The sequence below is a fragment of the Lissotriton helveticus genome (genome assembly GCF_964261635.1).
Source record: "Lissotriton helveticus chromosome 1_1 unlocalized genomic scaffold, aLisHel1.1 SUPER_1_unloc_9, whole genome shotgun sequence".
NCBI classification, from domain to species: Eukaryota; Metazoa; Chordata; class Amphibia; order Caudata; family Salamandridae; genus Lissotriton; species Lissotriton helveticus.
The window spans coordinates 847,440-991,618 of NW_027611736.1; the positions used below are offsets into that span (position 1 = coordinate 847,440).

At 46.0% G+C, this 144,179-nt stretch overlaps 2 protein-coding genes across 2 annotated transcripts; both read left to right on the forward strand.

Annotated features, from left to right (window-relative positions):
• Positions 1-18,408: 18,408 nt before the first annotated feature.
• On the forward strand, positions 18,409-21,765 carry LOC144806583 (uncharacterized). The gene has a single exon (XM_078672918.1). It carries the CDS (start codon positions 19,067-19,069, stop codon positions 20,393-20,395), a length of 1,329 nt encoding a protein of 442 aa, XP_078529044.1. The 5' UTR covers positions 18,409-19,066; the 3' UTR covers positions 20,396-21,765.
• Positions 21,766-24,824: 3,059 nt separating this feature from the next.
• LOC144806605 (uncharacterized) lies at positions 24,825-110,672 on the forward strand. The gene is given in 7 exon segments (XM_078672934.1): positions 24,825-24,920; positions 30,756-31,134; positions 68,898-68,907; positions 102,212-103,822; positions 104,008-104,678; positions 108,271-108,421; positions 108,482-110,672. Coding segments are annotated over 7 exon segments (5,109 nt in total).
• Positions 110,673-144,179: the final 33,507 nt, after the last annotated feature.

Genomic DNA, 144,179 nt, shown 5'->3' on the forward strand with positions numbered 1-144,179 from the left:
TCCCTTTTCTAAAAAGTCTTCGCTAGATGCCACTCAGCCAGAAAACTATCGACCCATTTCTGTTCTGTTGTTTCTGTTCAAGGTTGTGGAGAAACATGTCAACAATCTCTTAACAAAATGTTTTTGAACATAATCAAATATTAGATTGTTTGCAAAATGGATTTAGATCACACAGCTCTGAAATTGTTCTTTTAACAGTTATTGAATCCCTTTGCAGTACGGCAGATGCAGGCAAATCCCGGGCTCTGTACCTCCTGGATTAAAGTGTGGCCTTCGACACTGTCTCACATGCAATAATATTAACTTCTCTCACTGACCTGGGGGTACAGGGCAAAGGTCTGGCCAAGATTACCTCCTTTTTAAAGCAGCGGTCCTTTCAATTTATGCCCCACACCCCTCCCTTTGCCTCATCCCAAAGAGGACTGACTCCTGGCGTCCCTCGGGGTTTGGAGCTCAGTCCTGCTACTTTTAATATTTCCGTCAGACCTCTAGCGGAGGTAGTGAAATCTTTTGGAATATCTCACTAGTATTGTATGCTGATGACTCTCAGCTAATTATTTCCCTGTCAGCAGTCGACTGGCTTTTGTGCAAAATATAAAAACTTTGTGTTAGAAATTGAATTTCTGGCTAGCTCAGACTTGCTCCAAAGCGAGGCAGAAACCACCACTCTAGTCAGGATAAGGGAGTTACACTTCTAAAATAACCCCTGCTTACCCCCTTGGTAGCTTGGCACAAGCAGTCAGGCTTATCTTAGAGTCAGTGTGTAAAGCATTTGCACATAACCAACAGTAAAACAGTGTGCCCACTACAGAAGGACACCACACGAGTTTAGAAAAATATCCAATTTTTATATACTTAAGACTAGACCAAATACGATAAAAATCTACAATACTATACTTCAAAATTGTCACGTATCCAAATCTGCCTTAAAAAAAGTTCCTTGATATCGATAGCTCCATCAGGGGCTATCACGATGTTGTGATCAACAAATCCAAAAACAGTTCCGGCTGACAGCGGTGTCGCAGGCCAACTACGGGGTCAGTAAGGCCCGCAAACAGTACCTTTCAGAGATACAGGGTGATGGGGCCTGTAGGAAGGTGGTTATCTGACTATATGGTTACCCCAACTTTTTGCCTAGTGTTTAGCTGGTTTTCGACTTAGTTGGCCTAGGATCATGTTATTCAGGGCCCTAGGCTATCTGCTCTGTCTGTAAAATGGACTCCATGTACTTTAGGTACATACCAAATTGGTTGCTGGGTCACCTTTGTGAGCCCATGTATAGTGTACCCTAGGTACCTAGGGCATAGGTGCATCCAAGACCTATCAGGGGCTGCAGCATGTATTATGCCACCCCTGGCTGGCCATCCAAACTGATACCACAGGCTGATCACTGAGCTTGGGCAAGGTGGTGTAATCACCCCTTGCTTAGATATAGTATATCTATATCTACCTTATATAGAGACACATAGGCACCTATAAGTCACTCCTATGGTAGACCTCGACAATCCTGGTGGCAGAGTGCTTGGTTTTATGTGAGATGGTGCTCTTGCATGAGCTGAGCCCTTCTGCAGCTTTCGGAACCATCTCCTTATAGTTGATCTATGATATAGCCCTACCATATACTCTTAAGTGAATTTGAAGCCTCGCAGTTAATGCTAACTTTGGTTTGGCTTTATCAAAACATATTGTGTAAGGTGTCAAACACTTTGGAATACTACCCCCCCGCCAGTATTGACAGCGGGGGTAGCATTCCATCCTTCTAGAGGGAGAAGACATGTCAGTATTGCTTTACCCGGTTAAAGTTTAACAGAGCCCCAGCATGCTGCTGCCACAGACACTAGTCTGACCTCCTGCTGCTGGACGAAACTCCGGCAGGGGAGGCCTGGACAATAGGTTTCCTCTAAAGGGAGGTGCTACAGCACTCCCCAGACAGCCTGTAGTGTATTGGGGCAGGGTGGGTTGAATGGAAAGATGCTTTTCCAGACACTGCCTGGGGCACACAAGGTGCTCTATGTATAGCTTGGTTCAAATCAGTTGCTGGGGCATTCCAGCCCTGCTCTGGCGCGAAACTGGACAAAGGGAAGGCGGTGTAAACACCCCTTGCCCTGGTTCCACCCATAGGAGGGACCTTGCAGGTAATCCAGACCCTTAGTTTGGTAAAAAGAAGGGAGCTTTGCCCATAGGCATTAGATTATCCTGGAACGAAATTCTGAAATGAAACTCTTGGACCTTCGACGTTCTACATCGACTAGAAGACTGAAGACATCTCCCTTGTGGTCAAGGAGTGACCACCCTGTGCAAACAGGCACCACAGTAACTTGCCGGTTTGCTTTGTTGGCGCTCCTGCCGGAACCAGAAGACTCAGCTACTCAGGACTGGACTTCCAGACTTCTCTGACTCCTATCCACATCCACAGCAAAGCTGAGTCCCGTGGCGGACATGAGAGACGTGGGACCGGACACCCTGGACATCCTGCATTTTGCTAACCGTGCAACTACCGAGGTACCCTCACAGTTGTGCATTGGGGTTTAAAAAGCCCCAGATCCGAGCGCCATTTGCACCGAAGCTCAGCCTTCCACACTCCACGAGTGCCGCGTGGGGCCTGCTCTTGCATTTCAGCTCAACGCATCTTCCCGGTTGCTAGCCTGTTGGCTAGTTAGCCCCCTGAAGACTGTTCTTTCAAACAACACCACTGGCCTGGTTGCTCCAGGCTCGCCCCAGCTTCTCTGCAGAGGAGAAGCTCCCCAGACCTTGCTGGTCTGACTCGAGGCCAATCTTCACTTCCTGCGTGCATTTCGTTAGCCAAGGCTTGTTGGGTCCAATCCGGATACCGACGCCACAGTCAACAAGATCCTTTGTGGGACAGCTCGTATCCAGCTCCTGGTTATCGTCGACGCCTCCTGGACTTCGTGGCTGCAGAGACAAGCTTCACCTCTTCACCTGCAAAGCACCCAACATCGCCTGGTTCCTTCCTGGTCACTGGCTAATGACCCAGACTCTGTCCCCTCTGCTTTCAGGTTCTTTACATCTTTGATCCACCCTTGGATCCACCCAGACACTTTTCTCCTGTTCGCCTGCAGCACTTCTTTGCAGCTCTCGATAGGAAACAGCGACGAAACCTGACACGAAAAGACACCTATGCACTCGCACTTCCCTGGGTGAGATAACTCGAGTACTCCGGTGCTCACTTGGGTGTTTACACTCCAAGTGTCCTAGTTTAAAAGGGTTTTATCGTAGTCCATCCGGAAGTGTCCTTACTCAACTACTTTGAAACTTTTACGTTCCCATTATAACTCTCAGGTAACCTGCGGCCTTTTTTAGACACTGCATGTGTCTCCCGTGGGCCTCCTACTTCCAATCCTTTGGTTGTCCAGTGTAGCCCCAGCGAATCTCTAGGCCTAATCACTATTCCTGAATTGGTCCTTATACCACTTACTTAGTATATGGCTCGTGAGGCCCCTAGGGCAGAATTGTATTTGTGCAACTTGTAGTATGCTTAATGAGTAACTTGTAATGTATCTCGATCTCTGACCTCATAAAGAGTCCAGAGGGGTTGTGTTAGAATTAAATATATATATGTGTGGTGTCCTTTCATTTGGTATTCAAGGGATTATATATGGTAAAACAGCTGGCTTCACATGCTCTCTGAAGTTTTAGCCTAAGTCGATACCTTAGAAATACTTTCTACTTATAGGTCCTGAAGAATCGCTAGCCATTGCACTAGAGCGAGAAACATGTCGACCGACTACAGCACACACTAAACCGTGACTCGTGAATTGGAAGCATAAAATTCCAGCCAGTAACGGATAGTTTTGATTTTAATTAGAGCAGGGATCCGCCAGAATAAAGTCATTCCTGGTACTCCTAGCTTTATTTTAACCCACACTCACACGTCTACGCACTTCTGGCCCCACACCCGCACTTCATCTTAACGGCAGTTGGAAAAAGATCTCCGCCAAGGAGCCCCTCTTTGAGGTGTCGCCCGTTGGGTATTGCACCGCCGACCCAACGAGGAGCAAGCCCAGATGATGAAGCATGACACCAGAAAGGGTGTGTGAGGGCATTACATCCAACAAAATGGATTCCCAATCGTAGGATTCCACGAGGCCCTACAACATCCTGCACATCTGCCTCGGCGGGTCTTGGGCTAAAAATTCCACGGACTCGATAATTCTCGCTTCGGTGCCTACTCGACTCACGGGTTCACACTCTGTGACTCTGGGCAATAGCTTGCTTAATCTCCACTACGGCCCCTCGCGGCGGGATGCCTGGCTTTCACCTTGTGGATACCCTGCCTGGGGTTATCTCACAGGGGAATACCAGGACGGGTTCCCTAAGCAAGCGCCGTGAGACCCCTTTGCGGGGGTGATACGTGCGCTATATAAGAAACCACGTTTACGTTTTTACGTTTTACAGGGACACGTACACTCCTTAAACTCAGGAACAGCCCAGCCTTTTTGTAATTACTCTTCATCTGAGGGCACTACTGTGGCTGGACCTACCACTTATTAGAAGTAGTGATTGCCCTTCTTTCAAAAGATTTCTCCCTCTTGTTGTAAACTGGCCTTCAGGGTATCAAACGCCTTCTGGCAGGACTCAGTCCAGATCACCTTTTTAGGCTGCTTCTTGGAAGTCAGCTCAGTTATATCCCTATGCCATATCCCTTAACAATACTCCGGTAGTATCCGGTGAGTACTAAGAAGGCCCTCACCTCGGTCTGGGTCATGGGGGGCTCCCAAGCCAGAATGGTGTTGATCTTGGGCTGTAGGGGTGCCACCTGGCCGCTCCCTACCTGGTGTCCCAAGTACACCACTGACCCCTGCCCGATTTGGCTTTTACTGGCCTTAATCATGAGGCCTGCCGTCTGCAGCGCCCTCAACACTTCCCCGAGGTGTTGCAGATGTCCGTCCCAACTGGAACTAGACACCGCAATGTCGTCCAGGTATGTGGCCCTGAATTCCTCCAACCCAGCCAACACCTGGTTGACCAACCTCTGAAACGTGGCAGGGGTATTCTTCAAGCCGAAGGGCATCAAGCGTAACTGGTAATGCCCGTCTGGGGTCGAGAATGCAAATCTTTCTTTGGCCCCTTCGTTTAGAACGTACTCCGGAATCTGAGAATCCCCAACCAGTCGATGAGCTCATCGGCTCAGGGGATGGAGTGTGCGTCAGTCCACGTGACGACATTGAGCCCCTGATAGTCCGCGCATAACCGCAGTTCCGGTCCGGCACCGGGTGCCGTGGCCTTCGGGACCAAGACCACGGGGCTGGCCCAGGGGCTGCTGGATGGCTCAACCACCCCTAACGCCAACATCTTCCAGACCTCCTCTTTGATGCTAGCCTTGACCTGGTCAGCCAACCGGTAAATCTTATGTTTCACCGGGGTGCTGTCACCGGTATCCACGTCGTGGAGAAGTGTGGCTCAGGGGTTAGAGGCGGCAGACCCGGAAGCTGAGATCGGTCCTGGACCAGGGTTCAATTCCCCGCCTCGGCAGGTCTTGGGCTCAAAAATTCCACAGACTCGATAATTCTCGTTCCGGTGCCTACTCGACTCACGGGTTCACACTCTGCGACTCTGGGCAATAGCTTGCTTAATCTCCACTACGGCCCCTCGTGGCGGGATGCCTGGCTTTCACCTTGTGGATACCCTGCTGGGGTTATCTCACAGGGGAATACCAGGACGGGTTCCCAAGGCAAGCGCCTTGATGCCTTCGGGTGATACGTGCGCTATATAAATCGCAATACATTTACATTTACACCAGTGAGTAACACCGGGGGTCAGGGAAAACAGGGAGGCAAACTGCTCCAACAACTGGTGACACTCGCTCTGTTGCTCCGCGGTGAGGGCCGGGGAGAGGGTCACACCATCCACCGAAGGATCCCCCTCTTTGGCAAACAGGAGGTCTGGAAGAGGCTCAGTCTCTCTCTCTCTGTCACTAAGAGCATGCTCACTTCGGACCTCTTGAAGTGGGGCTTGAGGCGATTCACATGGAGGACCCGCAACGGGTTCCAAAGAGTCTGCAAATCCACAAGCTATGTGACCTCACTTTTGTGCTCCACCACCTCAAAGGGCCCCGTCCACTTGTCCTGCAAGGCACAAGGTTCTACAGTGGCCATAACCCACACTTTCTGTCCAGGTTGAACCTCTACCGGAGTGGCATTCTAGGTCATACCACAGGCTCATTTCTTCCTGACTGGCCTCGAGGTTCGCCTGAGCGAGTTTCCTGAAGAGGGCGTTTGGTTGCGGAAGGCCAGCACGTAGCTGAACACATCCTGGGGTGTCTTCTTGGGAGGAGCGGCCTCCCAGCCCTCCTTCACCAAGCTGAGCGGTCCTCGCACTGGGGGACCGTACAAAAGCTCGAAGGGGCAGAACCCGAGAGACTTCTGGGGTACCTCCCTGTATGCGAAGAGTAGGCATGGTAAGAGGACGTCCCACTTACGCCTCATGGGTTTAGTGAGACCCTTGATCATGCCATTTAAGTTCCTGTTTAACCTTTCCACCAGACTGTTACCTTGAGAGTGGTACGGGGTGGTGAACTTGCACGTAACACCACACTCCTTCCACAGGGATGCCATATATTATTATTTTTTTTTTTTTTTTAAGTTTTTATTATTCTTTGCAAGGAACAAACAGGATACAGAAAATATAAGTAAGTAAATAACTTAAGCCCCGCATTTGATTATTTACAAAAACCAATTAAGCAGTACAATACAATGTGGTAAGGCAGATACACATATGAGCATACAAAGAACACAGGAAAAAAAAAGGAAACATTGAACAAAGTAAAAGCAATGTCGTCCAACATTCCGTTAATAAAAAATAAGTCAAAAGAAGAAGAATCGGAGCAAAAACACTCCATTCATTATATCCATTGGATAATAGGGTTCCAAATTTTTAGCCCTATACTTCCCTTACGAATACCCTTTGTTTTATATATTGCAGTCTCAAGATTATACATAGATAATAACTGAGCTCTCCACATAGAAAATGAAAGAGGGTCAGGGGAGATCCTTTCTTTGGAAATACAACCCCGTAACACTGACATACAAATAAAAAGGAAAGAGGCCCGATCCTTAGGTATAGTCAAACCTGTGGAGTCAGTCTCAAACAGCACCAACTCAGCATTAATACATATGGGGGGGCCTAGTATTTCAATCCAAAAATGTTGAATGGAGCTGAGTAAGGGACCAAGTTTACCACATGAAAAAAATTTATGTTGAGCATCAGCTGCAAAACAGCCGGCACAGGACCGGTACTCCATTTGGAAACTTTCCTGGGGGAATAGTACAAATCATGTAAAACCATATAGTGTTGGGCCTGCATCTTCCCCGAGATCAGAACCTCATTGGCAATACAAATAGAGGAATAAAGAGCAATAGTTGCAATATTTAATTTAGTTCTCCATCTCTCCTGACGCTGATCCAGATCCTCTGAAAGTAGATGAATCGGACTGGAATAAAAGAAACTGATGGGAAGCCCTTTTCCCATCCCTTCCAGTAACGGAAATTGTTTAACGCGAGTTTCATATTGTCCCAGCCGAACATAGTAACTGCGGATCTGGAGAAATTTAAAAAAATCATTTTTGTGTACTCCATATTTACATTGTAGCTCATTGAAAAGTAATGGCTGCAGATTATGAAACATATCACCTAAATTGCTTATACCCAGCTGATGCCATTTCCTAGTTGTTGCATATCGAAAGATATTAGGTAAAATTCCAGCCGCCACAAACTGGGTATAGCGGTTTATTGGAGGAAGTCCTATATATCGCCTAATTTGACTCCACACTGAAAATGCAGCGATCAGCACCTTAAACTTGTTTTTTTTTATAATAACTGGGCTCCAATATTTTCAAAAGACAGCCATTGGCCTTCTCCCCAATAAAGAATTCATAAACTGCGGGTGTATGACACTGCAATAGACTGCATTTTTTACCAATAACTAAAGGAGAAATAAAATGCAAAACGCATGCCCAATATTAAAATACAAAATAAGGTATACCCCACCCACCCACTTTGTGCCCTGACACATACTTCCAGCATATAGTTCTTCAAAATAGGAAAAAAAGTTCGAAAAAAATCTAGAGGGATCCCGTCAGGACCTACTGCTTTTCCTAAAGATGAAATTGCCTGCTCTAATTCCTGCTCTGTGTACTCCAACTGCTTCCCTCTGTATATCAGTGAGTTTAGAGAACTCCTGATTGCCCAGAATCATCTTCTGTATCCGAGGAGTCCTCACTAGAATAAAGTTGAGAATAGAACTCTCTAAATATTGCCAAGATTTTACCCGGTTCAGTGTATATTAAACCATTGGCACCCTGTATTGCATCTACCTTCCTAGCAGCGACTTTCTGCCTTAATTGTTTGACTAATAATCTGCCAGATTTTTTGCCGGCTTCAAACATATCAGAGCGAAAAATCACTATTTGAGCAGCAAAATTCTCAGCGTAGCTCTCATACATTTTCATTCTCTGAATAGCGAAATCTCCCACCCTCTGTTCGAATTCTACTGGGTTAGAATTTGAAGTTTGCAACAGTGCCAACTCTAAATCACGCAGTTTAGTCAACTCTAATTCTTGTTTCGCCCTAATACCTCGTTGTTTGTTTATAGTGAAACTTAGGGTTTCCCCGCGCACTCCAGCTTTAAATGCATCCCAGACTATACCCACTTCAGCCGAACCAGTATTAAACTCAAAAAAGTCTGGGATCCACTTGGCCATATGCTGACGATATCCCTGGTCAACCAATAACTGGCGGTGGAAGGTCCATGAGCTCCTGGTATTAGAGAGCAAAGAGGTATCGACTATTAATTCACAAATAACCGGGTTATGATCGGATATGATTTTAGGATAAATATCTATTTTGGCATTGGTTAAGAGGTCTACTGGGGCAAAAAAATAATCAATGCGAACATGTTTTTGGTGAGGGGCAGAGAAAAAAGTAAAGCCAGGGATAGCAGAGCCCATAAAACTCCATACATCTATGAACCCAAATTCATTCAAGATACCCTTTATAACTTTAAAAATGTTTGGCTTTTTACCTGTATACGAGGAGTTAAGACGGGAATCAAAATCTCCGGGTAAATGCAAGTTTAAATCTCCACAGATCACAAGGGGAGAAGACCATTGAGCCAGATCGATACTAATCAGATTAAGGATTTCAGGATCATCTAAATTGGGGGCATATATGGTACACAGAGTAAAAGAAAAGTGACCAATCCTGATTTCGAAAATTGCCCACCTTCCATATGGGTTAGCTTTAGCACGTTTACACTCACCCCACCCATATTTTTTTAAGATTGCTACCCCTTTAGTTGTTGTACCTTGGCGAGTGCAAATCAAAGTTTCAAAACCCAAATCCTTCAGGCACATCCTGTTGTTCGATACTACATGAGTTTCTTGAATACATAGTATCTGTGCCATCACACCCATTTTCTTTCTATATTCAGCCCACATACATTCCAGGAGCAATTAGAAAATTTAGCCACTATCAAAAAGGAAGTTGACATTCAGTGCGCACAATTTATTGTTACAACTACTCGACTGCAGTCTCAAAAAATATAATGAATTACACATTCTGTACCTGTAGTTCCTTGCCCCCCACCCCTACCCCACCCCACACCAGCCCTCCCAGCCCACCCTACCCAGCACCACAACCCACCACTGTGAAGCAAAGGAACTGAAAAGTCCCTATAAAGGATGGAAAGAAAGGAGTAGACGCTTCCCGTACTCCCTCTCGCCCTCTTCTATGATAAAGAAAAAAAAAAGGAAACAAAAAAACGTTACTGATAGGAGATATACATTAGCCCTATAACGGAGAAAAAGGGAAAAATAAAGAAAAAACCAAAGGCCAATACACACTTGGGGAGAGCATTACCCGACTCACAAGGCTATTACAAGGGCCGACCAAGAGATACTACCCGCCCTTAAAGAGAGTCAAGACACTCCTTGGCCCTTATTTCAGAATTAAAAAACATAGTTTTATCTTTAGTGATGACCTTCAGTTTGGCATTAATTAATAGATAGACCTTAGCTCCCTTGCTTTGAAAAGTCGGGATAAGTTGGCGGAGGTGCCTGACAATAGTCAGGTCTGTCGAAAAATTCGCAACCTTTTGCCTTCCGTTTGCGATCTGGACGAGCCAGGTCGCATAGATGCTCACGTAAAAGAAAATTATTGAGGCAAAAAGGAATTGCCCTTGGTTTATTTTCGGCACCCCCGGCCCCCTTCCGGATCTGAAAGGGAAATCTATGAACTCTTTGGAGCTTCCTCTCCCACTCCCATTCTTTTAACTCAGGGAAAGCTTCTAGACACAGATCTATTACAAATTATCGTATATCTTTCCCTTCAACCCCTTCCGGGATCCCCAATATATGGAGATTATTCCTTCTCGCCCTGTTCTCCATATCACAAAGCTTCCAATTAATATCATCACGCAGAGTATATAATGCAACAACATCAGCTTTACAAGAGCAAATTTCATCTTCAATGGTTAAAATTCTATTTTCGGCCTCTGCAACTCTGGTAGATAGTTCGAAATTAGATTTAGCAATGCGACGAACAGAGTTCTGTAGTTCCCGAACTGCTCCATGAATACAAAGGCTCTCTGCCTTCGTCTCCTCACGATGAATCATGATTGCCTGATAGATTGTCGAGAGGGTGACATTACTGGCGGCATCGTCAATATAGGGCAGATTACCCCCCACATCAAGACTGTCAGCCAAGGTTGCACTTTGCTCAACGGGCACTTGTGATGTTAGGGAGCTACCCGACCCTGGAGCAGTTAGAACAGTATTTTCCCCGTTGGGAGATCTTGAAAAGTCTTTTTCTTCTTCCAGAAAAGCAGAGCTGGCAAGACTACGATCATCTGCCCAGTCAATCTCAAGTTCCGTGGTTACACCCTCTCCCTCTCCCTCCCCATCAGAGACCAGTGACACATCTGACATAGAGTAAAATTTCCCTCCTGAGTCACATGATTCAACATCATTCAGTATGTCTTTATCCACAGAGGGATCAGCTAATACAGGTATTACAGGTAGAGACCTTGTGTCACCGTCCACGATAACGTAACTGGGTAGCTCAGAAGTTATACAGGGTGAAGAGGGAGGGGGGTTCTGTAGTGAGGTGGCTACAGCAGCTTCAACAGCGTCAGTGTTTGACTGGGTGACAGTTGTCAACACTACTTTTTTTATCTTCCCTTAACTGAGTTTTTTTCTTAGACTTATTAAAGATAGCCAGTATTGTTACCTTTTGCAGATGCGGGGGCTCGTAAGAAGCTGGTAAACTGGATACACCCACAGAAGAGACTACAGAGTCAGGAGGGGATACAACTGATTCCGCTTCTTGAAAGCCTCCCTCGCCAGACTTCTCATTCTCTTCAGTTTTGGATTTATCTGCTCTTTTCCCCTGTGGTTGAGTTTCGTTGGTCACGGAGCCAGGAGTGTTGGCAGCCGCCGCTGCTCTCGTAGTGGCTCCCTTTGGTAGCATGTTTGAGGCGGTATTCTTGGGTGTCATTGTATTCTGTGGAATGGTCCGCTCCGGGTTTTGCCTCAGTCTGTCAAAGTGCACCTTGGTCTTGCTCTCAAGCTGATTCCAGTATTCAAAGCATCGATAACCAAGCCTCTCAATACTACTGCGAGAGAGGTTAAACAGGCAAAGAAGTGTTGGGGGCCAGCCGCCAGAAGAAACTGAAGCCGGCGTCTCCGAGTGCTCACCCCCGCAAAAAAAACGGAGCTCCGCATATCCCCTTCTCAACACTGGGGAGTGCCAGCATCAAGGAAAGAAAAACCTCTGCTTACTTTGCTGCCGGCTGGGTGAGAAAAACCACAGGGTCTGCTGCCACCGAAGGCATCCAAAGGCGTCCAAAGGCTTTCCGAAAGCTTCCAAAGTCTGCTGGGGCGAACCGCAAAACCAGGAGAAGCAAGTCCGGGGGGATTCCAATGAGAACACCGCTTGCTGTCTCGAACCCAGCCCTCCACCGCGGGGAAGCAGGGCAGTTGAATCACAATAACGGCCCGGACAGGGTACAAGGTAACACTCCATAATTCGCCGTTATTTTGCAGCCATTTCACTACCCAGGAGGGCTATATCTCTGTTTTAGAAGGGGGTTAGATTCTCGATGAGCAGGGGGAACGCCGGCAGCTTCCTTACTCGGACATCGACGTGTCCGCCATCTTGCCACCTTTCTCCAAGCAGCCCCGGGATGTCATATACTTTGCAATGAAATTGGTCCCCCTCTCGGAAACCACCTCTCTGGGGAACCGCACGCGGGAAAAGATCCCCATTAGCGCTCGGCTCACCACTGGCGCCGTCGTTGTCCTGAGAGGGATTGCCTCCGGGTACTGGGTGGAATGGTCCACCAAGACAAGGATGTACCTGTTGCCCATGGCTGTCTTAAGATCCGGTGGCCCCAGGATTCCCATCACCATCATTTCAAAGGGTGTCCCCGCGGTTGGAGAGGCAGGTTGGAGAGGCAGTTTGGAGAGGCAGTTTGACCTTCCTCCCACTCTTACCACTCGCCTGGCAAGTTTGGCAAGACCGACAATGCACATCCGACTGCCTTCGCATTTGAGGCCAGAAAAAGTGGGTGACAAGCCGGTCAACGGTCTTGTCCTGCCAAAGGCACGTCATGAGCCAGACCCAGTAGGAAGGTCCGGTAGCGCTGGGGTACCACCAGCACATGGGCAGATCCAGGTTCCACGACCTTAAGCTCGCTGTACAGGAGATCATTCTCTCAATAGATCCAATGTGATCCGGACTGATCACCAGTCGCCTGAGCTGCGGCCTGCCTCCGCAGGCCCTCCAGAGAAGGGCACTCTTTCTGTTACTGGCAGAACTCCTCCCTGGTGGAACCCCCTTCTTGCTGCCAATGGGTCAGGTCAGAGATGTCCCCCAGTTCGGCTACCTGCTCCCCTGTAGGCACCTGGGAGTCCCCCTCGAGGTCCGCCTCATCCCGGGCCGCGAGAACCTCAGGGGCCATTTTCCCGTGCCCTTTCTCTTGGTAGGGACCTGGGCCACTGTCTCAGGCGCCGGGTCCCTCTGATCACCCTCTCAGGCCACCATCGACCGAGTGGACACGCATGCCTACTTTGGCAACCCCAACAACTCCAAGTGGGACCTGAGCTCAATATCCTTCCATAAGGACTTCTCCAGGTCGTTACTGAGCAGACAATCGACAGGCATGGAAGGGCTCACACAACTACCCTCAAGGGACCTGAGACCCCCCCACTCGAAGGGAACCTGCGCTGCTAGACACTGGCGCTCTGAATTGTCGACTGGGATAAGCTAGTGGAATGCCCCGGGGACTATCTGCGTCTTAGCGACCAGGTGACACCGTACTGAGGTTACACTTGCTCCATTATCCCTGAGAGCCTCTACCCTTTTCCCGTTGATGGGCACCCAGGTGCTGTATTTCTTTGTGTTAGGGGGCACCTGGGCTCCTGGGACCATCTCACTGTCCCCTAGTGAGACGAGAGTCATTTCTGCAGGGTCCTCACCCTCCTGTGGGTGCTCCTCCTCCTCCCCAAGCGCTACGCTAGCCAACACCTTGGACTGCCCACCAGTGGGTGGCTGTGCCTCCTTTGAGCACCTGGGGCCCCCCTTCATGTGCCCTACATTGTCACATGCAAAACATCTGCGGGGGTGGTCTCAGCCGGCTTTCCGGTTGAGACCACTTGCTTCTTATCTCCGGGTAGATGGGAACCTTTACCCTGGGTGTTATTTTGGGGCCCGTTAAAGAACTCCTGTGATTTACCCTTGTTCCCCCCACCTTTCTGCTGGGGACCTTGCCCCCCCCTTTGGCTGAGTCTCCCTCAAACGCTTTCTTGTGGACCCTGGTACTCACTCAGCAGTCCGCCTTCATAGCAAGCTTTCTGGGGTCAGTCAACTTACTATCAACTAGGTGCTGGCGCAGATCTGCAAAACATAGACTGGACAGGTTCTCCCATGCAATCAAATTATAGAGCCTCTGATAATCTGTCACATTACTGCCTTTTACCCAGCCATCCAATGATCGGCAAAACACATCCACACACTCCAACCATGTGTTGGCATCGGACTTCTTACTGGACCTAAACTGGCCCCTGTTCTTTTCAGGAATAAGACCATACTTAGTGAGGAAGGCGTCCTTCATGCCTGGATAGGTGAGGTGATACCCCTTACCCAAAGCTATTAAAGTGCCCCTCACTTCTTCAGGGAAGAGAGGCCACAATCCTGCTCCCCAATTCTCCTCAGGGACCCCATTCATGTGGATTGCTGCCTCGTACCCCTGAAACCACCTTTGTATGTCATCCCCCTTCTTGAATTCCTTGCCCACATTCTTAGGGATGTGAACGATTCTGTCTGCCTGTCTTGACGAGTAGCCGCCACCATCTGAGCCGGGTCTACTCCTTAGCTCCAGCTCCATCAGACCTCGCTCATGGTCTAACATTATTTTCTTTTCTTCCATGGCTAGTCTTTTGTTTTCCCTCTCACTTTCCATCCTGAGTTTTTCCAACTCGAACTTCCTTGCCTCCTGCCTGTCCTCCAGTTCCTCTGGGGACAGGCCACTGCTGCCTGGCCGGAAGGGTTCCCCCCTCCCAAAAGCACATCCCTCCTAGAACCAGACTTCCCTACCTCTCCACTAAGGTCACCAGATTGCCCACTTGCATCTCTGGCTGCTACCCAGGCCCTCAGCGCCTTTTGTAGCTCGTCCTTCCTAGTGAGACCTCTGACTTGGACTTTGAGGTTTTTGCACACAGACTTCCATTCTCTCACCGAGTAGAGCTCCAACCTATCCTCCTCAAAGGCAATGTTCAGGATGCAACGGATGATGCTATTGATTCCGGCATGATGAAGCAGAAAGTTCACCTGGAAAGATAACAAAAATCGGGCAAAAAGAAAACGAGTTAGTATGTGGCACATAATGGTCTGCGATATGGCAGTAGTGCACACCAATCACTGTAAGTCAAGTGCAAACGCAAGTCCGATCCTCAACGCTGACAACCAATGTTATAAATGGGATTGCTGGCTGGCTCAGACTTGCGCCAAAGCGAGGCAGAAACCACCACTCTAGTCAGGATAAGGGAGTTACACTTCTAAAATAACCCCTGCTCACCCCCTTGGTAGCTTGGCACGAGCAGTGATGCTTATCTTAGAGGCAGTGTGTAAAGCATTTGCGCATAACCAACAGTAAAACAGTACACGCACTACAGAAGGACAACAAACCAGTTTAGAAAAATATCCGATTTTTATATACTTAAGACAAGACAAAATACGATAAAAATCCACAATACTATACCTCAAAATAGTCACTTATCCAAATATGCTTTAAATATAGTTCCTTGATGTCAATAGCTCCATCCGGGGCTATCACGACATCGTGAACAAAAAAGCCAAAAACTGTTCTAGCTGATCGCGGGGTCGCAGTCCATGTACGGGGTCGGGAAGACCCACAAACAGTGCCTTTCAGATATGCAGGGCAATGGGGCCCTTGAAGTCACTCGCATTGCAGGTCGAGCTCCTTTCTCATGGGATCCGGAGCGCTGGCGCCAACAGGCGTCTGGTGCTGCGGGGTGGCGTGCGGTGCTCCCAGGTCGCAGTGCGAGCAACGGCTCAGTGGTTGCGTCAGATGGTGTCGTCAGTGAGACCAGGGTCGCGGTGCAAGATGGAGGCGGCGCTCGTCGTGGTGCTAGTAGGTCACGGTGCAAGCAGCAGCGTTGTCGTTGCTGAAGTGCTGTAGTCGGCTTACGAACTGGAGTCGATGGTGCCGGCGTCGGTAGGCCAAGGCTGCGGTGTGGGATGAGGGCGGTGCGTCGTGTAACTTACGAGCGGTGCCCCCGAACCACGGTGCAGGCAGTGTAGTCAATTTCAGACCTTTCACTGCCCAAGACAGAAGCAGCCACTGCACGTCAGCCCAGCAAAGTACGCAGCAAAGCAGTCAGTCCTTTCAGCAGTTTCTCGTGCTCTCCTTCTGTGCAGTCTTCTTGATCCAAATGAGTTCTAAAGTTCAGGGGTCTGGGGCACAGCATTTGCACACAAAAATCCTTTGATCTGCCAGGCAGAGGGTGTAGATGTCCAGCCAATTGGGCCTTCTCTTGCATGAATTCCTGGCTGGAGGTGGAGACGGCTTTGTCAGAGGCATACTAGGCCCTTTGAGGTGCAAAGAAATCTCCTCCCTCTTCCCCCGTCGTAACCCAGGTCTATTTAGCAATTTCCTGACCTACCTAGACTATCGGGAGCCACCCTGCTTCCCAGTCATTTGTCGTCCAAAAACCAGACAGGCAATCCACATTCCGGCAGAGGCACACGGGATGACCGAGCAAAATAAAACCCACTTTCTAAAAGTGGCCTTTATGAATTCAGAATGAAAAGGGCACCCTCGCTAAAGGCTGCGTCTTTAGAAGCGGAGTTCAGGCCTACCAAACTTCCTTCACTTATACCTTTCTCGGGCTACGTACGAGGGTGGCACAATCCGTGCTGCAGGCCTACGAGTAGCGGTGGACTCACAAGTCCCGGCACCCGCAGTGCTCGTTACTGGTGTCTCACAAGTAAGTCACACATCCAATCATAACACAATTTACCACAGGACCACCAGCGCTTTAGCACTGATCAGCAGTGTGAAAAGCGTGCAGAAAAGTTATACCAGCAAAAACAAAATAAAAACCGGGAGGGCAGAAATAAAAAACTCAGGGGAAACACGGCAAAATACACCAGGTCTAACACAGTGGTGGCCAGATGGATGCATGACAACTGTTTAAAACTTAACTCCAAAAAAACAGAGATCCAAGGAGTACCCAGCCTAGCTGCCTAGTTGCAATTTTACATGCCCTCCAGAACACTACACTACACTTCGCTAATCTAAACCTGGCCCACATCCCTCATCATAGCAGAGCCATATGAGAGGTTGCTCCTTCCATGTTTTAGCTCTGACCCAATGGAATTCTATGCCTCATAACCTTAGAGTCAATATCACTTAATGATCCGGAAACAGTGGAAGACCCGGCTCTTCTCCATCTGGGCTGATGATTTCGCCTCGCTGCTGCTGTGTTTCTTAGGATTCTTTTATGTCCCTTGTTGATATCGTCACCACCTGGACCCTCACCTTCCCCTCAGGGCAGGAGGTCTCCAGGTGTTGTGCATTCTAAGGCTCTGCTCTCTTCTAGTAAAGGGTCAAAGTGGTAACACCCCTGCAGTAAGTGCCTTTATCAGCAGCGGAAATAAGAGATAGTGCACCCCAATACCCAGCCCAGTAAAGGCCTGAAACAGACCCAAATAAAGGAGCGTGTACCCACATGTTCGACTCCTCTATTTGTACCACATAAGCATCTACATGTTCACGTCCTGCATTTGTACGCAATGGGCGAGCTTCTCTAAAGATGCTTAAGATCCTTGTACTGCCAACCATGGCGTTTGTCTATCAGACCATTACCTGATGTCTGCTGTGTTCATCGAGTCACTCCCCTGCTTTAGCTGTCAATGAACCCTGATGAGCGAGTACGCAGACATAAGGGAGTATGGAAGATGATAAACAGGTGAATGTAAGAAATGTGCACCGGTGTAAATCCTGCACTCACCCACAAGCAACGGATATCTTGTCCCACTCTGCCAAGGCTCCATCCACCGACCGAGAAGCATGCTAGCACCAAATGCAAAACATTGTCAGAAACCATGGTAAGGTAGAAAAAGACAAAAAGCAGACATGTATTGGCAGCAGAGATATCGCAGGTATATTGCTGTCTGTGATGGAAACTCTATAATAAATGCTGCAATCTTCCAACAAATGCTTGAACAATCCATAGGAATGTGAAAAGATAACTTAACAAACAGAAAAGTAATGACAGGAGTTGGAACTTCAGCTGCTCCAGTTTGACCTGGAAAGTATTGTCAAGAAGAGTGTGAATGGAGATACATTTGTTATATACTTCCTGAAGTGTTACCTTTATTATATATTTCCTGAAGCATTACCTTTATTATATACTTCATGAATAGTTTTCTTTGTCATGTAGTCTCGAAAGCGTTACTGTTGTTATACACTTCCTGAAACTGAAGTGACAGCAGCACATCCTGATCCATCTCTTTTTCCACAATCCCTTCTTGTTTAAATGACATCTTAGCCATGTGCGTCTACCTAAAGCGGTACCTCCAGCAAGAGGGCGCTCCGTGAGTGCTCTTTCTGCACTAAGTTACTCTGTGAACGCCGGAAAATAACCTCCTTTTCTGAATTAGGTAACAGTGACATGTTCAATAGAAGATTTAGTTAAATATCTGTGTATGGTGAAAAAGCCCTTGGTAACTTTGAAAAATGAGAAAGAAGAGATGTCTTTTACAACTAGTTAAATATTGTGTATTCACATTCTCTTCCATTTCCATTCAGTGATTCTAAATCTCTTTACATCCCATAGGAAACCAGCTTTGAATGCACAAATGATTGTGAATAACAACAGTAATCTAAAAAAAAGCAGTTAAAAAAAATGAGCTCCAATATTCAGGAAACGATCTTCACAGTCAGAGACTGAGGAACCTGAACATAAACTGATAGATCCTGGAAGAAGCAGTCCCAAGCAATTCAGTGGATCTAAGAGTCTGAGCTGTGCACCTCCACACAACAGGACTAAGAAATGACCTCTAGAAAATTAATGCAACAACACTAACAAACCACCTCCTGTATAAACAGGCCTCCACCACCAGCTTTGAGGGAGATACAGCATTGTTCTGCTTCCTGTAATGATAGCAGATTACCATTCAGCGTGCTAGGTGTATTGTAAACTCTTTCGGGCCAAACCACAGGAACAAGAAAAAAGCACAATGGAGTGGAGCCAGACAACTGAAGGGTAAAGGAAAGAGAGGGTCTCTGATCTACAACAGACTGTCCCAATTTGCATCGACCTGAAGGAAGACTAATCTTTACCCGTAAACATGCCAAACCATTATGCAATCTAAAGACATAACCACCTACAAATAAGCTTTACTTGCCACAATTATAATATATGTAGTTAGTGAGTCTTGAATTTCATTGTGAACTCTGAAATCAAGTATCCAAAATACCACACACATACAGGGAATGTGAGAATAACACAAGTGCTTTATCAACCATGTTAGCTCCTCAGGAAACCCAGTCATCGGATGCAGACAAATATAAACCCGACCCAGAGACACTCCTCAAGAAAGAAAAATCATACACAAGCAGCAAGAGCTTTAATTTGTCATCACTACTAAAGAGCCATCAGCAAACACACACAGGAGAAGCAACATGCAATTGCAATGAATGTGTGAAGAACTTTAGTCAGTTAACACTCCTAAAAGATCATCAGCGAACACACATGGGGGAAAAACCATTCAAGTGCAGTGAATGTGTAAAGAGCTTCAGTCGGTTATCACAACTCCAAGTTCATCAGCGAACACACACAGGGGAAAAACCATTCAAGTGCAGTGAATGTGTAAAGAGCTTCAGTCGGTTATCAGAACTCCAAAGACATCAGCGAACACACACAGGGGAAAAACCATACTATTGCAGTGAATGTGGAAGTAGTTTTAGTGATTCCTCAAATCTCAGGATTCACCAGCGAACACACACAGGAGAAAAGCCATTCCAGTGCAGTGAATGTGTGAAGAGCTTCTGTCGGTTATCAAACCTACAGAGACATCAGCGAACACACACAGGGGAAAAACCATACCATTGCAATGAATGTGGAAGTATTTTTACTGATTCCTCAGCTCTCAGGACTCATCAGCGAACACACACAGGGGAAAAACCGTTCAAGTGCAGTGAATGTGTAAAGAGCTTTAGTGGGTCATCAGACCTACAAAAACATAATCGAACACACACAGGGGAAAAACCATATAATTGCAATGAATGTGTGAAGAAATTCAGTTGGTTATCAACCCTCCGGAGACACCAGCGAACACACACAGGAGAAAAACCGTTCAAGTGCAGTGAATGTGTGAAGAGCTTTAGTTGGTTATCACATCTCCAAGCACATCAGCGAACACACACTGGGGAAAAGCCATTCCAGTGCAGTGAATGTGTGAAGAGCTTTAGTTGGTTATCACATCTCCAAGCACATCAGCGAACACACACTGGGGAAAAGCCATTCCAGTGCAGTGAATGTGTGAAGAGCTTCAGTCATTTATCACATCTCCAAGCACATCAGCGAACACACACTGGGGAAAAGCCATTCAAGTGCAGTGAATGTGTGAAGAGCTTTAGTTGGTTATCACATCTCCAAGCACATCAGCGAACACACACTGGGGAAAAGCCATTCCAGTGCAGTGAATGTGTGAAGAGCTTCAGTCATTTATCACATCTCCAAGCACATCAGCGAACACACACTGGGGAAAAGCCATTCAAGTGCAGTGAATGTGTGAAGAGCTTTAGTTGGTTATCACAGCTACAATGGCATCAGCGAACACACACAGTTTAAAAGCCATTTAAATGCAGTGAATGCGTGAAGGGATTTAGTCGATTAGAAAATCTACAAAGACATCAGCAAACACATATTAGGGAAAACCCATATAATTGCATTGAATGTGGTTCAAAGCCATTCAAGTGCACTAAATGTGTGAATAGCTTTAGACGATTATCAGCTCTTCAAAGATATCAGCATACATACACAGGTGAAAGACCCTGCCACTGCAGTGAATGTGGAAGTAGTTTTGGTGACCCTTCAACATTAAGAAATCATCAGCGAACCCACTTAGGGGAAACGCCATTTAAGTGCACTGAATGAGCGAAGAGCTTTAGTCGATTATCAATTCTACGAAGACATCAGCAAACACATACAGGGGACAAACCATACCATTGCAGTGGATTTGGAAGTAGTTGAGGGAAGAATTTTCAGCAAACTACAGGGATTAGTGATAAAACCTATAAAACTCAACACACTTGAATAAGTTTAACAAGCACAGACTGGAGAATATTTCTAGCTGATTTTGGTGGTTGGTCCTTTTGTGCAACAACCGGTTCAATGACAGCTGCTAGAGAACAACGTTCAAAGGCAGAAGAAGTAAAAGTAGGAAATTGTGACCTGTAACTGTGAGAGATAATGGTTGCAATGCACAACATTTACATCCGAAGCCCTGACGCAGGGCAAATGATGCTCATTTCAATCACATGCATCTGTTAATGCACCCACCATAGTGACACTTCCCCAGAGGTGTCCAATATCAAGCTGGACTTTTGGGAAATTTGCTGGCTCACCACTGACTATAAATGATTCACGGCCAGATTAATTGTATATGAATATATTTTAGACCTTTCTTATTTACAGAGAATCACCCAACCAACTCCTACCTGGTGAAAGGACAAAATCCGTGCATGATGCCAAAATTATTGATCAGAGAGAAAGCAGTTGAAAAGTGTAGTTCTTAATAGGTTTCTGAAAGCTTGACGATTAGGTAAAGATTGAACCTTTAGCAGTAAATAACTTTAGCCGTGCCTTTTCAAGAGAGGCCTTATGTGTGGTTTAATATGAGTGTTGTGACCAGCATTGCTTTAATATATGCATATTGTTTTGCAGGTAACCGATAATTTGTTCCACTACTGCCAAGCTGGATATTATTGGTGGAGTATATGAACTGTTTATTTTGAAATTTATCACACTTTGAGTTTTTCACTCTTAGAGCAGCAGCTATATATATTTCTAGCTCAATTTGTCCTGAGGAATGCCCCGATACTGTTAGATCCTTGTGAGGGCAGAAACATGTCGACCTATTTCATCGCTTAACATTTGACTTTCAATTGTTAGCATTCTGCTTTTTAACCATGACAGAGGCACTCTGAGAATAAAGTTGGTATGGAGCTCCCTTTGTCATTTTTAACACACTTTTTTCGTATTATTTAGCGCTGCACTGTTATTCTTTGTTTAGAAACCCTCTTCACTTAGCAAGAACATATGCCTATGGGTTTCATGGTGTACTCTATGGAGTCATCAGCCATCCTCTGGTTTGGAAAACAGCTGAGGGCTTCTCAGTCAATTTTCTAGACTGAGTACCCGAATGAGAGGAGGCCAGGCCCAAATGTTGATAATTCACTACTTGTGAATGATGGGTTTTGGCAACGAAGTTCTCTCCTCTCCCGATGAGGTGGTTGTCATCCCAACCTGTTGACATATTTTCTTCCTAGCTGGTCTCTTTTCTGCTCATTTTCCACCTTTGTTCCTAGACCCTAGGTGTTGTGTGGTATATGATTGTCAATTAGGGGAAACACACCTTGTAGGTCTTGAAATTGTCCCTGAGACCCTCCTTAATGTGTTGTGTTCCGTAAGCTTTGGAACTCCCTCCCTGCACATATTAGAAACATTCAAAAACATTCTCTTTTCCGTAAAATATCAAAACTCACCTCTTCCCTGCATAATTGCCTCCTGGGTGTTCTTGGCTTGCTTATGGCAGTGACATTTTAGCGCTGTTATGCCCGTTGTTGAGGCAATGAGCGCTTTATAAAACCCCTTAACATAACATAACAAGCAAAAAGATACCCTTGTTTTATAAACTGCCAGTGAATGAATGGACATAAAAAGTGTGTGCTGCCTCATGAGTAAACAGTGGAACTTTGTGATGCAGTTGGGACGTCTTCAGACCACAAATAAAATAGATCGTAGCATTCTGAATCATCTGACATCTTCAGTAGCCAAAGATAGTAGAAACTAATGCTTTCCACTGAGTTCATTTTAACAAAGTGCTGAGTCCGGGAAGTTCTTCCTGCTGCCCACCATCATCATCATCACCACCCAGCCAGTGAGGAGAAGCAAAGAGACTGCTCTTCAGCACACCCATCCTATACATAACACACTACAGGGGTTTGCTCCAGGGTCAAACTCACTTTACTTTCACGTTAACAGCAACAAGTTCTAAACTGAACAAATTAAATTTAGGAACAAGTGGTTTGTACGACCATTAGTGGCATAATACATTTGAAACCCAATACTTTATACATCTGTGTTAATGATACATAACCAAACATCCAAACACCACCCATGTATTGGCATCCATGAGCCTTTAAAAACCACACTACAGAGGTGTGTACCAGGATTTACTTTAACATTAACATGAACTAAATTATGATACAGCAAGAACAATCATGATGCTATGAAATGTACACAATGAAGACTAGATTCTACTTATTACTACGAAATCAATGTTTTTTGATATGTAATAAAACAACACATTGTAACAATTAAAGTTCTGGAATCCAGTATGTAAAGTAAATATAATTTATTGTAGATTAATCCAAGTTAAATGATCAATAGATATAATGATAAAAACCCCACCAGGAGCAGTTCTTCTCTCGCTCAGCCTGTCTGCCATCAACTGCCTCTACTCAGAGCAGTCAGGTACCAAACATTCTAGTGTGTCATCAAACATTCTATTAGATGCAGTGGCTAAGCAATGGGGAAATCTAAGTAAGGGAAATGCAAAGCATGAGCAAGATGTAACACATCCCCCATCCTTAGAAAACAACAAATAAAGATAATAGAATAAATTGCATTGCATTCTTAAATATACTTGCGTGGTTCATATCAGCCAATAGAGTAACTTGCGGCTTTTAACAACATTGAACAATGGAACTCCTCAGAGTCCATAACAAGAAAATTGAGCAACTACGGCTCTTCTAAACATCAACAATTGAACCCATCAGAGTCCATAACAAGAAAATTGAGCAACTTATTGCTCTCCATAACAATAGAACAATTGAACTCCTCAGAGTTCATATCAAACAAATGGAGCACCTCAAACTGAGCACTGATGTGGCTCCTCAAACTACACATCTAATAAATCCCAACTCCTCAGAGTTCATAAAAGAAAATGGAGCGCCTCAAAATGAGCACAGATGTGGCTCCGCAAATTACATATTTAATAAATCCAACACTAGGACAACTAATCCTCTGAAAAGAAAACCTCAAAATAATTTGAGCACGTAGTGGTTCACAACAATAAAAGAAAATGCATGACTCTACTCAGTAATACATGTGAACTCCTCTAAAATTTTAGAGCACTAAAAAAACGTGGTACATTAAAAGTAAGAAAGAATAAAATTGAACACCTCAATAGAAATTGAGCACCTAAATGATGGTTCAAAACAGCATATTGATATCAAACATATCTGCAAATAATTACGAAAAATAAACATTTTGAGCACCCCAAAGGCACACCCTGACATCACGGTTGTAAACTTGAAGAATGTAAGCAAACTATTCATCAACACCAAAAAGCTCCATGAAATGTCTTTTAACAACCAAAATGAAGAGTGACAAACACCGCTCAGGCGTAAGTTATGCTACAAAATAAAACATGCCACCCATTGAATATCGTACCCAAGGTACCCAAACCAAAGGACTTTTAAAATTGAACCAATTCCAAAACACAACAAACAAACTACACCACAAATAAAAACACGCTGCCTTATAAAAGCATGAAGACAAATATCCCTGCAAAGGAAACAAGTTATTATTACGCCGGTGAGCGAACTCTCTCACCCGAGAAGTGCAGAACTCATCCAACGCAGATTGACAAGATCTCTTTTCCAGTGTCCACGAAGATTATCACCAACGGACATTTGTTGAAGTTCAGTCACTCATGTGAAGAAGAACGATGTTAATCAATCTCAATGTGAACAGCAGGGATCTCCGCCGGTTTCCTATTAACTTTATTGGCATTCAGAATCGTGAATAACAGGGAATTCACAGCAGAAAAAACAGAACTCCCTAAAATGGCGTCACGTTGTCACGTATCCACCGGATGGCTCACGGTGAGGGCGTGCCGACAACCGGACAGTGGCAGGATCAGCAAGTTTGACGTCACAGCAGGATTAGAACATAGGGCAGAACGTGAGGCGAAAGAATCACTAACTCCCTGATGCCTTCCAAATACGTCATCAAACGTATGGTAGCAGGGACTGAGAGAAGATCGCTGCTGGCAAATCGACGACCAACCGTCATTTCCACCAAGACGGTGAGTGTATAATCGTAGGCAAAAAGAGCTACTTTGCACACACGCGCTTCTCAAAAACAACGTTGTGAATGCGATGACCAGGCTCAATAATCTTTGTAAGTGCTCGAGCCATTGCTCACATAAGTCGTTGTTAATCATATTTAAATATAACCAGAAGAAATTAAAAGGAAGACACGTGCAAAATTCAGTACAGAGCCTTAGAACAGTACACAGGTTTGAAACGCTTGAAGATCCTTTGCCGAAGTTACAGTAGACACTGCACACAGCGCTCCGCTTAAAATTGCCAGCGTCTAAATTATCGCTGACACCGCAGTTTGTGCTTCGCACACCCAATCCAGTGTTTTTCTTGGAGGGGCCAAAGCAAAACAATAAGTCCATTCTCACGCTGCGCTCTTCTCTTTTTTTTAAAAGTTGTTAACAAATCAGGCCAAAACAGATTAAGTCTTAAAAGTTTTCTTCACGTTTTTCCAATTAAAAGCTTGATATGAGAACAGATCCAAGTACTCAGCTCAAATTACGCAGTCAGAAATCAAACACCCTGGGATAAGAGGCTGTCCAGATGACTGGGGACACTGGTGGGGCTAACCAGGGCGTTTCTGTAAAATTTACCTTTTCTTTTCCGGGTTAAGTAGTTCCTTGGTTGCAGTATTACTTCATTAAAACAGTCCTTTTTCCACGCATAAGTTCAGTTCTGTACCTCGTCACCAATTTGTAACAATTAAAGTTCTGGAATCCAGTATGTAAAGTAAATATAATTTATTGTAGATTAATCCAAGTTAATTAATCAATAGATATAATGATAAAAACCCCACCAGCAGCAGTTCTTCTCTCGCTCAGCCTGTCTGCCATCAACTGCCTCTACTCAGAGCAGTCAGGTACCAAACATTCTAGTGTGTCATCAAACATTCTATTAGATGCAGTGGCTAAGCAATGGGGAAATCTAAGTAAGGGAAATGCAAAGCATGAGCAAGATGTAACACACATGTATTTGAATTCATGGTATTTGACTGTTGATTGTATAGGAGATCTTAAATGTGATTTATTTCCTAAACTATAAAGATAATTTGTGATGTCAGCAAAGAGCCTAGTTTATTTGGCTGTAGAGTGGTCAACTGATCTCGATAGCATGACTGCTTTCAGCAGGAGTCTGCCGCAGGTGGCATTAGAGGACCCTAGTCTCAATAGCATCACTGCTTTCAGCAGGAGTCTGGCACAGGTGGCATTAGAGGGGACTATTCTTGCCAGTGTGCCTTCTCTCAGAGTGAGAGGTGCTGAAAATATGTCTGTATCCTGGCACTACTCTTGTTAATAATCCATAAAAATACCACAGAATGTTGAGTACTTGAAAGCAGTCTGCCATACAAGGGATTTAAACATGAATTTGTCAAATACATTTTTTTTTTAAGGTTCTTATATAACACTGTTTATCTAATGTCTGATGGGTTTTCTTCGAAAGCCCTTTCTCCTTCAGAAGAAGTTTTCCATCGACATAACCAATGGGATTTCTGATTAAAGGCTAACAATCCATCCACCTCTAAACAGGGCTGGTGGGTGGACCATTGGTTTGGCTGATATCATGCTTAGTTGCATTTTTGATAGAGTGCCCTGTCACCACACCCTGAATCCAGCCCGTCTATTTTGAGTTACATTTGAAGACTGTCCCCCTCATTTATAGTTTGACAGGTAGCCCGCGGTCTGGCAGAGGAGCAGGCGTAACAACTTCCACTACCCCGTTGGACCACCGTCCACCATATTTAGTGATCTCCACCAACCTGGCTATCCCTTTGTCTTCAGAGGAGCATCTCAAACTCACCGTACAGTATACATATTTAAATCACAGTGGCTGACAGTCTGGTTGTTGAACTAACTCCTAACTAACTTATTGAACTCCCAGCTGCAGAACAAAAGTTCCAGCCTTAGGTACGCTTAATGAAACATGAATAACCCTTGACGGGCTCTTTCCTTCAATTCCTAGAGACTGAGGGTGGGGACGTTCCACTTTTGTGCTGGGGGAGTCTGCGTTGCTTCTGCAGCTCCCACTGCACCTTTGCCAACAAATAGTGGTGACCCCATCTTCCTGGTGCCACCATGCACTGAAAACGGACAGGTTTTCACCTCAGACCTTGCCACGCCTTGCAAGGCTATATGGGACGCTTTCCACCGAATCGCATGCATATCTGAGCAGCGGCTCTCCCGCTGCTCCAGGGAGAGCCACACAGACTTCGATGGTGGCCTCATGCCCCGTTTCCACTTTCTCGGGGGCCCATTCCCACACGGGCACCCTGCATCCAGGTACCTTTGAGAGCAGCTCTGGTGTCCACCCCCAGCTGCTCTTGCTGGCTTCACAACTGGCCTGCACGCTTGCGTGCTGCCACGGGAGCTGGCCTGTCATTGATTGATTGATTGATTTTAGATCTTATATAGCGCATACTGTCACCCTACGGGTATCCTGGCGCTTCAGACTGATGAACTATGACCAGAGTGGTAACAGGTCGCAGCAGTGAGAGAAGAGAGGACCGGAAACTTAGGCCTTGTGGCAAAGCCAGGTTTTTAGGTTCCTGCGAAACTCTAACAGAGAGTTAACTTGTCTGAGGTTCTGAGGGAGTTCATGCCATAAACGGGCACCAGCCACGCTGAAAGCCCTTCCTCCTAACCTAGACTGTTTAAACCAGGGAATCGTCAGCAGGCCAGCACTGGAGGAGCGGAGCTGCCTTGAGGAACGATACCATGTAAACCTTTCCTGTAGGGGGACAGGACCTAGCTCATGCACTGCTCTTAAAACTGTACACAGAGTTTTAAAGTGGACCCTTTCCCTAATGGGTAGCCAGTGTAGCTCTCTCAGAGCCAAGGTAGTAGAAGAGCTCAGTGGCCTACCAAGGGCCAATTTGGCTGCTGCAGACTGGATTCTTTGCAGTCCCTGGAAAATGTACACAGGGGCCCCCGGATATAGGGAATTGCAATAATCCAGCCTGCTTCCCACTATACTACTTACCACCAAAGGATGTGCCTCTTTAGGTAGTAAAGGGAGTATTTTACGTAGCATGCAAATTAGGGCGAAGCATACGCTGGCGGTCTTATTTGCCTGTGAATCCATCTGGAGGTCGTCATCAAACATTACCCCCAGATTGCGAACCTTCCTGACCGGGGTTAAAGGTTCCTCTTCTGGTGTAAGTCTGAAGTCAGATGGAAATTGTCTGGACATTCTACCTGCAGAGCAGTACACTACCGCAGTCTTTCCGCTGTTAAATTTCAATGAGTTCCTTCTGAGCCTGTCAGTCGTCTGCCGCATGCATTGCTGGAACATGTCCAGAGATAGTTCATGGTCCTCTTCCAAGGAGAAGGCTAGCTGTGTGTCGTCTGCATAATTGACTAGACAGACTCCAGATGACTTTATGATGGAAAGCAGGGGTTGCAGATAGACATTAAAAAGGATAGGGCTGATCGCAGATCCCTGCGACACCACATGGGTGACTGAAGATTTGCCAGAGGAGAATGGTACTAAGGTTACCACCTGCTGTCGACCTTCTAGATAGATTGAAGCCATTGCAGTGCCTGGCCTTTCACTCTTATCTTCTTCAATCTTTCCACTAGTATGGGATGGTTCACTGTATCAAATGCGGCCGACATATCTAGAAGCACTAAAACAGTGGCATTCCCCTTGTCGGCTCGCTTACGCAAATTGTCCAGCATAGTGGCTAGAGCCGTCTCGGTCACGTGCCCAGGGCAAAGGCGAACTGGTCTTTATCTATTAAATGATTCTCCTCCAGGAAGCACGACAGGGACCTACTGACTGCTTTCTCTAGAATCTTCACTGGATAAGGAAGGAGAAAGATGGGCCTAAAATTTGCCGGTATTGCCGGGTCCAAGGAAGGCTTTTTTAATCAGTGGAGTTACCACTGCCAATTTCCAGCATTCCGGGACCATTCCTTCTTCCAGAGACTGATTGCATATCTGCCTCAGCCATGGAAAGGTATTTTGCCCAAAATATTTCAATATTTTATGAGGGAAAGGATCACGGGGAGAGCCCGAGGATACATTATCTCCCAAGCTGTCAAAAGCTGCTTCTGTTAAAGCCTGAAAGTTTTCCAGGAATACAGGCTGTTGTAAATCTGCCTCAATCCATTGTTCAGGATTAAGTTGTTCACCATTATCATTAACGTGCAGGGTATTCACGATTTTTGCAATCTTATCCTGAAAATGTATATCAATTTCAACATATCATTTTTGGGATACTGCCACTTTATTTTCCATGCATATAGGGGAGGAAAGCTCCTTGATAATTTTGAAAAGTGCTTTAGTCCCATTAGACGTATGTATAATAGAGCTGCCATAGAAATCTGCCTTAGCCCTAAGGATTCCCTCTTTATATTGCAGTTGTATCCGTCTTAGATCTTTCGTATCTTCCTCACCATAACATTTTCTCCATTTCCTTTCCGCCTTCTTGAGGAGCATGCGGAGCTGTTTCAGCTCCTCAATATACCATGGAGCCAAGATTTTGCTTCTGTTTTATATTTCCTTTATGGGGATTACCAGGTCCAGGATGTCAGCTATGTGGTTAGTAAACACTTTATAGTTTTCTACTGCGGTCAACGTGGGTGCAAAGTGAGTGGCGTCCAGGTCAACTATAGGAGTTCCAGTCTTATCTAGTTTAGCTCATTCCCTGCCTCTCCTGTAAGACCTTTGCTGACGAGCACTGTCCCCAGAGTGTAGCATCCTAATGCTAAAATGGATAAGACAGTGGTCAGACCAGGTCTGAGGTACTATATTTAGTATCCTAGTAGTGGACTGGTTGGAAAAAATCAAATCAAGGATATGTCCCCCTTGATGTGTTGAACCTTCCACCAGCTGGGAAAGATTCAGGTTTGTGCATGTATGCCTCAGATCACGCAATTGGCTACTGACATTCCCATCTTCCTAGAGATTAAAGTCTCCTAAAATGATCACTTTGGAATGGGCCAATGCCAGGTTGGTGATAGTGTCAAAGAGATTTTGATAGTGTGTGGTCCCACCTGGAGGTCTATAGCACAACAATCCTGTAAGGAGGTTCCCGCTGGAGGAGTGTAGAGAGAACCCCAGCATTTCTATCCCCACTACTTCTCCTACCTGTAGGAGTCTAAAATCCAGCTCCTCTTTGAAAACCACCCCCACACCTCCTCCTCTACTCATGGTTCTAGGCTTGTGAAGAATTGTATACCCATTAGGGCAGGCACATCCTAGCTCTACAGCTGACTCTGCATTAATCCAGGTCTCCGTTAAGAACAAGGCGTCAAGTCCCATATCCTCTATCAGGCCTGATACCTCAGTAGAATGTTTAACAAGAGACCGGCTATTAATCAGTCCCCCGATAAAGGTCTTTCCAACCTTTCTCACATGAGCCAGGGCAGAGGTCGCTTTACATTCTACCTTACCTAGCCTCAGTAGTTGTTCTCTGTCATAGGTTAGATGCCCTCGATCGTCGTCCAAATGGGCAGCATTAACGGCGCCGTGGCATTCCCCTTGTCGGCTCGCTTACGCAAATTGTCCAGCATAGTGGCTAGAGCCGTCTCGGTCACGTGCCCAGGGCAAAGGCGAACTGGTCTTTATCTATTAAATGATTCTCCTCCAGGAAGCACGACAGGGACCTACTGACTGCTTTCTCTAGAATCTTCACTGGATAAGGAAGGAGAAAGATGGGCCTAAAATTTGCCGGTATTGCCGGGTCCAAGGAAGGCTCATCTCCGAGCACATCAGCGAACACACACTGGGGAAAAGCCATTCAAGTGCAGTGAATGTGTGAAGAGCTTTAGTTGGTTATCACAGCTACAATGGCATCAGCGAACACACACAGTTTAAAAGCCATTTAAATGCAGTGAATGCGTGAAGGGATTTAGTCGATTAGAAAATCTACAAAGACATCAGCAAACACATATTAGGGAAAACCCATATAATTGCATTGAATGTGGTTCAAAGCCATTCAAGTGCACTAAATGTGTGAATAGCTTTAGACGATTATCAGCTCTTCAAAGATATCAGCATACATACACAGGTGAAAGACCCTGCCACTGCAGTGAATGTGGAAGTAGTTTTGGTGACCCTTCAACATTAAGAAATCATCAGCGAACCCACTTAGGGGAAACGCCATTTAAGTGCACTGAATGAGCGAAGAGCTTTAGTCGATTATCAATTCTACGAAGACATCAGCAAACACATACAGGGGACAAACCATACCATTGCAGTGGATTTGGAAGTAGTTGAGGGAAGAATTTTCAGCAAACTACAGGGATTAGTGATAAAACCTATAAAACTCAACACACTTGAATAAGTTTAACAAGCACAGACTGGAGAATATTTCTAGCTGATTTTGGTGGTTGGTCCTTTTGTGCAACAACCGGTTCAATGACAGCTGCTAGAGAACAACGTTCAAAGGCAGAAGAAGTAAAAGTAGGAAATTGTGACCTGTAACTGTGAGAGATAATGGTTGCAATGCACAACATTTACATCCGAAGCCCTGACGCAGGGCAAATGATGCTCATTTCAATCACATGCATCTGTTAATGCACCCACCATAGTGACACTTCCCCAGAGGTGTCCAATATCAAGCTGGACTTTTGGGAAATTTGCTGGCTCACCACTGACTATAAATGATTCACGGCCAGATTAATTGTATATGAATATATTTTAGACCTTTCTTATTTACAGAGAATCACCCAACCAACTCCTACCTGGTGAAAGGACAAAATCCGTGCATGATGCCAAAATTATTGATCAGAGAGAAAGCAGTTGAAAAGTGTAGTTCTTAATAGGTTTCTGAAAGCTTGACGATTAGGTAAAGATTGAACCTTTAGCAGTAAATAACTTTAGCCGTGCCTTTTCAAGAGAGGCCTTATGTGTGGTTTAATATGAGTGTTGTGACCAGCATTGCTTTAATATATGCATATTGTTTTGCAGGTAACCGATAATTTGTTCCACTACTGCCAAGCTGGATATTATTGGTGGAGTATATGAACTGTTTATTTTGAAATTTATCACACTTTGAGTTTTTCACTCTTAGAGCAGCAGCTATATATATTTCTAGCTCAATTTGTCCTGAGGAATGCCCCGATACTGTTAGATCCTTGTGAGGGCAGAAACATGTCGACCTATTTCATCGCTTAACATTTGACTTTCAATTGTTAGCATTCTGCTTTTTAACCATGACAGAGGCACTCTGAGAATAAAGTTGGTATGGAGCTCCCTTTGTCATTTTTAACACACTTTTTTCGTATTATTTAGCGCTGCACTGTTATTCTTTGTTTAGAAACCCTCTTCACTTAGCAAGAACATATGCCTATGGGTTTCATGGTGTACTCTATGGAGTCATCAGCCATCCTCTGGTTTGGAAAACAGCTGAGGGCTTCTCAGTCAATTTTCTAGACTGAGTACCCGAATGAGAGGAGGCCAGGCCCAAATGTTGATAATTCACTACTTGTGAATGATGGGTTTTGGCAACGAAGTTCTCTCCTCTCCCGATGAGGTGGTTGTCATCCCAACCTGTTGACATATTTTCTTCCTAGCTGGTCTCTTTTCTGCTCATTTTCCACCTTTGTTCCTAGACCCTAGGTGTTGTGTGGTATATGATTGTCAATTAGGGGAAACACACCTTGTAGGTCTTGAAATTGTCCCTGAGACCCTCCTTAATGTGTTGTGTTCCGTAAGCTTTGGAACTCCCTCCCTGCACATATTAGAAACATTCAAAAACATTCTCTTTTCCGTAAAATATCAAAACTCACCTCTTCCCTGCATAATTGCCTCCTGGGTGTTCTTGGCTTGCTTATGGCAGTGACATTTTAGCGCTGTTATGCCCGTTGTTGAGGCAATGAGCGCTTTATAAAACCCCTTAACATAACATAACAAGCAAAAAGATACCCTTGTTTTATAAACTGCCAGTGAATGAATGGACATAAAAAGTGTGTGCTGCCTCATGAGTAAACAGTGGAACTTTGTGATGCAGTTGGGACGTCTTCAGACCACAAATAAAATAGATCGTAGCATTCTGAATCATCTGACATCTTCAGTAGCCAAAGATAGTAGAAACTAATGCTTTCCACTGAGTTCATTTTAACAAAGTGCTGAGTCCGGGAAGTTCTTCCTGCTGCCCACCATCATCATCATCACCACCCAGCCAGTGAGGAGAAGCAAAGAGACTGCTCTTCAGCACACCCATCCTATACATAACACACTACAGGGGTTTGCTCCAGGGTCAAACTCACTTTACTTTCACGTTAACAGCAACAAGTTCTAAACTGAACAAATTAAATTTAGGAACAAGTGGTTTGTACGACCATTAGTGGCATAATACATTTGAAACCCAATACTTTATACATCTGTGTTAATGATACATAACCAAACATCCAAACACCACCCATGTATTGGCATCCATGAGCCTTTAAAAACCACACTACAGAGGTGTGTACCAGGATTTACTTTAACATTAACATGAACTAAATTATGATACAGCAAGAACAATCATGATGCTATGAAATGTACACAATGAAGACTAGATTCTACTTATTACTACGAAATCAATGTTTTTTGATATGTAATAAAACAACACATTGTAACAATTAAAGTTCTGGAATCCAGTATGTAAAGTAAATATAATTTATTGTAGATTAATCCAAGTTAAATGATCAATAGATATAATGATAAAAACCCCACCAGGAGCAGTTCTTCTCTCGCTCAGCCTGTCTGCCATCAACTGCCTCTACTCAGAGCAGTCAGGTACCAAACATTCTAGTGTGTCATCAAACATTCTATTAGATGCAGTGGCTAAGCAATGGGGAAATCTAAGTAAGGGAAATGCAAAGCATGAGCAAGATGTAACACATCCCCCATCCTTAGAAAACAACAAATAAAGATAATAGAATAAATTGCATTGCATTCTTAAATATACTTGCGTGGTTCATATCAGCCAATAGAGTAACTTGCGGCTTTTAACAACATTGAACAATGGAACTCCTCAGAGTCCATAACAAGAAAATTGAGCAACTACGGCTCTTCTAAACATCAACAATTGAACCCATCAGAGTCCATAACAAGAAAATTGAGCAACTTATTGCTCTCCATAACAATAGAACAATTGAACTCCTCAGAGTTCATATCAAACAAATGGAGCACCTCAAACTGAGCACTGATGTGGCTCCTCAAACTACACATCTAATAAATCCCAACTCCTCAGAGTTCATAAAAGAAAATGGAGCGCCTCAAAATGAGCACAGATGTGGCTCCGCAAATTACATATTTAATAAATCCAACACTAGGACAACTAATCCTCTGAAAAGAAAACCTCAAAATAATTTGAGCACGTAGTGGTTCACAACAATAAAAGAAAATGCATGACTCTACTCAGTAATACATGTGAACTCCTCTAAAATTTTAGAGCACTAAAAAAACGTGGTACATTAAAAGTAAGAAAGAATAAAATTGAACACCTCAATAGAAATTGAGCACCTAAATGATGGTTCAAAACAGCATATTGATATCAAACATATCTGCAAATAATTACGAAAAATAAACATTTTGAGCACCCCAAAGGCACACCCTGACATCACGGTTGTAAACTTGAAGAATGTAAGCAAACTATTCATCAACACCAAAAAGCTCCATGAAATGTCTTTTAACAACCAAAATGAAGAGTGACAAACACCGCTCAGGCGTAAGTTATGCTACAAAATAAAACATGCCACCCATTGAATATCGTACCCAAGGTACCCAAACCAAAGGACTTTTAAAATTGAACCAATTCCAAAACACAACAAACAAACTACACCACAAATAAAAACACGCTGCCTTATAAAAGCATGAAGACAAATATCCCTGCAAAGGAAACAAGTTATTATTACGCCGGTGAGCGAACTCTCTCACCCGAGAAGTGCAGAACTCATCCAACGCAGATTGACAAGATCTCTTTTCCAGTGTCCACGAAGATTATCACCAACGGACATTTGTTGAAGTTCAGTCACTCATGTGAAGAAGAACGATGTTAATCAATCTCAATGTGAACAGCAGGGATCTCCGCCGGTTTCCTATTAACTTTATTGGCATTCAGAATCGTGAATAACAGGCAATTCACAGCAGAAAAAACAGAACTCCCTAAAATGGCGTCACGTTGTCACGTATCCACCGGATGGCTCACGGTGAGGGCGTGCCGACAACCGGACAGTGGCAGGATCAGCAAGTTTGACGTCACAGCAGGATTAGAACATAGGGCAGAACGTGAGGCGAAAGAATCACTAACTCCCTGATGCCTTCCAAATACGTCATCAAACGTATGGTAGCAGGGACTGAGAGAAGATCGCTGCTGGCAAATCGACGACCAACCGTCATTTCCACCAAGACGGTGAGTGTATAATCGTAGGCAAAAAGAGCTACTTTGCACACACGCGCTTCTCAAAAACAACGTTGTGAATGCGATGACCAGGCTCAATAATCTTTGTAAGTGCTCGAGCCATTGCTCACATAAGTCGTTGTTAATCATATTTAAATATAACCAGAAGAAATTAAAAGGAAGACACGTGCAAAATTCAGTACAGAGCCTTAGAACAGTACACAGGTTTGAAACGCTTGAAGATCCTTTGCCGAAGTTACAGTAGACACTGCACACAGCGCTCCGCTTAAAATTGCCAGCGTCTAAATTATCGCTGACACCGCAGTTTGTGCTTCGCACACCCAATCCAGTGTTTTTCTTGGAGGGGCCAAAGCAAAACAATAAGTCCATTCTCACGCTGCGCTCTTCTCTTTTTTTTAAAAGTTGTTAACAAATCAGGCCAAAACAGATTAAGTCTTAAAAGTTTTCTTCACGTTTTTCCAATTAAAAGCTTGATATGAGAACAGATCCAAGTACTCAGCTCAAATTACGCAGTCAGAAATCAAACACCCTGGGATAAGAGGCTGTCCAGATGACTGGGGACACTGGTGGGGCTAACCAGGGCGTTTCTGTAAAATTTACCTTTTCTTTTCCGGGTTAAGTAGTTCCTTGGTTGCAGTATTACTTCATTAAAACAGTCCTTTTTCCACGCATAAGTTCAGTTCTGTACCTCGTCACCAATTTGTAACAATTAAAGTTCTGGAATCCAGTATGTAAAGTAAATATAATTTATTGTAGATTAATCCAAGTTAATTAATCAATAGATATAATGATAAAAACCCCACCAGCAGCAGTTCTTCTCTCGCTCAGCCTGTCTGCCATCAACTGCCTCTACTCAGAGCAGTCAGGTACCAAACATTCTAGTGTGTCATCAAACATTCTATTAGATGCAGTGGCTAAGCAATGGGGAAATCTAAGTAAGGGAAATGCAAAGCATGAGCAAGATGTAACACACATGTATTTGAATTCATGGTATTTGACTGTTGATTGTATAGGAGATCTTAAATGTGATTTATTTCCTAAACTATAAAGATAATTTGTGATGTCAGCAAAGAGCCTAGTTTATTTGGCTGTAGAGTGGTCAACTGATCTCGATAGCATGACTGCTTTCAGCAGGAGTCTGCCGCAGGTGGCATTAGAGGACCCTAGTCTCAATAGCATCACTGCTTTCAGCAGGAGTCTGGCACAGGTGGCATTAGAGGGGACTATTCTTGCCAGTGTGCCTTCTCTCAGAGTGAGAGGTGCTGAAAATATGTCTGTATCCTGGCACTACTCTTGTTAATAATCCATAAAAATACCACAGAATGTTGAGTACTTGAAAGCAGTCTGCCATACAAGGGATTTAAACATGAATTTGTCAAATACATTTTTTTTTTAAGGTTCTTATATAACACTGTTTATCTAATGTCTGATGGGTTTTCTTCGAAAGCCCTTTCTCCTTCAGAAGAAGTTTTCCATCGACATAACCAATGGGATTTCTGATTAAAGGCTAACAATCCATCCACCTCTAAACAGGGCTGGTGGGTGGACCATTGGTTTGGCTGATATCATGCTTAGTTGCATTTTTGATAGAGTGCCCTGTCACCACACCCTGAATCCAGCCCGTCTATTTTGAGTTACATTTGAAGACTGTCCCCCTCATTTATAGTTTGACAGGTAGCCCGCGGTCTGGCAGAGGAGCAGGCGTAACAACTTCCACTACCCCGTTGGACCACCGTCCACCATATTTAGTGATCTCCACCAACCTGGCTATCCCTTTGTCTTCAGAGGAGCATCTCAAACTCACCGTACAGTATACATATTTAAATCACAGTGGCTGACAGTCTGGTTGTTGAACTAACTCCTAACTAACTTATTGAACTCCCAGCTGCAGAACAAAAGTTCCAGCCTTAGGTACGCTTAATGAAACATGAATAACCCTTGACGGGCTCTTTCCTTCAATTCCTAGAGACTGAGGGTGGGGACGTTCCACTTTTGTGCTGGGGGAGTCTGCGTTGCTTCTGCAGCTCCCACTGCACCTTTGCCAACAAATAGTGGTGACCCCATCTTCCTGGTGCCACCATGCACTGAAAACGGACAGGTTTTCACCTCAGACCTTGCCACGCCTTGCAAGGCTATATGGGACGCTTTCCACCGAATCGCATGCATATCTGAGCAGCGGCTCTCCCGCTGCTCCAGGGAGAGCCACACAGACTTCGATGGTGGCCTCATGCCCCGTTTCCACTTTCTCGGGGGCCCATTCCCACACGGGCACCCTGCATCCAGGTACCTTTGAGAGCAGCTCTGGTGTCCACCCCCAGCTGCTCTTGCTGGCTTCACAACTGGCCTGCACGCTTGCGTGCTGCCACGGGAGCTGGCCTGTCATTGATTGATTGATTGATTTTAGATCTTATATAGCGCATACTGTCACCCTACGGGTATCCTGGCGCTTCAGACTGATGAACTATGACCAGAGTGGTAACAGGTCGCAGCAGTGAGAGAAGAGAGGACCGGAAACTTAGGCCTTGTGGCAAAGCCAGGTTTTTAGGTTCCTGCGAAACTCTAACAGAGAGTTAACTTGTCTGAGGTTCTGAGGGAGTTCATGCCATAAACGGGCACCAGCCACGCTGAAAGCCCTTCCTCCTAACCTAGACTGTTTAAACCAGGGAATCGTCAGCAGGCCAGCACTGGAGGAGCGGAGCTGCCTTGAGGAACGATACCATGTAAACCTTTCCTGTAGGGGGACAGGACCTAGCTCATGCACTGCTCTTAAAACTGTACACAGAGTTTTAAAGTGGACCCTTTCCCTAATGGGTAGCCAGTGTAGCTCTCTCAGAGCCAAGGTAGTAGAAGAGCTCAGTGGCCTACCAAGGGCCAATTTGGCTGCTGCAGACTGGATTCTTTGCAGTCCCTGGAAAATGTACACAGGGGCCCCCAGATATAGGGAATTGCAATAATCCAGCCTGCTTCCCACTATACTACTTACCACCAAAGGATGTGCCTCTTTAGGTAGTAAAGGGAGTATTTTACGTAGCATGCAAATTAGGGCGAAGCATACGCTGGCGGTCTTATTTGCCTGTGAATCCATCTGGAGGTCGTCATCAAACATTACCCCCAGATTGCGAACCTTCCTGACCGGGGTTAAAGGTTCCTCTTCTGGTGTAAGTCTGAAGTCAGATGGAAATTGTCTGGACATTCTACCTGCAGAGCAGTACACTACCGCAGTCTTTCCGCTGTTAAATTTCAATGAGTTCCTTCTGAGCCTGTCAGTCGTCTGCCGCATGCATTGCTGGAACATGTCCAGAGATAGTTCATGGTCCTCTTCCAAGGAGAAGGCTAGCTGTGTGTCGTCTGCATAATTGACTAGACAGACTCCAGATGACTTTATGATGGAAAGCAGGGGTTGCAGATAGACATTAAAAAGGATAGGGCTGATCGCAGATCCCTGCGACACCACATGGGTGACTGAAGATTTGCCAGAGGAGAATGGTACTAAGGTTACCACCTGCTGTCGACCTTCTAGATAGATTGAAGCCATTGCAGTGCCTGGCCTTTCACTCTTATCTTCTTCAATCTTTCCACTAGTATGGGATGGTTCACTGTATCAAATGCGGCCGACATATCTAGAAGCACTAAAACAGTGGCATTCCCCTTGTCGGCTCGCTTACGCAAATTGTCCAGCATAGTGGCTAGAGCCGTCTCGGTCACGTGCCCAGGGCAAAGGCGAACTGGTCTTTATCTATTAAATGATTCTCCTCCAGGAAGCACGACAGGGACCTACTGACTGCTTTCTCTAGAATCTTCACTGGATAAGGAAGGAGAAAGATGGGCCTAAAATTTGCCGGTATTGCCGGGTCCAAGGAAGGCTTTTTTAATCAGTGGAGTTACCACTGCCAATTTCCAGCATTCCGGGACCATTCCTTCTTCCAGAGACTGATTGCATATCTGCCTCAGCCATGGAAAGGTATTTTGCCCAAAATATTTCAATATTTTATGAGGGAAAGGATCACGGGGAGAGCCCGAGGATACATTATCTCCCAAGCTGTCAAAAGCTGCTTCTGTTAAAGCCTGAAAGTTTTCCAGGAATACAGGCTGTTGTAAATCTGCCTCAATCCATTGTTCAGGATTAAGTTGTTCACCATTATCATTAACGTGCAGGGTATTCACGATTTTTGCAATCTTATCCTGAAAATGTATATCAATTTCAACATATCATTTTTGGGATACTGCCACTTTATTTTCCATGCATATAGGGGAGGAAAGCTCCTTGATAATTTTGAAAAGTGCTTTAGTCCCATTAGACGTATGTATAATAGAGCTGCCATAGAAATCTGCCTTAGCCCTAAGGATTCCCTCTTTATATTGCAGTTGTATCCGTCTTAGATCTTTCGTATCTTCCTCACCATAACATTTTCTCCATTTCCTTTCCGCCTTCTTGAGGAGCATGCGGAGCTGTTTCAGCTCCTCAATATACCATGGAGCCAAGATTTTGCTTCTGTTTTATATTTCCTTTATGGGGATTACCAGGTCCAGGATGTCAGCTATGTGGTTAGTAAACACTTTATAGTTTTCTACTGCGGTCAACGTGGGTGCAAAGTGAGTGGCGTCCAGGTCAACTATAGGAGTTCCAGTCTTATCTAGTTTAGCTCATTCCCTGCCTCTCCTGTAAGACCTTTGCTGACGAGCACTGTCCCCAGAGTGTAGCACCCTAATGCTAAAATGGATAAGACAGTGGTCAGACCAGGTCTGAGGTACTATATTTAGTATCCTAGTAGTGGACTGGTTGGAAAAAATCAAATCAAGGATATGTCCCCCTTGATGTGTTGAACCTTCCACCAGCTGGGAAAGATTCAGGTTTGTGCATGTATGCCTCAGATCACGCAATTGGCTACTGACATTCCCATCTTCCTAGAGATTAAAGTCTCCTAAAATGATCACTTTGGAATGGGCCAATGCCAGGTTGGTGATAGTGTCAAAGAGATTTTGATAGTGTGTGGTCCCACCTGGAGGTCTATAGCACAACAATCCTGTAAGGAGGTTCCCGCTGGAGGAGTGTAGAGAGAACCCCAGCATTTCTATCCCCACTACTTCTCCTACCTGTAGGAGTCTAAAATCCAGCTCCTCTTTGAAAACCACCCCCACACCTCCTCCTCTACTCATGGTTCTAGGCTTGTGAAGAATTGTATACCCATTAGGGCAGGCACATCCTAGCTCTACAGCTGACTCTGCATTAATCCAGGTCTCCGTTAAGAACAAGGCGTCAAGTCCCATATCCTCTATCAGGCCTGATACCTCAGTAGAATGTTTAACAAGAGACCGGCTATTAATCAGTCCCCCGATAAAGGTCTTTCCAACCTTTCTCACATGAGCCAGGGCAGAGGTCGCTTTACATTCTACCTTACCTAGCCTCAGTAGTTGTTCTCTGTCATAGGTTAGATGCCCTCGATCGTCGTCCAAATGGGCAGCATTAACGGCGCCGTGCACCTCCGATGCGCGGACGGGCGCAGATAGGCTTGCCGCTGGCACGCGTTCGGTGCGCGGGCTGCGCGCTTGCATTCCCCACTTAAATATGGTGGCCTGTAGGAACTGCCAAACAACTAGAGCACCTCTCAAGATGGCGCCTGAAGATGGCAGCAAGCCCGACCCTCTCTCAACCAAGCTGGCGCAGTAGCCACACGTGAGTTCCAGCCACGCCAAAGCAGCGGGCTGGGAAGTGAGTTTTCTATTTTTTCTTTTTTTTTTATAGTGCGGGTATGCGGAATGAGTTATACTGTGACAATCAGTCAGAAAGTCCTTAAAACAGAAAAATAAAAGCAACAACGAACGCGGCAATTAAAAAAGAGAAAAAGTCCCTGTGCTATACTCTGTGCGTCCTGCAGTGCAGTTCTATAGTCAGCCATTCTGGTCTGCCCGCTCCTGTGGGCAGACACGGACTCCACAGCCGGCTAGGCGGGGCCTCGGGGGAGTGCAACGGCACTCCCCCCTTATTCCAAGGGAAGATCAACTTTATTCCAGGAGATCAACAATTGTTATGCGTCCCTAGGTATAAAAAGACAAGGCAAGGGGGAAGGGCCTTATCAGTAGCTGGCCCGCAGCTGTGGAATGACCTCCCTATGGAAATCAGACTATGCAGTGAACACTTTCCCTTCAGGAAAAAATTTAAAACTTTTCTTTTCACCACTAGCCTATCTATTTAGGGAGGTAGGATATATGATTGGGCTCCCACTGCTCTCAGATGCTGCCAGAGGCGCGGAGATACTCCTATGGGAGTCGATTCCTAGCGCGATATAAACATGCAAATAAATAAATAAATAAACTGAAACTACCTCACTATCTTTAATTTTGTGGATAGTGGGTTGACTCTTTTATATGTATTGTCCCTCACTAGTTAGTTCTTTGATACAGTGGTTTTTAACCTGTGATCAAAGGACCTCTGGAGGTCTCCGAGGCTTACTCAGGGGGTCTGCAAAAGTTTTTACAAAATTAAATAATATTAAAATTAATAAATAAAAATTAATAAAGTATGTTTGAATGAAGAAGCAAAACTGAAAATTGTGAACCTTTTTCATTATTTCATTGTGAATTAAACAAAAGATTTCAACATTTGCGAACTTGTTTCATGTATTCCTGTATCTATATTTTTGAGTATTGTTTTGAGGTCCAAGACAAATAAATACCTCAGGCCGTGGGTTCCTGGCTTCCAATAATGACTGGATTGCAGTAATCATTCAGTGGGGGGCTTCAGAATTGAAAAGATGAAGAACCGCTGCTCTAATGTATTGTGTCTTTAACATTTCACTCATAAAACAGGCTATTTAGGGAAATGAAAGAAACAGACTGGCAGAGCCAGTGATCTGCATGTACTTCAATCAACCCAGCCAGTATAACCCTACTGTCTTGTTCCAAACCGTATTACATCTATTGTTGGAGCCTTAAAAAATGTTCTAAAGTATTTTTGAGGGAGTCCATTTTGTTTTGTTTTATTTACGTGCTTCACAATGTAAGGTCCAATTTACAGAGAAAACTTAATAGATAGCATTCTGAAAGCACATATCCTTCATTAGAACAATCTTCAATCACAAAAATACAAATATATATATTACCTATACATTGTTTACATGAATATATGGTTATCTCAGACAATATTATTTTCCCAAATAGATAACCAGACGCACAACTGTTGTGAACTCCCAACACATTATCCTGTCTGTGTTTGACCGATATGCAGCATGTCATTATCTTTCCGAGAACTCATGAATGTTTCAATTTATCCAAACAATAACTTTGCAACCACAGAAGGCAACACAAGTTTGCTACCAGCTCCATGATATCTGCCTTTCAAGGTCTGACAGTAAATGTGAAAAATATACATGTAGTCTTGTTTGACATATTTTCATCATGCTGGTTTATAGCAGTTAAGTTCCCCCAATGTAGAGTAAACGCCACTGGTTAACACTAAATGTACCTCATAAATTGACCACTGAATTAGGGAGGTCTTCACCCCAGTTTATCGCATGAGCTCTTGCCAGACGGCTGCAGCATCTGTTCCTATGCTGAGAGCCAATCAGAGAGGAGCAGAGCTAAGTCCAGCTGAATGTGTTTTTCTTCCAAGGAAACACTCTTTCTCGACTTATGACTGATAGTCACAGCTTATCCAATGTGAACAGGTATGCAGTGTGCTGAGTCACAAGAAAAACTCTAGAGGCAAGTTAGAGACTCCAAACTCTCATAGGGTAGCACATAGAAGTAGTCTTCCAGTTGCTACGCTCCTAGGAACATCCCACTCTTGTTGCAAATGTTCATATTATTCTTGCTGCTAGTAACATACAGGAGTGCTGTTCTAATTATATTCTGTGTGGTTATTACTCATGTACTAAGCAACAGGATTAGACAGTTGAAATAAACACGTTTAAACATATATAGTGTCTTTTCTTAGTACAGTACTTGTGAGTGCTAGGCTAAAGAACAAAATTGGGTTTGAATTACCACTGCATCCCTGACCCTTCGCAGAACTGCTAGTAATCCAGAAAGTACGGACACCACACCGGCACGTATGCCCAGTGGGGTAGTGTGGGGGGTACAATAACTTGGAATTCTGTTTAAGCGATGGAGCACTGAACTTAGTTCAGGCCCCCGTGGGTGGGAAAGCCAAAGCCGATTGAGCTTGGCCAGAGCCCTCGTTTATGCAACACAACAATATTGTTTACATGTTTATTGGGTTATCATAATCAATATTTTCTATCCAAAAAAATATAGATAGACAAACAGTTATCATAAGTTTTACCTTACTTCACATAAGACTGTATCTTCAAGACCATAATACATACACAAACAAAACATTTGATAATTAAAACGTCAATTATCACTCAAAAAAGAGAAAATGAAAACCATTCAAGATATCAAAACAATTGTAAATGAGAATGAAATCGCAAATATATAGTATAACTTCACAATACATTTCCACATGATTATATTGATCACTTAAATGATATTCTTTTAAACCTGTGCACATTTAATTAAATTATATTCTTAGTACAATATGGCTCAAAAGGTTATGTCACAGGATTTGTCTCTGTTAAATATATAGCCATTCGTATTTAATTTTCTCCATAAAGCAATTGACTTAAACAATAATATAGTTTGCTCAATCCCTAAATCTTCACTACCTCTTTAGAGTAGTGATACAAGTTCTATTAAACGGAACAGTTTCATTTTGTTAATTTATCTCATAAAAAAAATAGGTCTTTGAATCCTAAAAATGAATTCCTACTCCTAACTTCTAGAGAAAAAATGTAAACTCTGCTAAAAGAGAAATTCTATACCTGTTTTTTATAGATGATTTTAATTGACAATACTTGTGCTGAATTAATGTAAGAGTCTCAAACTTATATTGTGTATAATTAATTATTGCATTATGTCTCAGCCTACGATTAGTGTAGATAAGTATACCTTTAGTTAATGTACGCATTTATTGTCAGGATAACTTCCGCAGTCTTCCGACGAACACAGAATTATTATCAAGTCTTTATTTCTGAACAACAAGGACAGCATTACGACTATAAGTCACGTTAGTGGAGAAGTAATGCTGTCTTTGATAAGACTGAGACTTTCAGTGTCTGAAAAGTCACTTGGTCGGGTATTATGTATACCAAGTCGTTATCCTACATTGTGGGAAGAGCGAGAACCAGCATGACAGGAAGGAGGCCTGGAGGCAGCTGTAGTACTAAAGGTCCTGGAAAAGGCATCTGAGTTTGAGAGAGTGGACTGATAGCAAAGGAACCCTTGGACCAGTGGTGGGAACGCCCCCGAAGCAAAGTGTTTCTAATAGGCATGTATTTCCTGTGCTTGACACCTTAGCCTGGCTATCGCCCCTAGGGACGGGCAGTCTCTAGGGACTGTGCTTTCTGTGGCTCTGCTCTCCTATGGTAAAGGGACAAAGTAGTAACCCAGTCAGTATGTGTCCATGCAAGAGTATTGAATCAGAGGAGACAGGAAAGCACAGGATCGAAGCTATGACTGACCACCCGTAAAGCCCCGTTCGCCTGGTCTCGAGAGCACCCCACTGTGGCAAGCATTAATTATCAACAAAGAGCCATGCGCACTGTCAACAGACTGCCTGCTAAAGGGACTATCAGGAGAACTGTTTGTCTGCTGTTGGAGGAGGATGGGCCACATCTTCTACACGCTATATAGTGTCGGACTCTGAAATGCAGCGCGGGACGCCACACCACTGCAGCTGCCGGCTAAAGGGACTACAAATCCCAGGAGAACTGTTGTCTGCAGGGGCAGGAGGAGGGACTGCATCTTCAACCTGCTTTTTAGCCAGTACTGTCTCCTGCAGCACCGGGTGCCAAGCGCACGTCTTCATTCAGCCTGCAACTGTTAGTTTAGCTGAGAGGCTGCTCTGCATTTCCCTGTATGCAGGCAGCTGCACAAAGTAACTTCGCAGCTGGGAGCCCCTAAAGCAGTTGTGAAAGTGACACAGCTCAGAGCTCTGCAGTCACGGACTGTCTGCACAACTAGTTGAGTTCTGGCCAGTTTCATAAAGCTGTCTCAAGCCCGCTCACCGCAGGGGCCTCTCACGAGTGCCCTTACTTATATTTCAGGCTCTTTGCAGCAGTAAGGGCAGTTAAAATAATGAGAGGAAAAGATTGTAAAAGAGCAGATTGCAATACTTTGTGAGCTTTTGAAAATATATTGAGTCTGTCAAATAAACGTACGTTATCGTATAGCAGCCAAAGAAACAATATATCAGTTTATGAAAAACACCTTTAATATGCAACACTGTTTTCTCGAAAGTGTGCAAACACGAACCGATTTCACGAAAAACGAAACCAAATAGTACAGTTAGGAAAAAAGCGCTCTGACGTGGCAAGCACTGGCTGTGTCATAGTTGTTTATTTTCTTACGGCAGGTTGGTAGTACGGGTGTTGGGGTAAGATGTAGCATTATAAGTCTAGCTAGGTATGTAAGTATATATATATATTTAAAAGTAAAAATCTGTTGCAATTCAAGTCTGTAAAAATATATAATATGGAAATTGGTTTTAAATGGTTGAAATAAATGTATACATCTGGGATGTGCATCTGTCAGTGACATACAGTCACTGAGAGAGTTTAAAGTGTACGTGCCATTGAAATTAAGAATTAAACAAAGAATGTTGAGCAAAGTATTTAAAGTATGCGGTCTGGAATGGCATCTGCTAAGGGCTAGTTACAAGGCAAGATTAAAATATATAAGTGAATATCATTAAAAGAAAACTATTAAATGAAGTATTAAAAAGAGAAAAAAAGCCTCTGGTAACATTCACACAGAGTATCCCTGTGAGGCTAGAAATGTTTGTAACCAGACATCAAGTAAGCAGGGCAAAGTAGATCCTACAACCCAAACAGTGGAAGGACACACAAGTACCATGGCATGCTTCCAGGAAGGTCGGAATTAACGGAAGACGACATGGCTGAATGCACTGTCCAATCAACAGAAACATACATATCGACAGACCTGATTCTGGTGGGATACTCATGGTTTTTGAAGCAAAAAATTTCTTTATTTTATGTGTCACAAATACCCTACTAAACTCTACTTAAAGCCCACCTGTAGGATGGTCATTGGATGTAAGGCTCTGACTGAATTATACCAGGTGATTCAAATATAGAACATGGGAGGAAACATAGAGCAAAGAATTCACCGAGGATAAATGGGACAAGCTACGGGGCTACTCACAACTGGTCTCAAGAAATGCCACTTCCAAATGCTCATTTTTTATCTATCTGCATCAGAAGTGTCTTCGGCTGCGGCGTTGACGTCGGGTGACTCTGGTCAATGGTGACGGAGATAGTGTCACTCATAGTTGTTGAAATGTCACTCATTGATTACACTGAAAATATGAAAATGTCACACATAGCAACCTGAAACCTTGGTAGCTATGTAAGATAATCTTTTAACCGCATGCGCGCTAGCGGGTTTTCCCGCTGTGCGCTGATTTTTGAAAAACTCGCAGTTTGTGACAAAGCCAGCTCGTCATGCGCGTAGCGCAGGTAACGCCCATGACGAGCTGGCTTTGTCATCCGCGCCGAAGGGGTTAGAATCAAATAACAGATTTGGAACAAGTTTACATGAAGACGAAGAATGCTGGCTCTCTCTCAGGTACTTACTTCTACAACGGAACACTGGTGCTGCTGCAACAGGTGGACCCCCTGCATGGCCAGCCTGCAACAACGCGTCGTGGACTCCCGGGCCTGTGGTGCAACCAACACCACCCCTGCATGATTCATGGTCATGTGCCACTGTACACACACTGATGGTGCCAGCACTCACTTTAACACAACCTGAAGTGGGGAGAGGTGACATCCCTACTCCGACCTCCCCAATTTATTACTGCAACATACAAAGGAGTAGGAAAGAGTATAATAAAAGGTGGCACGTGCTCAGGTAGAGAAAAAACTGCCCTCACTCACAAAATTGTGACATGCTTCATCATTGGGTTGCTTACTAACACCCCTGCGCAGACCAATGCCTGGGGTAGAGCAAAGGGGAGGGGAATACTAAACAAACAATGAAAATTTGGGATCACCAAAGAAAAAAGCAGCTAGTGAAAGTTAAAACTAGCTCGGATGTGTACCCACTAGAAACTTTATTCTTGGGTCATCTGGCTAGTTTTTAAAACGTGAAGGATGGTGGTGACAGGAGAAGATTAAGATTCCTTCACCCCTCCTTACTCCCAAGGTGTCGACATGTTTCCGCCATTTAAATCGTGCCCACAGTGTCGGGTCAATCTAGCATTCATCAGGACTCTCCGCAGCCCAAAATGTAGTACTCCCTGATCCTGGCTTAGGTATCTATGGAATGCATTCCTTTTAACCCCTTCGATGCTCATGACGGAACGGTTCCGTCATTAGCTACGGTTGAGCTGTGCTCATGACGGAACCGTTCCGTCATGAGCCGGTAGGCTCATTAGAACCTTCAGCACAGCACAGGAATCTGCGCCGCGCTGAAGGGGTTAACTTGGGGTTCCCTATTTCAGGTACACTTCATAATCTGTGGGAAAATCACGTGGAGGGGAGAAAATTATTACTAGATTGCCATTTGATCCTCCACAAAGTATGAAGGAGTGAAAAATCCATACCCCTGGGCGCTTATTCCCTCTATTCACCACACCCACGGACCACCTCAAAGCTCAAATAGGTATAATATTTAGAGTATTGCATCCAAATCGGACTAAACATTCATCGTTGAACAGTGTCCACACCACATAACACTTAGGAAAACGCTTTTACCATCACCAAAATCCATTTCAATCAAATGCATCCACTAATGTTGCACAAGAAAATCTCACTCACCGAGTTTCACCAAGTGAATCGCTAGAATTAGAGAGGGGTTGGGAGGGACCCTCTGTAGTCAATCTCTATAAGGAGATAAAGCATTTACATAATGGTGTTATAAATAGGCATGATTATTTGATATGTATAAATGGGGAAAATCAATAAATCTGGAAGCAACTCAATGTGCCACTTCACACAGTCGTAAAGGTCATGACCGCTGAAAGAATGCCTGGATTACAGTAGCAATGCTCTAGTTCATGGTATAGTTGTGTATACCACCACACATGGTCATAATTAATGTAAGCGATCATGTATTTACTTTATCGGTGTAACTGCACACCCAGTACCGTAATCTATGTCCACATCTTTTAGATGTTCTGTCCCAGACCCCACCCCTAGCGCCTTACTTCGTCAAGGTGGGTACACTTCCTGGGCATTCTCCAACTCTCACCATGTAGGTGGCGAGTTGCTGTCCTCTTCCTAACCTAAGCCGGGAGAAGCTCAGGTCACACGGGGGACGTAGGAGTCATATGATCTCGACGTCTATGGCGATCTATACCGTGATTTCTTTTTACAGGTTATTGGAAAGATAACTTTATTGAATGCTTGTCTATTTCTCAAGTTACCAAGGGGGCCACTAATCAAAACTGGAGTCTATATAGTGGTCAACTTTATATATTCAGGGTGTTCCAAGGAATATCATCAGTCAATCCCAACACATGGCTTTTTATTCTGTACCCCCACTCCTGTTCCCTCATCAGGAGTCATCTCTTTTTATCTCCTGTAGGTGGTCTGATTCTTGGTTAGTCCAGCACCATCCAGGATAGGTCATTTGATGTGTGGGGTTCCTCTAGGTAGTGTGTAGTAAACTTTGTATTGGATTTCTGGCATCTAATGGTACTTCTGTGTTCTTACTCCTAAGGTTCACATTAACTCGTGTCTCTCCTATGTTTTCCTTCATCAAGTTTTTTCTGTAGCCGCACAGCATGTTCAGTTGTTTGTATTTCTCATATGGTATTTAGTTTTATTCACAGATAGATGCTCATGGGGCAAGGGACATCATGGAACACAAGGTTGTTAGTAAGCAAGCCCAATGATGAAGCATGTCACAATTTTGTGAGTGCGGGCATGTTTTTTTCTCACTGAGCATGTGCCAAATTTTATTATCCACTTTCCTACTCCTTTGTGTCTGTTGCGGTGACAGTACTCCCTCTGGCAGGGCGGCAGGCTTCTGACTCGGACTGGCATCAGCTCTATTGCCAGCGCTGGTGGGCTTTGCCTGTGTGTGACATAGTAACTCACGGATTCAATACCGCTGGGCTGGGGAGCATATTGCAATTCTGGGTAGTCATTGGGTAGTGACTCCTCATTGATGCCGCGTCGTATCGGCCCAGAGTGTGTTCAGTCCTAATACATTGTAACAAAGAGGAGATCTGCGAGGAGCAGATCATGAGCACGCCCCTGAAACCTAACGGGTACAGTGCGCAACATGCATTGCCACTCAGTCATGGTGCATGATAGCAGCTGAGGAGGCGCTATAATGTGTGACTTCGAATTTCAGTGCGGTGATGCGGACCACCACAATGAAATGCGTTAGCCTAACGCTCGATGCATGGTACGTGGCAGTGAGGAAAATTGAATTTTGCCTTGTCATGTGTCCCTACGTGTTCCCCATTATATGTTATATGTGCATGATCGATATGCATATGTTCCCCCTTGACCGAATAAAGGCGCAATTATAGTTGTGTCCAACGTTAGTATGCCAGTTTCCAGTCCTCGTGAAAGCTACGAGTATTAGGCCTATGTTGCCAACGTTTTATATTGTGCACGTTAATTCATCGAGTTGTCCCCGTTTCTAGGCCTCATAAGGGCCCGGACGCCAGATTCAAGCTCCAGTCTCCTGAAACCACTCCGAGGAGCGATGCAGCCCCTCCCGCATCCCTGACCCTTCGCTTACTTTCTGCCAAGCAGCGCGGTGCCCGGTCTGGCATGCCTGCCTGTCTGCCAAGAATATGTTATGCCTCTAGTTATCAGTCCAGCTCCCCGGCTTCACATTCCTAAGCTAACGAACCGCATAAACATCTTCAGCTATAGTCTAGTCTTCCTGTCTCCATGCAAGAGAATTACTGAATTAATATCCATAGAAGATTCATAGCACACGCAATACATGTAGAATATATGCATGCACCAGCCTTAGTGTCAAGTAGCCTTTACCCTGATGACTTTTAGATTCTATCAACATGTACTCCAAACACGAGATATCAGATATGCTATAGGTACATGTCGTCCTGACATCCCAGACTTTAGTCTCCTCTTCTAGTGCAGAAGTCAGAGCCCCCAGTTCTCCCTAGTTACCCGTCATGGCCCGTTTGCGCGCACCAGTAGGTTAAAGGTTCCAGCTGCCCAGGTAGCCCCCTCCATGTATCCACCCATTTATGACACTTCTGTGACGTTTTCATCACATGTCTACGTGCACGCCCTGTGCACGCCTTCTTTGTACGCCCCTATGTTCTTATCTTACGTTTGTCACTTGTTACGCCTACTGTATTCAATGCAATTGTAATGTTTTCCTATATATACTATGTAATGTTGATGAGACGTTGCAGCTGCCATTCCATTCCATTGCATGCCACTCCATGGTCTTTAGGCTCGAGCCATCCGATTAAAGCCATTTCTGACTCAGATTCCACGGATCCTGCCTCTTATTTATTGAGCTATCTGTTTTGGTTAATGTATAGAAAAATAGTACCGGTAATTAATTATTTATTTACTACATAAATGGCGCCCGAATAGGGACGAGCCCCTTCCCCACGCGCCGGCGATGTAACGCAGGCCCCCTGACCCTTCTACAGCCGTGACGGACCTCTACTGCGCACCGGCAGATATTTCTGCTCAAGTCTCCCTCAGGCCCACGGAGGAGACGGAGACTGCGGTCCGGCATCCAGACGAGGCGGTGAGGAAGGCGGGTCGTTCCGACCAGAGCCCAAGCCGAGAGAGCAAGGTCCGAGGTACCCGGAGGCCCACCTGTAACCGAAGCCCGAAGCGCATGCGTTGTGCGTAGCAGTAACCAGACGTCGTAGCAGTCCAGTCCAGTCCGAGGCCTTCAGTTTGCTTCCCGGTGAGTACCGTTGCTGGGGGTATCTAGACGGGTGTTCATTAATTTGTGCCCGGTCCGACGGGTTTGGGTACACAGATCCGGTCCGACGTGTTCACCTAGGTGGATACGGTATGACGTGTCTCTTTAGGAGACCGGTATGTTCTGTACTGTTTTAGCAGTGCATCCAGTAATTCTAGTAAGTCAGTTCTTGAGAAATTCAAGTATTGTGTTTTCAATGTATCAGGTAGTATTCTGTTCGAACTGTTATTAATGTGTTCTTGATGTTGTGGTATGAATGATTGTTTTGCTATTCATTATTGTGTTCATTGTGTATTGTGTTCAAGTTCAAGTACGGTTCAAATATGCCGCTGTTTTCGAAATTACGTCAGATAAAATCCAGAAAAGGGTTACTCGAAGAATCAGTTCCTGTCCCTCCCAGGGACAGTCCTGGACATTTCATGTATCACAAGCATGGCTTAGATGCCATACTGTATCTAGATTTATGGGTTGATTACACCAAGCATCTCGAAGAGAAATATAGATGGCCTGTTTCAGGAACATGGGATGCCGAGTGCATCATGCGAGTAGAAGAAGCATTATGGAAAAAGAAAGCCAGACAGTCCCAGAAGGATGCCATAGAGTTATGGGGCAAAGAATCTCATAAAAGAACCGAGAAAGAATTCAGAAAAGCAGAATTAAGTAGGGAATCCTCAGAAAAAGCCCAAGAAAGGGAATTAATCGAAGAAGGTGAACGAGTTAGAGCAGTACAGTCAGATAGACAGAGAAATGCCCTTATTAAAGGTATGTATCCTCTCCTCGCCGAGGGTTTGCCGAAGGCGACCCCGGAAACACTCCGTAATTTACCGCCACCCTTGGTTCCGACTAAGCTGCGTCATAAACCGACTGCAGCCGAAATTTTTCTTTCTTCCTATTTAGACGACACTGTCCCAGAATATGCTAATACAGATCGTACCCCGCCAGTCCAAGTTCAAGTCCAGCCCCCTGTTAATAATGTAATTCCTGTGCCTCCAGTCGTTGGTCCTGTCCATGCGCCAGCACCCCAGGATCAACCCACATTACATACTCCTACTGTACCAGTCACGTTACCAGTAGCCGCACACCCAGTATTAATTGACGATTCCAGTTCAGGAGGGGCAGGGGGAGGTGCTCCTACCACCCCGCCTCAAACAAAGCGCCTGACGCTGAGAGATGCAGCATTACAGCGTACGCCAAAAGTGGCTACGTACGAAGCCCTCAGACAGTTCCTTACTGATTGTAGATATGATCCAGTGCCAGGCGAAGATCACATGATATTATACTCAGTACGTTTCCGACGAGTTGCAAACTTCTTGATCACCATATCAGATATGAAAGAACATTTAGACAGAATATATCATTTTATCCGAACAGGGGAGAATCCAGAAAGTATTCACGAAGCTATGGCACACAGGAAAGTCGAGATTCAAGGCATGATTTTGCAATTTCTGATAAATTGTTTAATAAGAGAACAGGATCGTCCTGATAAAAGTCCAGAAGAGATGAAAGTCCTGACAAAATGGAGTGACAATATAGCAGATGGAAAACACAAGACACAAAATTGTATAGAAACCATGTACAGAAAGATCCGGAAAGAAATTATAAGTATACACCAAAAGGAGAAAGCAAGAATAGTAGCAGACAAAGAGAATGATTCTTTAGACGAAGATGTAGACATTGAGAATCCCAGCAGAATAGCGTATGTAGGTAGAACGAGACTTTCCGATAGACACACACGCCTAGATTACAAGAAAGCTTTTCCTCCTCCTGTACCAGAACAGTGTTCTCTTGAACAAGTATTCCAGGCTACCGATAAAGTTCTGAAATTACGAATAGGGTACCATGAACTTAGTACCATGCATGAACAAGAACTAGCCCGATCAGCAGTCCGATGGGTTAGTGACTCTGCCACGTTTCCAGACGAAGTCGTGGCCCAAACGTTTCTGAAACTGCCCCCAGCCGAGCAACGACTGGTGGGTATGTACATGATTCAGCACCTCATCACACTGTACGAGAGTCAGCATTCTGATCCAGGTCCCTCATATAATGTATTGAACGAGTTACTCCTAAACAGATGGAAAGGTCTAGGTACCGATTTAATTAGTGTCATTTTAGAACAGCGCCACAAATACAGAACGTTCCTGACTCCGCATTTTGTTCCAGTTTCACCCCCATTCTACATAGACAGACAGAATCCGTTACGAGAAGTGCATCCAGTTAAGGGAGAGGGGGGTAATCTTGAACGAGTATTTGTTTATACCCCTATCACGAAAATAGAACTACTAGAAATGAAAAAGTTAATACCCTGTCACGATAAAGATCCAGCAGGGTTCCATCGAGAATTAAAGGACATGCTCCGTATGGGAGAATACACGTATCCTGATATCATCAAAATGTTAAAGGTCCTGTTGCCTGCGGGCATATATGAAAAACTTAAAGAAAAAGAATGGGAGGTGGGAGAGAAAAAGATAGATTGGACCGCGTTAGAGACCGAAGATAATGCACGAGTCCCAGGTACTGGTCTTGGGGATAAAGCTAAAGAATTGCCCGAACTGTTAATACAAGTCTTGCCAAGATTACTAGCCACAAAAAAGGAAGATTGGGATGCCATCTCAGCCTGTAAACAGAAACAAGACGAAGACACTAGTGATTTTTATTCCAGATTTGAGAAATGTTTCATTATTAATAGCGGTCTGAAAACAAGTAGTGAGTCGTATCCACATCTTTTTGTTACCAAGCTAGTTGAGAATTCTTTACCGCAAGTTAAAAATAGAGTATTAAAAGTCGAAAGTACTTGGCAAGCTAATACCCCATCTCAGATGCTCCAGATGCTACAATATCACCAGAACAGAATCAGGGAAGAGCAAGAACACGAAAGGAGACGTATGAAAGACACGAAAATGAAAGTACTAGTTGCACAGTCCGTTCCACAAGATAGTCAGAAGAGGGGTCCGAACCAGCCTAGTCATTCTGCAGCTCCTGTTAAAGGGACCTGCAATTACTGTAAACAGCCAGGTCATTATATAAACGAATGTGCAGTTCTGAAACACAACATAGCTACAGGTAAGACAAAAGAGAGACCACGTCCTCTTAGACAAGAACAGGTTCCGCAGAATTCCCAGCCACCGCAGAACGCACCACAGACAGTTACAGTACCGCAGCCTATAGCTGCCACGCAACACGTTACACAGCAGATGTACCAGTACGCACAGTCAGATTATCCAGAATATCAGCAGTATTCATGAAACAGCCTAGAGAGGGAGGTTGGCTTGCCTCTCATCGAGGTTCCTGTAGATCAAGAGGGTCCCTATGTACACAGTCAAGTATTAGGGAAAGACAGAAAGTTTCTGATCGATACAGGGGCAAGTAGGACTACCATCAGTCATGACGAGGTTCCAGGGGCTCCACTCTCAGGCTCAAGAAACGTTTCCCTGGGATTTTCAGGAAAGCCTATTGTTAATGAAATATCGAAACCAGTTTCCCTAGTAGTTGGTCCATTGTCCCGAACTACAGACTTGTTACTTACAAAATCCTGTCCTGAAAATTTACTACGTATTAAAACATTGAAAGAGTTAGGAGCGGTAATATGTTGTTCTCCAGAAGGTGTGAGATTGTTTTTACGTGATTTTAAAGGTCATTATGTGTTACGTGATTTTGATCCAAGATTACTGAATGTACCACAGCATTTATGGGCGCAAGGTCCAACTGATGTAGGTTGTATGCACATTACACCCTATCGTGTCACTCTGAAACAAGGTGTGGTATTACCACGAATCAGACAGTACAAATTGCCACCTGAGGCTGTAGCAGCCTTATCGAAAATTATTGACGAGCTCATTGCTCAAGGAGTGGTTGTAGAAACTGACTCCAATATATGTAATTCTCCTATCATTCCGATTCTTAAACGTACTGATCCAAATGCACCTCCAGTTTATCGATTAGTGATTGACCTTCGAGAACTTAATAAATGTATCATTCCCCAGTACCCAGTGGTCCCAGATATCTCTTCCCTATTGACTGCCATTGATTCTGAAGCTACGTTCTTTACTGTTATTGATCTCAAGAACGCATTCTTTAGTGTCCCCATTCATCCAGACAGCCAGTTCCTTTTCGGATTCTGTTTAAATGGAAGAAGCTATAAATTCACACGAGCTCCTCAAGGTTTCACAGAAAGTCATAGCATTTACAGTCAAGCACTTAAGAGACAACTAGACAGTATTCACATGCCAACTGACACTGCCCTGCTTCAGTATGTCGATGATCTGTTAATCACAGCCCGTACAGAACGTGACTGCGAACGTGCGTCACTTACAGTCTTGTATTTTCTGGCCGAGATGGGGCATAAGGTGTCCCCTTCGAAGCTACAATTCTGTGTCCAGCAAGTGGTATATCTTGGACACTTACTGTCCAAGAGGGGTAGACAGTTGACACCTGACCGCATCCAGTTAATAGCACATCTTCCACAGCCCAAGACACAGAAGGAGGTGCGAGCTTTTATCGGCCTCACTTCTTACTGCAGACAATGGATTCCTCAGTATGCATATCTAGCCAAGCCACTGATACAGTTAACGACACAGGAGGCAGCCACATCGACTGTCCTCCCTTGGACCCAGGAACATACACTTGTTTTCAATGAGTTGAAGAAAGCTTTATGTAATGCACCTGTGTTAGCGACACCAAACTACAGTAAAGCCTTTTACACTTTTTGTTACTGAACGCGATGGTACAGCATTGTCTGTTCTCACACAAGATCAAGCAGGACAACACAAGCCTTGTGCTTATTTCTCTAGCACATTAGATCCAGTAGCCCAGGCTTTGCCTGCGTGCCTCAAGTCAGTTGCAGCCACAGCTCTAGCTATCAGACAAAGCGATTCCATAGTGTTAGGACACTCCCTGACAGTACAAGTTCCACACTCCGTGGAAGTTCTTTTAAACCGAACAGAGACTCAGCACTTGACAATTGCACGTTTAACAGGTTATGAACTGACACTGTTTCAGCCACACATAGAAATCAGACGCTGCAATATTTTAAATCCTGCTACACTGTTACCCTCGATTACATCGAATCCTGCCACACATGACTGCGTGGAAGTTATTAACATTATGACAAAGCCAAGACAAGACTTGACTGACATTGCATTACCTGATCCCGACCTGACACTTTATGTGGATGGTTCATGTATGAGAACAAGTACAGGAGAACTAGTAGCCGCGTATGCAGTGACTACTGAAACTGAAGTTCTAGAAACACATCGTATTGACACCCTTTCTGCTCAAGCAGCAGAGCTTATCGCTCTGACCCAAGCCTGCATACGAGCCAAGAACCTGAAAGTAAACATATATACAGATTCACGTTATGCATTCGGAGTCGTTCACGACTTTGGAGTACTCTGGCAAGAAAGAGGTTTCATGACCTCTCATGGAGCCAAGATTCAGCATGGCCCCCTCATTCAAGCTCTGTTAGAAGCAATACATTTACCGAAAGCCATTGCCATTATGAAGTGCAAAGCACATACGAAAGCCACTGACACCATTTCCCAAGGTAACGATCTAGCAGATCGAACAGCCAAGCTTACAGCTCAGACTCCAGACATTCCAGTTAACACGACAAAGACAGACATTCTAGAACAGACTACTTGTATGACAGTTAAGGACCCTACACGAGATGTACTAGACATACAGTCACATGCTACTCCCGACGAAATCAAGAAATGGTCTGAACAAGGAGGGGTCCAGACAGATCAAGGATGGTTGACGAAGGGAAAAGCCACATGGTTTCTCCCCGACTCTATGGTTCAAGTCATTATTAACACCGCACATAGTCCAGCACATTTAGGAGAGAAAGCCATGTTAGACAGCATCCAGAATATTTGGTTTAACAAGCATTTACGAGCAGCAGCCAAACAGAAAGTACGTACCTGTATGATATGTTGTCAGTTCAATCCAGGTAAAGGTGTTCCGGTGGAACAAGGTGGATTCCATCCTCCTGACCACCCTTTTGAAGTCCTCCAGATGGATTATATTCAGATGGATCGATGCCGAGGTTTCAAGTATGTCCTCGTAGTTGTATGCGCTTTGTCCAGATGGACAGAAGCATATCCAGTCCCAGATTACACTGCCGCGACCACTGCCAGGCAGTTGGTTCGTGAGTTTTTTCCCCGCTATGGTTTGCCTAGGGTCGTGTATTCAGATAACGGCCAGCCATTCTCATCCGAACTCATGAAACAAGTATCTCTTCTGTTAGGGTACCAGTGGGAGTTCCATTGTGTACGACACCCCGAGGCAGCTGGCCTCGTCGAGAGACATAATCAGACTCTGAAAATCCACATTGCCAAGGTTTGCGCAGAAAAAGGCGTAGATTGGATGGTAGCTCTGCCAGTCGCCCTTTTTTATATGAGAATGGTCGCTCACTCCCGTTCAGGTCTGTCACCTTTCGAAGTTGTTTTCGGTCGTCCCCCGAACATGTGGGGTACACCAATGCCACGTAAAATTACAGATGTTGACAGTAATATGCTGACAGATTACCTGGCTTCCTTGATGTCTGCACTACTCTCTAGTCGTTCACAGGTCGCTGCTGCCTTTCCAGACAACACCCAAGTGAAACCGCACGAGATCGTTCCAGGCGATTTAGTATTGATCCGGAATTTTGATCGTTCAAGCCCGCTGGAGCCCCGCTGGAAAGAACCGAAGCTCGTTTTGATGACCACAAGGACAGCAATCAAAGTGGAGGGCCGCAAAGGCTGGATCCACTCCAGTCACGTTAAACGTTTTCATGGACTCCGTCCAAAGACTTTTTTCAAGGACTGCCCCGTTCTCAAGGACTGCCCAGATATTGACTCTAAACTCCCCCTGTTAGAGAAAACTCCGCAGCAGGAGTATAAACAGAAACTGAGGTCTAGCAAGTCAGACAGTTTAATTGTTTAAGTCCCTCTCGGGTGAAGCGGTTAGACAGGTTCCTGACATGTATGAGATAGACCCCCATAGTGAGAGAGTTAGTCGAAACTCCAAGAAACTACGTTATTGTAAAAATTTGCGCAGTCGATGCGTAATTACGTTATTGTTTATGTTATTTCTGAGTCTTACGGTTACATGCATAAGTTATGTTTTACATGTATATTTTCCTCCTATTGATTCACAAGTACATTTGTCTTCTAATGATACAGTAGAGCACACCTTTAGTGAACTACCTCCTCACGAGTTATCCTACAGACTTGCCATGCGCAACAATACTTTTATTAGAATGTTACACTATTCACACCAGACCAGCAATGCCACTAATTGTTGGGTGTGTGGTCGACTCCCCCCTTTCCAGACATCGAAGGGTGTTCTGCCACTCTTTCCCTATCCGTTTTCACACAATGGTTCGTGTGGAGCATGGTTACCGATAACGTCATCCTCAAACGATAAGTCCCTTTTGAATAGAACATGTTTCCCAGACAAGGAAGGACTTTCCCATAGAACAGGGTTTGATCTAGAAAATGAAGTATATGATTTAGGTAATTATTCCTCGAATTTCATGGTTTTGAATGTTCAGTCCGAGACTACTCCAGATTTGCCTGCTATTACAGTCTTACCAGTGAAAGGCGAATTATGTGTTAGAAAGAATGGTTCAATACATCTAGGACATAGTGATTGTACTACTGTGGTCGAGTATAGTGACAGTGGGAAGTCTACTTTCAAAGCCTCACGTCATTCATACTTTGTATGTGGTCAGACCGCATATGTACGTCTGCCCCTCGATTGGGATGGAACATGTTACATTGCCTTCCTACTGCCACCAGTTTTCCTAGCCCCATCCGATTATCACAGAAACACACATCTAGTACACGTTAGACATAGAAGGGAGACTGCGTCCCCAATTGTCGATCAAACTGAAACTGCATTAGAACAGTATCAAGACTTCAATAAAGGTTTCTTTTTCTTCATAGGTCCTGTCCAGAATAGTAAGCTAATACGTAGGCTAACCAGGACCCTTGAAGCAGTAGTGAATGAGACTACTTCCGCTCTAGGTAACTTAACTGAAGAACAATCTGCTATGAGATTTGTCGTGCTTCAAAATCGTCTCGTCCTTGACGTCATTCTGGCCGATAGGGGCGGAGCTTGTAGAGTCATCGGATCTAGTTGCTGCATTTTCATTCCTAATAACGCACCGTCTGTTTATTCAGCTATAACCAGACTTCATAAAATTGCTCATCAGTTACACCAGAATCCAGGCACCTGGACATGGTCCGGTTGGCTCTGGAATATAATATCTGCCTGGGGATGGAAAGTATTGTCATTCCTAGGAGTAGTAGTCATGATCATATTCAGTTGTTGCCTATGTTTACAATGTGGCCCTGCGATTTGCGGCTTGTGTGCTACCTCTTGTATTCCTAGTCCTAAGTCCCGTTCCAAGAAGATTCGAGACGAGCAAATGATGCTCTATGAACAGATAGATGGTATCATGAATATTGATGTTTCCTGAAGGAAACGTAGGGCACAAGGAGGGAATGAGGAAAATTGAATGTTGCCTTGTCATGTGTCCCTACGTGTTCCCCATTATATGTTATATGTGCATGATCGATATGCATATGTTCCCCCATGACCGAATAAAGGCGCAATTATAGTTGTGTCCAACGTTAGTATGCCAGTTTCCAGTCCTCGTGAAAGCTACGAGTATTAGGCCTATGTTACCAACGTTTTATATTGTGCACGTTAATTCATCGAGTTGTCCCCGTTTCTAGGCCTCATAAGGGCCCGGACGCCAGATTCAAGCTCCAGTCTCCTGAAACCACTCCGAGGAGCGATGCAGCCCCTCCCGCATCCCTGACCCTTCGCTTACTTTCTGCCAAGCAGCGCGGTGCCCGGCCTGGCCTGCCTGCCTGTCTGCCAAGAATATGTTATGCCTCTAGTTATCAGTACAGCTCCCCGGCTTCACATTCCTAAGCTAACGAACCGCATAAACATCTTCAGCTATAGTCTAGTCTTCCTGTCTCCATGCAAGAGAATTACTGAATTAATATCCATAGAAGATTCATAGCACACGCAATACATGTAGAATATATGCATGCACCAGCCTTAGTGTCAAGTAGCCTTTACCCTGATGACTTTTAGATTCTATCAACATGTACTCCAAACACGAGATATCAGATATGCTATAGGTGCATGTCGTCCTGACATCCCAGACTTTAGTCTCCTCTTCTAGTGCAGAAGTCAGAGCCCCCAGTTCTCGTTTTAGTTACACGTCATGGCCCGTTTGCGCGCACCAGTAGGCTAAAGGTTCCAGCTGCCCAGGTAGCCCCCTCCATATATCCACCCATTTATGACACTTCTGTGACGTTTTCATCACATGTCTACGTGCACGCCCTGTGCACGCCTTCTTTGTACGCCCCTATGTTCTTATCTTACGTTTGTCACTTGTTACGCCTACTGTATTCAATGCAATTGTAATGTTTTCCTATATATACTATGTAATGTTGATGAGACGTTGCAGCTGCCATTCCATTCCATTGCATGCCACTCCATGGTCTTTAGGCTCGAGCCATCCGATTAAAGCCATTTCTGACTCAGATTCCACGGATCCTGCCTCTTATTTATTGAGCTATCTGTTTTGGTTAATGTATAGAAAAATAGTACTGGTAATTAATTATTTATTTACCACAGCAGGGCAGGCCATACCGATGTAAATAAACTGAGGTCGTAGGCACGTGGCACGCCAGCTCACGTGGCAGTCAGAATCTCAGCTGTAATGAGTGATTTTTATTTTGCTACTGTGAGTTGTCAGTGAGTGAGTTTTGAAATACAGCAGCCTGCCAGGCTGTGACCTAGACTCTGTTAGCAGACTATAATTATGATGGGTGAGGCAGCAGAAATCTGTGTCGGAGCCTCTCACATCCTACAAGACAGGACCTGGGAGAGCGCCGCCTGGCCAGTGATGTTCCTCGTTTGCCTTAATTGATTGTCAGCAAAAAGCCTAGGGCCCAGTGGGTGTACTAAGGCTGGTGAAAGCTGGAATGACTAATTGCTTTTCTGCGGGTGTAACTTTGTTTTGAGCTCCCCGTCTTTTTGTGCCCATAGAACACCGGCCCGTCCTCCAACAGGTATCCGAGGCTGTGGCAACATGTCCCTAGTTTAATTTCCTACCTGCCCGGGCCCCTTGGAACTGTTGCTATCGGCTGGCAACACTAGTACTTTGAAGCTGGTGACATCCTCCACTTCAGCGAGCTCCTCTCACGTCCAGCGTGCCTCTTGATTCGAGACAGAAATCACAGCAGTCAGCCTAAACCCTTATGAATTACACCATTGGTGCTGCATGTGTAATGCATAAATAGACAAACAGATTTAGCTCCATCACACGATATCACAGAAACAGCTTTACATCATGGCACGCATGGGGAAAATTAATGGTGAAACCATAGGTTACACAGCTATTGCTTATGAATTGTTTTAGATATTTTAACTAGTTGCATCAGTTAACAGTAGTGTTGTGCCTCTGACTGTACAAGGGAACTAGGTTAGTGCCCTTCCATTTCTGGTGCTTTGCAGCACTTAACTTTTTAGTTTCTTGTTGCTCAGATGGGTGTCATTTCTGATATTTATATGCTTTCCTCTTCTTCGCTTAATTATGCTGGCCAGAAAGTGTCACTCATAGTCCTTAAAATGTCACTCACAGGAATCTGAAACCTTGGCAGCTATGATAAGGAATAACCTAAAAACAGAGGGAGATTAGAAAAAATCTGTTCTTTTAATTTTCGCTTTAACATATGACTTATGCCACACTGTATTTGGTCTGGTTTATGAAATTGCATGGTATTTTTCTCTATTTACTTTGCTATGTACCATGATGTGCATCTGAAAAACCCAATAAATAAAGCGTTAAAAATATTTAGATGAAAAATGAATACGCTGTCCAGTTTAATTCCACCACTAACACATATTCTCATATATATTTAATGCAATATAAACTGTCTCTTCCAGTGAAAACTTTCTGTAAATACTCTTTAGTCCTCTGCATCAGTGTTTTGAAGATGCTCATGTGAAGTGAAGCTGTAAATACTTTCTGATACATCTAAAAACCCAGGCATTTCCTGCCACAAAATGCTTGTGTATATTCACTCCTGGAGACTGGATGTGATGGCTCTTTGTGTGGCCAGAAGAGGGCGCGCCTCGCCTGCTGATATGAATCCACTGAGCACATTGTGTGAAAGTGAAAAGTGTTTCCTGTTCCAGGTCAGCGGTGGCAGAGACAGTACAAGCAGCAGATGTTGACATCACTTCCTCCCTCTCCCTCTGTGTCCAGCCTGTTACAGGGGAGGAAGGTCGCCCTGGCTGTCTGTGCAGTTATCTTCATCTTCAGACCCTCACAGCCCCCCCACCACCTCTGCCAGACCCTAAATCTGCACCTGCCCCACCCCAGCCATAGGAGGAGGAGAGAGCCTGGAAATGTCTGCACAGGTTTCTGCTCAGGTAGGAGATTGTCAGCACCTTCTGCTGCGTTTGTAGAAATAGACTGAATAATCCTGGAGGAAATTTCCTTCAGGAGCTGGGCTCTTCTATCCAGGGACCTCTGGGGGCCTTTCTGTCCGGCCCTGGGGGTGTTTGTGGTCATCATTTGTCTTAAAGAGAGGATATGTGCACTGCACTGCATCTTAATGCACTGTGAGAAATATGTGTGCACTGCACTTTGCAGCACTATAAGGAATTTGTGCCACTGCACTGCATCTTACTGCACTGTGAAACATGAAGCATCTTAGCGCTCTATCAGAAATCTGTGCACACTCTTTGCTCGGCTCTCCCTGTCAGTTTGTTGACTTGCCACCTGTACCCCTGCAGTCCTGTCAAGTATCACGCATCAGTCGTGACACCAACGCATTTCAGTGTGGTGCTCCGCATCACTGCACTGAAATGCATTGTGCATGGGAACAGTCCAGCCCGAACTGCCAAGCCAGGTCCTCCCTGGACCAGAAACAAGCATCCTAGGACCGGTTTCAGGGTTTCACCAATCTTCAGTAAGGATAGCTTGATTCCAGTGGCACAGTGATCCCAGGACGCAGGTCTGGGCATAATGGCGCACTTAGGGCGAGAAAGCAAAAGACACACAATTGACGGACAGAATGCAGAACAAATCAAAACGTTCACCCCCAGTCAAGAGATCTGGGTTAAATCTATTATTCTTTTGCTCACCATGCCACCCCAGTTTAGACCTGGCCAAATGCAAATCAGTCTTGACCCTGTGCCTCATGGGAACAGTCCTTTTTTTCTTTTTTTTTTTTTCTAACAACAGTGGTCCCATGCATAGTTGAATACACGAAAACTAATAAATATAGACACAATAGAACTATATTGAGTAACGTGATATGTCCAGCCGGACAGAGATCACAATTTTTACTATAGAATAAATTCAACAGGAAAATTCTTACATTCACAAAGAGTGAGACACAAGCCTGTGCCCTCACGCTAACGAATTGGCAAAATAAGACAGTAGAAAAGAAGGAGAAATATTTAGGCTAAGAGTGAATGATTTCTGAATAATGAAGAATAACAGAAATTCAATTACATCATTATATGCATATCACATTCAGTATACTTTTACATATATGATGTTACATCAAGTCGACGGCGTTTCGATCCCCTAACCACAATATGTGGCATCATCATCAGGACAAAAAGTTTTATGCCTAAGAAGTAAACTGGCCTAAGGAAAGAAGGAAAAATTGGAATATATCAGCAGAGAACAATACACAGTAAAAATTATTGAGTGACATCAGGTGAACAACGTGAGTGAAGGATCCTTAAGGGAACATCTAAAATACGCATGCGTGAAATGGCGATCACTAAAGGTACGACGAGTGTCTGAGGGGGTGATTAACCACAGGCATGTGTACGTCATACCAAGGATATGCATGGATAGACTTGTGCATTAAATGACTGGTGAATTGAATAAAGTAATTAAAAGACACATGCAACATTTCCTTTGTGGCAAAACGTAAGAGTACTCAGTATTAGTGACCATTAGGGAGGGTTGTGGGTTCCGTGCGTAGCTACCCCGTGAGTATGAGGGACATAAGGGATATATGGGCTACCTGTTTAAAACGGCTCTGTGAGTCAATTGGTGTTCAAGGCTTGTTTAGGATGTACGGGAGCCGATAATTGGAATAATACCCAGAATTTCGTCATCCGTGTCCACTGTTGGGGAACAAAGAAGATATTAATTCTGGACCTACTGTGGATCTAAGGAGACTGGGGTACAGGCCGTAGGACTTACCCGAGTAGGCACCAAGGGGGGATAAGAAGATATAACGGCCGCTCGGCAGCTCCAGTGCAGTGCTGTTAGCCGAACATGGGGAGTTTGTGTAGGCGATTAATTCCAGAACCTAAGGGTTGAATTCGGAAGGACGGGTGAATAATTCATGAAAAAACGGAGTGGTGGAACAGAAGGAACCAATACGATCTCGGCTCACCTAAAATTGGTTCGCATTAGGAAGTTAGTTCCAGAGGATGCCCGCATTGGGGATATTGCATCCAACGCCAGCGATCAGGCGCGTGACTACGAGACTGAAACAAGGAGACAGAGGCTGTCTAGTCAGAAAGTTACCACAACGTAGAGTTGTAGCCAATATAACATAACAATCGCAGGACTTACCAAGGGTAGAGGCTTCGCGTCCGAACACGGCTCTGTCCCTAGTCGACAGGCAGCCAGGAAGTTAAGTTCAAGGGTTGGGGCTGATAGGTGGAGCCGGTCATAAAAATAAATAACGGACCAACGGCGGCCATCTCGAGTGAGTGAGTAAAGGAACCAGGAAATTAGGTTCACAGACTGGAATGAATGGGTGAAAAATGGAAGGAAATAAGAGCGGCCATACTGAGTGAGTTAAGGAACTCGGCCACGACATGGAAGCAGTGGGTTGTAGCTAGGTTAGTCATGGAATTAACGAAGGGAAGGGGGGCGGCCATCTTAAGTAGGTGAATAAAAGCATGCAAGAAGGCTACATAGGCATGCAAATAAAGAACTGCTTGTAAGCAGAGTGATTAAAAACATAGTGTCGACACAGATACAGATACTACAAGACTTGGCATTTGCAATTGACCCAATTACAATAAGCTTGTCCATTCCTCCTGCAAGTTTAGACCTGTATTTAAACTGTCAGTTCTTAGTATCCATTTAAGTTCTTCTTTATTGAGCAGTCTGGATAAGTCACCTCCTCTTGGTGGTACAATGACCTGGCTGATTACAGTCCATTTTATTTGGTCCTCTGAGTGTCCTTTGTCTACAAAATGTTCAACGAGTGGGGCATTGGCAGTTTTGCACCTTATTCTGCTCCGATGTTGCGATCTCCTCAATTTAATCTTTTGCTTCATCTGGCCTACATAGATCATATTGCAGGGGCACAGAATAGCATAGATTAAATTGCAGCTGTTACAATTAGTGAAGGTATTAAGAACATTTTTGACATTATGGAAAACAAATTCTTTACTTTCAATGCAATAATCACATACTACACATGTTCCACATTTAGAATGTCCCCTCACTGGGGGAAGGGACCAATGATCATGTAAGGTGGTTTTGATCATCTTAGGTGAGGGCAGTGCTGCTCTAACCAGTTGATCTTTCAAGTTTTTATTGTGTTTGAAGGCAAACAGAGGTATTTCCAGGGAGAGATTTCCAGAGTTGATGATATGCCAGTTTTTTTTAATGCATTTCTTAATTTGGCTAGATGCAGAAGAAAAAGTAGTGACACATACCAGTTTGTTAGAATCTTTTTTGGTCTTAGGTTCAAGTAATGTCTCACGAGGGCAGTACCATTCCCTCTTCATTGCATTCCTTACCAGGCGTCTGGGGTACCCTCTGAGTCTAAGTTTGGTAGCCAAGGTGTTTGCTTCACAAAAATAGTCAGATTTTTGGAAGCAGTTTCTGCGAAGTCTCAAGAACTGTGAGTAGGGGAGACTGTCCCTCAGAGCTCGAGGGTGACAGCTATCATAGCTAAGAAGTGTGTTTCTCTCAGTTGGCTTACGGAACAAAGAGGTGAACAATAGGCCATCTTTGTGTTGGATACAAAGATCCAAGAATGGAATGCTGCTTTTGCTATGATCTATGGTGAAAGTTAATCCATTGCCATTGCTATTAAGCCAATGCACGAAGGTGGGAAGGATTTCCACAGGGCCCCCCCATATCATGAAGACATCGTCTATGTAACGTTTCCACATGAGGAGACCCTGATGGAAGGGATTCGTGACTGGGAGGATGGTGGTGCATTCTAGCCAGTCCATGTAAAGAATAGCCAGCGTAGGAGCAAAAATAGCCCCCATTGAGGTACCCTTGTTCTGTTGAAAAAATTCTTCTCCAAACATAAGGTAGGCACAGGGTGTGGACGTATTTTCAGTATTTCTTCCATCACAAACAATGAGTCTCTTTGGGGGATGTTAGTGTAAAGTGACTGGACGTCTAATGTGCACAAGGTTTCTGAGTCTGGGTCAAAGGGATGATTTTCAATTAGATTTATCATGTTCATACTATCCCTAACGTAACAAGTTGTAACAGGGACAAAATCTCTTAAGAAAAAATTGACATAATGTCCAAGCGGTTCCAATACCGAGCCACATCCAGATACTATTGGGCGGCCAGGTGGATCAATTAGGCGTTTATGGATTTTCGGCAGTGTGTAAATGACCGGAATCCGAGGGTGATTAGTATTAAGGACATTGAATTCATGTTTGGAAATGAAACCTGATTCTAGGGCTTCAGTGGTCACCTGTTTTATCAAGGTCTGCAATTCTTTGGTGGGGTTGGTAGGCAGTCTGCTGTAATAATCAGTATTAGAGACTTGGCGTGAGAGTTCTGTTTTGTAGCTATCAATATTTTGAAGTACAATCCCACCCCCTTTGTCTGCTGGTTTAATAACCAATTCACTTTTATCTCGTAGTGATTTGATGGCATTCTTCTCATCTAGAGTGATGTTATAGGGAATGAACATATGTGTTTGTGATAGGGAACAGTTCAGCCGAACTGCCAAGCGTGGTCCTTCATGGACCGGTGATAAGCATCCTAGGACTGGTTTTGGGGTTTCACCCCTCTTCAGCCAGGATAGCTTGCTTCCAGTTGTCACTTCAGCAGGAAGGGGAGAACAAGATGAACGAGCTGAAAAAGCAAGAAGAGGCGAGAGAAGAGAAATAAGAGGGATACAGAGAGAAAACACACGAAGGATGGAGAAAAGTCATTAATAGATATCGGCCAAAATGTGAAAGAAAGAAATATGTACGGGAGGGATCGAGAGTTTTAAAAGATGGGCAGGAAAATAATTCTAATGAACATTATTTATAACTTGCCAAAAGTTGAATTATATTTTAGGAACTAAAAATGTGATTTAAGTGTGACGTGAATGTGAGTCTTCAAGTGTTATAGGTGGAATGTGCTGTTTAGTGGTACCAATACTTGAACCAACTTTATAGCTTTCGATCTGGGATTAAATCCCAATCACCGAATGGTGTAAATGAGCCAAAGGGAGGGATCAATGTATTTTTGGGTTACCAATTTCAGCTCAAGTGAGATAGTTAAGAAGTCCCAGGTTCCAACCGTCCTCCTTTATAAATGAGTTTATGCACACACTGCACAGATCTGTGTTACCTTTGTATCAAACATACCAATCCTAATAAATTCTGTTGGAGGTGGCCCTTTCTAGGGTGATTTCCCTCAACTTTTTTTTGCTTTTGTCCCTCCTGGTTTTCCGCTGATCTATGTAATAACCTAAGGACTTTGCTCGCTTTTTACACTGCCATTTAGTGCCAAAGTGATGTGCTTGTCATATACATACTGGTGATTAGTGTATACATGATTGGCTAAATTGAGTTTGCTGTTAGTCCATTGTCTAGAGGTAAGATATATACCTAGGGCATGTAACTCAACACCTTCTCCGTGGGCCTGCAGAACTGGTTGTGCCACCCACTGAGGTAATTCTTCAAATGTGCCACAGATGTGCCTTGACGGGGCCTGTGTATGTAGGTTACTGTTACTTGGCTTGGCATTTAAGAAGACGCTTGCCAAGGTTCTGCATTTCTCTTGCTGTATCTGAGTACTCCCTGGGGACAGGGTGCGGTGTCGGTAAAGGGTAGGGCATGTGCGTGTGTCTGCTACATACACTGGTAGTGAATGGCACCGAGTAGTGTGTTTGGTACAGGAGGGCCTGCTCCTCGTATTGGATTGGCCTGAGGGATCTGTGGAAAGGCTATTGAGCTGGATTTCCTGCATGTAGAAGAGTGTCAGTAGAGTGTTTGATATCGATGAGTTCGTAATGGTGAACCTGCTCCGGTGGTGTGAGTGAATTCGACATTATGACGGTGGAAATACCACATTGGGAAAGTGTGAATGTCTGTACTCATGGCTCTGTATTCCTATCCACCTGTCTCCAATTCACAGCTGGCTGCTGGGGGATGGCTACATCTGTGCACTTCTCATAAGACAGCCATAAACTAAGGGCTCAAGGTATACTGTAGACCTCTCACTCTGAGGGACCTTTCTGTGTTGGTTAAGAGGGGGTGGAATTGGAACCTGCATTCCAAGTGGCAGGGTTGTGGTCCCACTAAAGATACTGATCAAGCCTCCCAGGGTAGGATGTCAGCCATGACAACATTTAGAGAGGGCCCGTGCATTTCAAAGGTGGCATTTTGAGCTGATCTCATCTTCATAGGTCATTGTGGGTGCAACCACTGGGGCTCTGCCTTTAGGAGTTAGAAACGCTTTGGGGATTGGAAACATACTACGCTGGTTCGATGCTGGGACATCAACAAGAAGAACTATTGGGGCAGGGGGTGGCAGCTGTATTATCTGAAGACTAGTGGTGGCCTGGGGCTTGTCGTGCTCTAGGAAGGGGACTATCACTTGGTGGATTTTGCCTGGATGTTGCTGGCCTGCAGCTAATTGTGGCCCAGGTCCCCAAGCACTCTCCAAGGGCTGGTTGACTGGCCTCCTGCCCACGAGTTCCCATGTTTGTTATTCAGGGACTATTTGTGGGATTTCATCTACACATTTTGTTCAAGGTCGTCTAGAATACATAACTTGGTAAACTGTTTTCTTTGCTCGTTTAGCAAGCGCTTAATATTTACCCATAACATGTTGGCATCTCCAGCACAATAGTTTTATCCTATAAATGGTGTTCCACCATGTAAGCCCGGTGCAATAAAGTGAAGCTTGTCCACCTGTGGGCGGGAAATTCTGGTACAGTGGGTCATAAATATTGTTTTTAGATACTTTATTTCACTCTTATAGAAGGGACCATAAATACCAACAGGATGTCACATTCTGAGGTGGTCCAGGTGTGTTGTGTGTGTTATCTCGGGTAACGCTTCCTGCTATGCATTGTCTGGGCTTTATCTGATGAGTGCAACTGACCGACTGCACTGGCATCGTCCTTGGCCGGAGTGGATGCTCTCAGCTGTGCATTTATTTGTGTTTGAGTGTGTGCATCTGACGTTTCTTTAGGTATTATATCATGGGACCCCATGTGATTTTTCTGTTGCAATCTTCCTGGTGTGTTTGAGGCTTGTTCCAACTGTGTTATGTTGATCTGATAAAGGGTCACTCTGGAACCGTAACAATTGTTTTATGGTGATTTAGGTAGTGCAGGCAACAGTTGTTCTCTGGTGTGCTGGACTCCTAAAAGCGGGCCCTTTCTATAAATTAACCTGAATCTAACATTCACCCTTCCTAATTGAGTTATCTACTACCCTGGCTGTTAGTGTCCGTGTCTTGAGCATGGACAGTTCCTGTTTCTGGCTTGTGGTGTGAGTGTTTCCTTTGGCATTGTGTGTCCTAATCAGGTGTAGTCCCCCTATTTTCAGGGTAACCTTCTTTACGCAGGCCCATATTTGTTGCAAGGTGATGCACAGCAGGATCAAGATTTCAGCCACTGGTAACGAGGCCTTACAACAATTCATTATCAGTAATTGGGAAGTTAATGACAGGCTGATGAAACTGATCAAATAAAACAACCCCCCTCTCTAATTAACTTTTGACTGAGTATAACAAATTTGCAGTCATAAAAGAGATGAATGGGGTTTCCAGGGATTTACTTACTGTAAGGGCTGAAGAGTAAGAAAATAGACTCAGTTGTGTTAACATTGGGAGAATAAATCTTTTTTCTTTCCATTTTATAAAAACAGAAGAATGAAATATGAGATATTGAGTAGACAAGCCACCACAAGGACATAGCAATAGATTATTTACTGAATGTTCTTAAACTGGGTATCCTACCATCAGGGGAAAATATTCAATCTCATCCTTGTTAAAAGATATTGATGCATGTTACAGGAGACAAAAGAGAGATATGAGTCATGTCCTGTGGGCACCCTGGGCATTGTCTGGTGGAATATAACTGTGACTTTACTTTAATTACATTGTCATCTTTCTAACTCACATTTATTAACAAAAGCCTCTCTTAACTCAGTTTTGGAGAAAGATAAGCATTTAGAGCGTGATGTGTGCAGAAAAGCTAGGCCCATATCTGTGAAAGACTTCTTGACATATGCTAGCCAAGGAATACTAATGGCTCGGTCAAGGTTGATTATATATTTTATTACAGCTTGAGTTTGCAGATACGAAACCATAAGAGGAGCGAGGCCATTTTGATCGAGTCAGTAATAAGTCAGCTGCTCGCCCCTTGGAATGGTCGGATCATATGGCTGTCAAATTCACACTCCCCCGGTATAGGAGGATTACATCTGACAGTGCATCTGGTGACAAATCACGTTGCTGGGGTAAACTTAATATTTCAGACTTTAATAAGCATTTAAGTCTTACCTTACCTACTGACAATCCATGTTTCCTGACATCAGAAGCAGCAGTCGTTGATTGGCTGACTTCTGCCGTGAATACATTTGTTCCCCTTATGCCTCTGTATGCCCTGTCACATCGTCACCCTGCAGCGTGGTTTTCGGATACTTTGAAAACCGCTAAGTCCAAATGCAAGGCACATGAGAGACAATGGAGGCGCTCTTATTCGCCCTCCCGTAAGATGGCATATAAGGTAGCTCTCAGAGATTACCATAAACAATGTAAGATTGCAAGAGCTACTCACATTACTAACACCATCTCACATGCCCAGAAGTGCCCTCGCACTTTATTCTCAGTGGTAAACAAACTAACAGGAGCTGAGTCTAATCCTGCTCCTCCAGCTCTGAATGAGGAACAGTGCAACTCTGTAGCAGACTTTTTTTATCACCAAGGTAGAACAAATCTATGATTCGCTGGGCATCTGCCCTTTGAACATAGACTCACATTCCCCTTTGCCCTCAGGACTTGTCCCAGATAGTCAACTACCCATGACTACTACTCTTTCTGAGTGGCTGCCTTTTGATGATGCTTCCTTTGCCAATTGTCTTAAGAGCATCAAATCTGGATCGCCTTGTGACCCCCTCCCGGCAAAATTTTTTAAACAACTGGACTTAAACTCCCGCCGCGTATTGATGAAACTCCTTAATACTTCTTTGAGAGAATCATGCGTCCCACAGAAGTGGAAACACGCAATGGTAGTTCCCCTGCTGAAAAAAGCAGGTGTGGATACCTCTAATCTATCTAATTATAGGCCCAGTTCACTGCTGCCTATCTTCTTCAAAATTTTGGAGAGACACATAAACTCTCAACTATCACATTTAGTGGAGAGTTCGGGCTACCTGCATCCTTCTCAATCTGGATTCAGGGCCCATTACTCCACAGAAACCACGCTTCTGGGAGTCACGGAGAATTTGAGACACAGTGTCGATCGCGGGGAGACATCGGCGCTTATCCTGTTGGATTTCAGCGCAGCCTTCGACACTGTGTCTCACTCCATCCTTCTCTCATCCCTTCAATCTCTGGGAGTTGGGGGTTCGGCCCTTACTTGGATAGCCTCTTTTCTGAGGGGACGCACTTTCCAGGTTTTTTCGGCTAAAGCATCATCTAAAATTTGTGCATCGGTTTACGGCGTGCCCCAGGGGTCTATTATTAGTCCTTTACTTTTTAACATCTATATTAGACCCCTGGCCACTATTGTGGAAGGAGCTGGCCTAATGTTATTCTCGTACGCCGATGACACACAGATTATTTTCACTCTATCTGGAGGTGATGGCAGTAATGTCTCGGCCCTTAAACTAGGGCTATCCCGGGTAGCTGATTGGATGAAGGCAAACTTCCTAAAGCTAAACGGTGATAAGACCGAGATTGTAATCCTGGGAAAAGATAAAGATCTCTGGGGCCCACAACACTGGCCCGAAAGTATGGGTTCTATTCCCAAACCTGTGGCTCAGGTTCGTAACCTTGGTTTCCTAATTGATGAGAGGCTTACGATGCGACAACAGGCTGTCAAAGTGGCTGCCATTTGTTTTGCCACTCTCAAATGGCTCCAAAAAATCCTGTGGATGCTTCCTATCAACACCCAAAGGACAGTAGTCCAGGCTTTGATAACATCACGCCTGGACTATGGGAACGTCTTGTACCTTGGTGCTGATCTGACTACGCTTAGAAAACTCCAGGTAGCCCAAAATGCGGCCGCACGGCTGCTTTGCAATGTTCCCCGGAGAGCATCGGCTCTCCCTGCCCTTCGCGATCTACACTGGCTGGAAATCAAAAATAGAATCAAGTTTAAGGCTTTATGTTATATCTTTAAGATTAAACAGGGCCTTGCCCCCAAATACCTTCAAAGTCTCATTCATGCCTATACTCCTAGCTGCACCCTTGGATCTGAGGGTAAGGGAGACTTTGTTGTTCCAAGATTTAGGTTGGTGAAGATGGGCGGCCGCTCCTTTTCGCATCTGGCCACTAAGAAGTGGAATGCCTTGCCTGTGAGTCTGAAGTTGGAAACTAACTTTGTTAGGTTCCGTAAGGGATTAAAAACTTGGCTTTTTCAGCTATAAGTTTCCTTGAATAAGCACTGTTTTCTTTGAATAGCCATCTCCCCACTGGGCCTTGTAGTTTTTCTTCTTCAGTCTGTCCCTTGGCGCCGGGAAACCCATTGCGGGTAGCTGCGCGCCTTACAAGTTCAAATAAATAAAATAAATAAATAAAAGGGAGGTTGAGTACTTTGTCAGCAATCAGATTCGAGCAAGCCAGAGTAACTGAAAGCTGTGCTACATAGTTGTGCTCCGTAAGGGGCTAAGGCTATGGATTTTGGCAAATACATTTCTACCATTTCTCAAATTGATTATTTGCCCAGTTTAGACGCAGATTTCCACAGAGCAGCTATGCTTCTTTGCAACAAATGAATTCTGTTTCCTACCATAGCAGACCAGTTAAGTTTGGAATCGAAGAAAGAAGAATAGATACACAAGCATTTGCAATGCAATAGGTTTTGCATTCACGCCAGTTTGAGCTATTGGCACTGTAAATGACAATGCCTTTTATTTATGTTTTGGGTTTTAAAACCTAAATAAAAGGCATTGTCATTTACAATACTAATAACTTAAGCTGTAGCAAATGCGAAATCTATTGCATTGCAATAAAAGGCCTTTTCGACAGTTTGTTAGATTGTAAATATCTGAGGATGAGATTGGCCTGCATCGTCTTCAAAGTAGTGACAAATAGTGCAGTGAAGAAGATGTGTAAGTGTTGTAAATTACACAGACACAAAGTGTGAAGTGAGAGTTACATATGATCCGAGCTATAAACACTACCAAAGCGCTGCAACACCTTTCGCTCTGTGATTACCCTGTCGTGGTTCAGGAGGGAAAGCGAGGTGGGGGGGCTATTTCTTGCCCTACCCGTGATTTGAGTTTGCAGTATGGTATTGCGTATTGTCATTGCTATCTTTGACCTAATAAAAAACACTCCAGCTGTCGTAGGGCCCTGGCTTCACCTCCTGGTGCAGGGAGGGCTGTGCTTTATGGCAGGCATGAAGGGAGGGATTGAGGGGGGAGAGGAGGGAGGGATGGTCTTGGCTTCAGCTCCGGCCTGGTACAGTGCCCCTGCTATTACTAGTGAGCGAGAGGCGCTGAGGTGATGGTATTGGAACTGGTGATGGTGGTATTATTGGTGGTAGTGGTATTGGTGGTGGTATTGTGTTTATAAAACACACTTTTGAATAAAAACGGTCAGGTGGCTTTAATATTGATGACATGTACCACAGATGTGCTGTTGTCAGTTTCCCGCACTCAATATGGAGGGTGGGGCATTTTTTCAAGGTTAAGGACCAGAAAAAGTATATCATTACATTATGGAACAGCTCTTGGACTTACTGGTAAAAGGCACTGCTGACTCCATATTATTTTAGGTCAATAGCACATCTCTATCCTAAAGTTGAACCAAATGCAGGAGATTAGTAGTCTATGCTTATATATGGGCTCATTGCATGTCCAGGCCCAGTACTCCATTTACATCCAAACCAATCACGTTGAAAGTTACTAAATTTCCTAACGGAATGCAAATGTAATCATATTTAGTTTATCAGATTATTTTCCCAAAAAAGTAGTGATTTTTAGTGCCTTGCTCCTGAAAATATACGGTGAGTTAAAGCGAAACTGGTGAAGTTCACAAAGCTTGCAAAGTTTCAAAGTTTGTAAAAACTTAGTGTTGTGGACATAAAGCCCTTGCAACGTCACCCACCTCTAGCACAACCAGAAAAAAAACTAAAAAATACTTCAACCAACATTAAGCAGTGTACTGAAAATATCTGCGGGTCTTAGCTGCTGATTTTCACCAATAATAAAAAAGAGGTGTACACAATGAATATAAAATCAGTCACACTTCAAACCCATGGGCATTTCACCCAATCACTCATCACCCAATGACCCAACAGCTGTTCCTTTTCTAGTTGAAAATCTGACTTTCAACTGTCCACAGACAGCAGCACTCCTCAGCTATGCACGGTGTTCAGAAATAGTTTTTTTAGAATAATCTGTGTCTCTTGGCACAGGGTTCAACAACTAGATACAAATACATTAATAAAGATGTCTGCATATTACCAGCAATAAGCAAAAGTAGATACACTGACTCTTGCTTAGCACTTTACTCATTAGGTCTCGACCTCTGTCAATGCGCTTGCGCATTGCAGATGTCGAGACTTATAGAGTTGGATCTACGAAAGTTAAACCAGGCGGATTGCGCCGAGTGCCGGATTGCTTCGAGTGCATGTGCCCGTGCACGCGCTTTCCATTTGCTCTCCGAGCCGCCTGCCTCGCATCATTGCATCAGACCCACCACAGCAATGCCGAGAGCTTCACTTCAAACGGATGCGCTCCCCCGCCCCCTGCTTCACACTTCAAAGGAATGCGCCCCCCGCCCCCGCAATACCGAGAGCATTTCTCGGCCGCTTTTAATTTCATTTCGCGACCGCTTTTCATTTCATTTCGCGGGCGCGTATGCTGCGTGTCTTTTGCGCATGTTTATTCATCCGAATCCTAACATATGGCATGTACTAAACAGTTATGTACTAAACCTGGCAGAGTGGGTGCCCTTTGAACTTCTTTTTTTTTTTTTTTTTTTGCAAGCACGCATTTGTCCTGATCAGAATTTGTGGAAAGCATCAAACCACCAGATTCTTAATGCCACCGCAATCTCTTTTTGATTCATTTAGTCTTTTTCGTCTATTTATTTCTTGAAAGCGAATCATTTTCTCCCATTACTATCTGTATTTGAAGAGAATTCGCTCACAACGGGGTCAGCTTTGAAAGTAACATTTACTGCCTGTTGACAGCAATGCCATCAGTTGTATTATTTTTTTGATGTTTAAAAGACCGAGGGAATGTGCTCGCTTTCCATAAACTTCCTCCGTGGTTCCTCCCTTCGTGCAATATATGGCATTCCTAGATGTGTGTTTCCTTTAGTGACAGCGCCTCAGTAATTCTGGTCTAAGAACCCCTGTGCGGTGCTCTGTGGTGGTCTGTGTTCTCCGGCATATTTAAAGGCTTGGCCACTCCGCCCCATGGCTGTCCAAACACACTCTCTCCACAGGCCCCAACATCAAAAGAGCTAAGCTGAGGCCACTGGAAATTCGAACCACAGGGTTATGTATATCAATTTCACCACTGTGATGGGCAGTGATTTCTTTCCATAATGCATCTGTTCTTAAGATCGGGCAGGTGTGTCTCTCAGCATCACTCAGCGCCACCCCAGCATCACTCAGCACCACCACAGCATCTCTCAGTACCACCCACTCAGCACCACCACAGCATCACTCAGCGCCACCCCAGCATCACTCAGCACCACCCCAGCATCACTCAGCACCACCACAGCATCACTCAGCACCACAACAGCATCACTCAGCACCACCACATTATCACTCAGTACCACCACACCACCACTCAGCACCACCACAGCATCACTCAGCACCACTACAGCACCACTCAGCACCACCACAGCATCACTCAGCACCACCACAGCACCACTCAGCATCACCACAGCATCACTCAGCACCACAACAGCACCACTCAGCACCACCACAGTACCTCTCACCACCACCACAGCACCTCTCAGCACCACCACAGCATCACTCATCACCACCCCAGCATCACTCAGCACCACCACAGCATCACTCAGTACCACCCACTCAGCACCACCACAGCATCACTCAGCGCCACCCCAGCATCACTCAGGACCACCCCAGCATCACTCAGCACCACCACACCACCACCACAGCATCACTCAGCACCACCACAGCATCACTCAGCACCACTACAGCACCACTCAGCACCACCACAGCATCACTCAGCACCACAACAGCATCACTCAGCACCACCACAGCACCACTCAGCACCACCACAGCATCACTCAGTGCCACCCCGGCATCACTCAGCACCACCACAGCACCACTCAGCACCACCAGATTATCACTCAGCACCACCACATTATCACTCAGCACCACCACATTATCACTCAGCACCACCACATTATCACTCAGAACCACCCCATCACCACACAGCCCCACCACAGCACCACTCAGCACTACACACAGCATCACTCAGCACCACCACAGCACCACTCAGCACCACCAGATTATCACTCAGCACCACCACATTATCACTCAGCACCACCACATTATCACTCAGCACCACCACAGCACCACTCAGCACTACACACAGCATCACTCAGCACCACCACAGCACTACTCTGCACCACCACAGCATCACTCAGCACCACCACAGCATCACTCAGCACCACAACAGCACCACTCAGCACCACCACAGCATCACTCAGCGCAACCTCAGCATCACTCAGCACCACCACAGCATCACTCAGCGCCACCACAGCACCACCACAGCATCGCTCAGCACCACCACAGCATCACTCAGCATCACCAGTGCATCACTCAGCGCCACCACAGCACCACTCAGCACCCCCACATTATCACTCAGCACCAACACATTATCACTCAGCACCACCACAGCACCACTCAGCACCACCACAGCATCACTCAGCACCACCACAGCACCACTCAGCACCACCACAGCAGCACTCAGCACCACCACAGCACCACTCAGCACCACCACAGCATCACTCAGCGCCACCCCAGCATCACTCAGCGCCACCCCAGCATCACTCAGCGCCACTCCAGCATCACTTAGCACCACCACATCATCACTCAGCGCTACCCCAGCATCACTCAGCGCTACCCCAGCATCACTCAGCGCTACCCCACATCCCTCAGCACTATCCCAGCATCACTCAGCGCTACCCCAGCATCACTCAGCGCTACCCCAGCATCACTCAGCGCCACCCCAGCATCACTCAGCGCCACACCAGCGTCACTCAGCGCCACCCCAGATTCACTCAGCGCCACCCCAGCATCACTCAGCGCTACCCCAGCATCAGTCAGCACCACCACTCAGCACAACTACAGCATCACTCAGTGCCACCCCAGCATCACTCAGCACCACCACAGCATCACTCAGCACCACCACAGCACCACTCAGCACCACCACATAATCACTCAGCACCACCACATTATCACTCAGCACCACCACAGCACCTCTCAGCACCACCTCAGCATGACTCAGCACCACCACAGCATCACTCAGCGCCACCACAGCACCACTCAGTACCACAACAGCATCACTCAGCGCAACCCCAGCATCACTCAGCACCACCACAGCATCACTCAGCGCCACCACATCATCACTCAGCACCACCACAGCATCACTCAGTGCCACCGCAGCACCACTCAGCACTACCACAGCATCACTCGGCACCACCCCAGCATCACTCAGCGCCACCCCAGCATCACTCAGCACCACCACATCATTACTCTGCGCTACCCCAGCATCACTCAGCGCTACCCCAGCATCACTCAGCGCTACCCCAGCATCACTCAGCGCTACCCCAGCATCACTCAGCGCTACCCCAGCATCACTCAGCGCTACCCCAGCTTCACTCAGCGCTACCCCAGCATCACTCAGCGCTACCCCAGCATCACTCAGCGCCACCGCATCATCACTCAGCGCCACCCCAGCATCACTCAGCGCCACCCCAGATTCACTCCGCGTCACCCCAGCATCACTCAGCACCACCACATTATCACTCCGCACCACCACAGCACCACTCAGCACCACCACAGCATCACTCAGCACCACCACAGCATCACTCAGCACCACCACAGCTCCACTCAGTACCACCACAGCACCACCACATCATCACTCAGCACCACCACAGCATCACTCAGCGCCACCACAGCACCACTCAGCACCAGCACATTATCACTCAGCACCACCACATTATCACTCAGCACCACCACAGCATCACTCAGCTCCACCACAGCACCACTCAGCACCACCACAGCATCCCTCAGCACCACCACAGCACCACTCAGCACCACCACAGCATCACTCAGCGCAACCCCAGCATCACTCAGCAACACCACAGCATCACTCAGCGCCACCAAATCATCACTCAGCACCAGCACAGCATCACTCAGCGCCACCGCAGCACCACTCAGCACTACCACAGCATCACTCAGCGCCACCCCAGAATCACTCAGCGCCACCCCAGCATCACTCAGCGCCAGCACAGCATCACTCAACGCCATCACAGCACCACTCAGCACCACCACATTACCGCTCAGCACCACCACATTATCACTCAGCACCACCACAGCACCACTCGGCACCACCACAGCATCACTCAGCACCACCACAGCATCACTCAGCATCACCAGTGCATCACTCAGCGCCACCACAGCACCACTCAGCACCCCCACATTATCACTCAGCACCACCACATTATCACTCAGCACCACCACAGCACCACTCAGCACCACCACAGCACTACTCAGCACCACCACAGCATCACTCAGCGCAACCCCAGCATCACTCAGCACCACCACAGCATCACTCAGCGCCACCACTTCATCACTCAGCACCACCACAGCATCACTCAGCGCCACCACAGCACCACTCAGCACCACCCAGCATCACTCAGCGCCACCCCAGCATCACTCAGCACCACCACATCATTACTCTGCGCTACCCCTGCATCACTCAGCGCTACCCCAGCATCACTCAGCGCTACCCCAGCATCACTCAGCGCTACCCCAGCATCACTCAGCGCTACCCCAGCTTCACTCAGCGCTACCCCAGCATCACTCAGCGCTACCCCAGCATCACTCAGCGCCACCGCATCATCACTCAGCGCCACCCCAGCATCACTCAGCGCCACCCCAGATTCACTCCGCGTCACCCCAGCATCACTCAGCACCACCACATTATCACTCAGCACCACCACAGCACCACTCAGCACCACCACAGCATCACTCAGCACCACCACAGCATCACTCAGCACCACCACAGCTCCACTCAGCACCACCACAGCACCACCACATCATCACTCAGCACCACCACATCATCACTCAGCACCACCACAGCATCACTCAGCGCCACCACAGCACCACTCAGCACCAGCACATTATCACTCAGCACCACCACATTATCACTCAGCACCACCACAGCATCACTCAGCTCCACCACAGCACCACTCAGCACCACCACAGCATCACTCAGGATCCACCACAGCACCACTCAGCACCACCACAGCATCACTCAGCGCAACCCCAGCATCACTCAGCAACAGCACAGCATCACTCAGCGCCACCAAATCATCACTAAGCACCACCACAGCATCACTCAGCGCCACCGCAGCACCACTCAGCACTACCACAGCATCACTCAGCGCCACTCCAGCATCACTCAGCGCCACCCCAGCATCACTCAGCGCCACTACAGCATCACTCAACGCCATCACAGCACCACTCAGCACCACCACATTACCGCTCAGCACCACCACATTATCACTCAGCACCACCACAGCACCACTCGGCACCACCACAGAATCACTCAGAACCACCACAGCATCACTCAGCATCACCAGTGCATCACTCAGCGCCACCACAGCACCACTCAGCAACCCCACATTATCACTCAGCACCACCACATTGTCACTCAGAACCACCACAGCACCACTCAGAACCACCACAGCATCACTCAGCACCACAGCAGCACTCAGCACCACCACAGCACTACTCAGCACCACCACAGCATCACTCAGCGCAACCCCAGCATCACTCAGCACCACCACAGCATCACTCAGCGCCACCACTTCATCACTCAGCACCACCACAGCATCACTCAGCGCCACCACAGCACCACTCAGCACCACCCAGCATCACTCAGCGCCACCCCAGCATCACTCAGCGCCACCCCAGCATCACTCAGCGCCACTCTAGCCCCACTCAGCACCACCACATCATCACTCAGCGCTACCCCAGCATCACTCAGCGCTACCCCAGCATCACTCAGCGCTACCCCAGCATCACTCAGCGCTACCCCAACATCACTCAGCGCTACCCCAGCATCACTCAGCGCTACCCCAGCATCACTCAGCGCTACCCCAGCATCACTCAGCGCCACCCCAGCATCACTCAGCGCCACCCCAGCATCAATCAATCAATCAATCAATCACAACATTTATATAGCGCACTACTCACTTGGAGGGTCTCAAGGCGCTTGGGGAGGGGGGGTCCGCTACTGCTCGAACAGCCAGGTCTTGAGCTGCTTCCTGAAGGCGAGGTGGTCTTGGGTCAGGCGGAGGTGGGTCGGGAGGGAGTTCCAGGTCTTGGCGGCGAGGTAGGAGAAGGACCTTCCTCCTGTGGTGGCTCTTCGGATACGGGGGACGGCGGCGAGGGCGTGGCTGGTCGATCGAAGCAGGCGGGTGGGAGTGTAGAAGTTGAGGCGGCTGTTGAGGTATCTTGGGCCTTGGTTGTGTAGGGCTTTGTGTGCGTGGGTGAGGAGACGGAAGGTGATTCTCTTGTTGACCGGGAGTCAGTGCAGGTCTCTCAGGTGTCCGGAGATGTGGCTGTGTCGGGGGATGTCGAGGATGAGTCTTGCCGAGGCGTTCTGGATCCGCTGGAGTCTCTTCTGGAGCTTGGCTCTCAGCACCACCACAGCATCACTCAGCGCAACCCCAGCATCACTCAGCACCACCACAGTATCACTCAGCGCCAGCACATCATCACTCAGCGCTACCCCAGCTTCACTCAGCGCTACCCCAGCATCACTCAACGCTACCCCAGATTTACTCAGCGCCACCCCAGCATCACTCAGCGCCACTCCAGCATCACTCAGCACCACCCCAGCATCAGTCAGCACCACCACAGCACCACTCAGCACCACCACAGCATCACTCAGCGCCACCCCAGCATCACTCAGCACCACCCCAGCATCAGTCAGCACCACCACAGCACAACTCAGCACCACCACAGCATCACTCAGCGCCACCCCAGCATCACTCAGCACCACCACAGCACCACTCAGCACCACCACATTATCACTCAGCACCACCACATTATCACTCAGCACTACCACAGCACCACTCAGCACCACCACAGCATCACTCAGCACCACCACAGCATCACTCAGCACCACCACAGCACCACTCAGCACCACCACAGTACCTCTCATCACTATGCGCTATCACAGCATCATTATGCGCCACCACAGCATCCCTCAGGGCCTCCACAGCATCCCTCAGGTCCTCCACAGCATCACTCAGGGCCTCCACAGCATCATTCAGGGCCTCCACAGCATCACTCAGGGCCTACACAGGATCACTCAGGGCCTCCACAGCATCACTCACAGCCTCCACATCATCACTCACGGCCTCCACAGCATCACTCACAGCCTCCACAGCATCACTCTGGGCCACCACAGCATCACTATGCGCTACCACAGCATGACTGAACGCCACAGCATCACTCGTCGCCACCACAACATCACTCCGCGCCATCACATCATCAATATGTGCAACCGTTCAACAACAACTGGTTCAAATATGTTCTCTCAATGTTTCAAGCTTTATAACAAAGGTCACAAAAAGATGTTAATATTTCACTTCTGTTCTTGGATTTTCGTCACAATAAAATACACTGAACATAATCTTCTCAAAAGTTATTTACAAAAGTTTAAGCTATTGCCATTATAAATTACAATCACTTTTATTTAAGTATTAATTATTTAAAAAAATTAAAATCCATTGTTATTTGTAATATCAATGCATCTAAGTCACGTAAATACAAGACATGTTGCATTACAAATGCTATAGGTGTCACATTTGCGATAGTTATAACTATTGCCATTGTAAATGACAAAGCTATTAATTTAGCTATTTTCAAAACCAACACATAAATAAAAAAATTGTCATTTACAATACCAATAGCTCAAACTTTCCTAATGCGAGACGTATTGCATTGCAAATGTTTGTTTTTCATTGTCTTCATCCACACATAACTGTTGTTTTGAATTGCTTACTTGTTTTCAACAATTTTCTAAAGCAAAAAGCAGATTAAAACTCCAAACGTATACATTCATTCAATGCAGACCTGCTGACCTTCAGAAAACTCCTCAAGACCTGGCTTTTTGAGCAATAGCAGCATTCCCCACCCCAGCGCCTTCAGACCCTCACGGGTGAGTAGTGCGGTTTACAAATGATACGATTGAAGATTGAAGATTGGATAGCATCCCCTTACACATCAACAAGAAATTAAATCAGCGTATTCCACGAGGCAAGCCATGGGTGTTTGCTAAGCATTTTGATACAGACTGTTATTCCTAAAATAGTATGGACATTTTGAGGAAACAGAAAACAAAATCCAGCAAAAATGCAAGTTGCAGGAGGGCTAACACACTCTCAAAAAATTACATTAACAAAAAACCCTAATTATGAATTCCTTTATCCTTCCAGAGCGGGTATGGTGCCAGAAAACTGTGGTTGTAATATTGTCGGACGTAAACATTGTGTCCTGTTGATTCAAAATAATTGCTACACTGGAGTAATACAATTCACACAAAAGGTAACCGGATGGTTGCTAAAGAATAAGAGAAAAGGAGAAAGAAGGAGGATACCGTGGATGGTGATAATTCCTCCATTAGAGACCCTGCTGTGATTTAATACACTGGAGTAATGACATGAAATCTACCCCCATTGGACAATATTTTTGTAAACTATATTTAGGACAAAATGTTTGTCAGACATAATGTCTGATTATGATATTCAGATATAGAACCCAGAGTGGGGTGTACGAACTTGTAATTATATTATTTTCAGTTTTATATAACACACCACCAAGATTGAAAAGGATTAAGAGTGTTTGCTTCTTAGGTGCTAATATTTCAAGAAGAAAGTTGTTTTTGCAAGTCTGTAGCCCACCTAAAATATCCAATTTCTAGAACAGGTAGTTGCAGGTTCTCAAAAATATGCCTGATTACTTTTTTGGGGGAGTTTAATATAGCTCAAACTAGACCTGAAGGTATCAGAGCCCTTTACATGAGCACCAGTTGTGTTCAGACGGACACATTCATTTTTTATTTTTAAGTCTCGCTGATCCAGCACGCATGCGCTGTGAGCGAGACATTTAGTAAACTGGCTTTTGGAAGTGCTTCCAAAGCTGCGACCAGCTTACTCTCACGCACCCAAGCACGCGCAATCTCTTTCACTTTCCCTCACAACTCCTGTTCGCATGAGGCGCCTTATACCGCCTCACCACTAGATGGTGCCACAGGCCATGTTTTCTAATGTGATCAGATATTACAGAAAAATGACAATATTTACTTTTTAATTTGGGCCGGTAATGTTTGTTTTACTTTGCACTCTTAGAGAGCGCGTAAGTGCAGTCCCTCTCCTTCAACCCACTCTTTTTTTTTACCCTGTCCTCCTCCCACTCACAGCCTTTTAATCCTCCTCTGTCCTCCATTATCTCAGACACCCTCGTATCACCCTTTCTCTCAGCCCTTCTTCTGCTCTCCTTTGTCTTTCCACCCTCCTTCCTCATGTTGATTTACCACCATGAACCACCAGAGGCTCGTTTTCGTAGAGGGGTTTATCGGCGGTGCTCTGGTCAGCACCACCCCTGGAATTCAGAGTTGACCAGCCCAGTGTGCTTGGAGCAATTCAGCTGGGAATGAATACCTGTGTGCCACAGGGGCGCTAATCTCGCTAAACAAACAGCGCTGATAAGAGCTGATAAATGGCAGCGGAGACAGCTGCTCCGATAGGCACTCCCGCCATTAGCCCCGTAGTTTTCAAGTTCACTTAGAGTATTACTCGAGAACGTGGCAGCCCTCTGTGCCGCCGTCGAGGCCCCTTAATTGATGATGAGCCCTTCAATTTGTGGGGGAGATCCTCAGGCATGACTGTGCTGGAACCCCAAACAGTGCAGGATGAGCAGGTAGGTGTGGCGTTCGGTGTTTGTTTTCATAATGCAGATGTGACACTTGGCTTATCTGCAGATAATCGTCTTTTTGTGCCCAGTGTTGATTGATGCAGCACCTTTAGATGACTGCGTTTACCCAATCAGTGAGGCCACGATGAAGGTGCACTTTTTTGACAGCAACTTGCGTTTCTGTTTTTTTTATTTACGTTTGTTTTTCAAACCCGAGCATTAGTACTAAGTGTAATGTGAGCAGTAGATCTGAGTCCCCAGCAATCAGCCCTTGCAACTTCTGGAATACGCCTCTCAAAACGTGGCCCCAAGCAACTTTCAGATTTCATGCAATGCATGCATCTTGCAGCTGGAAGTTCATAAAGCCTGTCTCAAAAAAGATCAAAAGGCATCAAAGTACCTGTTAGTGTCATGTTCAGGCAAACAAGTGAGGTAGACCGGGAGTTTGTTTTTGGAATGACTTGCAAGGTAGAAGCAGTAAGCACCGGCAAAGCCAATAGGTTTGGTTTGCCTTTTGAGTACCGACTAAAATATTTAAAAAGCCTGCAAAAGCAATAAAAACAAGCATTGGCATAGCCCATAGGTCTCTCCTTTGGGACCTTATAAGTATTTAATCACGCAGCACAATATCCTTGGTGCTACATCAACTGTTGCATGGCTAAACACTTATAATGTCCCAAAGGCGGAACCTATTGACTATGCCAGTGCTTGTTTTGTTATGTATGGGGAGATTACGTGATTTGCCCAGAATCAAAGGATGTTGAGCATCCCTGCTGAGACTCGAACCCAGCTTCAAGCTTTCACTCTAAATGTATTTAAAGATGCCATCCAGTGTAGAGATAAAAAACAGGTTCACTTTGCCTAATTCTGCATCTTTATCAATAGGCCTTCCAGAATGATCTGTTGTTCGATGAAATCAGTTGGGGTGTGGATATCCAGTGTAATATAATTCACCTAAATGGCTCCTTCATCTGAAGTGATTATTGTTTTGTGATTCTGTACCAGCAGCTGTGATTAAAAGTCTGTCCCAACCAAGCTCAGTCTAATTTGCACAAGTCAATAAATCAGTATTATATTCTGATTTCTCCTTGTGCATATTATTTTGCTAAATTGTAATATCAGTTACTTGGTTTTTGCAGGAAGTGTTATACCGTATCCCAGTGCCGCCTTGTAGCACTCTATTTTCTGTCGGCTCTCTGCTACCGAAGCGCTTGTAAACACAAAAAACTGTAAGATGTGGTTAAGCATTAAAGGGGCCATTCAGTGAATTATGTTACACTGGATATCCACACCCCAACTGATTTCATCGAACAACAGATCATTCTGGACGGCCTATTGATAAAGATGCTGAATTGGGCAAAGTTAACTTTTTAGCCCAACCCACGTCTTCATTAGCCACAAAAGCTTCTTCTGGCCATAGGGGTCAGCTGGTGTCGCGGTCCTAAGCCAGAGAGAGGGTTATGGGATGTCTGCTCCCTCCTGGCGTGGTAAAATACACACATCCTGTCCCAGAGCAGTGATGGTTCCACCTCCAATGATGCAGGGAAGACAGAACTACAAGGCCAAGGGGCAGGAAGTGTTATGCAAAAACAACAGTTGATGGACAGAATGCAGAACAACAGCCCTCATCAGCCACAATAGCTTGATTCCAGTGGCATGGAGAGCACAGGACTCACATCTGAGCATACCCGCCCCACTCAGGGTGACAAATGCAAAAACAACAGTTGATGGACAGAATGCAGAACAATGTCATACATTCACCCCAATACAGAGATCTGGGCCTAAATCCAGAGTTTTTTGTTCACCATGCCATTCCAGTTTGAACCCAGCCATATGCAAATCAGTCTTGACCCTGTGCCCCAGGGGAACAGGGCTTTATAGGCGGCTCTTGCCCTGGTGATCGGATCGTTGCCCCTTGGCCTTCCGGGCCTTGTAGTTCTGTCTTCCCTGCATCATTGGAGGTGGAACCATCACTGCTCTGGGACAGGATGTGTGTATTTTACCACGCCAGGAGGGAGCAGACATCCCATAACCCTCTCTCTGGCTTAGGACCGCGACACCAGCTGACCACTATGGCCAGAAGAAGCTTTTGTGGCTAATGAAGACGTGGGTTGGGCTAAAAAGTTAACTTTGCCCAATTCTGCATCTTTATCAATAGGCCTTCCAGAATGATCTGTTGTTTGATGAAATCAGTTGGGGTGTGGATATCCAGTGTAACATAATTCACAGAATGGCCCCTTTAATGCTTAACCACACCTTACAGTTTTTTGTGTTTACAAGCGCTTCGGTAGCAGAGAGCCGACAGAAAATAGAGTGCTACAAGGCGGCACTGGGATACGGTATAACACTTCCTGCAAAAACCAAGTAACTGATATTACAATTTAGCAAAATAATATGCACAAGGAGAAATCAGAATATAATACTGAATTATTGACTCGCGCACATTAGACTGAGCTTGGTTGGGACAGATTTTTAATCACAGCTGCTAGTACAGAATCACAAAACAATAATCACTTCAGATGAAGGAGCCATTTAGTTAGACGTGGTGGAAACTGGAAGACAAATTATGCCACCTTAGCATTGTATGTAAAACACAAGTTTCTGAAAGAATGAAGTGACCACCCAATTTATATTGCATGGGCAGTCATATGGTGCCATGTGTGTGCGTGTGTGTGTAGAAAAGCAACTATATTGTTAAATGGTTTGAGAAGGGCATGTTTGTTGTGTGGTTTTACAGAAAACATTTACGCGCCCCCCGTCTTCTGACATCGGATCCGGGTGTGGCTGGTTGATCTGCATAGGTCTGGGCAGGGGCGGGGTGTGTGCACTGCGGACAGGGATGTGCAGCAGGGGCAGACAGACACCGTCTAATGCAGAGGATTTTCAGCCCAGGCTGAAGTCTTGTCTGCATGGCTTCCGCTCGCGCCTCCGTCCATCCACAGACTTACTGACCCTCCTTCAGACTTTTCTGGCTGTTCAGATCAAGGCATTACTGGTCTTTCATGACTGCTTCGAAATCCTCAGCAGGTACAGATGTCCTGGAAAGCCTGCTGCTGGTGCTGCTGCTGTTGTTTTTGCAGCTATCTATCATGGTGACTGCTCTTCGGAACAGCATGGGAGAGAGGGAGGCCAGATTGCAGAGCGGCTGGTTCTCTGGAATCCACGAGCCCCGGGGTCCAGAGATGTTGCAGTTATGTGTTGGAGCAATAGGAGGCAGCCATCACCTTTGCCTTCGGAGCATGACCTGCACATGTGGGACTATCTCAATGATTGCTAGTTGCAGGACAACAATCTCCTTGCTGATTGGCCAAAATAGCTTCAGACGAGGGGGAGATTAACAAGGTTGGTTGCAGGAGAGCTCTTGCCCATTGTTTTCAACAACCTTTATTGAAAACGGTAGCTTTCTAATTAGGCTTTTATGTCCAACTTGGAAGTGTTTTAGTGAAGAAAGAATCGTATGTCCTAATCCTCTGTTCCATAGAAACACTTTCAGCAGTAGGATGCATTTCGGAGAACTAACGTGTACACGCAGTGTAGACGGCATAAGTGTACCATTTGCAAGTCTATGCAAGTAAGTAAGCTGATATTTTACATTTAATAAAATCAGTACTCGCATGCATCGGGTTCCTTGCAGCCACATGGGCTGCTGGTCAGCTATTGCAGGGGAGTAGGGGAAGCGGGCCGGTCGGAGCCCAGCTGTCAGGACATTAGAAGCAGTAAACCAAGAAAGCCACTAACCTTAAAGATCAGCCTGCAGGGACGATGGCGTGAAGAAGGCCCCCTTCCTCCCCTGGGGACAACCACACACAGGGGAATGCAATTACCATGTGTAAAGGAATCCCCTAGGGATAAAGGGAAAATAAAAGGAGAAAATAATAAATACTCCAGTAGGGTAGAGCGTCTTATCTGCGCCCAGTAGACAGAGCTGCCCGGCTTTCTGTCTCAATCCCTCGTGAACAACTGTAATGGAAAAAACTACACGGAACAAACATAAGGTGGGGAATAGTCAGAGTTACCACCCACCCTACTACCTTTCTCTATGGGTCCTGCACTTACTTCAGAGGACTGCAGAGTATCCGGAGGGGAGGACACTTGTGTCCCAATACCAATCAAAGAAGATGAAAGCTGTTAACCATTCAGCATATGAAGATGGGAGGCTCAGGAAACTATGTGCTATGAAGGAATCTGCCTGCAATCCTTCTTTACAGCCTCACATCCTGTTAATAACACAGCAAGTGACGACAGCAGGCTTCAGAAACAAAGGGTGGTTACAAATCCACTATCAGTCCCTTCTGATAACCTCACACACTGTTCAATATCACAGCGCACTGAGAAGAAACCAAAGGAACAGCTCAAAATCAAAGCCGCCCCCAGAGTCCCAGAGACGGTCGCTGTCAAATGTTTTCACATAGTACGGGGGTAGCGTGTACTAACACGCCAAAGTCAAGAAGAGTGCCTAAATACCTGAAAGGGGAAATGCAAAAACAACAGTTGATGGACAGTATGCAGAACAACAGCCCTCCTCAGCCACAATAGCTTTATTCCAGTGGCATGGAGAGCACAGGACTCACATCTGAGCATACCCGCCCCACTCAGGGTGACAAATACAAAAACAACAGTTGATGGACAGAATGAAGAACAATGTCATACATTCACCCCAATACAGAGATCTGAGCCTAAATCCATAGTTTTTTGTTCACCATGCCATTCCAGTTTGAACCCAGCCATAAGAAAATCAGTCTTGACCCTGTGCCCCAGGGGAACAGGGCTTTATAGGCGGCTCTTGCCCTGGTGCTCGGATCGTTGCCCCTTGGCCTTCTGGGCCTTGTAGTTCTGTCTTCCCTGCATCATTGGAGGTGGAGCCATCACTGCTCTGGGACAGGATGTGTGTATTTTACCACGCCAGGATGGAGCAGACATCCCATAACCCTCTCTCTGGCTTAGGACCGCGACACCAGCTCAGCGGCTGACCACTATGGCCAGAAGAAGCTTTTGCGGCTAATGAAGACGTGGGTTGGGTTAGAGGGGTAGCAGATGCAGCTTTGAAGCTGAAAATAGCATTAAAGTGCGGCGCTTAGAAAATCGGCGTCACCATTGTCCCAGTGGGGCACGTTGTTCTGCCTGCAGCAGGAAAAACTGATAACAGAAAATAGAGCACGCACCATGTAACAACCAAGTAAAGGTGCTAGTAGCCATGGGAGGATACAAATGGCAACATGAGCGAAGCTTCTCTTCGAACCGTACGGAACTACCACAGATCTCCGCAGAGCAGCGCCTGCACGCTGGCTCAGGCTCAACCTAATAAAGGACTCTACCCGTTCCAGAGAACACCCATCTAGATGGAATGATAAATACTTTTTCCTTCCCAGTCCCACTATCATAATAAAGGTTTTTGATTTGTTAACAAGCAGGCCCAGTTCCGCCTTGAAAGTTGAATGAGACCCAATCAAGCGCTGTAGGGCCAGAGGTGTCCTGGACATCAAAACTGCATCATATGCATCGAAGAGAGCAGGCAGCGATAAGCCACCTGCTGATGGAACATCTCTGCCCTGTGCGGTCGAAACCTCATTACATTTATTGGTGTACAAGGAAAAAAGAAAGAGGGTAAGAAAATACCCCCTTTTCAATTTTAAATATTTCCGAACATTCCCCCTGTTTACCAAATCTTACTACTGTCCCTGCCTCTGTATACATCTCCCTAATAAAAAAGAATCATGGAATTGTTCACTCCCATCGACTCCAAAAGAACCCACATTTTGAGTGGTTTACGCAGTCGAAGGCCGCGGACAAGTCACAAAAGCCATATAAAACTGGCCCTTTTTTGCACAAACATATTTTGCTGCAAGTAAGGGTGAATTTTGTCCGTGGTAGATTGTACCCCTCCCCTTTCTAAACCCGTATTGTGTCTCAGCTAAAACATTATATAACAAATGCCCACTCCTCCAGTCTATTTAGGAGCAACCTCCCCATTAGTTTGGCAGCGCTATCCAGCAGGGAGATTGGGCGGTAATTTGCAGGATTCGAGGGATTCCCCTTCTTATATATGGGGATAATCACGGATTTGTTCCAAGATACCAGGGTCGCACTTTGGAAACTATATTAAAAACCAATTATAGGACACTTTTCCTGGCAGTCCTGCCAACTGATTGTACAATCCCTTGTCATTTTGCTCCTGGACTTTTGCAAATATCTCTATTTGGGCTCAAAGAAATCTGTTCTGAACCGATTTAGCTGTGCTTTTGAACTATTGGAAAGGTTTCAAAGCCCATGCCTAGCTGCCTGAATGCAATTTTACATGCCCTCCAGAACACTACGCTCTGCCAATCTAAACAAGGCCCACATACCTCGTCACAGCAGAGCCAGAACGGGAGGTTGCTCCTTCTAACCTTAGAGAGAGTCAATATCACTTACTGATCCGGAAACAGTGGACGACCCGGCTCTTCTCCGTCTAGGCTAACGATTTTCATAGGATCCATTTATATCCCTTCCTGATATTGTCTCACACCCGGACCTCACCTTCCTCTCAAGGCAGGCAGTCTCCAGGTGTTGTGCTATCTAAGGCTCTGCTCTCTTCTTGTAAAGGGTCAAAGTGGTAACACCCTTGCAGTTAATGCCTTTATCTGCCACAGGATTTAGATACAGTGCATACCAATACCCAGCCCAGTAAAGGCCTGAAACAGAACGAAAAAGGAGCATATACCTACAGGTTCACCTCCTCTGTTTGTACCTCATTAGTAGCTACCTGTGCACTTCCTCCGTTTGTATGTCCCGGGCGAGCCTCTTTAATGACGCTTGTGATCCTGTGTGAGAAGTTGGCCTGATAGGTGATGTTTCCAATTCTGGAACCACCTGTTATCAGACCAAACAATCCCTTATGGTGTCTGGTTGTAAGTCAACCTTATTAGACAAGCTATCCTAGGGGTAGCATGGACTAAGCAGCCTAAAGGCTTAACTTAAGAGGTCGTGTTAAGCGAGCTGTTTTACCACATACAATCCTGTAATATCAAATGAAAGGACACCACACAAGTATATATTATAAAAATATATGTATTTATTACTAAAAACAATCCCCAGTATTCTTTATGAATAAAGGGGCACAAGCGTTAAATCAAAAGCACAGTTTAAACATACAAAGTTGCACAATTATGGATGAGGGCGGGTGGCCACTCAAACCATATACTAAACATGTGGTATAAGAGATACCAATCGAACAGTGGTTAGGCCTAGGGCCTAGGGAATCGCTGGGAGCAGTCGGGACAAGCAATGCTGTAGTCGGGAGTGGCCCACGGGATTCGGGTGCAGTGCGGAAAGCGCACGCATGCACCAATGTTAACCAATGGTGCGTAAAAGTTGTAAAGTTAAAGTTTAAGGACACTTCCGCTGAACCTAGAGGAACAAAACTTAAGACACAGACCCTAGAGATGTGTACCAGTGTGGGAACACCGGCGGAGCAAAGTTACCTCACCCACAGGAAGCGGGTGCACAGGGTCGAAGTTGAGTCGGGTTTCGTCACGCAGGCTCTTGGTGCTTGAAGCTGAAAGGGCTGCAGGCGGGGTGAAAGAGAAGTGTCCGGTGGAGTCCAAGGGTGGACTCAAGTCGAAAAGTACCTGAAAGCAGAGGGGACAGAGTCTGGGTCACTCAGCAGTGACCAGGTTGGAACCAGGACGGAACCAGGCAATTTCGGGCGCAATCAGTTGGTCGTCGAGGAGCTTCTCTCCGCTGTCACGTGGGCTCTGGGGCATCTGCGACATCCAGGAGCGGTTCACAATCTGTCCCACGCAGGCTCTCGCCGCTGGCGCTGTCGGCTTCAAGATTGGAGCAAACAACACTTGGCAAAAGCAATCCACGCGGAACCGGGAGATTGCTTCTCACTCGAAACAGGAGGGTCAGAGTGGGGGCTCCTTTTCAGGGGAGCTGGTGCAGATCTGGAGCAACCAGATTCAGAAGTCGTATTTGTAGTTTCGTCGGCACAGGGACCACTAGCCGGCTGGCAAGTGACCGGGCCAACGCGTTGAGCCAAATGGAGCACAAGGGCCCCACGCAGCACTCGTCGAGTGTGGAGGGCTGAACTTCGGTGTAAGAGTGGCTCAGGGTTGGGGCTTCTCAAACCCCGGTGTACAGCTTCGAGGGTCACTCGTGAGCTGCACGGTCAGCTTCTCGTGGTCAATTCAAGATGGCGTGCCCCACGCTTCCGGTCGCCTCCACGGGTCTCAGCTCTGCAGGGACTGTGGATCGGGCTGTAAGAAGGCAGGCAAGCTTGATCTCGTTGATCTCTGTCACTCGAGTTCCGGCGGGAACTGCGACAAAGCAGACGTCAATGGCTGAATGGTGCCTGTTTGCACAGGGTGGTCACTCCTTGACCACAAGGGAGATTCTTCGGGCTTCCACGTTGAGTAGGAGGTCCAAGGGTCCAGAGTTTCGTTTCTTATGTTTCGTCAGGAAATCTGAAGTGCATTGGCACTGCTCCCAGTCTTATTCGAATCTGGGGGGCGTGATTACCTGCTAGGTCCCCCCCTATGGGTGGGACCCAGGAAGTGGGTGGATATACCCCCTTCCTTTGATCCAGGCCGCCCTGGCACGAGGGCTGGAGTGCCCCAGAACCGGTTTGGCCGGATTATGCAAGGGGCAGCCTTGTGCGCCCCAAGCAGTGTCTGGTTTCTTTCAGACCTCCCTGCTACAATCCACTATCTCCTGTCTGGAGGGTGGTAACACCCCCCTGCGACAGGAAACCCTTTGTCCAGGCCCCATTTGGCTGAGTTTCGGTCAGCTGCAGGGGGTCAGACTCTTTTCTGTGGCAGAGGCATCCATTTTGTGGATCTAAGGTCCTTTTAGAAATTAACCGCATTTAAGTAAAGTAACATGTCTTACCCCTCTAGAGGGGTGGAATGCTATCCCCGTCGCCAGAACTGGCGAGGGGATAGTATTCCAAATCGTATGACACCTTACACGACATGTTTTGATAAAGCCAAACCAAAGATGCTATATAACCGCGAGGATTATAAGGCACTTAAGAGTATATGGTATGGCATTATCCTGAAACAGCTTAGGGAGTTGTTCCCGACAGCTGAAGACAGGCTCAGCTCATGCTAGAGCTCCATCTCACATTAAACCACGCACTCTGCCTCTAGGATTGATGAGGCCTTCCATAGGAGTGGCTCACAGGTTTATATGTGTCCAGATATAGGTTTAGATATAGGTATACTATATCTAAGTAAGGGGTGATTACACCACCTTACCCCAGCTGAGTGATCAGCCAGTTGTGTCAATTTAAGAACCAGCCAGGGGTGGCAAAAGATATGCTGCAGCCCCTGGTAGGCCTTGGTGGCCCCTATGCCCTGGGCACCTATAGTGCATTATACAGGGGCTGACAAGGAGTCCATTTCCAATTGTGGTATGTACCTAGGGTACATGGAATCCATTTTACAGAGAGAGCAGATGGCCTGGGGCCCTGATTAGCAGGGAACCAGGTCAACTAAGTCAAAAAAACAGCTAAACACAGGCAAAACATCTGGGGTAACCATAGTCAGGTAGCCACCTTCCTACACAACCCCCCCCAAACGAAAGGAGATAAGGCTATCCTTGGCCAGGTAAGCCTATATTGCCTGAGTGGCCATATAAGGAAGTACCTGCACTAGCATGGGTAGCCCCTGTCTCATGGTCCACTAAGCAGTCCCTCACCCTTGGGTTATCAGAGGGTCTCCACCATAGGGAATCACTACCTTGGATGTGTTTATGCAAAGTTAAATGCTGGTTTGGATATGGAGTATTGAAGTGAGGCTCTACTAATTTAGGGCTTAGCTTCCTCCAATTATCTTCCACCATGTGTGCCTTTCTTTCTTTAACTGAGTTGCACTGTGCTCTCAGGGTCAGCCTCTGGCTACCTAAAGCTGGAGGCTGGGTCCCTCTGTTTGGCTTGCTGGAGGGACAGTTCAGGTTTGGGCCCTTTTGGTCCCAGGTTTGGCTGTGCCCAACAGAATCCATCTGTGGGAGGTCCCTAACTACTTTTAAGGGGGCTCCCTCAGGAGTTTTTAAAGTTTTCACCTTACTAGGGCTACTAGTTTTGGTGCACCTAATCTTTTGATGGGGGTGCTTTATTTGACAGGGGGCCCTCTGGGTCTCACTGTCCTTCTTGTCCTCTGCAGCCCTGGGCTGACTAAGGCAAGGTAGAGAGGGGCAGGTTACCTGCTCCAGACTGGGTCTCACCTGAGAAGGGTCCACTGACATCAGAGGCTCTGTCAGGCTAGGCCCAACCACCTCTGGGGCAGTTCCTTCATCAGGGGTAAGATCAGTTCCCTGAGGAGGCTGATCCTGTCCTAAAGTCTGGTGAGGGGGAGATTTTTCTTCCTCCTCCATGCTCTCAGTTTGTGTGGAGTTATCCATCATTTCAGGCTTCACAACACACATATCAGTTTGAGTTTGGGCTGTGGCCATCACAGCCCCACCAACCTTTTCAGGAGGAGACTCAGTTTGGGTTTCTGCTGTTATCATAACAGCTTTGCTATTCTGTTCCGGAAGAGCTTTTGCTAAAGATGGGGCAGAGAGTTTCTCAGCCCTACCAACTTTTTCAGGAAGGACATCTTGAATTGGGGCTGTAGCCATTACAGCCCCACTAACCTTTCCATTGGAATTTACCATTCTAGAATGGGTTTCCTGTTCAACCTCAGCCCAGGCTGAGATCTCCAAATCATTACCAAGTAGGCAGTCTACAGGCAAGTTTGATGACACTGCCACTCTCTTTGGGCCAATGACACCTCCCCAGCTGAGACTCACTACTGCCATGGGATGATTTGTTTTCATTCCATCAATGTTTGTTACCTGGTATGTGGCACCTGGTAAAAGTTGCTTAGAGGGGACTATACAGTCAGCCACCAGGGTGATGCTAGCCCCTGTGTCTCTAAAGGCCTCAACTTTCAAACCATTGATGATGGGTTCTTGTCTATATTTGCTCAAAGTATTTGGGCAATCAGAGAAGTTGGCAACCCCATGCCAGTCTCATAAACAAGAGCATTTGGTGATGGGGACCTGGATAGGCCAGGGTCCACCTGCGCTCCAAAAGTAAACCCACCCAGATTCCTGGGTGTGCTCCCACTTCCTGGGGGATTACTGCTGACAGTAACAGGAGGTGTTGGAGCTGGCTTTGGAGGTATATTTTCTTTATTGTTATTCTTGGGACAACAGTCGTCTGTTTTGTAATGCCCAACCTGTTTACAGGCATAACAATAAGGCTTTTTCTCAGTTGAAGAAGTGTCTTGGGACCCACCCCCATTATTGGAGTTTTGGGGCCCTGGGGAAGTCTTTTCTTTATTTTTATCCCCACCCTTATCTTGAGGCTTGGTAGACTCCTTCTTCTGGTTACTGTCCTGATTCGTAGGCCTAATCCTGGTTCTGACCCACTTGTCTGCCTTCTTTCCCAATTCTTGGGGAGAGGTCAGATCAGAGTCCACCAGGTGCTGGTGTAAGAGCTGGTTCTGACAATTACTTAGGATCTGCTCCCTCATAATCAAATTATACAATCCTGTAAAGTCATGTACTTTGCTGCCATGTAGCCAACCCTCCAGAGCCTTAGTTGCACATTTAACAAAATCAGTCCAGTCCTGAGTCTGTGTCTTCTGGGTGTCTCTGAACTTCAACCTGTACTGTTCAGTGGTTAAGCCAAACCCATCTATTAGGACACTCTTCAGGACTTTGTAATTGTTTGCATCCTCATGTCTGACAGTGAGGAGCTTATCTCTCCCTTTCTCTGAAAAGGAGTACCATAAGATTGCTGCCCACTGTTCCTCAGGAACCTGCTGTACCATGCAGGCTCTCTCAAGAGCAGTTATCCACTTGTGGATGTCATCCCCTTCCTTGTAGGGGGGCACAATCTTTGTCAGGTTTCTACTATCATAGGACCTGGGTTTCTCTTTAGGAATATTGCTGCCACCAGTGGCATCTAAGCCACTTAATTTCTGCTCTCTTGCCAAGGCAAGTCTAGCTTGAGCCAAGGCTACCCCCTCCCTCTCTATTTGGAGTTTGACAGTCTTCATTCTGGCCCTATGCTCTAGCTTTTGAGAAGCAGTCATGCCTCTCTGAGATTCTCTTGAGGCACTAGAAATATGAGAGTCCCTTGAGGGAGATCTCACTCTTCTGTTGCCTGGGAGAATGTTATAGGGTCTGGGGAGGTGCTGGCCCTCTCCATTCCCCAGTAGGTCTAAGTTGGCCTGGTTAAACCTGGCAACTAGGACCTGGCTACCCCTCTGATCTTCTGGGTCCTCTACATCTGAGTCCTCCTCACCCTCCTCTCCTTCTTCCTCCTCTGGAGTGGTGTCAGTTACAGGGGGGTTCACTCCATCTCCTGACTCTAAGGGAACTTCATTCGCCTTCTCTAAGTCATCCTGTTCTAGAATGGCTATCAGGATAGGACAGGTGGGACTTCTGCCCCTTTTTAACCCTCTTGAAATGCACAAGGCAATCAAGTCCTTTCGGGTTAATTTGTCATAGCTGAAAGTTGCCTTGGTAAGGTCAACTGTCACAGGGGTAGACCCTGAGGCCACTCCTGTGTCAGACATGACTCTAGTGTGGTGTAAGTGATGCACCTACCTACACTAAGTGTTTCCCTACTGTACCTTACTAGTGAGTTGTAGTCAGGGTATGCTAGTCCCTTCAACCTACAACTACTAAGTTCAGTAGAACTTAATATGCTAAGCTTTTGATTTATATGTACCTAGAGGTACTTGATGTGATCTTTCAATTTGATAAAAGATTGCAATGGTAAAACAACAGCAAGCTCAAATCCGCACCGCTGCTCACCAATGTGAGAAGTTGGCCTGATAGGTGATGTTTCCAATTCTGGAACCACCTGTTATCAGACCAAACAATCCCTTATGGTGTCTGGTTGTAAGTCAACCTTATTAGACAAGCTATCCTAGGGGTAGCATGGACTAAGCAGCCTAAAGGCTTAACTTAAGAGGTCGTGTTAAGCGAGCTGTTTTACCACATACAATCCTGTAATATCAAATGAAAGGACACCACACAAGTATATATTATAAAAATATATGTATTTATTACTAAAAACAATCCCCAGTATTCTTTATGAATAAAGGGGCACAAGCGTTAAATCAAAAGCACAGTTTAAACATACAAAGTTGCACAATTATGGATGAGGGCGTGTGGCCACTCAAACCATATACTAAACAAGTGGTATAAGAGATACCAATCGAACAGTGGTTAGGCCTAGGGCCTAGGGAATCGCTGGGAGCAGTCGGGACAAGCAATGCTGTAGTCGGGAGTGGCCCACGGTATTCGGGTGCAGTGCGGAAAGCGCACGCATGCACCATTGTTAACCAATGGTGCATAAAAGTTGTAAAGTTAAAGTTTAAGGACACTTCCGCTGAACCTAGAGGAACAAAACTTAAGACACAGACCCTAGAGATGTGTACCTGTGTGGGAACACCGGCGGAGCAAAGTTACCTCACCCACAGGAAGCGGGTGCACAGGGTCGAAGTTGAGTCGGGTTTCGTCACGCAGGCTCTTGGTGCTTGAAGCTGAAAGGGCTGCAGGCGGGGTGAAAGAGAAGTGTCCGGTGGAGTCCAAGGGTGGACTCAAGTCGAAAAGTACCTGAAAGCAGAGGGGACAGAGTCTGGGTCACTCAGCAGTGACCAGGTTGGAACCAGGCAATGTCGGGCGCAATCAGGTGGTCGTCGAGGAGCTTCTCTCCGCTGTCACGTGGGCTCTGGGGCATCTGCGACGTCCAGGAGCGGGTCACAATCTGTCCCACGCAGGCTCTCGCCATCGGCGCTGTCGGCTTCAAGATTGGAGCAAACAACACTTGGCAAAAGCAATCCACGCGGAACCGGGAGATTGCTTCTCACTCGAACCAGGAGGGTCAGAGTGGGGGCTCCTTTTCAGGGGAGCTGGTGCAGATCTGGAGCAACCAGATTCACAAGTCGTATTTGTAGTTTCGTCGGCACAGGGACCACTAGCCGGCTGGCAAGTGACCGGGCCAACGCGTTGAGCCAAATGGAGCAGAAGGGCCCCACGCAGCACTCGTCGAGTGTGGAGGGCTGAACTTCGGTGTAAGAGTGGCTCAGGGTTGGGGCTTCTCAAACCCCGGTGTACAGCTTCGAGGGTCACTCGTGGGCTGCACGGTCAGCGTCTCGTGGTCAATTCAAGATGGCGTGCCCCACGCTTCCGGTCGCCTCCACGGGTCTCAGCTATGCAGGGACTGTGGATCGGGCTGTATGAAGGCAGGCAAGCTTAATCTCGTCGATCTCTGTCGCTCGAGTTCCGGCGGGAACTGCGACAAAGCAGACGTCGATGGCTGGATGGTGCCTGTTTGCACAGGGTGGTCACTCCTTGACCACAAGGGAGATTCTTCGGGCTTCCACATTGAGTAGGAGGTCCAAGGGTCCAGAGTTTCGTTTCTTATGTTTCGTCAGGAAATCTGAAGTGCATTGGCACTGCTCCCAGTCTTATTCGAATCTGGGGGGCGTGATTACCTGCTAGGTCCCCCCCTATGGGTGGGACCCAGGAAGTGGGTGGATACACCCCCTTCCTTTGATCCAGGCCGCCCTGGCACGAGGGCTGGAGTGCCCCAGAACCGGTTTGGCCGGATTATGCAAGGGGCAGCCTTGTGCGCCCCAAGCAGTGTCTGGTTTCTTTCAGACCTCCCTGCTACAATCCACTATCTCCTGTCTGGAGGGTGGTAACACCCCCCTGCGACAGGAAACCCTTTGTCCAGGCCCCATTTGGCTGAGTTTCGGTCAGCTGCAGGGGGTCAGACTTTTGTCTGTGGCAGAGGCATCCATTTTGTGGATCTAAGGTCCTTTTAGAAATTAACCGCATTTAAGTAAAGTAACATGTCTTACCCCTCTAGAGGGGTGGAATGCTATCCCCGTCGCCAGAACTGGCGAGGGGATAGTATTCCAAATCGTATGACACCTTACACAACATGTTTTGATAAAGCCAAACCAAAGATGCTATATAACCGCGAGGATTATAAGGCACTTAAGAGTATATGGTATGGCATTATCCTGAAACAGCTTAGGGAGTTGTTCCCGACAGCTGCAGACAGGCTCAGCTCATGCTAGAGCTCCATCTCACATTAAACCACGCACTCTGCCTCCAGGATTGATGAGGCCTTCCATAGGAGTGGCTCACAGGTTTATATGTGTCCAGATATAGGTTTAGATATAGGTATACTATATCTAAGTAAGGGGTGATTACACCACCTTACCCCAGCTGAGTGATCAGCCAGTTGTGTCAATTTAAGAACCAGCCAGGGGTGGCAAAATATATGCTGCAGCCCCTGGTAGGCCTTGGTGGCCCCTATGCCCTGGGCACCTACAGTGCATTATACAGGGGCTGACAAGGAGTCCATTTCCAATTGTGGTATGTACCTAGGGGACATGGAATCCATTTTACAGAGAGAGCAGATGGCCTGGGGCCCTGATTAGCAGGGAACCAGGTCAACTAAGTCAAAAAACCAGCTAAACACAGGCAAAAAATCTGGGGTAACCATAGTCAGGTAGCCACCTTCCTACATCCTGGTACTGCCAAGCATGGCCGTTTGTCTATCAGATCATTACCTGATGTCTGCTGTGTGCATTGAGTCACTCCTCTGCTTTAGCTGTGAGTGAACCCTGCTGAGCGAGTACACAGACATAAGGGAGTATGGAAGGCGATGAACAGGGAGTAAGGTGAAACTGATTTCAAGAAAGGCCCAAAGGTCTAAATGCTGCACTCCCCCTCAAGCAACAGAGGTCTTGTCCCACTCTGCCAACGCTTCATCCACCCACAGAGTAGCATGCTGGCACCAAACGGAAAACATTAAGTCAGATGCCACGGTAAGGTAGAAAGAGACAAAAAGCAGACGTATTGACAGCAGAGATATCGCAGGTATATTACTGGCTGTGATGGAATCTCTATAATCAATGCTGTAATCTTCCCACAAATGCTTGAACCAACCCCAGGAAAGTGGCAAAGATAACTTAACAAACAGAAAAGTAAAGACAGGAGTTGGAACTTCAGCTGCTCCAATATGAACAGGAAAGTATTGTCAAGAAGAGTGTGAATGGAGCTTCATTTCTTATATACTTCCTGGAGCGTTACCTTTATTATATACTTCCTGAAGAGTTTTGTTTGTGATATGGTTCTTGAAAGGGTTACTGATGTTATACACCTCCTGAAACTGAAGTGACAGTAGCACATCCTGATCCATCTCTTTTTCCACAATCCCTTCTTGTTTAAATAAAATCTTGGCCATGTGCGTCTACCTAAAGCTGTACCTCGAGCGAGTGGGCACTCCATGTGTACTCTTTCTATACTAGGTTACTCTGTGAACACTGGAAAATCACCTCCTTTTCTGAAGTAAGTAAGAGTGACATGTTCAATGAAAGATTTAGTTAAATATCTGTGTTTGGTGAAATATCTCTTGGTAACTTTCATAAATGGTAAAGAAGAGATATCTTTTACAACTAGTTAAATATTGTGTATTCGCATTCTCTTACATTTCCATTTAGTGATTTTAAATCTCTTTACATCCAATAGGAAACCTGCCTTGAATGCACAAAGGATCGTGAATAATGACAGTAATAGTGCAATTCTGAAAAAGTGGTTAGACAAAATGAGCTCCAATATTCAGGAAAAGATCTGCACAGTCAGAGACTGAGGACCCTGAACATAAACTGATAGACCCTGGAAGAAGCAGTCAAGAGCATATCAGTGGATGTAAGAGTCTGAGCTGTGCACCTCCACGCAACAGGACTAAGAAATGACCTCTAGAAAATTAAGGCAACAACACTGACAAACTACCACCTGTAGAAACAGGCCTCCACCACCAGCTTTGATCATGTGTTCGGTATGAGGTGGATACAGCATTGCTCTGCTTCCTGTAATGATGGTAGACCACCGTTCAGCACGCTAGGTGTATTGTAAACTCTTCCTGGCCAAACCACATGAGCACGAGATGAACACAAGGTAGTGGAGCCAGACAACTGAAGGGTAAAAGAAAGAGAGGGTATTTGATCTACAACAGACTGTCCCAATTTGCATCGACCAGAAGGACGACTAATCTTTACCCGTAACACACAAAACTATTATGCAATCTAAAGAAATACCAACCTACAAAGAAGCTTTTCTTGCCAAAATAATATTATATGTAGTTGGTGAGTCTTGTATTTCATTGTGAAATCTGAAATCAACCATCCCAAAATACCACACACACACCGGGAATGTTAGAATAACACAAGTGCTTTATCAACCATGTTAGCTCCTCAGGAAACGCAGTCATGGGATGCAGACAAATATAAACCGGACCCAGAGACACCAACCAAGAAAGAAGAATCATACCCATGCAGCAAGAGCTTTAGTTTGTCATCGCTACTAAAGAACCATCAGCAAACACACACAGGAGAAGCAACGTGCAATTGCACTGAATGTGTGAAGAAATTCAGTCAGTTATTAGACCTCCAAGTACATAAACGAACACACACAGGGGAAAAACCATTCAAGTGCAGTGAATGTGGAAGTAGTTTTAGTGATTCCTCAAATCTCAGGAGTCATCAGCGAACACACACAGGGGAAATGCCATTCCAGTGCAGTGAATGTGCAAAGAGCTTTAGTGGGTCATCAGAGCTACAAAAACATAATCGAACACACACTGAGATAAAACCATTCCAGCGCAGTGAATGTGTAAAGAGCTTCAGTCTGTTATCACATCTCCAATCACATCAGCGAACACACACAGGGGAAAAACCATTCCAGTGCTATGAATGTGGAAGTAGTTTTAGTGATTCCTCAAATCTCAGGAGTCATCAGCGAACACACACTGGAGAAAATCCATTCCAGTGCAATGAATGTGTAAAGAGCTTTAGTAGGTCATCAGAGCTACAAAAACATAATCGAACACACACTGAGATAAAACCATTCCAGTGCAGTGAATGTGTAAAGAGCTTCAGTCTGTTATCACAGCTCCAATCACATCAGCGAACACACACAGGGGAAAAACCATTCCAGTGCTATGAATGTGGAAGTAGTTTTAGTGATTCCTCAAATCTCAGGAGTCATCAGCGAACACACACTGGAGAAAATCCATTCCAGTGCAATGAATGTGTAAAGAGCTTTAGTAGGTCATCAGACCTACAAAAACATAATCGAACACACACTGAGATAAAACCATTCCAGTGCAGTGAATGTGTAAAGAGCTTCAGTCAGTTATCACATCTCCAATCACATCAGCGAACACATACTGGGGAAAAACCATTCCAGTGCATTGAATGTATGAAGAGCTTTAGTCAGTTATCAACTCTCCAATCACATCAGCGAACACACACAGGGGAAAAACCATTCCAGTGCAATGAATGTGGAAGTAGTTTTAGTGATTCCTCAAATCTCATGAGTCATCAGCGAACACACACAGAGGAAATGCCATTCCAGTGCAGTGAATGTGCAAAGAGCTTTAGTGGGTCATCAGAGCTACAAAAACATAATCGAACACACACTGAGATAAAACCATTCCAGTGCAGTGAATGTGTAAAGAGCTTCAGTCTGTTATCACATCTCCAATCACATCAGCGAACACACACAGGGAAAAAACCATTCCAGTGCTATGAATGTGGAAGTCGTTTTAGTGATTCCTCAAATCTCAGGAGTCATCAGCGAACACACACAGGGGAAAAACCGTTCCAATGCAATGAATGTGGAAGTCGTTTTAGTGATTCCTCAAATCTCAGGAGTCATCAGCGAACACACACTGGGGAAAAGCCATTCCAGTGCAATGAATGTGTAAAGAGCTTTAGTAGGTCATCAGACCTACAAAAACATAATCGAACACACACTGAGATAAAACCATTCCAGTGCAGTGAATGTGTAAGGAGCTTCAGTCAGTTATCACATCTCCAATCACATCAGCGAACACATACTGGGGAAAAACCATTCCAGTGCAATGAATGTATGAAGAGCTTTAGTCAGTTATCAACTCTCCAATCACATCAGCGAACACACACAGGGGAAAAACCATTCCAGTGCAGTGAATGTAGAAGTCGTTTTAGTTCTTCCTCAAATCTCAGGAGTCATCAGCGAACACACACCGGGGAAAAACCATTCCAGTGCAGTGAATGTAGAAGTCGTTTTAGTTCTTCCTCAAATCTCGGAGTCATCAGCGAACACACACAGGGGAAAAACCATTCCAGTGCAGTGAATGTGGAAGTAGTTTTAGTCATTCCTCAACTCTCAGGAGTCATCAGCAAACACACAAACAGGAAAAGCCATTCCAGTGCAATGAATGTGGAAAGAGCTTTAGTAGGTCATCAGACCTACAAAAACATAATCGAACACACACAGGGGAAAAACCATTCCATTGCAATGAATGTGGAAGTCGTTTTAGTGATTCCTCAAATCTCAGGAGTCATCAGCGAACACACACAGGGGAAAAACCATTCCAGTGCAGTGAATGTGTAAAGAGCTTCTGTCTGTTATCAAATCTCCAATCACATCAGCGAATACATACTGGGGAAAAACCATACCATTGCAATGAATGTGGAAGTAGTTTTAATCATTCCTCAACTCTCAGGAGTCATCAGCAAACACACAAACGGGAAAAGCCATTCCAGTGCAATGAATGTGGAAAGAGCTTTAGTAGGTCATCAGGCCTACAAAAACATAATCGAACACACACAGGGGAAAAACCATTCCAGTGCAGTGAATGTATGAAGACATTCAGTCAGTTATCACATCTCCAATCACATCAGCGAACACATACTGGGGAAAAACCATTCCAGTGCATTGAATGTATGAAGAGCTTCAGTGGGTTGGCAACCCTCCGGAGCCACCTGCGAACACACACGGGGGAAAAAACCACACCACCCAGCCAGTGAGAAACATCAACAAGAATGCTCTTCAGCACACCCATCCTTATATATAACACACTCCAGGGGTTTGCTCCAGGGTCAAACTCACTTTACTTTCAGGTTAACAGCAACAAGTACTAAACTGGAGAATTGATATTCAGGAACTTCGGTGTAAGAGTGGCTCAGGGTTGGGGCTTCTCAAACCCCGGTGTACAGCTTCGAGGGTCACTCGTGGGCTGCACGGTCAGCGTCTCGTGGTCAATTCAAGATGGCGTGCCCCACGCTTCCGGTCGCCTCCACGGGTCTCAGCTATGCAGGGACTGTGGATCGGGCTGTAGGAAGGCAGGCAAGCTTAATCTCGTCGATCTCTGTCGCTCGAGTTCCGGCGGCAACTGCGACAAAGCAGACGTCGATGGCTGGATGGTGCCTGTTTGCACAGGGTGGTCACTCCTTGACCACAAGGGAGATTCTTCGGGCTTCCACATTGAGTAGGAGGTCCAAGGGTCCAGAGTTTTGTTTCTTATGTTTCGTCAGGAAATCTGAAGTGCATTGGCACTGCTCCCAGTCTTATTCGAATCTGGGGGGCGTGATTACCTGCTAGGTCCCCCCCTATGGGTGGGACCCAGGAAGTGGGTGGATACACCCCCTTCCTTTGATCCAGGCCGCCCTGGCACGAGGGCTGGAGTGCCCCAGAACCGGTTTGGCCGGATTATGCAAGGGGCAGCCTTGTGCGCCCCAAGCAGTGTCTGGTTTCTTTCAGACCTCCCTGCTACAATCCACTATCTCCTGTCTGGAGGGTGGTAACACCCCCCTGCGACAGGAAACCCTTTGTCCAGGCCCCATTTGGCTGAGTTTCGGTCAGCTGCAGGGGGTCAGACTCTTGTCTGTGGCAGAGGCATCCATTTTGTGGATCTAAGGTCCTTTTAGAAATTAACCGCATTTAAGTAAAGTAACATGTCTTACCCCTCTAGAGGGGTGGAATGCTATCCCCGTCGCCAGAACTGGCGAGGGGATAGTATTCCAAATCGTATGACACCTTACACGACATGTTTTGATAAAGCCAAACCAAAGATGCTATATAACCACGAGGATTATAAGGCACTTAAGAGTATATGGTATGGCATTATCCTGAAACAGCTTAGGGAGTTGTTCCCGACAGCTGCAGACAGGCTCAGCTCATGCTAGAGCTCATCTCACATTAAACCACGCACTCTGCCTCCAGGATTGATGAGGCCTTCCATAGGAGTGGCTCACAGGTTTATATGTGTCCAGATATAGGTTTAGATATAGGTATACTATATCTAAGTAAGGGGTGATTACACCACCTTACCCCAGCTGAGTGATCAGCCAGTTGTGTCAATTTAAGAACCAGCCAGGGGTGGCAAAATATATGCTGCAGCCCCTGGTAGGCCTTGGTGGCCCCTATGCCCTGGGCACCTACGGTGCATTATACAGGGGCTGACAAGGAGTCCATTTCCAATTGTGGTATGTACCTAGGGTACATGGAATCCATTTTACAGAGAGAGCAGATGGCCTGGGGCCCTGATTAGCAGGGAACCAGGTCAACTAAGTCAAAAAACCAGCTAAACACAGGCAAAAAATCTGGGGTAACCATAGTCAGGTAGCCACCTTCCTACATCCTGGTACTGCCAAGCATGGCCGTTTGTCTATCAGATTATTACCTGATGTCTGCTGTGTGCATTGAGTCACTCCTCTGCTTTAGCTGTGAGTGAACCCTGCTGAGCGAGTACACAGACATAAGGGAGTATGGAAGGCGATGAACAGGGAGTAAGGTGAAACTGATTTCAAGAAAGGCCCAAAGGTCTAAATGCTGCACTCCCCCTCAAGCAACAGAGGTCTTGTCCCACTCTGCCAACGCTTCATCCACCCACAGAGTAGCATGCTGGCACCAAACGGAAAACATTAAGTCAGATGCCACGGTAAGGTAGAAAGAGACAAAAAGCAGACGTATTGACAGCAGAGAAATCGCAGGTATGTTACTGGCTGTGATGGAATCTCTATAATCAATGCTGTAATCTTCCCACAAATGCTTGAACCAACCCCAGGAAAGTGGCAAAGATAACTTAACAAACAGAAAAGTAAAGACAGGAGTTGGAACTTCAGCTGCTCCAATATGAACAGGAAAGTATTGTCAAGAAGAGTGTGAATGGAGCTTCATTTCTTATATACTTCCTGGAGTGTTACCTTTATTATATACTTCCTGAAGAGTTTTGTTTGTGATATGGTTCTTGAAAGGGTTACTGATGTTATACACCTCCTGAAACTGAAGTGACAGTAGCACATCCTGATCCATCTCTTTTTCCACAATCCCTTCTTGTTTAAATAAAATCTTGGCCATGTTGCATCTTCCTAAAGCTGTACCTCGAGCGAGTGGGCACTCCATGTGTACTCTTTCTATACTAGGTTACTCTGTGAACACTGGAAAATCACCTCCTTTTCTGAAGTAAGTAAGAGTGACATGTTCAATGCAAGATTTAGTTAAATATCTGTGTTTGGTGAAATATCTCTTGGTAACTTTCATAAATGGTAAAGAAGAGATATCTTTTACAACTAGTTAAATATTGTGTATTCGCATTCTCTTACATTTCCATTTAGTGATTTTAAATCTCTTTACATCCAATAGGAAACCTGCCTTGAATGCACAAAGGATCGTGAATAATGACAGTAATCGTGCAATTCTGAAAAAGTGGTTAGACAAAATGAGCTCCAATATTCAGGAAAAGATCTGCACAGTCAGAGACTGAGGACCCTGAACATAAACTGATAGACCCTGGAAGAAGCAGTCAAGAGCATATCAGTGGATGTAAGAGTCTGAGCTGTGCACCTCCACGCAACAGGACTAAGAAATGACCTCTAGAAAATTAAGGCAACAACACTGACAAACTACCACCTGTAGAAACAGGCCTCCACCACCAGCTTTGATCATGTGTTCGGTATGAGGTGGATACAGCATTGCTCTGCTTCCTGTAATGATGGTAGACCACCGTTCAGCACGCTAGGTGTATTGTAAACTCTTCCTGGCCAAACCACATGAGCACGAGATGAACACAAGGTAGTGGAGCCAGACAACTGAAGGGTAAAAGAAAGAGAGGGTATTTGATCTACAACAGACTGTCCCAATTTGCATCGACCAGAAGGACGACTAATCTTTACCCGTAACACACAAAACTATTATGCAATCTAAAGAAATACCAACCTACAAAGAAGCTTTTCTTGCCAAAATAATATTATATGTAGTTGGTGAGTCTTGTATTTCATTGTGAAATCTGAAATCAACCATCCCAAAATACCACACACACACCGGGAATGTTAGAATAACACAAGTGCTTTATCAACCATGTTAGCTCCTCAGGAAACGCAGTCATGGGATGCAGACAAATATAAACCGGACCCAGAGACACCAACCAAGAAAGAAGAATCATACCCATGCAGCAAGAGCTTTAGTTTGTCATCGCTACTAAAGAACCATCAGCAAACACACACAGGAGAAGCAACGTGCAATTGCACTGAATGTGTGAAGAAATTCAGTCAGTTATTAGACCTCCAAGTACATAAACGAACACACACAGGGGAAAAACCATTCAAGTGCAGTGAATGTGGAAGTAGTTTTAGTGATTCCTCAAATCTCAGGAGTCATCAGCGAACACACACAGGGGAAATGCCATTCCAGTGCAGTGAATGTGCAAAGAGCTTTAGTGGGTCATCAGAGCTACAAAAACATAATCGAACACACACTGAGATAAAACCATTCCAGCGCAGTGAATGTGTAAAGAGCTTCAGTCTGTTATCACATCTCCAATCACATCAGCGAACACACACAGGGGAAAAACCATTCCAGTGCTATGAATGTGGAAGTAGTTTTAGTGATTCCTCAAATCTCAGGAGTCATCAGCGAACACACACTGGAGAAAATCCATTCCAGTGCAATGAATGTGTAAAGAGCTTTAGTAGGTCATCAGAGCTACAAAAACATAATCGAACACACACTGAGATAAAACCATTCCAGTGCAGTGAATGTGTAAAGAGCTTCAGTCTGTTATCACAGCTCCAATCACATCAGCGAACACACACAGGGGAAAAACCATTCCAGTGCTATGAATGTGGAAGTAGTTTTAGTGATTCCTCAAATCTCAGGAGTCATCAGCGAACACACACTGGAGAAAATCCATTCCAGTGCAATGAATGTGTAAAGAGCTTTAGTAGGTCATCAGACCTACAAAAACATAATCGAACACACACTGAGATAAAACCATTCCAGTGCAGTGAATGTGTAAAGAGCTTCAGTCAGTTATCACATCTCCAATCACATCAGCGAACACATACTGGGGAAAAACCATTCCAGTGCATTGAATGTATGAAGAGCTTTAGTCAGTTATCAACTCTCCAATCACATCAGCGAACACACACAGGGGAAAAACCATTCCAGTGCAATGAATGTGGAAGTAGTTTTAGTGATTCCTCAAATCTCATGAGTCATCAGCGAACACACACAGAGGAAATGCCATTCCAGTGCAGTGAATGTGCAAAGAGCTTTAGTGGGTCATCAGAGCTACAAAAACATAATCGAACACACACTGAGATAAAACCATTCCAGTGCAGTGAATGTGTAAAGAGCTTCAGTCTGTTATCACATCTCCAATCACATCAGCGAACACACACAGGGAAAAAACCATTCCAGTGCTATGAATGTGGAAGTCGTTTTAGTGATTCCTCAAATCTCAGGAGTCATCAGCGAACACACACAGGGGAAAAACCGTTCCAATGCAATGAATGTGGAAGTCGTTTTAGTGATTCCTCAAATCTCAGGAGTCATCAGCGAACACACACTGGGGAAAAGCCATTCCAGTGCAATGAATGTGTAAAGAGCTTTAGTAGGTCATCAGACCTACAAAAACATAATCGAACACACACTGAGATAAAACCATTCCAGTGCAGTGAATGTGTAAGGAGCTTCAGTCAGTTATCACATCTCCAATCACATCAGCGAACACATACTGGGGAAAAACCATTCCAGTGCAATGAATGTATGAAGAGCTTTAGTCAGTTATCAACTCTCCAATCACATCAGCGAACACACACAGGGGAAAAACCATTCTAGTGCAGTGAATGTAGAAGTCGTTTTAGTTCTTCCTCAAATCTCAGGAGTCATCAGCGAACACACACCGGGGAAAAACCATTCCAGTGCAGTGAATGTAGAAGTCGTTTTAGTTCTTCCTCAAATCTCAGGAGTCATCAGCGAACACACACAGGGGAAAAACCATTCCAGTGCAGTGAATGTGGAAGTAGTTTTAGTCATTCCTCAACTCTCAGGAGTCATCAGCAAACACACAAACAGGAAAAGCCATTCCAGTGCAATGAATGTGGAAAGAGCTTTAGTAGGTCATCAGACCTACAAAAACATAATCGAACACACACAGGGGAAAAACCATTCCATTGCAATGAATGTGGAAGTCGTTTTAGTGATTCCTCAAATCTCAGGAGTCATCAGCGAACACACACAGGGGAAAAACCATTCCAGTGCAGTGAATGTGTAAAGAGCTTCAGTCTGTTATCAAATCTCCAATCACATCAGCGAATACATACTGGGGAAAAACCATACCATTGCAATGAATGTGGAAGTAGTTTTAATCATTCCTCAACTCTCAGGAGTCATCAGCAAACACACAAACGGGAAAAGCCATTCCAGTGCAATGAATGTGGAAAGAGCTTTAGTAGGTCATCAGGCCTACAAAAACATAATCGAACACACACAGGGGAAAAACCATTCCAGTGCAGTGAATGTATGAAGACATTCAGTCAGTTATCACATCTCCAATCACATCAGCGAACACATACTGGGGAAAAACCATTCCAGTGCATTGAATGTATGAAGAGCTTCAGTGGGTTGGCAACCCTCCAGAGCCACCTGCGAACACACACGGGGGAAAAAACCACACCACCCAGCCAGTGAGAAACATCAACAAGAATGCTCTTCAGCACACCCATCCTTATATATAACACACTCCAGGGGTTTGCTCCAGGGTCAAACTCACTTTACTTTTAGGTTAACAGCAACAAGTACTAAACTGGAGAATTGATATTCAGGAACAAGGGGTTTATACTTCCATTAGTGGCATAATACATTTGAAACCCAATACTTTATAGATCTGTATTAATGATACATACCCAAACAACACCCATGTATGGACATCCAAGAGCCTTCTAAAAACAACACTACAGAGGTGTGTACCAGGATTTACTTTAACATTAACATGAACTAAATTATGACACAGCAAGAACAATCATGATGCTATGAAATGTACACAATGATGACTAGATGTTACATGTTAATAAAAAATTTATGTTTTTAGACGTAATAAAACAACAAATGTATTTGAATTCATGGTATTTGACTGCTGAGTGTATATAAGGCGATCTTAAATGTGATTTATTCCCTAAACTTTAAAGATAATTTGTGTTGTCCGCAAGAAGCCTAGTTTATTTGGTAATAGAGGGTTCAAATCTCGATAGAATGACTGCTTTCAGCTGGGAGTCTAGTGCAGGTGGTATCAGAAGGGACTATTCTCACCAGTGTGCCTTGTCTCAGAGTGAGAAGCGGTTCTTTGCTTGAGATGGTTCTTCCTCTCCTGTGTTAATGAAGAGAGAAGTGCTACCAGTAATACTGAGTTCTGGGATTCATGGCTGTTTTGGGAACTTAATTCAGTCTTTTTTACCCAATTGTAGGAAGGTGGCTACCTGAATATGGTTACCCCGGATTTTTTGCCTGTGTTTAGCTGGTTTTTTGACTTAGTTGACCTGGTTCCCTGCTAATCAGGGCCCCAGGCCATCTGCTCTCTCTGTAAAATGGATTCCATGTACCCTAGGTACATACCACAATTGGAAATGGACTCCTTGTCAGCCCCTGTATAATGCACTATAGGTGCCCAGGGCATAGGGGCCACCAAGGCCTACCAGGGGCTGCAGCATATCTTTTGCCACCCCTGGCTGGTTCTTAAATTGACACAACTGGCTGATCACTCAGCTGGGGTAAGGTGGTGTAAACACCCCTTGCTTAGATATAGTATACCTATATCTAAACCTATATCTGGACACATGTATACCTGTGAGCCACTCCTATGGAAGGCCTCATCAATCCTGGAGGCAGAGTGCGTGGTTTCATGTGAGATGGAGCTCTAGCATGAGCTGAGCCTGTCTGCAGCTGTCGGGAACAACTCCCTAAGCTGTTTCACAATAATGCCATACCATATACTCTTAAGTGCCTTATAATCCTCGCGGTTAAATAGCAACTTTGGTTTGGCTTTATCAAAACATGTCGTGTAAGGTGTCATACGATTTGGAATACCATCCCCTCGCCAGTTCTGGTGACGGGGATGGCATTCCACCCCTCTAGAGGGGTAAGACATGTTGCTTTACTGAAACGCGGTTATTTTCTCCCAAGACCTTAGATCCACAAAATGGATGCCTCTGCCACAGACAAATGTCTGGACCCCTGCAGTTGACCGAAACTCAGCCAAAGGGGTCCTGGACAAAGGGTTTCCTGTCACAGGAGGGTGTCACCGCCCTCCAGACAGGAGATAGTGGATTGTAGCAGGGAGGTTTGAAAGAAACCAGACACTGCCTGGGGCGCACAAGGCTGCCCCTTGCATAATCTGGCCAAACCGGTTCTGGGGCACTCCAGCCCTCGTGCCAGGGCGGCCTGGATGAAAGGAAGGGGGTGTATCCACCCACTTCCTGGGTCCCACCCATGGGGGGGACCTAGCAGGTAATCACGCCCCCCAGATTCGAATAAGAGTGGGAGCAGTGCCAATGCACATCAGATTTCCTGGAAGAAACATTTGAAACGAAATCCTGGACCCTTCGCCCTCCATCTCAACGTGGAAGCCCGAAGAATTTCCCTTGTGGTCAAGGAGTGACCACCCTGCAGCAGCAGGCACCATCCAGCCCTCGACATCTACTTAGTTGCAGTTCCCGCCGGAACTCGAGCGACTGAGATCAACGAGATCAAGCCTGCCTGCCTTCTAACAGCCCGATCCACAGTCCCTGCAAGGCTGAGACCCGTGGAGGCGACCGGAAGCGTGGGGCACGCCATCTTGAATTGACCACGAGACGCTGACCGTGCAGCCCACGAGTGATCCTCGAAGCTGTGCACCGGGGTTTGAGAAGCCCCCACCCTGAGCTGCTCCTGAGCCGAAGTTCAGCCCTCCACACTCGACGAGTGCTGCGTGGGGCCCTTTGGCTCTATTTGGCTCAACGCGTTGGCCCGGTCACTTGCCAGCCAGCTAGTGGTCCCTGTGCCGACGAACTAACTAAGAAGACTCGTGAATCTGGTTGCTCCAGATCCACACCAGCTCCCCTGAAAAGGAGCCCCGACTCTGACCTTCCTGGTCCGAGTGAGAAGCAATCTTTCGATCCCGCGTGGATTGCTCTTGCCAAGGCTTGTTTGCTCCAAACTTGAAGCCGACTGCACCGACGGTGAGAACCTGCGTGGGACAGATCGTGACCTGCTCCTGGACGTCGCAGATGCCCCAGAGCCCACGTGACAGCGGAGAGAAGCTCCTCGACGACCACCTGATTGCGCCCGACATTGCCTGGTTCCGTCCTGGTTCCACCCTGGTCACTGCTGAGTGACCCAGACTCTGTCCCCTCTGCTTTCAGGTACTCTACAACTTGAGTCCACCCTTGGACTCCACCGGACACTTCATCTTTAACCCGCCTGCAGCCCTTTCAGCTTCAAGCACCAAGAGCCTGCGAGTCAGAACCCGAAGCCACTTCGACCCTGTGCACCCACTTCCTGTGGGTGAGGTAACTTTGCTCCGCCGGTGTTCCCACACTGGTGCACACCTCTAGGGTCTGTGTGTTAAGTTTTGTTCCTCTAGGTTCAGCGGAAGTGTCCTTTAACTTTAACTTTACAACTTTTACGCACCATTGGTTAACATTGGTGCGTGCGTGCGCTTTCCGCACATCTCCCGAATCCCGAGGGCCATTCCCGACTTCAGCATTGCTTGTCCTGACTGCTCCCAGCGATTCCCTAGGCCCTAGGCCTAACCACTGCTCGAGTGGCATCTCTTATACCACTTGTTTAGTATATGGTTTGAGTGGCCCCCTGCCCTCATCCATAATTGTGCAACTTTGTATGTTTAAACAGTGCTTTTGATTTAACGCTTGTGCCCCTTTATTCATAAAGAATACTGGGGATTGTTTTTAGTAATAAACACATATATTTTTATAATATATACTTGTGTGGTGTCCTTTCATTTGGTATTACAGGATTGTATGTGGTAAAACAGCTCGCTTAACACGACCTCTTAAGTTAAGCCTTTAGGCTGCTTAGTCCATGCTACCCCTAGGATAGCTTGTCTAATAAGGTTGACTTACAACCAGACACCATAAGGGATTGTTTGGTCAGGTAGTAGGTGGTTCCAGAATTGGAAACATCCCCTACCAGGCCAACTTCTCACATTGGTGAGCAGCGGTGCGGATTTGAGCTTGCTGTTGTTTTACCATTGCAATCTTTGTATCAAATTGAAAGATCACATCAAGTACCTCTAGGTACATATAAATCAAAAGCTTAGCATATTAAGTTCTACTGAACTTAGTAGTTGTAGATTAAAGGGATTAGCACACCCTGACTACAACTCACTAGCAAGGTACAGTAGGAAAACACTTAGTGTAGGTAAGTGCACCACTTACACCTCACTAGCAGCCATGTCTGACACAGGAAAAGCCTCAGGGTCTACTCCTGTGACAGTTGACCTTACCCAGGCAACTTTTGGATATGACAAATTAACCCGTAGAGACTTGATTGCCTTGTGCAAAGCAAGAGGGTTAAAAAGGGGCAGAAGCCCCACCTGCCTAATCCTGGTAGAAATCCTAGAGCAGGATGACTTAGAAAAGGCGAAGGAAGCTTCCCTAGAAACAGGAAATGGAGGGAACCCCCCTGTAACTGACCCCCCTCAGGAGGAAGATGATGATGAAGAAGAGGAGGAGGAGGACTCAGAAGTTGAGGACTTAGAAGATCAGGATCAGAGGGGTAGCCAGGTTCCAGTTGCCAGGCTTAGCCAGGCCAACTTGGACCTACTGGGGAATGGAGAGGGCAAGCACCTCCCCAGAACCCACCATGTTATTCTCCCAGGCAACAGAAGAGTGAGATCCCCCTCAGGGGACTCTCATATTTCTAGTGCCTCCAGAGAATCAGAGAGAGGCATGACTGCTTCTCAAAAGCTAGAGCATAGGGCCAGAATGAGGGCTGTCGAACTCCAAATAGAGAGGGAGTAGGTAGCCTTGGCTCAAGCTAAACTTACCATGGCCCAAGCTAAACTTGCCTTGGCAAGAGAGCAAAAATTGTGTGGCTTAGATGCCACTGGTGGCAGCAATATTCCTAAAGAGAAACCCAGGTCCTATGATAGTAGAAACCTGACAAAGATTGCGCCCCCCTACAAGGAAGGGGATGACATCCACAAGTGGATAACTGCTCTTGAGAGAGCCTGCATGGTACAGCAGGTTCCTGAGGAACAGTGGGCAGCAATCTTATGGTACTCCTTTTCAGAGAAAGGGAGAGATAAGCTCCTCACTGTCAGACATGAGGATGCAAACAATTACAAAGTCCTGAAGAGTGTTCTGATAGATGGGTTTGGCTTAACCACTGAACAGTACAGGTTGAAGTTCAGAGACACCCAGAAGACACAGACTCAGGACTGGACTGATTTTGTTGATTGTGCAACTAAGGCTCTGGAGGGTTGGCTACATGGCAGCAAAGTACATGACTTTACAGGATTGTATAATTTGATTATGAGGGAGCAGATCCTAAGTGATTGTCAGAACCAGCTCTTACACCAGCACCTGGTGGACTCTGATCTGACCTCTCCCCAAGAATTGGGAAAGAAGGCAGACAAGTGGGTCAGAACCAGGATTAGGCCTAAGAATCAGGACAGTAACCAGAAGAAGGAGTCTACCAAGCCTCAAGATAAGGGTGGGGATAAAAATAAAGAAAAGACTTCCCCAGGGCCCCAAAACTCCAAGAATGGGGGTGGGTCCCAAGACACTTCTTCAACTGAGAAAAAGCCTTATTGTTATGCCTGTAAACAGGTTGGGCATTACAAAACAGACAACTGTTGTCCCAAGAATAACAATAAAGAAAATATACCTCCAAAGCCAGATTCAACACCTCCTGTTACTGTCAGCAGTAATCCCCCAGGAAGTGGAAGCACACCCAGGAATCTGGGTGGGTTTACTGTTGGAGCTCAGGTGGACCCTGGCCTATCCAGGTCCCCATCACTCAATGATCTTGTTTATGAGACTGGCATGGGGTTTGCCAACTTCTCTGCTTGCCCAAACACTTTGAGCAAGTATAGACAAGAACCCATCATCAATGGTTTGAAAGTTGAAGCTTTTAGAGACACAGGGGCTAGCATCACCATGGTGGCTGATGGCATAGTCCCCTCTAAGCAACTTTTACCTGGTGCCACATACCAGGTTACAAACATTGATGGAATCCAAACAAATCATCCCATGGCAGTAGTAAGTCTCAGCTGGGGAGGTGTCATTGGCCCAAAGAGAGTGGCAGTGTCACCAAACTTGCCTGTAGACTGCCTACTTGGTAATGATTTGGAGATCTCAGCCTGGGCTGAGGTTGAACAGGAAACCCATTCTAGAATGGTAAATTCCAATGGAAAGGTTAGTGGGGCTGTAATGGCTACAGCCCCAATGCAAGATGTCCTTCCTGAAAAGGTTGGTAGGGCTGAGAAACTCTCTGCCCCATCTTTAGCAAAAGCTCTTCCTGAACAGAATAGCAAAGCTGTTATGATAACAGCAGAAACCCAAACTGAGTCTCCTCCTGAAAAGGTTGGTGGGGCTGTGATGGCCACGGCCCAAACTCAAACTGATATGTGTGTTGTGAAACCTGAAATGATGGATAACTCCACACAAACTGAGAGCATGGAGGAGGAAGAGAAATCTCCCCCTCACCAGACTTTAGGACAGGATCAGCCTCCTCAGGGAACTGATCTTACCCCTGATGAAGGAACTGCCCCAGAGGTGGTTGGGCCTAGCCTGACAGAACCCCTGATGTCAGTGGACCCTTCTCAGGTGGGACCCAGTCTGGAGCAGGTAACCTGCCCCTCTCTCCCTTGCCTTAGCCAGCCCAGGGCTGCAGAGGACAAGAAGGACAGTGAGACCCAGAGGGCCCCCTGTCAAATAAAGCACCCCCATCAAAAGATTAGGTGCACCAAAACTAGTAGCCCTAGTAAGGTGAAAACTTTAAAAACTCCTGAGGGAGCCCCCTTAAAAACAGTTAGGGACCTCCCACAGATGGATTCTGTTGGGCACAGCCAAACCTGGGACCCAAGGGGCCCAAACCTGAACTGTCCCTCCAGCAAGCCAAACAGAGGGACCCAGCCTCCAGCTTTAGGTAGCCAGAGGTTGACCCTGAGAGCACAGTGCAACTCAGTTAAAGAAAGAAAGGCACACATGGTGGAAGATAATTGGAGGAAGCTAAGCCCTAAATTAGTAGAGCCTCTCTTCAATACTCCATATCCAAAACCAGCCTTTGACTTTAGATAAACACACCCAAGGTAGTGATTCCCTATGGTGGAGACCCTCTAATACCCCAAGGGTGAGGGACTGCTTAGTGGACCATGAGACAGGGGGTACCCATGCTAGTGCAGGTACTTCCTTATATGGCCACTCAGGCAATATAGGCTTACCTGGCCAAGGATAGCCTTATCTCCTTTCGTTTGGGGGGGGGGTTATGTAGGAAGGTGGCTACCTGACTATGGTTACCCCGGATTTTTTGCCTGTGTTTAGCTGGTTTTTTGACTTAGTTGACCTGGATCCCTGCTAATCAGGGCCCCAGGCCATCTGCTCTCTCTGTAAAATGGATTCCATGTACCCTAGGTACATACCACAATTGGAAATGGACTCCTTGTCAGCCCCTGTATAATGCACTATAGGTGCCCAGGGCATAGGGGCCACCAAGGCCTACCAGGGGCTGCAGCATATCTTTTGCCACCCCTGGCTGGTTCTTAAATTGACACAACTGGCTGATCACTCAGCTGGGGTAAGGTGGTGTAAACACCCCTTGCTTAGATATAGTATACCTATATCTAAACCTATATCTGGACACATGTATACCTGTGAGCCACTCCTATGGAAGGCCTCATCAATCCTGGAGGCAGAGTGCGTGGTTTCATGTGAGATGGAGCTCTAGCATGAGCTGAGCCTGTCTGCAGCTGTCGGGAACAACTCCCTAAGCTGTTTCAGAATAATGCCATACCATATACTCTTAAGTGCCTTATAATCCTCGCGGTTAAATAGCAACTTTGGTTTGGCTTTATCAAAACATGTCGTGTAAGGTGTCATACGATTTGGAATACCATCCCCTCGCCAGTTCTGGTGACGGGGATGGCATTCCACCCCTCTAGAGGGGTAAGACATGTTGCTTTACTGAAACGCGGTTAATTTCTCCCAAGACCTTAGATCCACAAAATGGATGCCTCTGCCACAGACAAATGTCTGGACCCCTGCAGTTGACCGAAACTCAGCCAAAGGGGTCCTGGACAAAGGGTTTCCTGTCACAGGAGGGTGTCACCGCCCTCCAGACAGGAGATAGTGGATTGTAGCAGGGAGGTTTGAAAGAAACCAGACACTGCCTGGGGCGCACAAGGCTGCCCCTTGCATAATCCGGCCAAACCGGTTCTGGGGCACTCCAGCCCTCGTGCCAGGGCGGCCTGGATGAAAGGAAGGGGGTGTATCCACCCACTTCCTGGGTCCCACCCATAGGGGGGGACCTAGCAGGTAATCACGCCCCCCAGATTCGAATAAGAGTGGGAGCAGTGCCAATGCACATCAGATTTCCTGGAAGAAACATTTGAAACGAAATCCTGGACCCTTCGCCCTCCATCTCAACGTGGAAGCCCGAAGAATCTCCCTTGTGGTCACGGAGTGACCACCCTGCAGCAGCAGGCACCATCCAGCCCTCGACGTCTACTTAGTTGCAGATCCCGCCGGAACTCGAGCGACTGAGATCGACGAGATCAAGCCTGCCTGCCTTCTAACAGCCCGATCCACAGTCCCTGCAAGGCTGAGACCCGTGGAGGCGACCGGAAGCGTGGGGCACGCCATCTTGAATTGACCACGAGACGCTGACCGTGCAGCCCACGAGTGATCCTTGAAGCTGTGCACCGGGGTTTGAGAAGCCCCCACCCTGAGCTGCTCCTGAGCTGAAGTTCAGCCCTCCACACTCGACGAGTGCTGCGTGGGGCCCTTTGGCTCTATTTGGCTCAACGCGTTGGCCCGGTCACTTGCCAGCCGGCTAGTGGTCCCTGTGCCGACGAACTAACTAGGAAGACTCGTGAATCTGGTTGCTCCAGATCCACACCAGCTCCCCTGAAAAGGAGCCCCGACTCTGACCTTCCTGGTCCGAGTGAGAAGCAATCTTCCGATCCCGCGTGGATTGCTCTTGCCAAGGCTTGTTTGCTCCAAACTTGAAGCCGACTGCACCGACGGTGAGAGCCTGCATGGGACAGATCGTGACCTGCTCCCGGACGTCGCAGATGCCCCAGAGCCCACGTGACAGCGGAGAGAAGCTCCTCGACGACCACCTGATTGCGCCCGACATTGCCTGGTTCCGTCCTGGTTCCACCCTGGTCACTGCTGAGTGACCCAGACTCTGTCCCCTCTGCTTTCAGGTACTCTACAACTTGAGTCCACCCTTGGACTCCACCGGACACTTCATCTTTAAACCGCCTGCAGCCCTTTCAGCTTCAAGCACCAAGAGCCTGCGAGTCAGAACCCGACGCCACTTCGACCCTGTGCACCCACTTCCTGTGGGTGAGGTAACTTTGCTCCGCCGGTGTTCCCACACTGGTGCACACCTCTAGGGTCTGTGTGTTAAGTTTTGTTCCTCTAGGTTCAGCGGAAGTGTCCTTTAACTTTAACTTTACAACTTTTACGCACCATTGGTTAACATTGGTGCGTGCGTGCACTTTCCGCACATCTCCCGAATCCCGAGGGCCATTCCCGACTTCAGCATTGCTTGTCCTGACTGCTCCCAGCGATTCCCTAGGCCTAACCACTGCTCGAGTGGCATCTCTTATACCACTTGTTTAGTATATGGTTTGAGTGGCCCCCTGCCCTCATCCATAATTGTGCAACTTTGTATGTTTAAACAGTGCTTTTGATTTAACGCTTGTGCCCCTTTATTCATAAAGAATACTGGGGATTGTTTTTAGTAATAAACACATATATTTTTATAATATATACTTGTGTGGTTTCCTTTCATTTGGTATTACAGGATTGTATGTGGTAAAACAGCTCGCTTAACACGACCTCTTAAGTTAAGCCTTTAGGCTGCTTAGTCCATGCTACCCCTAGGATAGCTTGTCTAATAAGGTTGACTTACAACCAGACACCATAAGGGATTGTTTGGTCAGGTGGTTCCAGAATTGGAAACATCCCCTACCAGGCCAACTTCTCACACCAATCAATACCTGATTTATTTAGGAAAGCTAAAATATGTCTGTATCTTGGCAGTCCTCTTGTTAATAATCCATAAAAATACCACAGGGATTTAAACATGAATTTGGCAAATACAAAATTTCTATTTTTTTTTTAAGGTTCTTATATAGCACTGCTTCATCTAATAATGTCTGATGGGTTTTCTTCGAGGCCTTTCTTCATCGGAAGAAGTTTTCCATCCACAGACTCAATGGGATTTCCGATGAAAGGCTGACAATCTGTCCAACTCTAAACAAGGATGGTGGGTGGGCCTTTGGTTTGGCTGGTGTAACGCTTTGTTGCATTTTTGATAGAGGGCCCTAAATCCAACCCGCCTTTCTTTCGTGATTTTTCTATTTTGAGTTACATTTGAAGAATGTCCCGCTCATTTATACTTTGACAGGGGTCCACGGTCTGCCAGAGGAACAGGCGTAACAACCTCCACTACCCCGTTGGACTACCATGCACCATATTTAGCGATCTCCACCAACCTGGCCATCCCTGTGTCTTCAAGGAGCCACAGGAGCTCCTCTAAAAGCACCTAAAGTTTGGTGAGTGGCTGCCATTTTTCACACGGTTGCACAACAGACTTTTTGGTTTTACTCCTAAAGTTAGAGTTTGCTTTTTGTAAAACCAATAAATCATGTACTTGATGCACTGAGAGCTTTCTACAAGGGAGTCTGGGTCATTTTTCATAGATTTTTTCAGTTTGAGACAACCAGTCTTTTCATTGTGTTCCTGAAGAGAAACACGTAGGTCGGAATGCCTACCATAAGTAGGGCAGACGGTCTGATGTACTTACACCAACAGCCCCATGTATGTCAGTCATTGTTGTGGGGGTTCCTGAGGTTCTGACCTCTGTTCAAACAGAGGGGTGCAGTGATAGCTTCTTCTCACCAACCTCCAAAATTCTCCAATTTATTTTTTATAATCCGTTTAATACAATTTGCTGATGGATTATACATGAGAACCACGGCCACGCTTTCTTCTCTTACTCATGGATTAGGGATCAGGAGGTTGTCTCTATGATTCTTGGCCTCTTCTTCGCCTGCTTTAGTCTTTCTGGCATAATCTCTTCCACCAATTTATCCTTCAAGGATTCCTCTTGTTTCATTAAAGAGCCTTATTTGAACAGTTTCTCCAAATTTGTAAAACTGTTGAAAGTGGAGATTCTTCCTTAGAGACCTTGGTTGGAAGTTTGCAACATTGTGTCTGGTGTTGTGTAAAACCATTGTGTCATTGTCCAAGGCTGTGTTGTTGCACCACATGTTGTAGCAGTGTGCCACCCTCTGAGGCTGTGCTGTTCAATCAGATGATGTGTAAAAGTAGTGTGCAGCTTTCTTAGGCTTCAAAAGGACATAAGTAAAGCCATTGTGTCTCCAAACACTCGCTGCTTAAAGCGACATCAGTGTCCACCTTCTACCTGGGATCCTATCTGTTTCTGACCATCATTAGGAGACACAGAAGCTACAGAAAGAAGGGCCTGAGGATTCACTAATAATGTATTGTTATTAAAATGTTACAGATCACAATGGCAAGTTACAATTCTGTCAAACTGACACGCTCAATTAAGCACTGTGGCACTTTCACTATTGTTGCAACTATATTAAGCTACCTAGCGTCTTCATGTAAGTCTTACAGAATGGTGAACACACATAGATCGACCATTGTATACACCACACTTTATTGATGAGAAACCTGTGGGGAAGCATACAGTAATTTGACTATTAAAAAATGAATAAGGTTAACTAGACCTCCTTTGCCAAAATATCAAATGTTATGATGTGGTAACATAGTCTTTCTTGAGTTAAATCCCTGGCTTGAGAATCCTGATCTCTTGCTGATGGGTCTGTCAGCAAAAGTGACCATGAGTTTGTGTTTCAGACAGCAATCCTTTGGATGTTTTGGCAAGGCAGTGTTCTCCTGGAATTCTGTTCTCAATTTCCAGCTGTACAAAACATTTTTAACAGCAGTAGATTATCCTGCCTTTCCTGAGCCACCAAATCTCTGTGTAGCTTGATGTCTTAAAGAGCAGTAAGCTGGAACATCGGGTCTCTGAGTGCCTGATTCTCAAATCCTTATTTATTTTAGGAAACTTCATTGTCCTCTATCCTCTGCTCACTCTTTCCAGATGGGTTACGTGGTCCATGAAACAATCTAGAATTGATAGAACCTGTTTCATGAGGTCATTCGTCTAGGCCTGCCATGACTTCATAAACCTTTCCAATAAAAGAACATTGTGAGAGCAGCAAATTGGTTTTGGCTTCCACTTTCAAAACTTTCCATTACAAACCAATTGTTCATGCTTGTTCCATTAAGCAGTTTTTAAATCGCATGATGGTAGTCTCCAGTCTTACAAGAAAATCCAGGTGTTCCCAGTGTCTATGATGGAAAGTCCTAATTTAATTAAATGCACCTAGGCGACTATCTTTAATTTTGTGGGTAGCAGTTTGATTCTGTTTAATATGTATAGTCCCTCCCTAATTTGTTCTCTGATGCAGTGGTCTTTAACCTGTGGTCCAAGGACTCCTGGGGCTCTGCGAGGCCTACTCAAGGACTCTGCAAATGCTTTTACAATATTAAATAATAATACAATTAATAAAGGATGTATGAATGAAGAAGCTAAACTGAAAATTGTGAACCTTTTTCAAAATTTGATTATGAATTAAACAAAAGTTGACTGCTCCTCTACAGCAATTACTTTAAGGTAGTGGTGGATGCAGGTCTCAGCAGTCTTCTTACAAATATGGAAGCTGGCTGTGGTATTGGAACCAGTGCCAAATCCCTCGGAACAGGTTGAATTGGACAGGTAATGTAGGTGTCCTCCGAGCCAGCTTCCGTGACTATGACTGGCTCCTCCTTCTCATCCCCATCCATTATTCTAAGGCTTTCAAGAATTGTATTTTTCCCTTGTCTCTCATGGACTCAGCCAGGGTCCAATCAGACCCGATCATCAGACGGGGGGTTGGAATTTGGAGAAGATGATGGAGTAACTTTTCTTTTTTTTGGCTGGAGATCAGAAATCCAATGGTTCAAGAAGAGGTACACCATGCTCATCAGGAAGCTCTACCTCCTGTTCTCCTCGTACTTCAGAAAGATGTCTAGCTGGCTGCCTCTCCTGTTGTTCACTTTACTCAGTTTCCTGCGACAACTGGGTACTAGTTTACGGCAGAGGCAAATCCAATTCAGACGCATTGCTTGTCGCCATGATGGCAGTGGCGGCCTCGCTGGGAGACCTGGCCTTGGGCTTAGGTTCGGGTGGTGGCATTGATGTAGGAGTGCCACACCATGTTTCCTAAAAAGGTGTTTGTTGGCACGCTAGTGGTGGCACAGGCAATGTGTTTCTTCTCTTCCGCCTGGGCCCCTTTTTAGGCAGCACCTTTCTTTGGGGCTGTCTTCAAGCTCTGTCAGTTTGCACTTTGCTGCACAAGCAGAAGAGAGAATGACTCACATGTTGCGTTCAAGTCAATTTGTGCTGGAGGTTAAGTGGCTGTTATCTGTTGTGCACCAGGCTAAAAGCAAGAAAAACATTTAGTGCAACTGGGCATTTTTGCAATTTGATTATTCATAGTACAGACAATATAATTTAGTGAAGTTATCTTCTCAGAAATAATGAACAACATTAGTGTATCCTTTCCATTCGAAAGTCAAACCACACTATCACCATATATAATATATCAACCAGGATATCAACATACAGATGTAACTGTTTGCTTTATGTGCATCAAAGGGGAGACACCGATGACAGGCAGGGGAGTGCAGGGGAAAATCGAATAATCCTAAAAAAATTAATGCTGGTGTAAGCCTACGGCAGGGAGAGTGTCCAGGGGAAAATGATTAATGACAATCCATAAAAATGTTATGCTGAATGCTGATGTGTGGCAGGTGCCTATGGCTAGCAGGGTGTAGAGGGAAAATGTCAAACATGAAAAAAAAAACTTTTCAGTAAAAAAAAAAGGAAATAATTGCTGGTGTACTAGGGGACTATGAGAAATCTATTGGGAGACAAGAAGGTATGGGGAAACAACTACATATAATACATTTTATCGAACACTTTTCAAAAGTAATACATATACTATAATGATCCACAGCATGTTAAACTAAGTGATTTCATGGAAAAATAAAGATTTAAAAATGAATAAAAAAAATGGCAGAGCCTTCTATCAATTGCCATAGAAAAGGGCTTTGTAAACACACAAGCGGTCTATACAAACTTGCTGCCAGCCACATGGTCGAAAAACAACTACAAGCATGGTGGACACAACAAAGAACACTTGCAGGCCTATGGCAAAGGCGCACTGGCTGGCTACCCTGTAGCAAAGGCTCATTCGCTTCAAATGAAAGATGGCTCAGGAATTTTAGGTGGAAATATTTATTCAGCAGGTTAACAGCGGTAAGTCCAGTTGGAGAAATGACAACCGTCGTTCACACCCACCTATATCTCCCCTCTCATCCATTGTAAAGATGCACCCATGCGCCCTCCCACAATGCCAACCTTCAGCCGCATTATCTAAAAGGTGGACACGAGCGCGAACAGCAGTTTCACACCCGTGTAAACCGTAAACTATTACAAGCGGTGCACCGATGAGCATGAGCACAACATAGGAAGGCCGCGCTTGTGTATACAACATACACAAAATGGCAACAGGTCAGATGGTCAAACAACAATTACAAGCAAGGAGGCATGGACAACAAAGAACGCAGGAAGGCCTATGGCAAAAGCACACAGCTGGCTATACAAAATGGCCACCGGCCACATGATCAAATAACTAGGCCTGGGTGGTGAACCTCGCTCCGTTCAGGGAGTTTGCCAAGGTTTATGCACTCCACGGAGCTTGCGGAGTGCAGAAAACTCCGCTTCGCGATGTGCAGCTGAGTTTTTGTCCCGCTTGCGAATGGTAAGTTCGCGATCGCGAGCTGCCGCTCGGGTAGAATTTCTACCCGAGCAGATGAATATCAGCACAAACTGCAGTTTGTACTGCACTCTGCCACTCGCAGAGTTTGCAGAGTTGTTTTGTAACTTCGCAGAGTTCCGCGAACTACGCCCAGACCTAACAACAACAAGGAAGGAGGCATGGTGGACACAACAAAGAACACATGCTGGCCTATCGCAAAAGAACACTGTCTGGCTACACAAAATGGCCACATGGTCATACAACAACTGCAAGCAAGGAGGCATGGACAGCAAAGAACACATGCAGGCCTACGCCAACAGCATACTGGCTGGCTATACAAAATGGTTGCCAGGCACATAGTCAAACGACAACTACAAGCAAGGAGGCATGGTGGACACAACAGAGAACATATCTAGACCTATGGCAAAAGCACATTGGTTGACTACACAAAATAGCCACCGGCCATATGGTTAAACAACAACTAAAGGCAAGTAGGCATGATTGAGAGCACATGCAGACCTATGGCAAAAGCACACTGGCAGGCTGCACAATATAGCTACAGGACACATGGTCAAACAACAACTACAATCAAGGAGGAACCGTGGACACAACAAATAACACATTGAGGCCTATGGCCTATGGCCAAAGTACTGGCTGGCTACACAAAAGGGCCCCCGGTCACATGATCAAACAACAACTACAAGCAAGGAGGCATGGTGTACACAACAAAGAACACAGGCATGCCTATGGCAAAAGCACACTGGCTGGCTTCAAAAAATGGTCACCGGCCGCACAGCATGGAGATTAAAGACAAATGGTGGCCTATAGCAAACACACACACACACCCACTGGCCAGACAAAGACAGTATGGAAACACAGAGGCACAGCATTAATTCAGCAATGCCAAAAATCAAGATTAAATGAGCTATAACATTTTTACAACAACACACAACTTCCCAAGGCATCAAATATTATTACCCCACCAAAATACACTCTTTCAGAATAAAAAGTGAAATACATTAAAAAAGCAAAGTAAAACCCACATTTTTAATTTAATCCAATGACATCTCTGGGCTAAATGATATTTAGTAACATAAACCACAAAAACCGTTGTTTCATATACCCAATAAACTGGACTGGTGGGATGGCCTGTGGTCAGACTAGGCCACATAGTATAATTAATTAATAGTGCAAATGTAAGTAACATGGAGAAAATATACTTATCTATGTAACCTTTCTGCCTATAAAGGATAAAAATGAAATGCCCAAAACATAACTAGACTCCTACTGCAACTCCAAGTGACCCACCATAACCACGGTCAAACTTAAAAAATGAATAAAAGTACAACTAAATACTGGTGCATGCCCTCTATCAATCAATCACCCCCTCATACTAACGTTTTTGGACTTATTTGTGATATCACAACAACAAAGTCCTTCATAATCCAATGATATATATGCACAAGAAATTGTAGACAACGAGAGTGATCCTTCACCTCAAAATCCAAATGAAAAGTGACCAGGAGATGGACAAATTACTGCTGAACAGGAAGTTGGAGTCTCTAGGGCACATCACTTTTCGCACTAAAAACCAACCTGAACTGTCCATTGGAGTAGAATAGTCACTCAAAACATATTTTTGAGTTGATTTAGCTACTTCTAGAGAATAGAATTTGCTTGAAAAGCAGCAGCAGGCACTCGCCAGCATCACAAAAGTGGCACCGGTAGGCTCTGTGGCAAGCGGAAGCCGCACCAGCACCCAGCAAATCTCATTGCACTTGCCAGCGCACTCCAACACAAGTCTTGTACATGCAAATGGATTTATAATTCTGCTACTCGCCAGATGGTGGAATCTACCAGGAACTCCATGTTGCCCGCGTAGCAAGGAGTTTCTGATTTCCACTAACTCCGCTAGTGGAATTATAATTCTTCCAGGGCCTACTCCTATCACCACTGTTGCCTGAGGAATAGAGCCCTCCCCAACACATCTAGAGGAGCACTGACAGACTTGGAGAGTTGCAGAGTAATTCTCCGAGAGATGTTAATACAGTGCTCTCACTCGCCTCCACGGACTACATCCTCCTAGGGGATCTGAACTTCCACCTTGAGAACAACAATGACGCTAATTCCGCAACCCTGATCTACAACCTCGCCAATCTCGGCCTCAGACAACTCGTCACCGCACCCACCCACGCCTCCGGCCACACGCTGGACCCCGTCTTCTCCACAAGCACCCACATTGCCTTCGACCACACGACCAAACTCCAATGGACTGACCACCACTGCATCCATTTCACCTTCAAGAAACCAACCACGCACCACCGTACCCAAAAGCTGCCTCGCCGCTGCTGGGGCAAAGTCACCGAAGACCAGCTGATCACCACCCTCGCCCAGAACCCACCCACTGAACCCACCAACTCAGACACCGCAGCCCGTAACCTCAGACAGTGGATCGACGACTGCGCCAACACCCTCGCCCCACTCAAGAAACCCTCCAACAGCCACGCCAGCAAGAGAGCCACCTGGTTCACCGACTAACTCCAGACCTCCAAACGTGCATGCCAGAAACTGGAGAAAATATGGCTCCACGAACGCACACCGGACAACCACGCAGCCCACAAGGACGCCACCCGCAGACATCACCACCTCATCAGACTAGCCAAGAGATCCTCCTTCAAAGACCGCCTGGATAACAACGCACATGACAGCAAAGAGCTCTTCAGCATCGTAAAGGAACTCTCCAACCCCAGCGCCAACACCAACGACATCCCGCCCTCGCAAAAACTGTGTGACTCACTAGCCATCTTCTTCTATTGCAAGATCGCTGACATCCACGACAGCTTCAACACCACGACTGCCCCGACTACGCCAGACTCCACCTCCCCTGTGAACACCACCAGCGCCATCCGCCTGACCTCCTGGTCCAACGTCAACGACGACGAGACACGCAAGGTCAGGAACTCCATCCACTCAGGGTCTCCGTCAGAACCGTGCTCACAACACGTATTCAACAAAGCAGACGCTGCCATCGCACCCCAACTATGAAAGGGAATCAACATCTCCTTCAAAACAGCGACATTCCGCCAAAATCAACGGCCTCCTCAAGAAGCCCAAGGCGGACCCGAAAGACCTCAAGAACTTACGGCCCATCTCCCTGCTCCCGTTCCCGGCAAAGGTCATCGAGAAAATCGTCAACATGCAACTGGCCCGCCACCTGGAAGACAACATCATCTTGTACCCGTCCCAGTCTCGGTTCAGACGAAACCATAACACTGAGACAGCCCCATCGCCGCCACAGATGACATCAGGCGCCAACTAGACAACTGTGAAACATCAGCCCTCATCCTCCTGGACATCTCAGCCGCCTTTGACACGGTCTGCCATCACACTCTAAAGGCACGCCTCCTAGGAGCTGGAATCCAAGAGAAGGCCCTTGAATGGACCACGTCCTTCCTCTCTGGCAGAACACAGAGCGTCAGCCTCCCGTCCCTCCGATCCGAGGCCACCAACATCATCTGCGGCATCCCCCAGGGCTCATCCTTCAGCCCGACGCTGTTCAACGTCTGAAGGACTGGACTTTTTCTAAGGTCCAGCGGTGCCAGGGAACAACACCTGAAACCTTCGTGGGATACCTGTTCAGCGCACAAATGACAGAGACACGGGACACTTCCTTCGGCGTCAAAGATCAGCGTTTATTACTGCAGGGAGGCAAAAGTCACAAGAAGTACAACAGAGTGTAGGTTCTGAGAGTCTGCTTCAAATTGCAAATGTGGATCGCTCCTTATATACACGTTTTCATCATTACACAACATAACGAACAAAAGGTTACAACTCAGTTCCCACAGTAAACTTCAAAAAGGATTTCATTCGTGCTTTCAGAAACCCGGAACATGATTACAGTAGCATTTGCCGGTTCACAATTGTAAAAGCACTTTATCTCACCATTAGGCACATTCCATTCTAGTTGTAAACGGAAAAAGGGGGGAGACAGAAACAGGTGCAAGGAAGACAGACAACAGTTCGACGAAGGGTTTGGGGGTAATGTCGGAAGCAGGACCACAGGATCAAAGCGTTCGAGCCTGGCGGTCGCAAGGCTGAAACAACAGACCGACACGGCATGATTACCCCTGAGCGGAGCCATCTGCCTTTGCAATGTCATCCCCCTCGTAATAAAAGACGCACAAAAGGGATATGCATCTTCCGTAAGGCTTGGGAAACCCAGGGTCATGAAGCGAACATTGGCCTGTGTGCCGACTACGTGAGGGCAAGAAAACAAAATGGATGCCGTGTCTAAAATGGAACCCGAGGGTTTAGATGAAGAAACCAGGAAATAACCTGAACCCTACCGAGTAGCGCAGCGAAAACGCATGCACCCACTAAACTCGTTATTTGCGGTTCATTGATACCAAACTCGTCCATATTCGTTCATACCCGAAAACGTCATTACGATTCTTACAGAACCTCAGACGCTCCTATTGCCCTCATGTAGGCAAGAACTAGTCGAAGTCGGAATCGATCTGGATGTTCATCAGATCATTCAGATGTTGCTGGAACATTATTCTATCCATTAATGTCTCTTTGGTAGCAGGTGGCCTTCTTATACACGTTGTAGCACAAAGGCCACATAAGGCAGGACCACACTGTACACAAAGACAACACGTGAACAGAAACGTAACAACAACCCCTATGATCATCAGAATCTTCCAACCCCATGTCGACATTAGGCCCCAAAACCATCCTAGAAGCGTCCAATCTCCCTCGTCCACGTGTATGGACTCTGAGATTTTATGCAACTTTGAGATGGCTTGGTAAACGGTTGGAGCGTTATCAGGTATGAAAATGCAGCAGCTCGAATGGATCACCTTGCACACACCACCTCTATCTGCTAGTACAACGTCTAGAACCATACGGTTCTGTAGCGTCATAAGTCTATCCGCCTGAAGCTCTGCTGTCAGGTTACCAAGGGCACTTGCAGTTATGTTAGCGGTCGATTCCACCACACGAGTTAACTGTCTCAAGTTCCTACTATTAATCATAGGACCCCAAAACGGTAGGAAACCCTTAAAGAAGTCTCCTGCCTCTTGACCGGCAGTATCTTCTTTACTAATAACGCCTCTCACAACTCTGGTCTTGTGATAGTCTGAGGCGACGGTAAAAGTCGGACGTAAAAGATTCGCGATATAACATGTGCCCGAGAAGTCATGGGGCAACCATGTGTATGCGCGGTCATAACACACAAAGTAGGTACCCTTGGCAGTCAGAAAGACAGGGGAAGAGAGCATCGGTAAGACGTGCGTGTCAACACAAGCGCTCTTCCCAAGCTGAGCTCTCGGATTTCGACCATGACCTTGCAGACAGAAACGACCCAAGTGAGGTACGATCCAGATCGGAGACGAGCTTTTAAGCTGTCTATCACCCACTGATACACTATACTCAGCGTCACTAAGATCCTTATATGCTCGTACTTCCTCCTCTGGGATAAGCGATACGTCAAAAATATCTCTATCTAAATCAGTAATAGCTATCACCAAAGACTTGTGGTACGGGCCAGGACCAAAACCTGCTGAGCGTGGCTCTCGATGGGGGTAGGAATCTAAGGCACTGCGAAACATACTTTGGAATGCTCGAGCTGACCCCTGGGGACTATACGGAAGAACCAAATACGGAATACCCTTATCCATGGTATGTGGCATTAACCCACACACCCAACAATTAGTGGTATTCACCACCAACTGATGCTGATTTAGGAGTTCAACAAAGGAATTGTTCATAAATTCCGCACGTCTAACCTGTTCATGTTGGGGTAGGAGATGGAAAGAATGTGGAGAAATAGTGGGAACAAAATTTAGATCATGAGAAGGAGAGGTAGTTGAAATGGTATCCAATAGTAACTGACTCCCAAAGTACACTCCACCCACCAATAGCATAGAAACAGTTAGAAATAATATAAAAACCTACAACAGGAAATATTTTGTTCGGAACATCTTATGCAATTTAGATCTTTGCGCCGTTACTCTCTCTATTTCCGACAGCTTAGAAAACCCCATCTTCTAAAAAAAACGTCCGTGACGTTCTTGACGCACTTTGTTCTGAGTAGCGATTATCAATTTCCAGGAGTTCCCAGAAACCGACAAAGGAATCGACCTAGTGTCAGAAACCTGCTAAACAGAAGAAAGTACCCGCACGGCCCTACGGTCAACCCAGATGGAAGGTTCTAACTACTTGAGCATTCAGTTTAATATCAGTCTTCTAGCTGTACTGGAAAAGAAAATACACATATAACATAAAATGTCCACAATGTTGATGGCAACAGTAAGGTGATACTGCTAATTCAAAAAAAAAAATGAAACTTTATTAGTCCTTATTGCGCGGTCGAAGAAAATATCGACTTCTTCCTGGTTGAGTCTGCTCTTCAAACAACGGTTCAAATGGCAAAGCAGGATTCGAGTGTTCAGGTAATAGTTCAGAACTCGAACTCTCCAATGTTGCTGACGAAGGTCTTGTCTTAAATGATTCGACAGAAATGTCTGATCGGACTGTATCGTTTTCTACAGGCTGAGCATCACTAAATGGCATAAAGCCCGGGACCGTACTGGTCTCTGTCGAGGCGACTCCTTTCTTGATCCATGCATCTGCTGGCAAAGGAAACTGAACTTTCTTGGTGTGGGTGGCATGCACCCAATGCTTTCTGCCTTCCAGTCGAACCGCCGTCCTTGTTGCCAGTAACACCTGGTGGGGACCCACGAACCTTGGCTCAAGATTTCGTTTTCGTCCCAAATTTCGGGTAAGCACCCAGTCACCTGGTTGGAGCCGATGACCAGGTCCCTCAGTTTGTGCGGTAAAGCTTCAAAGACCTGTTGATGAATCAAACTCAATTTAGCAGTCAGATCATAAAGATAGTCAATCAACATTGGATATTCAATTCTGTTAAACTCCTTAGGCCTCGGAACTCCCCAAATATTCGCAGGACGGCCGAACACAATCTCATATGGGCTAAGCCCTACTCGAGAGTGCACGGTTGCCCTGGTCGATAAGAGAGCTAAAGGCAAAGCATCCGGCCACGATAAACCAGTCGTTGCCTGGATTTTGGCAAGTTTCAGTTTCAGGGTGCCATTATATCCTTCCACCAAACCTGCCGACTGAGGATGATTAGCGCTATGAAATTTTTGGACTATGCCTAGGCCACGACACACACTCTTCATCACACTTCCCACAAACTCACTTCCGTTATCTGACCATACAATCCGTGGCATTCCATACCTAGGGAAATATTCCTTGAGCAGGATTTTTGCTGTTGACAGGGCAGTATTATCCTTAAGAGGGTAGGCCTCAATCCATCTGGAGAACGCACAAACCACAACTAGAATATATTTCAGATTATTGCTTCTCTCCATATGGATGAAATCCAATTGGATATCTTCAAAGGGACATGTAGGGGTTAGCAAAGTGACCAGGTGGAGTGGGGGTGCCCTTACCAGGATTATACATCAAACATACCATACAGTTCTTAACCACTCTCTCCGCACACTTAGTAATCCCATCATTCTTCCATACAGGAGACAACAACTTGCATATGCCTTTTGCGCTAATATGTGCCGTGCCGTGGGCCATTGTAACAACAGCAAGCACATATGCATCCGGTAACATCCATCTCTGTTTTTCTGACAAGTCAACCCAACATCCATTCCCGTCTAACTTCCCCGTGCTTTCTTTCCACTTAGTCTTTTCCATCTCAGTGGCCTCGTTCTGTATTTCCTTCACACTTTCAATTGTGTCTTCACACATGCTAGTCTCCGCTGGCCATCTCACTGAGCTCGTAACATACATTCGATTTGTCAGATCTCTGGCTGTCTCCTTAGCAGTCTCATCCGCAAATGCATTACCACGGCCCACATCATCTGTCATTTTCCGATGCGCACTACATTTAATTATGGCCACCTGCTTAGGCAATGTAAGTGCATCCAAAAGGTCGTTCACGAGCTGTCCGTGTTGGATCTTCGTGCCATGCGACGTGAAAAATCCTCTTTCTCTCCACAATCGACCAAAACTATGCGCTACGCCAAATGCATACTGACTGTCGGTGAACACATTCACTCGCTTACCTCTGGACAACACACACGCTCTTGTCAGTGCAATTAATTCAGCCGCCTGGGCCGAATTCTGACTCAATCTCGCAGATTCCACAACCGTACTCAACGTCACTATAGCATCCGCGGTTGTCACATCACCATTCGGCAATTTAAAACATGAACCATCAACATACAAAGTACCATCGGGATCTACCAATGGAGTATTTTTCAGGTCAATACGACCCTTCGTCTCTTCTTCAGTTCTTAAATAGCAATCATGTGGTACTGTATCACCTGATTCCATGCCGATCGGCAACAATGTTGCAGGGTTCAACACATTAATTAATTAAATTATGTGCTTATATAGCGCTGGAATCACTCCATGACTCGCCAAAAGGGTTAACTCATACCCAGACAACCTTGCACTCGTCAAGTGTTGAGTTTTTGTTCGATTCAAGAGAGTGTCAACTGCATGCGGAACCATCACCGTAAGCACATTATACATGACCAGACCTGCGGACTGTCGAATGGACACCGCAGCTGCCGCTGTTGCTCTTAACCAACTCGGCAATGCTCTAGCTACTGGGTCGAAGGTCGAAGAAAAGTATGCACATGGACGCTGTTTGTCACCAAATTGTTGCGTCAAGACACTCAACGCACAACCATCCCTCTCGTGAACGTATAGTGTAAACGGCTTACTGTAGTCAGGGGTACCTAACACAGGAGCCGAACACAACGCATCACGTAATTCAGAAAAACTTTTCTGACACTCTTCAGTCCATGGTAAAGGAGTCGGAACATCCTTACACGTGAGGGCTAACAATGGTTTCGCTAACAGTGAAAAATTTGGAATCCATTGTCTGCAGTATGACGTAATACCTAGAAAGGCACGTACATCTCTCTGAGTTTTTGGCACAGTCATTCGAGCAATTGCTGCAATTCGTTCTGGGGTCAACCTTCTCCCCTCTTTTGACAATAAGTGACCCAAATAGGTTACTTCTTGACGACAATATTGCAGCTTAGAAGGTGACACCTTGTGATGTAGGTCACATAGATGTTGCAACAATGATACTGTAGCAGATCTGCAAATAGCTTCGGTATCTGCAGCCACCAATAGGTTGTCAACGTATTGGATCAAAGCCGCACCCGTCGGTAACACAAATGCATCAAGTTGACTTTTAAGGGCTTGCCTGTAGATCGATGGACTCTCACAGTAGCCCTGTGGTGCACGTTTAAACCTAAAACTGCGACCACCTAATGAGAATCCAAATAGGTCTCTGCTTTCCCCAGCGATCTGAATACTAAAGAACGCATTCTTCAGATCGATCACCGTAAACCAGGAGGCAGAAGCTGGAATCAGGGTTAACAAAGCTGTGATGTCAGGCACCACAGGAAACTGTGGGATCACTATTTTATTTACCTCTCTTAAATCAATTACAAAACGATACACAGGAGGTTTAGTTGGATCGGTTCGTTTCAAAATGGGTAACACAGGACTATTACACACATTTCCCCGAGTTTCTTCGATGACATCTTTTTCGATCAGGTCATAAATGATCGCTAATAGCGCTCGCTCACCATCAAGAGAGATACGATACTGAGGTATACGTGGTAATCGAACATTCGTTTTCAACTGGACCACATAGGGTGGAATGTTTAACAGGCCCACATCATTGGGACCTGTTGCCCATAAAGACGCAGGAAGAGAACTCAATTCCGGTGGGAACTTATCCATTGATAGGTACATAGGAGAGATAACCCTCTGACCTAACGTAAGCTCCACTCCTTCAGGAGAGCAATACAAAGTCGCATATAACCATTTTAACAAATCCAGACCCAAAAGATTCTCACCACAACCAGTGGATAGAATCAATGGAGCCTCCAGCTCACGAGGACCAATCGCAAGGGACAAAGGGCTAGAGACAGGATTGCTAACAGGGGCGCCAGAGAATCCAATGGAAACATTCGTTAAGCCAGACAAAGGTGCGCCAGGGAGTTTGGAATGCATGATGGAACTTTTTGCTGCACCAGTGTCCAACAGAAAAGGCTCAACTACGCCAGATGTGGCAACCGCGACGTAAGGCCCTCTCTGATCAACCGGAACTGACACTACTCCCTCTCTTTGTCGATGGCTGTCCTAGTAACGGTCGTCTGCAACAATCTCATGCTCAACATAATAATCATCCACATGGTACTGTGCAGATTTATCGGACCCCGCATTTCGCTGGTCGAAACAATTATTCGCGTCCGATGAAACAGTAGAGCGCTCATGATTTTGAACGAAACCTCGACCTCTACCTCGAGAGGCCTGTTGAGGACCACCACGACCTCCCCGAGCCGAAACATTATTATAACGATCACGTAAAGCGGGACAATCAAATTTTATACGGCCCTCTCTCCTACAATATGCACACTGATTATACCCAAGCGTAGATCTAAAGACAGAGGAGTCAGAGCGCTACTGCATCCTAGTGGACTGGGCTCGTGGTCGATACTGCTGTTGTAAATCATTTTGATTTGAACGTGGAGGATATGCCTGCTGCAACAAAACCTTTGTTTTGAGCTCCTTCGTTTTCTTGTCTGAACGATCACTTTCTTCCTTTTCCCTATTCTCATAATATTGAGCCGTCGCTAATATCTGTGCAGTGGTTGAAACAGCCCATGCACTTTCCGAATTTTTGAATTTGTTGCATAGCTCTGGCAACAAATTTAACACAAACTTATCAACAAACAACCGTTGGCCTCCTTCGGTGCTCATGTCCTGACCACTATGATCGACAAATGCTTCCTCGAATCTAGTAAAGAAATCGGAGACACTCTCGTCTTTCTTTTGCTTGCAAGCCGATAATTTATCCCAATTCACCCTCATCGCTGGCATGAGTGTTTTCATAAGTGTAATGATTTTCTGGGGTAGATCCAAAATTAACTGCTCAGGCTTAGCCCCACCAACTTGTAGTCCATCAGCCGCTATTAGTGCAGGCCAATCACCGCCTAACTCATTCACATGATTCGTTTGGCGAATTTTCGCCCAAATCGGTTGCGGTACGACATTACCAAACAGCATGTCGATGTCAGCGAGGTTCATAATAGTAGCATCTACCAATTGGGACAACTCCTTATAATAACCCGTCGGATTCTTACGCGGATCAGGCAAAGATTGTTTCACCTGCAAGACTTCTGATCGCTTCCATCGGAGGTGTATCCAAACACGTTGGAAATGTGGCAAAACTGGGGGATTGGCAGCAGGAGCACCTGGCATCCATACTGGCGGAACCTCTCTCATAGGATATTGACCAGAGTTCGTTTTCGTATTATCGGTGTCATCATCAAATGACACACGAGAAGGCACTGTGGCTCTAAAGGCTAACAATCGCTCTAATGCTCGTCGTACATTTCCACCCACAATCATACCGTTCGAAAACTGACTCTGGAGTTCCGTCATCTCAGGCGGTACATTATCCAAGTCATCATTATACCATTCTTCTCTCAAAAAGTTACACATTTCTTCAAACACGAATCTCTGAGTGGGCTCATTAAACTGAGAGAATGTATCAAAAACCATGCGCGGAGGGTAGTTAGCAGGGTGTCTTATCCATCTACGCGCCATAGTTACCAACGTGGCACTCTCCCTTCCACCAGGGATTTGACTTCGTCTCTGGGGAGTTTCAGAGACATCGGATCGAAATAACGATCCAGAAAGTGGGGAGTAAAGGGTAGCAACAGTATTAGGGATACGATTACGAACAGAAGGAGAAAGAAGAACAGGAGCAACAACATTAGAAGTGAACGTAGGGACAACAGAGGTAGCCAGGACAGTTGAGGTAACAGGAACAATGGACTGAGGAGGTACCGGCAAAGGAGCAGTAGGAATAGGAGCAGGTGGTGGGACAAACGCAGGACCAACAACAGGCCGACCAGCAGCCTCTGGAACAACAGGAGGAACTACAGGAGGAACTACAGGGGCTGTAGCACCCTGTGCATAAGGAGGTGGTGATTTCAATAAATAGGCTAACAAGGGATCCTCCTTCACATCTTCTTCCTTTTTAACATGATTAGATGGTAAAACCGGATAACATTTATCTACCTGCATGTGATGCAGTCTAGTAGAAACTTCTATCTCTTTTTCTGCTTTATCTCGCTGATATTGTTCTGCACCTTGCATCATCGTAATGATACCTTCTTTTTTATTTTTCTTAAGCTGTTTAATTTCTTTCTGCTTGGCCTCTTTACGCCATAACCGAAAGGAATCAAACATAGCAGGCCTAGCTTTCTTTTTAAACAATTTAGCTTCAAGATTATCTAAAATCGTAATTTCAAAACTTCCATGCGGTGGCAAACTAAGGTCACCATCGTTTTTCGTATAACGAACCCAATATTCATTATATATAATAGGGCCTACACCATGTCGACTATAGAGCTCATAAATTGGAGTTCCAACTGGAGGTATCGGACACGAGTCCTCCAACCGGGAATCAGTGTTATAACATTTAAAGAAACCAAAGAAACCACTACGGCTAGGCATCTTGCTCACTAACCAAGTATCAAACTTCAAGGGTTATCGAAGCGCTAAATCTTCGTCAAAGACAAAACCCTCGGTTTTTGGCAATTGCAACTGTCAAATAACAACTAAGAACCAACAACTAAGCACCACAAATGCAATGGAACCATGCAAAACAACTAAGCTTCAACAACAACCAAGGATACTGGGAGCGACCCACAAATACTTAACTGAGAGTACAATGGCGTCACCAGGAAGGCCCGTTTATCGTCTCGCCGTACAAAGGACTACGCCAGGCGCCAAAACAGGTCGACAGTCAGGGCATCGGTCCGTCGCAGCCGTCAGGAGGCGGGAATCTTCGCGGGAAAAATCTTCGGACCACTTATTTCGACAACAGGATCGATGAAGCGGGGTGCACCTTCCCTCGGAGATTTCACACGAAGTTCCTCACAATCGTCAGGCTTTGGACCGGTACCGCTGATGTCGCCCCACGTTGGGCGCCAACTGAAGGACTGGACTTTTTCTAAGGTCCAGCGGTGCCAGGGAACAACACCTGAAACCTTCGTGGGATACCTGTTCAGCGCACAAATGACAGAGACACGGGACACTTCCTTCGGCGTCAAAGATCAGCGTTTATTACTGCAGGGAGGCAAAAGTCACAAGAAATACAACAGAGTGTAGGTTCTGAGAGTCTGCTTCAAATTGCAAATGTGGATCGCTCCTTATATACACGTTTTCGTCATTACACAACATAACGAACAAAAGGTTGCAACTCAGTTCCCACAGTAAACTTCAAAAAGGATTTCATTCGTGCTTTCAGAAACCCGGAACATGATTACAGTAGCATTTGCCGGTTCCCAACTGTAAAAGCACTTTATCTCACCATTAGGCACATTCCAATCTAGTTGTAAACGGAAAAAGGGGGGAGACAGAAACAGGTGCAAGGAAGACAGACAACAGTTCGACGAAGGGTGTGGGGGTAATGTCGGAAGCAGGACCACAGGATCAAAGCGTTCGAGCCTGGCGGACGCAAGGCTGAAACAACAGACCGACACGGCATGATTACCCCCGAGCGGAGCCATCTGCCTTTGCAATGTCATCCCCCTCATAATAAAAGACGCACAAAAGGGATATGCATCTTCCGTAAGGCTTGGGAAACCCAGGGTCATGAAGCGAACATTGGCCTGTGTGCCGACTACGTGAGGGCAAGAAAACAAAATGGATGCCGTGTCTAAAATGGAACCCGAGGGTTCAGATGAAGAAACCAGGAAATAACCTGAACCCTTCCGAGTAGCGCAGCGAAAACGCATGCACCCACTAAACTCGTTATTTGCGGTTCATTGATACCAAACTCGTCCATATTCGTTCATACCCGAAAACGTCATTACGATTCTTACAGAATCTCACGTCTACATGGCCCCCCTCGCACAAGTGGCCCGTCAACACAACCACAACATTATCTCCTACCCCGACGACACCCAGCTCATCCTCTCCCTCACCAAGGACCCGCACACCGCCAAATCCAACCTCCACGAGGGAATGAAGGCCGTCGCCGACTGGATGAAGAACAGCCATCTGAAGCTGAACTCGGACAAGACGGAGGTACTCATCCTGGGACAACTCCTGGTGGCTGACCACACTGGGAACAGCACCGACACCCACCGACCATGCACGCAACCTAGGATTCATCCACGACTCCTCCCTCTCCATGTCTAAACAGGTCAACACCATCTCCTCCTCCTGCTACAACACCCTCCGCATGCTCCGCAGGATCTATAGGTGGATCCCGACTGAAACAAGAAGAACGGTGACACAGGCCCTCGTCCGCAGCAGACTGGACTACGGCAACGCAATCGCCCCAGCAATCACAGCTAAACACCTATGACGACTACAACACATCCAAAACGCCTCCGCCCGACTGATCGTCAACGTCCCCTGCCGCAGCCACATCACCCCCACCTGAGAGACCTACACTGGCTCCCCGTCGACAAGAGGATCACCTTCAAGCTCCTCACCCATGCACACAAAGCACTCCACAACGCCGGACCAGCCTACCTGAACAGCAGACTCAGCTTCTACACCCCCACCCGCCAGCTCCGCTCCACCAGCCTCGCCCTCAACGCTGTCCCCCGCACTCCAAGAACAACCTCCGGCGTCAGATCCTTCTCCTACCTCGCCGCCAAGACCTGGAACACCCTCCCTACCCACCTACGGCAGATCCAAGACATGGCTCTTCGTGCAGTAGCGGCACCCCCTCCCCTCAGCGCCTTGAGACCCTCACGGGTAAGGCGCACGCTTTACAAGTACTCTGATTGATTGATAGAACTTGTCAAACTTGCTAGGCAAGTGGGAAAAGTGGAAGGAAGCACAAGGCTCCTCTCCAACGTTTCCCTGTAGTCAATCCCCCCTATGAACGGGTGGGCATTGACATTGTGGGGCCACTGGACCCGAAGACAGACATGGGCAACAGGTTTATCCTGGTCTTGGTGGACCATGCTACCCGGCCCCCGAAGCCATCCCGCTCAGGACAGTGACGGCCCCCGTGGCGGGACGTGCACTGATGGGGATTTTCTCCCGTGTGGGATAACCCAAAGAGGTGGTGTCAGACTGTGGTGCCAACTTCATATCTAATTATATGAAGTCCCTGTGGAAGGGGTGTGGTGTTACATACAAGTTCACCACTCCTTACCACCCACAAGGTAATGGGCTGGTTGAGAGATTCAACCGGACCCTTAAGGGCACGATTCTGGGTCTTGAGGAACCTATGAGGCGTAAGTAGGACGTCCTCTTGCCATGCCTTCTTTTTGCTTACCGTGAGGTGCCACAAAAGTCCCTAGTGTTCAGCCCCTTTCAACTGTTGTATGGACACCCGGTAAGAGGACCTTTGAGCCTGTTAAAGGAAGGCTGGGAGCCATCTCCCAGAAAACCTCCCCAGTATGTATACAGTTACATGCTGGCCTTCAGGAACCAGACTCGCCGATTCAGACAACTCGCTCAGGCGAATCTGGAAGCCAGCTAGGAGGACATGAAGCGGTGGTACGATCAGAATGCCACTCTGATTGAGCTTCAGCCTGGACAGAAAGTTTGGGTCATGGCCCCTGTAGTGTCTTGTGCGCTCCAGGACAGGTGGACTGGACCATTTGAGATGGTGGAGCACAAGAGTGATGTCACCTATTTGGTGAACGTGCGGTCTCCAAGGAACCCTTTGCGGGTCCTGCATGTTAACCGCCTGAAGCCCTTAGATAGGTCCGAAGTGGGCATGCTCCTGGCGACAGATGATGGAATGGAGGAGGAGACTCTTCCTGACCTCCTGTCTGCAACAGAGCAAGATGGATCAGTGGATGGTGTAAGCCTCTGCCACACTGACCCTTGATCAGCAGCAAGATTGTTGCCAACTGTTGAGACAATTCTCTGATTTGTTTTCCTTGATTCTTGGTGTCACTGAGTGGTGTGTCTATGACGTGGGCACTGGGGACAGTCCTCCTGTGAAGTACAAGGCTTACAGAGTGGCTGACAAGGTCAGACCTTACATCAAGGAGGAGGTCTCCAAGATGTTTGCCTTAGGGGTGATTGAAGACCTCCAACAGTCCTTGGGCCAGCCCAATGGTTTTGGTCTCAAAGGCTGCCTCGCCTGGTGCCACAACCGAACTCCGGGTCTACCAAGGACTAAATTCAGTCACCAGGACTGATGCGCACCCCATCCCCAGAGCTGATGAGCTCATTGATCAGTTAGGGGCTGCACAGTACCTCAGCACAATTGATTTGTCGTCTGGGTACTGGCAGATTGCCTTGATTGATGGGGCCAAAGAGAGGTTAGCATTCTCCACACCAGATGGGCACTACCAATTCCGGGTTATGCCCTTTGGGATGAAGAATGCCCCTGCCACCTTTCAGAGGTTGGTCAACCAGGTGTTGGCTGGATTGGAGGATTTCAGTGCCGCCTCCCTGGATGACATTGCAGTGTTCAGCGCCAGTTAGGAAGAACATCTGCGCCACCTCTGGGAAGTGTTGAAGGCACCGTGAAAAGCAGGCCTCACGATCAAGGCGAGTAAATGCCAGATCGGGCAGGGTACCGTGGTATACTTGGGACACCAGGTAGGGAGCGGCCAGGTGGTGCCCCTGCAACCCTAGATTGATACAATCCTGGCATGGGACTCAGACGCATGTGAGAGCCTTTTTTGCCACACGGGGTACAGCAGGAGGCTTGTCAAGGGGTATGGCAACATTGTTACACCCTTGACTGCTCTAACTTCCAGGAAGCAGCCCAAGAAAGTGAACTGGACTGACACCAGTCAGAAGGCGTTTGATGCCCTGAAGACTGCCATGTGCACAGCACCTGTGCTTCAGGCGCCCAACTTCTCAAACATTGTTCAAACGGATGCTTCAGAGCATGGTGTGGAGGTTGTTCTATCACAGATTAATAAGGAGGGCCTAGACCAACCTGTAGCCTTCATCAGTAGGAGGTTACTTCCACGGAAACAGAGGTGGAGTGCAATTGAGCGTAAGGCATTTGCTGTGGTCTGGGCACTGAAGAAGTTGAGACCATAATTGTTTGGAACTCACTTCCAGGTTCAGACCGACCACAGGCCCCTCAGATGGTTGATGCAGATGAGGTATGAGAACCCAAAGTTGTTCAGGTGGTTCATTTCCCTACAGGGGATGGACTTTACGGTGGAACACCGTTCTGGTACAGAACACGCCACTGCTGATGGTCTGTCCGACTTTTTCTGCCTTAGTGAAGAGAACTCCCAAGGGGAAGGGTAGTTCTCCCCATATTTTAGCTGGAGGGGACACGTGTTAGACATGGTACCATTGGTGTGAGCCTCCCTTCCATTTTTTACTGATTGCCTTCTCTGTTTTTGATATGTTTTTGCTGGTTAGATGCTTTGGGCTCTATGCCACTGCTATTCGGTGCCACAGTGCAAGTGCCGCCTATGTTAAATTGTTGTACTAATTAGTGACTCCATGATTGGGTTATTTGATTTACTTGTCAGACCCTAGTACAGTGCACTGTGTGTGCCCAGGGCGTGTCAATCAAATGCTGCTGGTAGGCTTGCAGCACTGGTTGTGCTAACCACAGAAGCAGCTTGTAAAGTGTGTCTCAGGCCTGCCATTGTAGAGCCTGTGTGCAGTCTGTAACTGCCATGTCGACTTGGCAAGTGCACCCACTTGCCAGCCCCTAAACCTTCCCTTTCTTCATGTCAGACAACCCTAAGGTATGCCCAAGGGCAGGGTGCATTGTAAGTATAAGGTAGGACATGCCCTGGTGTGTGTGGCATGTCCTAATAGTGAATTACAGCCATTTTCGTTTTTCACTATTGCAATGCTACCTGATCCCCATAGTCCAGAATGTGCTATTTGATTATTCCATCTTATAATCCTAACTGACTCAGGGAACTAGGTAGAAATTCGAGTTTACTATGCCTGAACTCCGAATGATAAAATACATCTTTCAGTGAAGTTGGTTTTAACATTTTGTGTTTGAAAATATCACTTTTTAGAAAGTAGGTATCTTCTTGCCTAACTATCCAAGCCTGCCTCTGCTAGTTTGTGTATTACTTGTCTGGAGTTTGAGTGACAGGGTCTGGGGGATTCCAGGAGACAGGGTGAGTCAGTAAAGTGCTGAATAGAGAGATCTGCATGTAGATGGGTGGGAGGAGTTGCACCTGGGACCTCAATAGGGCAGTGCCTTCCCTCCACAATGCTGGCTCCACCTCATGTGGTGAGGGTGATGTCCCTGGCCTACACTGTGAAAGGAAAGAAGGTGTCTTGTCAGCAAAGTGCTCGAGGACTGACCAGAACTGGTTTGGACTAGGCAGAGGCCTCTCTGCCTTCAGAGAACAAAGAGAATTTGAGTATAAATATAAATAAATAAATAAAACGAATATTTGTAAGCGCACAGCTACCCGAAGGCATCTCGGCCCTGGGGTCTGTCGGGAAGATTAAGCGAGCTATTGCCCAGAGTCACATGGTGCTGTTCTGACCTGCAGCCAGTGATCGAACTGTGAGCCCCAGTGTCCGATGTCAGTCACCTTGGCTGCAGCACCACACCTCTTCCATATGGGGACCCAGACGCCAAGACTTTTGATCACTTCTGGGAACAAGACGAACCATTCGCCAAGGAGAAGAACCAAGGAAGCTGCAGGAGTTTGGACTGCCCCTCTGCCAGTGTGCTGTTTGCTGGGTTGGCCTTCAGTTGTCTCTTCATTGTTAAGGAAAGGAGAAGGAACCTTTAAAGAACTTTCATCATCTTGCAGAATATAACTGCAAAGGCTTGATTTGAGCTTGCCTCCTGACCGAAGACTCAGGGATACCAGACTTCACCCCCTTCTGTTTGCCTGCATCTGGAACTTGCTTTTCTAGTGCTATCGAAGGACTCTGCAATACCGACGCCGGCGAGCCACACCGGATTCTGCACTGAAGCTGCGAGTGCTGCTCCGACTTGCAACATGGATCTGACGCCGGATGCCGTGCCACAGCGACGCCAGCGAACAACATTGTAA

Excerpts from the sequence above, each read along its gene's own strand:
- LOC144806583 (XM_078672918.1), top strand. The coding sequence starts at position 19,067 with ATGTTAGCTCCTCAGGAAACCCAGTCATCGGATGCAGACAAATATAAA.